The sequence below is a fragment of the Lynx rufus genome, unplaced genomic scaffold, assembly GCF_022079265.1.
Source record: "Lynx rufus isolate CCGP_SWC_20201006 ecotype Redwood Valley unplaced genomic scaffold, mLynRuf1.p SCAF_15, whole genome shotgun sequence".
Lineage (NCBI taxonomy): Eukaryota > Metazoa > Chordata > Mammalia > Carnivora > Felidae > Lynx > Lynx rufus.
In genome coordinates, this window is record NW_025814829.1 from 62,657,975 (window position 1) to 62,786,532 (window position 128,558).

A 128,558-nucleotide genomic window follows, 5' to 3' on the forward strand; every position below is an offset into this window, starting at 1 on the left:
AAAAACTTCTAAAATTAGAGTGAGGCAATCATCTCAAAGGAGGGAAAATTTTATAAGTTAAAAGAATTACTAGCCTTTATCAGATAAAAGAAATCAAGGTTTTTTTCCTTTCGTTTTTATTTTTTTAAGTCTATTTATTTTGAGAAACAAAGCACACGAGCAGGAGAGAACAGAGGGAGAGGGAGAGACTGAGAATCCCAAGCAGGCTCCGTGCTGTCAGCTCAGAGCCTGATGCAGGGCTCCAACTCATGAACCATGAGATCATGACCTGAGCTGAAGATGCGACGCTCAGCAGACTGAGCCCCCCAGGGACCCCCAAAGTTTTTTCCTTAACCTGAGAAAGCAAGGATACAGACTCAGTCTCTAGCTTCCAGCAAGCAGGCAACATCCCTTGGGAACCTGGGTGAGGCTCCAATGCCGTGCGTACTCTCGCCTTTTCTCCTTGTTCCTATCATACAAGGGGTGACCACGTAATGTACTGTACAAGCTGGAACTTTCTGAAATATCAGGTGAGAAACCCAATATACAAATGAACAATAGCCAGGCTACATATAAAAGCAAAACTCTGGGGGCGCTTGGGTGGCTCAGTCAGTTAAGCATCCACCTCTTGGTCATGATCTCACGGTTTGTGAGTTTGAGCCCCACATCAAGCTCTGTGCTGACAGCGTGGAGCCTTCTTGGGACTTTCTTTCTTCTTCTCTGTCTGCCCTTCTCTCACTTGCACTCTCTAAATAAATATAAATCAATCAATCAATGAATCAATCAAACAGAACTCTGCCTTACAACCTGCAGCATCCAACCCAGGAAGCCAGTAGTCTAGCTGATAGAACGCCAGACCATTAATCTAACAAATAATCCGGGAGGCCAAACAATAAATCCTATTAACAACTGGCCCCACATGGCCAGGACTCCATTAATAACTGACAGTTTCCCTGGTTTTCGTCCCCACTCCCAACTTTAGGACCAACCAGAAAAAGCCGAGTCCACGCCCCTAATCACATAGGATGCCCCGCTTCTATACACCCTCCTACAGCTGCCCCAGGCCAACAGCCTCCAACCAGGGCACCCCGGACGCCGTCCCTGTTTCAGCCACAAAGCTCCCCCACCCCTCCGCGTCCCTTTGAGTCTCTGCCAGAATGCAAGTGATGGTGGTGGCCTCCCCTGCTATTGCCGAGTTCTGAATAATCTGCCTGTTCTCATGTGGGAGATTTTCATGTATTTCCACCAATTGCTACACTATTAATAACCATTCTGGATCAAGAGGTAAAAATCGGGACTATCCTAAGTCAGGATATAGATCACCCAAATTATAAAGCACAATTAGGCTGCCAGTGAGATACAAAGTTTGGGAGGGCCAAGGCGTGAAGCACAGGTGAAATGTGCCAGTACCACTAGGTGGGGTTGGAGGACATTCCAATTACTGCAGGAAGTTCTTGAGATCGTATGCACTCAGGTTACTAGTCAGTCATCTTTTTGGTTTAGATGTATGATACTATTTAATCTGAACACCAGAATTGATGGAAGTTGTCTTCAGAGAAATAATTACTAGCAGGAAATCCACTGGAAAATGTTCAAGCGTACCATTATCAATACCTAGTATTAACTTATTTTCAATGACTGCCTGCTGCGCCTGATGTAGTAAAATGGTGAAAAACATAATGCTTGCCCTTAAGAAGTAGGCATTGTGGAAAAGTACTTCAGGTCTGTAGGGGTCACATAATTTGCAAATTTTCACAGTGCAATATATTTTTTTTTAATTTTTTAAATGTTTATTTGTATTTGAGAGAGACAGAGCATGAGTGGGGGAAGGGCACAGAGAAAGGGAGACACAGAATCCGAAGCAGGCCCCAGGCACTGAGCTGTCAGCACAGAGCCCGATGCGGGGCTCAAACTCACAGACTGTTAGATCATGACCTGAGCCGTCGGATTCTTAGCCGACTGAGCCACCCAGGTGCCCCTTTCCCAGTGCAATATTAAAATAACGGGCTACTTGTTCAAAAAGTTTTAAGAATTCCAAGGTGGAAACACTGTGTGTCAATTGTATTTCCAAGAAAAGAAGAAAGAAATCCTTTGATTAGGAACAATGAGAAATACTATATTGCTTAAAAGTAATACCTTCCTTTGACAGCCATACAAAAATTTTTAAAAAGCCTAAAATTCTAGTGTTTAGGGTATTAAATTTCTTAATTAAATTAGGGTTGACAAAAAGATGGTCAAAAAAATAATTATCAAAGATGGTGCATTTCATATCATATATTTTAAATGTTTAATGCTTTTAATGATGAAATACTGTGAATACTATTACATTAAGCAAAATACATTTTTTAAGTTTATTTATTTTTATTTTTTTTAACATGAACTTTATTGGCAAATTGGTTTCCACACAGTTTATTTTGAGAGAGAGAGAGAGAGAGAGAGAGAGAGCGCGAGCGGGGAAGGGGCAGAGAGAGGGGGAGAGAGAGAATCCCAAGCAGGCTCCACACTGTGAGCGTGCAGCCCAATACAGGGCTTGACCCACGAACCATGAGATCATGACATGAGCCAAAATGAAGAGTCAGACGCTTAACCGACAGAGCCACCCAGGTGCCCCAGCAAAATATTTAAGTTTATGTATTTGAGAGAGAGTGTGTGAGCACGAGAGAGTGAGGGAGGGCAGGGAGGGAAAGAGAATTCTAAGCAGGCTCCACACTGTCAACGCAGAGCCTAAACCGTGAGATCATGACCTAAACTGAAATCAAGAGTAGACACTTAACCAACAGAGCCACCCAGGCACCCCTAAGCAAAATATTTTTTTTTAATGTTTATTTATTTTTGAGAGAGAGAGAGAGAGCACGAGCAGGGAAGGGGCGGAGACAGAAGGAGACACAGACCCCGAAGCAGGCTCCAGGCTCTGACTTATCAGCACAGAGCCGGATGCAGGGCTCGAACCCATGAGCTGTGAGATCATAACCTGAGCCGAAGTCGGACACTTAACCGACTGGGCCACCCAGGCACCCCTAAGCAAAACATTTAAAAAAAAAAACCACACACACATATAGGGGCACCTGTGCATGCACAGGTCACGCACCCATGAAGCCAGCCCTAAACGTAGAATAGTATTCTATGACAAATTACAGACTACAAACCATGCTGCTTTGTATGCACTGTGATGCTGCTGGCCCCTTTAGCCTGCTTTTTTCTGTGTGATACATTTCACATGCACAGAATTAAATTACGTTTAAAAAGTTACTGGGCGTTGACTGTATTTGTGTTATTTACTGTATGAAATCTTCCCTAAAGCTTAATATAATCAAGTACATAAGTAACCTAATCATAAAAAAAGATACTGTAAAAAGGTATAATCGTAATTCTTTTGCTTTTCCCCACAAGACTCAAGGGCAGGGCAGGGACCGGAACTGGGAGGCACTCTAAATTTTTGTTCAGTGAGAGGAGGGTTCCCTGGGTGGAGATTGTAACGAAGGGAAGTATCTGGAAAGGCTGAAAGGGAGATGGTTAGTTAGGAATCTACAAGTCATAGACTGGCCAGGAAGGGCATGACAGACCAGCGGAGATGTCGGTGAGAGCAAAGAGCTGCGTGTGATCAACATGTCTATTAGCGTTACCTTCCAGGACAACCGGAAGCCTCGGAGCAGCAGGAATCCCTTCCTTCTTCATAGCTGAACCCAGTGCCTGGGACACAGCAGGTGCTCAGTACTGACGCGTAAACGTAGGCAATGCTGCTTAGCTGCAAGCAGGGTGCACACACAGTGAAGAAGTGAGGAATGAAGGCGGAGCCAAGTCAACCAAAGTTTTGAATACCAGCGTGAGCATCTATATGGATAAGGACCACTGAAAAGGGCAGCCACGTGATCTGCACTTCCGAGGGAAAAATTACCCCGCGGTACCTTGAGTAAGAAGAGTCATGTGTTCACGTCTCACAGCCTTCTGATTCCATCTCCACCCCCCCCCCGCCCCCAGCCTCAACACGCGATTAACCAAGCGAGCAAACGGAAACGAAAGCCGATAACTGCGAGCGCGTGTGTGTGAACGCTGTCCGTTTGTGTCTCTTTAACTGCATAAAACTTTACGGGCAAATACGGACGTTTACCAAAATTCTGGGCAGCTTCTAGGTCAAGCTGTAGTCCTGCACTGGACGTGCTGGACAAACCGGAAGCTTGACAGCCAGGTTTCCGAAGGCGGCGGCCGCCGCCGCGCACACCCGCCGGGCCAGCAGAGGGCCTCCCTGAGGGTTCATCCCGCCTTCACCGTCCCAGGCGCCCCAGGTTCGGGGTTTGCTAAGGTTGCAGCCAGGACCAAGGCGGCCTCGCGCAAGCTGCGGTCCGACCCCGACGCGCGAGCGGGAAGACGCAAGACGCTCGCCGGAAGCCCCAGCAGCCGCCACGCGTCCGTGTCCGCGCAGAGGGAACAATAAAGTTGAGCGTGTTCAAAAGGGGTCCTTGGCATCCAGGGCCCGCCGGACAAGCCTGCAGGATAGGCCGCCCGGAAAGTCCCGGGTGTGGGCAGGTCTCCTCGTCCTCGGTGGCGTTCTCCTCACTCGCGGTGGGACAGCGAAGGTACAGCGCCGGGGGCACGGCCCGGGCGGCGGGCGGGCGGGAGAAGACGGAGCGGCCTGCCCGGCGATCGCCGAGGGCAGCCCGGTGAGGATCCCGGTGCCCGTGGAGCCCAGCGTCCTGGCTGCGGCCTCCCGGACGCGCGATGAAGCCCCGGCCCGCGAGGTTCGTGGACAACAGGCTGAAGCAGCGAGTCGTGCAGGTGGGTATCGTGCGCGGCCCCTTCTCGGCGGTTCCCGGGCCAGCCTGGGCCAGCCGTCCGCCGCGGCCCGGGTTCTGGACGGGGTGCGGGCAGCCCTCCCTCCGCGGCGGGGCTGCCGGGGAACGGGGACGGGGCGGACCCTGAGGAGCCGGGGACCGGGCGGGTGTAGACCCCGAGGAGCCGGGGATCGGGCGGGTGTAGACCCTGAGGAGCCGGGGACCAGGCGGGTGCGGACCCTGAGGAGCCAGGACAGGGGCGGGTGTTTGGAGTGGGTTTGACGTTGTAATAGGTCCTTTGCATCTGGTTTTCTTGTTTTAAGTTTGAATTCACCTATTTTGAGAGAGAGGGAGAGAGAATCCCACCAGGCTCTGCACTGTCAGCGTAGAGCCTAATGCGAGGCTGGATCCCACGAACTGTGAGATCGTGACCCCAGCCAAAGTTAGTCGCTTAGCGGCCTGAGCCCCCCAGGTGCCCTGCCTAGGATTTGTCACTTTTGTAGCCCTGGGTAGACAGTCTGTGTGCTGAATGCCTTGCAGACGCACAGTCTGCAGACACTCGTAGGAGGAGAGGACCCGTTCCTTCACTTTGCACTTGGGGGCGGGGGGGATGTATACTTTGTTTTTCTTTAATTTGCCAGCGCTACCTCCTCCTTTGCGGATAAGTTTCTTCCACCAAATTCTAAATGTTGGAAGTGGCTTGAGTCCCTGTGCTGTGTTTCTGTCCTCTTACTTACTTCCTGGGGGATTTCATCCAATCTAAAACCCAAAAACACTACCTATTCACTAAAAATACTATAAACACGAAGTCCAATACAAACACAGTTATAAATTAAATGAAGACATATTCACTTTATTATTTTATTTATTATTGAGAGACAGAGAGCACGAGCATGGGAGGGGCAGAGAGGGAGACACAGAATCCGAAGCAGCTCCAGGTTCTGAGCTGTGAGCACAGAGCCCCACGCAGGGCTCGAACTCATGAACTGTGAGATCATGACCTGAGCTGAAGTCAAGGCTCAACCGACTGAGCCCCCCCAGGTGCCCCAAGACATTCACCTTGAATACTACCTATAGAGGTGCCTGGGGGGCTAAGTCGGTTGAGCCTCGACTTCAGCTCAGGTCATGATCTCACAGTTCCTAAGTTCGAGCCCTTCGTGGGGCTCTGTGCTGACAGCTCAGCTTGGGATCTGTGTCTCCCTCTCTTGCTCCCCTCCCGCGCATGTGCACTCTCTCGCTCTCTGTCAAAGATAAACATTAATTTTTTTTTTTTTTAGAAAATACTATCTATATATTCCTAGAGTTATGTCTCCAGTGTGGATTTTATCTTGAACACCCAGCTGCCCACTAAACATTTCCTCCTGAGTGTCTGACCAGTGCCTCCACCAACATATCCACACTGAATTTTTTTGTGTTCTCTCCAAACCTGTCCTTTCTTAATGTTCTCTGTATCAGTAAATGACACATTGTCAGGGCCAAAAATCTTAACAACCATTTTTACTCCTTTGTTTCACGTTCTTTTTTTTTTTTTTTTTTTTTTTAAATTTTAGAAGGAGAGAAAAGAGTGCGTGAGCAGGGGGCAGGATGCAAAGAAGGAGAGAGAGAGAATATTAAGCAGGCTCTGTGCTCAGCCCCAGCCTGACCTGGGACTCCATCCCATGACCCTGGGATCATGACCTGAGCCGAAATCAAGAGTTGGACAGTCAGCAGACTGAGCCACTCAGGTGTCCCTGTTGAGCTTCTATAACCAATTAATTAGCAATTTATTTGTATACTCCAAACCCAGCCACTCCTTTCCATCTCCACCTCTAACCATCTGTGCCCAAACCACCATCTCTCTTTCTGTCTCTCTTCTTTTTTTAGCGTTTATTTTATTTAGTCTGAGAGGGAGAGAGCAGAAGAGGGGCAGAGAGAGGGAGAGAGACAGAATCCCGTGCAGGTTCCACCCTCCACACAGAGCCTGACGTGGGGCTCGAGCTCACAGTTCCGTGAGATCACGACCTGAGCCGAGATCAGGAGTCAGAGGCTTGGCCAACTGAGCCACCCAGGTGCCCCAAAACTGCCATCTCTTCATTAGACTATGACAGTAGCCCCCTAGGTGAGCTCTGTGATTCTGGTTTTATATAAGGTCTGTCCTTCGTTAGGGCCGCCAGGGAGGTCCCTTTAAAGAGAGCTTGCAGGGCCGCACTCACAGAGCTCCGGTGGACTCCCAGCGTGGCTGAAGAAAACCCCTCCTACAGAGCCTGCCACGTTCTGGCCCCCGTCTCCTCCTTGCCCTTGTGTCCCTTGCTGTCCTGCCTGCTTCCACTGTCCTGACCACACTGACCTTCGCTCTGGGAGCTCTCAGCTGGCTTTGGATGTTCCACCACCTGCTGCATCACTTTATTCAGGAGGTGTCTCAGCAGTGACTCCTGATGGCTGGATGCAGTGGCCCTTCTCAGTCTTCACCACTTCACATTCTCAGTTTTCGCCTATTGTTATTACTTGGGTTCATTATAAAAACACTAGGTTCTTGCCGTTTAAAATAGAAGGGACAGAGGGTGTAAAAGAAAATGACTTGCTTTCATCTTCATGTCTGTAGAGGTCAGCATGGAGAGTTTATACATATGCCTAGATTTTATTCACACGGACGGGCTCATCCGCGTTGGTCCTGCTTGCTCTGTTCACTTAGCGGTAGACTGTAGTCCTCTCCCCACACGTAGTGCGTTTGTCTCCTATTAACAAGGGTGTTAGTTACATGTTGCTGCATAACCACCCCCAAATTTAGCTGTTATTTCTGTTGCCGTCAAGGAACTGTTTGCTTGTGGAGATGAGACGTACACAAATATGTGTAATCCAACATTAATTGTAGCAAGTGACTACACGCGATAGGAGTCCAGAGAAGGGGAAGGTTCGCGGGAACGGTCCTGCTTTGTGTGTCTAGCCTCTTGTCACTGGAGGCATTTGTGCCAAGACCATTAGGGGTTCTTGGGAAGAAGCTGCGGTATGAAGGCAGGCATCCCTTGACGGGATAACCAGCAAGCCTGGGCACGTGGAAGCTGACAGACATTCTGGTTTGAAATCTGGCCCTGTAATTTACGCGCTCCCAAGTAATTAGCCTTTTATTTTATTTATTTTTTTTTCAACGTTTTATTTATTTTTGGGACAGAGAGAGACAGAGCATGAACAGGGGAGGGGCAGAGAGAGGGGGAGACACAGAATCGGAAACAGGCTCCAGGCTCCGAGCCATCAGCCCAGAGCCCGACGCGGGGCTCGAACTCCCGGACCGCGAGATCGTGACCTGGCTGAAGTCGGACGCTTAACCGACTGCGCCACCCAGGCGCCCCAGTAATTAGCCTTTTAAAGGCTCTTAAACTTTCCCATCTATAAATTGGGAAGACTAACATCCACCTCATAGGATTGTGAGTGCTGCTGAAAGACTATGTGATGCAGCAGGTGCACGGCGCACCAAGTTTCTTGGGAGTTTTTCGTGGTGCCTCCAGGCCAAAAGTAATACCTGCTAGGTCTGTTTATTAGGTAGTTACATTCAAGCCACTTAGTGACTATATAGTCCAAATAACTTAGTAGCTTTTTGAAAAAATAACATGTAAAAATGGAAGGAAAATTAACATAGTTGTATTTCATTCTTAACTGATCACACGAATGGGATTTGTATGCCTATTGGATCAGATTGACCCTGCCGTTCTCATTTCCTGTTCCACATTCATTTTTGCATGGGATTTACTTACAGCAACGGCTAAAAACCCAGTTTTGTAAAAATATGACACCATCAAAAGGTGATTTAATATTGAAACCATGAATTTTCTCAGGCTGGAAGTCCCTGCAGTGTTGGACGGGTGGCAAATGTTATATGTTCCCTTAAATTCAAAATAGCCTTTGATGCCCTTGTGAGTTTGGTGCTTTGTTCTGGGGTATTTGGGAATTTAGGATACAGTAGGCACTCACTACCTTACAGCTATTCTGATTGTTGCTATTGTGTCATCATAGCGATTAATAATGTTAATTAAATTCTCTGGTTCCAGACTTGACAATTATTTAGTAACTTTTATTTATGTTTTTGATACGCTTAATAATGAATTTACATTATAGCATAACATGTTTGAGTAGCTCAATCTCTGATTAAAATCTGAGTTTGAAAGATTGAGTGTTGAATATTTGTTGTATTTTCTGTTTCAGTACCTCACCAGTAACAGATGTGGCAAATATGTGGACACTGGAGTTTTAGCATCTGATTTACAAAGAATGTACAGGTAAAGAGATGTAGTCTCCAGATTCTTGCCTTCCTTTCCTACCATTTTGAGTTTCCATCTCGCCCAAATTTTCAGTTGATATTATCGCTGCTGGCATTAGTTCACCAGTCCATAGGTTCAGAATTCAGTTATACAAAGATTTATCAGGTACCTGTTATGTGCAACGTGCTGTCCTTGTTACTAAGGGCAATGGCTGCTGCTTCTCTTTCAGTACCTTCCAGACTGGTCAGCAGTGTGGCCTCTTCTCGTATCTCATTAAAGGATTAAAACCAGTAGGCATGGTCTGCCTGAGCTTCCTGGCTACTTTGAAACATCTCTAGGCTTCCTACTAAAGATTCCGTTTTTCTCTTGTGTCTCTAATCCCACCCCTCCTGATAGGTCACTCTGTTAATTATTACCACTTTGTATATTTCAAAGTCTCCTGTTTTTTCTTCTCAGTATATTAGTTTGCTAGGATTGCCATAAAAAAGTATCAGAGTCTGGGGAGCTTAAACAACAGAAGTTTAAGTCCTCACAGTTGTGAATGCTAGAAGTTAATGGTCACTGTCTCTCCTTGCATTGCAGATGGCTATCTTCTCCCTGTGTCCTAACATGGTCTTTCCTTTGTGTGTCTGTCTGTATTCTAATCTCTTCTTGTGTTATTATTTTTTTAAGATTTTATTTTTAGGGGCGCCTGGGTGGCTCAGTCAGTTAAACGTCCGACTTCGGCCCAGGTCATGATCTCACACTTTGTGAGTTCGAGCCCCGCGTCGGGCTCTGCACTGCCAGCCGGAAGCCTGGAGCCTGCTTTGGATTCTGTGTCTCCCTCTCTCTCTGTCCCTCCCCAGCTCATGCTCACAGTTTGTCTCTGTCAAAAATAAATAAACTTAAAAAAATAAAAATTAAAAAAAAAAAAAAAGGAAAAAAAATATTTTATTTTTAAGTAATCTCCATACCCAAAGTGGGGCTCAGACTCACAACGCTGAGATCCAGAGTCAGGCGCCCCTCTTATTCTGGGGTGCCTGGGTGGCTCAGTCAGTTAAGTGTCCAACTCTTGATTTTGGCTCAGATCATGATCTCATGGTTCATGGGATTGAGCCCCGTGTCAGTCTCTGTGCTGGTACTTTGGGGCCTGCTCGGGATTCTTTCTCCTCTTCTCTCTCTTCCCCTCTCCAGCTTGCACTTACTCTCTCAAAATAGAACAGAATAGGATAGAATAAGATAAAAGTCATGTAACCCCTCTTATCCTGATTACAATACCAGTCGTATTGGATTAATTTGCTTCAGTGCTCTGTCCTGTGGGCCCACTAGGATGGCTGCCCTGCCCTGCCCTTTGGAACCGAGGAGACCGTGCCATTCCCCGGGCCCATGCCGCTCCCCGGGCCCGTGCCCCCTGGGCCGATGGTGGTGGTGGAAACCCTGCCAACCTCTGAGCTTCCTTCTGAGGCGTTCATCCCTTTTCTTGAAGGATAACACGTGTCTACAGCTGGATGGCCCCTCTCCTGTAGAATCCCAGAAGTCCAGCCACCTTCCTTCATTTCATCCTCCCTGTCTCCTCCAGTACAAGCTCCCGGGGTTTCTGATGCTGTAACCCCGTCTCTAACCAAAAAAAATTACAGTAGTGAAAATGTAAACTCAGAAGTTACTCAAAAATAAGCTTATGGTCGGTGTGAATTCAGCAACAGTTATATATTCATGCAAATTAATGGGATCAATTTAGATTGGTTTTAACGGGAAAATGTTGGCGGAGACCATTGTACTAAGCTTCTTGTTCTGTTTTTCAGTATAGACTATGGTCGAAGAAAAAGAAATGCTTTTAGGATTCAGGTAGAAAAAGGTGAGTCTTTTAGTGTTAGAGCTGAATTATTAATGAAGTTAAAGAATTGTTTTAGCTCACGACTATTTCTTTTTGTTTCAGTATTTAGCGTAATTACCAGTGAGAAAGAGCCTAAGGATCTAACAGAATTAGAAGATGAGCATCTGGCCAAAAGAGCAAGACAAGGTGAAGAGGAAAACGAGTAAGGATTACAGAAAAGGGGGTGACTTGAAAACCATGAACCTGATCACATACATTGCCAGTTGTGAAATTTTCCGTGGCTTTTCCTTGCCAGCGAGGCTGTGCAGAATACCTAACCTCTCCAGACCTTTGCTTTGGGCACACTGAATGCTCACTATTGCCCAGAGAGGTTGGATTCTTTCTTTGTGCCTTTGTATGAGTGGTTTTCTGTAGCTGGAGGGTTCATTCCCATTAGGAACTCCCACTCAGCTTTCAAGAGGCCACATTAGTGCCTTTGTGGGGCCTTGGCTTCCTGAGTATTTCCTTAGCTCCTGGTTACAGATGTTTGTTATGATGCTTATCATACGGCTTGAGGTTGTTTGTATTGAGAGTTTTTATCATGAATCGATTTTACATTTGTTAAATACTTTTTTTTTTATTTTTTTTTACATTTTATTTATTTTTGAGAGAGACAGAGCACAAGTCGGGGAGGGGCCGAGAGACAGGGAGATACAGAATCTGAAGCAGGCTCCAGGCTCTGAGCTGTCAGCACAGAGCCCGATGTGGGGCTCGAACCCACGAACTGTGAGATCATGACCTGAGCCGAAGTCAGTTGCTTAACTGACTGAGCCACCCAGGCGTCCTGTTAAATACGTTTTATGCACTTAATGAAAGATTCTGTTATGGTTGTCTCCCTTTGTTCTGTTGGTGAATTACATTAATTTTTGAGTGCTAAGCCAGTCTTGTATCCTGGGATACACCCAACTTGGTCCAGATATATTATCCTTTTTTGTATATTATTAAATCATTTTGCTAATCATTTTTGGAGATGGTTATGTTTGTATTCATAATGGTCTGAATTATTTTCTTTTTTGCAGTGTCTTTGTCAGGTTTTGGTGTTAGGGTTATGCTGGCTTCATATTGTTTGGAAAATGTTTTTTGTCTCTATTTGACAAAAAAATTAGTATAATGTTACTGTTACTGCTTTCTTAAATAGTTTGTTAGAATTCATCTCAGCCTGGAGGCTTCTTTTTGGAAAGGATTTAGATAACAGTTTGTTAGACAAAGAACTCTTCCTATTTTTCTGCTTCTATCAGCTTTGGTAAGTTGTACTTTTAAAGAAAGTTGCCCATTTCATCTGAAGTGTGGAATTTGTTGGCTTAAAGTTTTCAAGATATCCTCTCGTTTTTCCTTTTTTTTTTTTAAATTTTTTTTTCAATGTTTATTTATTTTTGAGAGACAGAGCGTGAGTATGGAAGGGACAGAGAGAGGGAGACACAGAATCTGAAGCAGACTCCAGGCTCTGAGCCGTCAGCACAGAGCCCGACGCAGGGCTCAAACCCACGAACCATGAGATCATGACCTGAGCCGAAGTCGGACTCTTAACCGACTGAGCCACCCAGGCACCCCTCGTTTTTCTTTTAATGTTTATAGGATCTGTGGTGATAGCTCCTTTTCACCTTATAGCCGCATTGCTGCCTTTTCGTTTGGATTTACCATTATTTTCTTAACTAGTTCCACACTCGTGGACAGTTGGTTGTTTCCAGTATTGCACTATCGTACACACAGTAAATAATCCTGCAGCACATATATCTTTGTATATATATATTTTTTTTAATGTTAAATTCTTGAAGTGGTATTGCTGGGGTCAAAGATGTCTTTTTCAGAATCCTGTTACATTTGGAGTTCTTTTCCCAAAAAAGTTGCCTCAGTTTATATTCCCAGCAACTTTGTATAAAGACTTCAGGGTGCCTGGGTGACTCTGTTGGTTGAGCGTCTGACTCTTGATTTAGGCTCAGGTCACGGTCTCACGGTTTGTGCGTTCAAGTCCTGCTGACAGTGTGGAGCCTGCTTGGGATTTTCTCTTCCTCCCTGTCTGCACCTCCCTTTGCTGTCTTTCTCTCTAAATAAATAAGTAAATAAACTTAAAAAAAAAAATGGAGTGCGTTTCTCTGTACCTTTGCAATCCTAGTTACACTGTTATGTAATCTTTGCCAGCTTCCTAGGCAAAAATTGATGTTTTTATTTGTAGTTTTTTGATAACTAGTGAGATTAAAACTATTTGTTTCATGTTTTCTTTGTTAGTTGCTTGCTTATGGGTTTTGTCTGTCATATGAGAGCCGACTCTTGGTTTGGGCTCAGGTCATGATCTTGCGGTTCTGTGAGTTCGAGTCCCACTTTGGGCTCTGCTCTGACACTTGGGATTCTGTGTGTGTGTGTGTGTGTGTGTGTGTGTGTATGTCTCAAAAATAGATAAACAAACTAAAAAATAAAAAAGTGTCTTTTGATTAGAGAAGTTCTGCATCTTTACCTAGTCAGATATGTCAGTCTTTTCCTGTATGGTTTGTGCTGAAATACTCAGAAAGACGTCTCACAACAATATGTGGAATCCTTGTTTCTTTATAGCATTCCATTTAACTCTTTAATCCACTTTGTAGGGTATAAATTGTAAGGCAAAATTATTTCTTTTCCAAATAGTTGAATAATCCACCTTCTTTACATTGATTAGAAACGCCGAGAAGTATATTAATAGAATTTAATGAATAGCAAAAGAATTCATGTCTTAATTATAAAGATGGGTCATGTCATGCATGTAAACCTTTTTACTTAGGAAGAGTCCTTTTTTTATTAATTATTTTCTAAAGAGACACCATTGAACAGTAGCAGGGTCCATCACCTCTGGGTTATAATGAGCTGAGCCTGCACTACAGTTTGTAGTTAATAGGATTTATCCCTGTTTCTCATGCATCATATGAAAATCTCTCCTACCTCCATTTCTCATGGGCAGACTTGGGAAAGCTACCCTGGTCACACAGATGGGTCATGTTGAATTTGTGAATTTGTTACTCAGTTACTTACTGATGGCTTGCTGGAATATTTCCTTTTGTTGGCATCTGATGTTCCTAATGAGACCTTTGGGTCTGATAGGACTCTGCACTTCACTTTTATTTATTGCGTGCATTAAAATAACCACAGTTTTTAAGCATTTACGTGTATTCTAAGGACTTTGTCAGCTTGTTTAATCCTCTAATAACTCAGAGACGTGAACGTTACATGTTATCTTCTCTTTATAGATAAGGAAGCTGATGCTCAGAGAGGTTAAGTAGAAGCTAGTAACCAGTAACCAGAATTCTCAGATTGCAAAGCCTGGGCTCTTAAGCACCATAATACTTTGCCTTAGTAAATTTTTTGTTTGGGGTAGTAATTTTTTTTAGGATGTGGGAGCAAAGCCTTTAAGATGTTTCTTTTCCTCTTCTTACTGAGGTATACTGAAAGCTCTTCAGATCATGATTCAAATATGGAAGATTACCCAGATCCACAGGTAAGCCAAACATTTAAAGGACCCACTTTTATTTTTTTTTAGTCATTATGAACCCTCCTTAAAAAAAAAAGTGTGGAATAGAATAAGAGATTTAAACATCATCATCAAGGGGCGCCTGGGTGATCAGTCAGTTAAGCGTCCCGAATTCGGCTCAGGTCATGATCTCGCGGTTTGTGAGTTTGAGCCCCGCATTGGGCTCTGTGCTGACAGCTCGGAGCCTGGAGCCCGCTTCGGATTCTGTGTCTCCCTCTCTCTCTGCCCCTCCCCTGCTCACCCTCTGTCTCTCTCTGTCTCAAAAGTAAATAAAACATTTAAAAAAAATTTTTAAACATCTTCATCAATACTTCTGTGGACAGTGTTGAGGAATCCTTGGGAAGGCCATCCTTTCAGTATTTGTGTTTATGGCCTGTTTTATAGGAAGAAGAAGGGAAGAGAATGGCCTGAAATAAGGGTACACAGGAATAGAAAGGGGAATTAATAGTAAAAATTGAGAAAAGGATACATTTTCTGCTAAAGGGCTGCAGTTGCCAATAAGTAAGGTTGCATTTAAGAGACACATTTAAGTGATTCCAGATGATTTATAACTTACTCTCTTTTGTTCCCATTGGTAATTCCATTTTTTTGATTTATTGACAAAATCAGGATGATAATGACATGTGATCTGGTTTTGAGTTGATGAGATAATAGTGGCTCTTCTTGGCCAGCTCATTGTCAAGCCCAGTTCTGTTGTATATTTTAATAGTTCATTATTTATTTTGAGAGAGAGAGAGAGTGAGCAGGGCAGGGGTGGAGAGAGAGAATCCCAAGCAGGTTCCACGCTCAGCGAGGAGCCGGATGCAGGGCACAAGCTCACAACCGCGAGATCATGACTTCAGCCAATACCATGTGTCAGAGGCTGAATCGACTGAACCGCCCAGGGGCCCCCAATTCTGTTACATTTTTAATTTTTTTTTTTAACGTTTATTTATTTTTGAGACAGAGAGAGACAGAGCATGAGCAGGGGAGGGGCAGAGAGAGAGGGAGACACAGAATCTGAAACAGGCTCCAGGCTCCGAGCTGTCAGCCCAGAGCCCGATGCGGGGCCTGAACTCACGGACCGTGAGATCATGACCTGAGCCGAAGTCGGACGCTCAACCGACCAAGCCACCCAGGCGCCCCCTATGTTATATTTTTAAAAAGCGAGCACGCTTCCTCGGTTTTCTTTAACTTTCATTTATTAAGTGGTGGTGAAGCAGGGGCACGTCTGTTTGAACAGGAAATGTTGGTGAAGCATCTGTCAGCACCCGTGTTTTCTGACTGGAAGTGCTGTGAGGGAAGCTGCTGGTGGCTGCTCGTGCGGGTAGCCCGTGTCCGTGAGCGCCAGCGCGGTGACGTAGGCGATGTCGTGTTTCTGCCAGGCGGCAAATCACATGAACAGCTCCCTGCTCTCCTTATATCGGAAAGGACATCCCGACTCTGCTTCCCGGACTCCCGAGATGGATCACAGAGAAGCCACCGTCTCGGCCCCACGGACACCTTCCGGAACAGACTCCGTTCCTTCGAAGACCCCTGCCAGGGGTTCAGAGGGAGGGTGGTTTATTGATAGAACTCCCGGTGGAAAGATGGACCTGGCAGGCGAGAAGGGCAAGCACAAGAAGCCAGGATCGGAGAGAGAGGTACTTTTGCAGTGATGTGTTCAGGCCCCGTTACCGCCACCGCTCTTTCCAAGTGCAGGCCTTCTGACGGGGATGACCTTCCTCCAGATTAGTCTCCACACGCAGATGTCTTTTTACGAGTTAAGTCGGGTGGTTCTTTCGCGTATTAAGAATGACTGCATTCAGTCTAGAATCAGAGTCCTCACAAGTAATGGCCGGGAAAGCCCTGTGTGCGTGGCTGTCCTGCTGGCACTTCCGTCATCTGCTGCCCGCCTCCCCGCTTCGCCTCAGCCACCGTGGCCTGGCGCTGTTTCCAGAGCACCCACTCACTCTCACCTGGGGCGTTTGCACTCATGCTTCTGTCTGAAACTCCCCCAGATTCCTGTGACTCACACCATCTTGTTTCCCTGTAATCTTCGCAGAGTCACATACTGACGTGTCAAATAGCACGTCGTGGGATGCTCTTTCCTGCCTCCTCTCCTTTTGGTCAAGCCCTTGTGACCACTTAGAACTTACTGTAGAATTGTTTAGTTGGGTTTCTTCCTTGTCTTCTGTCTTCGGCTTCGGAGATCAGGACCTTTGTTTTGCTTCATAGTGTCTCCCTGGCTAAAATGCACCCAGCACGTCGTTGTCAGGCACTTGGTCGAATTCGTGCCTGATGAACTTTCCGAGGTGCATTTACCAGCGGAGTTAAAGAATAGGTACCTCGTGTGCGTGTTATGTTTGGAAGGCTGGTTGTTGTCAGAGGAAGGGAAGTCAGCTCGTGAAACAGCTGTGTGGTTCGTGTTGAGCCTCAGGTAATGCCTTCAGGGAGCCCGTACAAACGGGCACACCGTGAAAATGTACTGAATAAGGGACACCCTTTTTTTTTAACCTTTGTAAGTTGCAGTATACTGTACATAAAAGTGAAGCTGGATGAATTATCACAAAGTGAACACACTGGGCACCATCCTTAACTGATTTTTTTTTTTTTTTTTTTTTTGAGAGAGAGAGCGAGAGAGGCACGCGAACGAGTGCAAGAGGGGCAGAGAGAGACAGAGAGACAGAATCCCACGCAGGTTTCCATTGTCAGCACGGAGCCCAACGTGGGGCTCCCATCTCACCAACTGTGAGATCATGTCCTGAACCAAGATCAGGGGTGGGACATTTAACCCACTGAGCCATCCAGGTGCCCCCTTAACTGATTCTAATGCCTGGCATTAGATCCCCTAGGAGATCCCCTAGGAGAGGGGATTTACAGTGATCTGTCCCACGGTAGGCCCTGAGTATGCCCCTGGGGCTCACTGTCCAGTGTGGTAAGTGCTAGCCACCCGTGGCTCTTGAGCACTTGAAATGTGGCTAGTGCAAATGAGGAACTGAATTGTTCATTTAAATTTGTAAAATAATACTTCAGTTATTAGAAAACTTCTAATATGGGGCGCCTAGGTGGCTCAGTCAGTTAAGCGTCCGACTTCAGCTCAGGTCATGATCTCACAGTTCGTGAGTTCGAGCCCCACATCGGGCTCTGTGCTGACAGCTCGGAGCCTGGAGCCTGCTTCGGATTCTTGTCTCCCTGTCTCTCTCTGCCCCTCCCCCCCTCATGCTCTATCTCTGTCTCTCACAGGTAAATAAACATTTTTAAAAAATTAAAAAACAAAAAAACTTCTAAGTATGTTTGGAACAACTTGGGCATGTGGATGTACTCTTTCAGCTGTAAGTTTTATGAAGTCTAAATGCAAATTAAATATTTCCCACTGGGGCGCCTGGGTGGCGCAGTCGGTTAAGCGTCTGACTTCAGCCAGGTCACGATCTCGCGGTCCGGGAGTTCGAGCCCCGCGTCGGGCTCTGGGCTGATGGCTCAGAGCCTGGAGCCTGTTTCCGGTTCTGTGTCTCCCTCTCTCTCTGCCCCTCCCCCGTTCATGCTCTGTCTCTCTCTGTCCCAAAAATAAATAAACGTTGAAAAAAAAAAATTAAAATAAAAAATAAATAAATAAATAAATAAATATTTCCCACTAAAATTTAGTGTACGAGTTGAGATGTGCTATTAGCATAAAATACATGTTAGACTTTGGAGACTTACTATAAAAGATAATGTAAGACCTCTCAATTTTTTATACTGACTGTATGTTGAAACGATAATATTTTGAGTATATTTTGTTAAGTAAGGTACTAAATTTCACTTGTTGATTTCCCCCTTTTTTAAATGTGGCTACTAGAACATATTTAAAATTTTGTATGTGACATTGTGTTTCTCTTGGACAACACCACTGTAAGTGGTTTTCGAGAACCACTTACTTGATGTGGCAAAACCGTTCACCTTTTGAATTTTCACTAGACCTTTTTCAAACCTCTTTGTGTTAATCACATTTCTAGAGGACATTATTGCAAGGTGAAGGGAATAGCTTGAGTCTTAAGTTGAATTATACTTTTTTATGGCTTTCAAAGCAGCTCCGTAGTCATATTTAATTTAGCGGTTCATCAGGCATCACATGAAGACCAACTGGTGAAAAGCTCAGTGAGAAATCAAAGGTGAACATGAGCATCTCACCTCCCGTGAAAGAAACAAGGAGAGTTGCTCAAACACAGGGCAGATTATGGCAAGCTATAATACAGTTGCAGATTCAGCGTTCTGGGAATATGGGCATGAGATTAACTCTAGCGAGAAGAATCGTGTGTCAGGGCATAAACTGATCTTTACAGCTGTGGAAAAGAAGGATGCTCTCCAGCAGCTACCATCCTGGAGCAGAGAGGTTGGGAATAGCCAAGGTAGGTGCAAGTGCCAGGGCAGAAATGGGGTATTTTAGGGCCACCTGGGTGGCTCAGTCGGTTAAGCATCCAACCGTTGATTTCAGCTCACATCATGATCTCTCTGTTCATGAGTTCGAGCCCTGCGTCAAGCTCTGTGCTGACATCGTGGAGCCTGCTTGGGATTCTCTGTCTCCCTTTCCCTCTGCCCCTCCCTTACTTATACACACATTCTCTCTCTCTCTCTCAAAATAAGTAAGAATACACTTAAAAGAAATGGGGTATTTTAAATAATGACCATCTTTTTGTTTTTGTTTAAAAAAAAAAAAAACCCAGGCGTCCCTGGTTTTTGTTTTTTATTTACTTACGTAATTTCTCCACCCAAACTCGTGACCCCTAGATCAAGCGTTGAATGTTCTTCCGAATGAGCCAGCCAGGTGCGCCTAAATAACAGTCCTCTTTAAGAAAACATTGCCATTGTAATTTCAAGCATGGCATATTTAAATTTGTTTTCTTTCCAGGATTCCAAAGACGCTTCTCTGCTGGAGAGTAATGAAAAAGGGAAAGGCAGGCTGAAGCGCAAGGGAAACAAAAGGAAGAAAGACCTTCAGGAAGTAGACGGAGAAATACAAGCTGTCCTGCAGAGGAAAGGTGAGCCACGGGTCTGGGGGGCTGAGCATGCTGTGAAAGAGGCTTCGCTAGTCCCAGCTGTCGTTCTGGGGGTCCTGCTGTGTGCGGTTCATGAGAAAACACTGCAGTGTCTCATGGTCTCAGTTTATTTAAACATTGTTAAATGCAGCTCTGAGTTACTACTGAATCACTAATCTTTTCGTCTCCTCGTTTGATTGCCAGCTAAAGCCAAGGGGCTGGAATTACAGATCTCCAAGGTGAAATTTGAAGATGTTGGAGGCAGCGATACGACATTAAAAGTTAGTTCACATTCAGAATTTTACTCAGATGGTATATTGCCAATCAGTTATTCACGGGAAGCAGCCTGGAAGTGGGGGGGGTGGTGAAACTTGGCCTGTACCCCGAAGGGTGCTGAGGGATAAAAGAAACAGTACCTTCCGCTTTTCCACCACTAATTATGGTATACGTAAGGTTCGTGCTTTGTAAGTAATACTGTTGTACGCAAAAAATTCTAAGAATACTGTGCAGAATTATATGCCAACAAACTGGGCAGTCTGGAAGAAATGGAGATTCCTAGAAACTCAAGCGCATACCCAAACTGCAAGTAACCCTGTTAGTTACTGTCCAGTGTCTACTCTGCCAGTTACCGTGGCGGTTACTTTCCATCATCAGTGCCAGGTAGCTGTTACCACAGCTGAGGACTCGGAGGCTTAGGCAGGTTCCTGTGGAGTCCCGCCGTAGGCCCCAGAGCCGGGGCTCAAGCTCATGAGTCTGCTACTTTGCAGAACAGGTTTCCTTCCACTTGGATTCCTTCTCTCTCGGGCCGTGAAAGACCTCTTTCCTGTTTGTTCCCCGCTAGGAAGTCTGCAAGATGCTCATCCACATGCGTCACCCGGAGGTGTACCGCCACCTGGGCGCCACCCCGCCGCGTGGGGTTCTCCTTCACGGGCCGCCGGGCTGCGGGAAGACCTTGCTCGCGCACGCCATTGCAGGGGTGAGCTTTGCTGACACGCCTTTGCTTCTGTTGCTTTTGTTCTGTTTGCCTTTATTTTCCTCTTTGGTCAACTTGAACCGGACTTGACGTATTCCCAGGGGGACTGATCCTCTCTTCATTTTTCACCTCTTTCATGCAGCTCTTTGTGAGATGCTATTTTTTTAATGCATCCGATTATTTATGTGGCAAAGGTTGGGTGGGAAGCAAACTAATATGGTTGTAAATACCCTTTTTTTAACACACAGTGTATATTTTAGTTCCCTTTTTCCCTTTAAGCCAGTGATCCTCAAAAGCAGTAAATAAGGAAACCAAGGACTATATTGGTTTTCACAGCTAAATATACTGAAAATCTCCAGAGTCACGTTCTTATAATTTTTAGTGTTAAAATAACATTTCTGAAATGGTAATAATACTTAGTTGGCAAAATGAAGTTAGCAATCTTATTTTCATCCCATGAGTTGTTTTTGGAAACTGTTGGGTGGTAAATGCAAAATGTCCCAGTGACTTCAGTTTGAAGAATAGCGTGTCATAATAGCTACTAATAGGTTAGGATCTGCGGGATCAGCGCTCTTACGGGACAACAGGTTTGCCTCACTTGTTCCTCTGTTGAACAGAGTGTCCTGTGACAGGTGCATGCCAGACGCTGGAAAACAGCGATAAGTACACAAAACCCAGGTTTACGTTCAAGGAGCTTTTCAGTCTAATAGGAGAGGCCGACATTAAGCAGCTATCATACAAGTAAACGCTGTGCACGGTCACAGCGGAAATGAGTGGGAGACAGGAAGTGTGGGATGCTAGCTGGTCCCAGGTTGCCCGTGGTTGAGGAAGTGATTTTCAGAATAGCCTGAGGATGAGCAGGGCTCAGGCAGGCTTGTTGCCCTCCGTGCTGGTGGGGCCACAGTGGCTGCTCCTCCTTTATGACAGGAACCTGTCCTCTGCCGACTAACTGGCTCCTCCACTGGATGCAGGGGTGAGAAATGCCCGTAGCGTGAGCAGGAAGGACTGTCACAACCCCTGCCCTTTCCTATTAAATTGTTCTGGCTCGGGGTGTCTGGGTGACTCGGTCAGTTGAGCGTCCAACTTCAGCTCAGGTCGTGCATCGGGCTCTGTGCTGACAGCTCAGAGCCCGGAGCCTGCTTCGGATTCTGTGTGTCCTTCTCTCTCTGCACCTCCCCTGCTCACACTCTGTCTCTCTCTCAAAAATAGATAAACATTAAAAAAAAGTGTTTTTAGGAAAAAAAATTGTTCTGGCTCAGCTATAAGTCGGGGGTAAACATGTCTCTGCAGATTCAAGACCCTGTATTCAGAAGACGTAACAACAATTTCATGGTGACTCCTATGAAGTAAAAACAGGTGGAAGTATGTAGTCACTGTGTTTAAATTAAACTGTAGATTTTTAAATAATGGTTTTCATCGGACCAACACAAAAGATGAAATTCCTCAGAAAAGAGGTCATTTTAAAAATTAAATTTTGAGGGGCGCCTGGGTAGGGCTCCGTCAGTTGAGCATCTGACTTCAGCTCAGGTCATGATCTCACAGTTCGAGTTCGAACCCCGCGTCGGGCTCTGTGCTGATGGTGCAGAGACTGTTTGGGATTCTGTCTCTTTCTCCTTTTCTCTCTCCACCCCCTCCCCCATGCTCTTTCTCTCTCTCTCAAAAATAAATAAACTTTAAAAAAAAATTCACTTTTGAGAGAGGGACTGAATAAGGAAAAGGGAGGGGGAAGATAAATTTTCAAAATGTGGTCATTCTTTCCTGTGTTTGTCCCCAGGAACTGGACCTCCCAATTCTGAAAGTAGCTGCCACGGAGATTGTATCCGGAGTGTCTGGGGAGTCTGAGCAGAAGCTGAGAGAATTGTTTGAGCAGGCAGTGGTGAGTCAGCTAGTGACCCACGTCGGGCTGTCTGCTCGTGCGGCGTTACGGCGGAGAGCCTGTCCATCCAGGGCCAGTGTCTGTTAGCCTGGTCGCCTGCCATCCTCTTGTAAACTTGGTGATTTGTTATCCGTGATGACTAAATATTTAAAGTAGATCCGCTGATACAGACTGTTGGATAACATCGTCTGTTCAGTCTGAAATCAAGTGCAACTGTAACTGGTGAGAAGTTCTGGGCTGTCACACCCAGTGGGTGTTTGCTGAAAATAGATACCCTGGGGCACCTGGGTGGCTCACTAGGTTAAGCTTCAGTCGGTTAAGCTTCTGACTTCGGCTCAGGTCATGATCTCCCAGTTCATGGGTTCCAGCCCTACGTCAGGATCTCTGCTATCAGCTCAGAGCCTGCTTGGATCCTCTGCCCCTCCCCCACTAGCGTGTGTGCATGCGATCTCTCTCTCTCTCTCAAAAAAAAATATTTTTTAAAAATTTCTTTTATGTTATTTACTTTTGAGAGAAACAGAGAATGTGAGCGGAGAATGGGCAGAGAGAGATAGAAAGAGAATCCCAAGCAGGCTCTGCACTGTCAGCACAGAACCTGATGTGGGGCTCAGACTCATGAATCTTGAGTTCAAGACCTGAGCTGAAATCCAGAGTCAGACACTTAACCAACTGAGCCACCCAGACACCCCACAAAAATAAACAAACATTAAAAAAAAAAAGAAAATACATTATCCTTGTGAGATTTTCTGTCACTTTCACTTTGCACAAATTAAGTTACCAAACAACTTGTAAGTAGTATGAAAATTTTTAACATTTAGGATTATCACATTCTAAAAACAACCATAGAAATGCCAGGATAAACTCTTCTCCTTTTGTCTAATTGAACTTGTACAAAGAAAATCTTGTTAACCAGAGAAATTACGAGACTGGATTTTATCCTGATTGTAATTTATTTCTGAATTACTATTGGATTCACTATTTAATTACTATTAAATTACCGTTAATTACTATTAAATTACTATTTAATTCACTATTAAAATGTGGGTGTTTAGGAACATCTGGGGAAGACATTTACATCCTATTAGAACTTTATCCTGAGGATACGTGATAGTTACAGGCCTGTGCTTGCCAGTCGGAGTCATGGTCTCCAGTCCCCGTGCCTCCATGCACTGACCGCGTGGTCGTGGACAGAAGAGGTTTTTAACCACTGCAACCCTTAGTTTCCTTGCCGGGAAGCTGGGTTAATAACATTACTCAAGGGGTGCCTGGCTGGCACAGTCAGCTAAGCGTCCAACTCTTGATTTTGGCTCAGGTCATGAAGTCATAGGCTCATGGTCTTGGGACCGAGCTCCTCCTCGGGCTCTGCAGTGACTCCTTGAGGTTCTGTCTCTCTTAGCCCCTCGCCTGCTGGCACTTGCACTCCTCTCTCTTTCTCAAAATAGATACGCTTTAAAGAAAATAATAATGCTCAAATCTCATGGCAGTTTGGGGCGTATTAAACGGGAGGATCCTTACAAACCCTCAGTGGCCTGCCCAGCTCATGGCAGATGCCCTGTAGATGCTGTGACACTGTGCACACTTGAGAGTCACTAGTTGTCACTGTAGTTAAAACTAAGAAAAAGTGAAAAGATCAACTTTATGTCATTATCTGCACCCAGAATATGTAAGGGTTGTTGAACGTGGCCAGTATAGAAGCTGGTAAGAAATTAGAAGAGAACTTGTATTTTAGCAATAATTGAGAAAATATTTTTTTCTTTCTAAGTTTTTATTTAAATTCCAGTTTATGATGGCCTTTTGTGGTATTTTTATTTCCAGTCAAATGCACCCTGTGTCCTCTTTATTGATGAAATTGATGCCATTACCCCCAAAAGAGATGTTGCTTCAAAAGATATGGAACGAAGGATTGTGGCCCAGCTCCTAACCTGCATGGACGGTCAGTTTAAAAAATTACGTTCAGGGGCGCCTGGGTGGCGCAGTCGGTTAAGCGTCCGACTTCAGCCAGGTCACGATCTCGCGGTCCGTGAGTTCGAGCCCCGCGTCAGGCTCTGGGCTGATGGCTCGGAGCCTGGAGCCTGTTTCCGATTCTATGTCTCCCTCTCTCTCTGCCCCTCCCCCATTCATGCTCTGTCTCTCTCTGTCCCAAAAATAAATAAACGTTGAAAAAAAAAATTTAAAAAAAAAAAAAAAAATTACGTTCATTTTAAGATGATAAATTGTGTTTCTTTTACCAGTGTAAGTAACATGTGAGGACATGAGCCATTCAGGTAGAGTAAAGCTGAGAGTAAAAAATCCTTTTCATAAAGAATTAGATCATTAATTTTTTGGAGTGCATCTGACGGTTATTTTAATGCATTTATACACAGAAATATACTGACATTGTTTTGCTTCTTACAATGCTGAGATCGCGCCATACACCTTGTTATATATAACCTGTCGTTTGCATCTTTTTTGTCTGTTTGTTTATTTTGAGAGAGAGAGAGAGCATGCAGGCGCATGAGTGGGGGAGGGGCAGACAGAGAGGGGGGAGAGAGAGAGAGAATCCCCAGCAGGTTCACGAGCCGTGAGATCATGACCTGAGCTGAAATCAAGAGTTGGACACTAGACCGACTGAGCCCCCCAGGCGCCCCTGGTTGTTTGTATGCTAACGGTACATGTGGGAAATGTTGCTGTTTCAATGCCTTTGTGTTTGCTGCTTGACTGCTGCGGGGTTCTCTTTAGGACAGAGTTCTCCTGCTGCTTGCCCTCTTGGCTGCGGGCGTTAAAACCCACGTGCCTCAGCAGTGGGATCAGCTTTGCTCCCATCCCGGGCCCATCCCATCGCGCGCAGAGCGTCATCACGTGAACGCGCGTGTGCAGCTCATGATGCTGCCTGAAGTATTAGGTGCCACCTCCCTTCCTGTACTTTCTTTTGCTTGTGCAGTGACCTCAGAGCATGAAGCTCTTCCTTGAGCTTTTATGCGGTTTTCATCAAGTATGTAAGAGCCTTCCTGTGTCACTGAAACCTCCCACCTTGTGTCTCTCTTCTCACCCTGAGGTTTACCAAAGGCATAGTCGCTGCCAAGTAAACACGTTTGTATTCTGTTCCACCCTGCACCTCACCCATAACTCCACGTCCGCCTCTGCCATCGCACTGAGGCGCATCGTGGAATGATCGTGGGGCATCCCAGCGCTGACCTCTCCAAACCTTTGTTCTTTAGTTTCCTCGTCTACAGACCTACCTCTTGCAGGTGTGGTGGGGCCTGGCCAAGGGCCACTGTGCCCTGGTGCCTGGCAGGCAGTGAGTGCCAGGTCAGCTCCGTAGTTCTCAACAGTGTTCGATGTGGCCAACCCCCTCGTCCTGGTCGTCATTGGCACAGGTGGCTGGAGCATGACCGTTGTCTTTCTGGCGGCCCCCTGGCTCTCCGGCCCATCCTCACCAGTCCCCTTCCATGCCTGCCTGCTTCCCCCCATCCTCTATACAGAGGTGCTCTGTAAGGTTTCCCACTCGGTCTTCTCCTTGCCTTCTGCCCATCTCCCAACCGGCTCCTGTGCAACTCTTCATGAGACGCAAATTTCATCTGTAACCTCGATATCTAAGAAGCCTCCAACACCTGTTCCCGGCTGCCTGCGAGATCCGTCACAGTTTGTGTGTCCCAGGCCGGACCCTCTCCCCCCCCATCACCCCTCTGCCTTTCCCTCCCATTTCTGCGCTCAGCCAGCAGTACCCCCTCCCTCCTTATCGTCCACAGGTGGCCCTCGTGTCTCTCCCTTCTCCGTGCCCTCCACTGTGTCTGCAGCTGCCCTGGAATTGGGTGTTTCCTGTTTCTTCCCCACCTTCTCTCCTCTCGCCTGATGGCTGTGATCAGACCGCAATAAGCTCTTCCCTGTATTCCTCTTTACTCTGTTCAAATTACCATCAGAATTGTCTTCCTGAGACACAAACCTTATCAGAAAAACCCTTTCCTGGCTTCCTGTTGGCTAAGGGATATTCTACAAGTTTCTCGTGTCTTGGATGTCAGAGTACTTACTTAGCGTCTTACTCCCTTGTTACCCATGAGGAGTGTGACCTCAGACTCCCCGCCGGCCCACCTGGGTCCAGTTGAAGGCAGTAATCCGAAGGAAGGGTACACGTGGGGCCGCGTGGTCCGTCATTCCTAGAACTGTCTAGATTGGGCCAGAGCAGCGCAGACGGTAGCACGCCCCGTCTCCCCGCCACACATCTGCTGTGAGACCGCCACTCCTCATTCCTGCCAGACTCGGCTGCTGGGCTGCTCCCACACGTGTTCGTGCCTCCGTGCTGTCGCTCACACCGTGTCGTCACGTGGATTTCGTCAACGCGTGTCCGCTTATTAGCGTCCTTCCTCATCCTTCAAGGCTTTCCCCAAACATTACCTCCTCTCTGAATCTCCCTCGGTCCTCCATCAGAATCCGTGCTCTCTTCCGTCGGATTCCTGTGTTGCTTTGTTTATACCTGTTACTGTGTCACGGAATTTGTCCCGTGGCTTTCTCCGTAGGTTGTGAACTTCTTGAGGACAAAGTGTCTGTTTTCTTTACAGCTTTCGCATATTAGACAATTAGTAAATGATAGCTTTATGTCCATACTGCTGGCAAAATGTGAACTACTCTCTGGCCACTTAAACCACTTCTGTGAACGTGATCGTCCTCCGTCCCTGGGGCCTTATCCACCATTCATCCTGTGTCTGCTTCTTACTAGATCTGAATACCATGGCTGCCACCGCTCAGGTCCTAGTCATTGGAGCCACTAACCGCCCGGACTCATTAGACCCTGCTTTGAGACGTGCAGGAAGGTTCGACCGAGAAATATGCCTGGGTATCCCAGATGAAGCATCCAGGGAAAGGTACACTCTTCGTATGTCACAGGTCATCTGAACTGAATGTTTTGAAAACAAGAGGTGACAAAAACCACGTAGCCTTTTTTTTTCTCTTTGTTCTTGTCCCAGTAACCTTGACCTGGACAGGAAAAGGCCCTCTTTAAATTAGTACTTAAGAAACTAACGTGCTCGTCACTAACAGGGCCATTGTTTCAGGCTGTTTTCCCAGTAGTGATGGTGGATGTATGTGTGTATACCCCTTGGTCTGGTCCTACTGACGGTGGCTGGTGTCATGGAATCTGCAGATCAACGTAGGGACAGTGTGGGCAGCTGGGGAACAGAGCGTGCTCACTGGCCCACTTGTCAGTTGTATTGACCACTAACCTGCCTAAGACCACAGGTTTCCTGACAAGGCAGCTGGAGAGTTGCAAGTGAAAGCTGTCTGTATTTTGCAGGACCAGCCTTTCCTAGTAATGGGGGTTGAACGTCCGGAGAGCAAAGAAATCGCTGCCAGTGTCTCAATAAGCAAGGAGGGTGTGGGAGGCACCGTTGAGGCAGCGCATAGAGGTCTGATAAAGGGTTTTTCTGTAACGCCGTGTCTGTCGTGGCTTTGGGCTTAAGTTTGTGACACTAAAATTGGTGTATGTGGTTCGAGGAGTGGGTGGCATGTAGTGAGAAGAAACAAGGTACACACAGGACGGTGACGGAGGGAAGGGGTGACAGGCAGGAGGCTTCGCGGAAGTAAACGTGGTTGTAAGGCATGTGGTGGGAGAGAAGGTTAGAGAGTGAGACAGGACCGCATCGACCTTCCTTCTTCCCCGTATGTGATGTGCTTCAGCTTCTGATTGTTTGCAGTTCCTTCCTCGGTTACCGTATTCGGTCCAGCTCATGTGCTCCTCGTACTGCCACACGTATGAGGTTTAAACAGTCACACCAGCCACTCAGGCTTGTTTAGTGTGTTTAACCTGCCGCAACATGTTAGTTAATGTCTGAGTTGTTCCTGTTTACGCCACAAACATGTATTGAGTGTATGGCGTGTGCTGGTACGTTCTGGAAGGCGTTGTGAGGAATATGAAGAGTGACGAGTCCTTGCTTTCCAGAGGCCTGTGTCCTTTATGGAGCCTTTTTCCTCCTGTGCCCACCTTCCGTAGAGAGAGGGACACGTGGGGCCCGTCTTCGCTGCTAGACAGGACCCTTCGTTCATCCACCCAGCATTCCCTCATCGACAGAATCCTTAAAGGGCTTCTGCTGAGGGCCACGGTTTGAAAAATATAAGCCTATAGAAAAGTTAAAAGAATAGTACGATGAGTATGTGCACACCCTTCAGCTGGGGGCACCACTCACTCGCACATCCACACCCCCTTCCAGTCTCTGCAGAAAACCTACGTATATTTGTGTGCATGTGTGTGTGTACCTTTTTTTTTTCCAAGCCATTTGAAGACGGAGGACAACAGGATGACACTTCAGCCATAAGTGCTTCCCGGGGTGACTGTCACTCCATTTCACACCATTTCAGGAAATTTAACACTGACGCGATAATACTAACATACGGTCTGTTCTCATTTTCCCAGTTGCCCCTAAAATGTCCATTTTAATTGCTTTCTTCTTGATTTTGTGTAGTTTTGTGTTTCATGTGTCATCCATTCTGGGATCAAACCTGCTGTTTAGTCAATGTGACCCTTTAACCTTAACCTGCCTCTTCAGGGAGGAAGTGCTTTCATGACATTGACATTTCCCAGGTGCCTCATAGTTTAAACTTGCCTGACCGTCTCTTCCTGATGGGACTCAGCGTGGGCATTTTGGGCAAAATACTGCCTGGGTGGTGAGGTGTCCTCAGCGTCCTCTCAGGAGGCTCCGAGTGTTCCTTTGTGTCATTATTGGTCCTGTTAAGTCCGTTCACTCGGCTGAGAAGTTTGTCAAGAGTTTTCTCCTCTAAAGGTACCTTTTTCCTTTATTCTTAACGTAATCCAGATATTTCTGGCACCAAAGGGTGTTTATGGCTGCCTGTTGTCAGTTTGTCCAAATTCCATGCGAGACTCTGCGTGAGGTCTGTTGGCGTTCACATCGGTGTTTCACGTAGGCTGGGTGGCCTGGCTCAGTCACCGCGGCCAGCGCAGGGATTGTGTCTCAGAACGAAGGGGATGTTAGGTGTTTGCTGTGTTTAAGGCCAGGTGGGTAGAGTGGGGTCAAAGCCTGAAAGATGATAGCTCTTGAATATAATCATGAGTGAGAATTTTTTAAGTGAGTATATTTTTAAAAAAATTTTATTCTGGTAAAAATAAACACATAAAATTTACCGTGCTAACCGTTTTTAACAGTATGGTTTAGGAATATTAATTTTTATTTACTTTGGAACAAATTTCTAGTACTTGTTCATTTTGCAATTTAATCCTGCAAAATTAACATTTGGCACAGCGGTTGGCATTTCAGTCACTTCTGAGTGACCAGAAGAACGCTGAGTACAAAAAGAAACGGGGTCTTAGGGAGGATATATCAGGCAAAGCAGACCTGGTCTGGGGGTTTCTTAAAGGATTCTCTGAGGAAGCTGAGACTTTAAGATAATAGCAATTAACTGATAACGTGACGCTGAGAGTGTCCCTGGTAGGAGTAGCATGTGCAGAGAGGCCCTGAGGTGACTGAGCTCAGTGAGTCCAGGAAGCTAGAAGAAGAACACTATGGCTGTAGAAGAGATAAAGCGTGGAAGGGCTGGCAGGGGATGCAGAGGGCGGTTCCCATACAGTTGGTGAGGATTTTGGACCTCTTTGCGAGTGGTGGGAAGGAATTAAAGCAACTGATGTAAGCAAGACAGTGATGGAAACAGACTTTTTATTTGGAAAGAGATCATTGTAGCTGCAGCATGAAGAATGAAGGGAAAAAGAGCAAGAATAGGTTCTGGTGAACCCGCGACGGGGCTGTTATGATGTCTGGACGAGATGGTGATGGGCTTAAGGAGATGGGCAATAGGTGGAGATAAGCGGAGCGGTGCCTGGTGGGAGCACACAGGTAGAGCACATCTGGAGTGATCGGTCGTTTAGCCAGTAGACCCAGTGGGTTGCATTTCTTGGCAGAAGGTACATGTGGAAGGTGGGAGCTGTGATTGAGCAGGAAGGAATAGTCCCATTTCTATCTGTTTTTGTTTTTTGAGAGAGAGAGGGTGCAGATGAGTGAGGGGCCAGGAGAGAGGGAATCTCACAAGGGGCGGAGAGAGAGAAGCAGGGCTCACCCAGGGCAGGGCCTGTGCTCACGAACCGTGAGATCATGACCTGAGCCGAAGTCCAAAGCTTAACCGACTGAGCCACCTGGGCGCCCCTCAGGTTTCTGATTTGAGCCTCTGCGCTGCTGGTTTTCTCTGAGGGGACCTGGGAGGGACGGAGGAAGTAGCAGTGGGTGCCCCACGTCCCTCTGCCTTTTCCCAGATTCCTAACTCATCCTAGCTTTTGTTTGGTTGCCTGTAACAAAGTAATAATAGTAACGTGCCTTGTTTTGTCTTTACGATGGGAACAGTACCCCCGCTTTAAAAGGCTTCTCGTAAGGATTGCATCAATACACCCAGCACAGCTTCTGACTCGTAGAAATGTTAAGGTTGCTCTTGGTGTTTTCCTGGACTTTGAAAGTATCTTGTTACGGAACGTTCCAGCGTACACAAAAGCAGTCTGATACAATTCTTCTAGTTTCTGTTACTGCAGAACAAGCCACTGCAAAATTTAGTGGCTTTCAGCAACAGTCATTTTATCGTCTCTCACAAGCCCTGTGGGTAGAGAATTTAGAAAGGCCTCAGCTGGTCGGTTCTGTGCCCGGCCCGGCTCCCGTGTGGTTGTAGAGGTGGCAGCTGGAGCTTGGAGCAGCCAGGCTGTGCACGTCTGCACACCTGCCCGTCTCACCTGGCTCGGCTGCGTCTCCGCGTGCCTGTCCCCCTCCTCCCCTCTCCGTGTGGCTCCCTTCACGGGACAGTTTGGGCTTCTCAGAGCTGGGCGGTCTCATAGCGTCTGTCCCGCTGCTCTGTGCTGTTGACCAGCCGCTGAGGTCAGCCCAGACTCCAGAAGAGGCGAGCCGAGAACGTACAGACATGCCTTTCAAACCCTCACGATGGTGAAGCCATCTTATGACCCAGCCACAAACAGTCCTCACCGTTTCAGTCCTGTTCTGTCTGTCCCCAATGCTTTTTCCTGGAGTGTCTAAAGCAAAATTTGGGCACCATATCGTTTCCACAATAATACTTCAGAATCTAACGGGTGAAGACTTTTTGTTTAACTTATGTGCTCACTAATAATTCTTTGATACGTCCGATGTCCGAACCACATCCATAGGTTTGCGGTATAAAACCATACGGATTTTCAGTATAACCACATGTAACGTTTTCCTGTCTCATCTGCACGGGGATTGTTCGCTGCCAAGTCACATGTTAGGATCACAGATCCTTTCTTTACCTTTGTAACTTTTCTGGAATCCACGATTGCCACGTTTTTGTCATTTACTGACCTTCTTGCAACTTTTTTCACATTCTGTGTTTCCTCCAAGTGCCTGTGCGCGGGTGTGGGTCTGTCCCTTACCTTATGTGACGGTGAGAGGCAGTAGGAAATAGTGGATGTGAAGTCGGAACAGCAGTGTCTGGTGTGAATTCTGTTGTCTCCTGTTGCTGCTGTCCTCACATGGGAGTCCTCGTCTGAGGTTCTGTTCTAACAGCACGGCTGATAGGACATCTGCAATGTAAGCTGTTTTGTTGAAGCTTGGCCCCCCTGTAAAGCAGATGACCAGCTAACTTTTTACTTAGAAACCTCCAAGGGTCAATTTCTGAAGATGCGTTTTGTTGAGTCGATTCAGATCTTTCAGGAGAAGGTGTTGAGACCGTACCATGGGCTGTGGGTCTAGCTGCCAGTCTTCCAACACAGGCAGGTCGGAAGGATGCTGAGGAACTGTACACCCTGTTTTCCTGGTGGAGCGCGTGCCCAGATCTTCCCTCTCCTGCTGGCAGGCGGCGTGGGGAGGATGTGGCATCTTGGCACGTCTCATGCACGACTCCCAGCACTTGGGTTTTGGGCTCTGCTGTGGCCCCAGTTTCCATGGTCCAGCACTTTGAGGCCTCCCGTTCCTGGTCTTTGGAGTTCGCCAGACAGATACACTTCCTTCTCGTTAGCGCATCTCTCTGAAAAAGGTTGATTCTGGCTTTGTGTCCTCTCCTGGACATTTACCATTCTCTACTTCCGTTCTTGATAAACGTGGTTGGAGAGTACAGGCAGTCAGATATCTCTTGGCCTGTGCTGGTATGGATAAATGATTGACTAAACAGGTGAGAAGAGGCAAGTCTCTGGTGCAGAAGAATTCCAAATAATGTGTGTGGACGCACCGCCCTGAAGGAGGTGGACTCCCACTGCTTACCCCTAAAATGTGAGCTGGGCACGTTGACTTATTTGCAGAGTGCGGTACGGAAAAGGGCGAAGGATTACAACCCCACGGTGGAAACCCTTCCAGACACGGCGTAAGGCCTGGTGGTCAGCGTTCGCATCCCGGTGGTGAGGGGCCGACAGTGTGTACCCTTGATGGGACCAGTGGGGACAGTGCTTCACCTCTGTCGTCTTCTTCCCCCAAATACATTGACTTAGTCTAATCACCATAAAAATATCAGACTAGTCCCCCATTGAGGGGTAATCTACAAAGTTCTGGGTCACTAATTCTCAAAACTGTCCTAATAGGAGAGGGGTATTGTGGTACATAGAACTCCCTGTACTGTCTTTGCAATAATTCTGTAAATCTAAAACTTCCAAAATAAAAGGTGTATTTTTTAAAGAATTTGTTAAAACTCATCCTATTTATAGCCAAATACAGCATTAATCTGGATCATTTATTCTGGGAACCCTTAACAGAATCTTTCTAAGGATTTAGCGACCTTAGAGCATCAGCTAGAGCTGACACAGAGCCCCGTGTTGAGAGGCCTTCCTCTTCTTTGCTAGGAAGACGTGTAAACCTCAGAACCCCCCAAACACCTGTTCTTTCAGTATCCGAGCAGCATAAGTACTTCTCCCTGTGTAATTTTTTTTTTAACATTTATTTATTTTTGAGACAGAGACAGAGCATGAGCAGGGGAGGGGCAGAGAGAGAGGGAGACACATCCGAAGCAGGCTCCAGGCTCTGAGCTGTCAGCACAGAGCCCGACGTGGGACTCAAACCCACAGACCATGAGATCATAACCTGAGCGGAAGTCGGACGCTCAACCGACCGAGCCACCCAGGCGCCCCTACCTCTCTGTATAGAGCAGCACTCAAGCCTGTAGCCTAAGCCCAGTGCTGACAGCTGGTTAAAGTCCTTGTAAGAATACAGGCGGATCATGGGGCGCCTGGGTGGCTCAGTCGGTAAGCGTCTGACTTCAGCTCAGGTCATGATCTCGCGGTTTGTGGGTTCGAGCTCCACATTGGGCTCTGTGCTGACAGTTCAGAGCCTGGAGCCTGCTTCAGATTGTCTCCCTGTCTCTCTGCTCCTCCCCCACTCACGCTCTGTCTCTCTCTCAAAAATAAACATTGAAAAAAATTAAAAAAATAAATAAAGGCAGATCCTTGTATTGCAAGTTCCCTGCAGTTCCCTCCCAGAACGGGGGCAGGGGTGGGGGTGTCCAGGCAGCCTCCTAGTTACGTTCACTGTGGAGTTTGTGCCTCTTGGTGTTTTTTTTTTCCGGCAGAGGAAATGTTGCTGAAACATCTACCATCTTGAAACTGGAGTTCTCTTACTGGTTATTTTCTCCTCCTCTGGAGTTCCCAGAGTACGATGAATGGAAGTGTCCACACTTTTTCAGAAATACAAGTTGTAACTGGGAAACGGGTGACACTTACTTTGTGTGAGCTATTTTTCATAACTTTGGAAGTTGCTTAGTATCCTTGTACAATGCAGTGAATAAGGTCTGAGTCTTCAGGAAATGGTTCTGTCATTGTGGGTTGCTGGTATGTAAAGTACCTGAGTAATTTTTCATTGGTCGGTAATGTTCACCTGCTTTCCTCCGGTTCACTGACATGATCTCAGATGACTTTTCTGTAACTCACTGTCCATTGGTTTGACACTTGAAAATACTCCTCTCTGCTACAAATTTGAAAATTGCAAAATTATTTCCTTGTCTGAGTTAATTTGGAATATCACAGTGTGTGAGTAGTAATAATAATGAACACTTGGGCCCTCGCCGTAGGTCGGCCACTGTTCTGAAGGCCGTGTGTGTGTGTGTGTGTGTGTGTGTGTGTGTGTGTGTTCACCCTGCGCGGAGCGCTCCTATAGCTCGCACGTGAGGAAACTGAGGCACGCAAGGACAGTCACTGTGTGGTAGAGCTGGCTTCAGAGCCTCTGCCCTAACCATTGTTCCCACTTTCACACTTTCTTCACTGGGTCTTACACAGATTGTTAAGGGACTCCTTCATAATAATGACCTGGAGGCCCACAGGTCACTGGCCCGTGCCACGTTGTGGTTCAGGCGAGTGGACTTCTGCATACGCACGATCCCGTGAAGTTGGAGAAGTAACCGTCCTAATATAACATTGGATGCAAGGGGTGTATCACTACAGCTTTTTGTGATGGATGGAATTCATGGTTTACTCGGAGTCTGGTGGCTTTTATTTCTGGAAGGTGTCCATTTCATCTTTTCTAAAAGCAGAATTGACCTCAGATGTGTTCGGTGACTTGTTTTTTCTGGTGGGTAAGGAGGCTGAAGTTCTTCCCTGTCTTTCCTACAGAATACTTCGAACTTTGTGCAGAAAACTAAGACTTCCGGAAGCTTTTCATTTCCACCACTTGGCACACCTCACTCCAGGCTTTGTTGGCGCTGACCTGATGGCGCTCTGCCGAGAGGCAGCCATGTGTGCGGTCACTAGGGTCCTGATGAAGCTGCCCGAGCCGCGGGCCGACCCTGAGATGGAAGCTTTGCTCTCCAGAGGAGGCCGGGGAGACGGGATCGGAACGAAGCCCGCTTCCGAAGCACAGGAGCTTTCCCCGCAGGTGCCGAACCTGTCCTTCGTGTCGGCCGCCCAGCAAGCGTCGGTATGGTTGAGGTTTATGATTTATGTTTTATTGGCATTTTATCCACAGACTAATTATCAGTCACACCCAGAATGTCTGTAGCTTCAAAAGTACAAATTGTTTTACTTTTTTAGCTGATCCGGAATAAATTCCTTTTACAGTATTGATTATGATGCTCTGGACCAGGGGTTGGCAGGCTGTGGCCTCCCTGCCGCCTGCCTATCTTGTAAACTGAAGTCATAGCCGCACTCCTGTATTTACATGTGGCCTCCCTGCCACCACACTTCATAGCGGTGCCCCCACAGGGGTCCCTGGTGTGAGACTGTGCGGCCCACAGGCCTGCGGTGCACACCCTCCAGACCTGGCCAGAGAGAGCTGGTCGGCTGCTGTAGGAGCGCCGGGCACTCGGTTGTATTTCCTGGTCACCTTCTGGTCAGGTACGCCAGGACGATCCTCTGGCGCCCTGTGTCCGTGAGCCGGCGCCGCGCGGCTCTGGAGGACAGTACGTGCGTGAGGGGGACTCGTGTGTCCAAGGTCAATGCTGCAGCTGTGAGCTCTAGGAGTTCATACTTTGTGCGCGGGCTTCATACGGCCCTGTCATCGAAGGAACGAAGCGTAAGCGACCATGGCCTGCCCGGGCCCCACAGCTGCTTCCCAGAGCAGGTCCCGGTCCATGGTTGTCAGATGTCTTTTTCCTCCTCACTCACTTGGAGCCACAGTCCATCTGTTAAAAAGAATAGTAAGCCATATTCCTGATACGAGACACACAGAAGTTAGGACTTGACAGACTGACTCCGGGTTACTTTCCTCCCACCTTTATAGTCTCCTCAGAACAAGGAGTCTGTTTGCCTCCGAAGCTCAAGGCTCCACGTAGTGCCCTTCGAGGAACCTTGTTTTGAATTCTGCCACCAGAGTAACTTTGTTTGAATTTCATCAAGATTCAGCTGCTTCGTGGTTATTTGTAAATGAAAACTGGAAGAAATCGTTGCAGAAATGACTGTTACCAGCTGCCCGTGTTTGCCACAGCTGGCCCTTGTTAGCACACGGACGTCCTTGTCCTGTATTTGGTTCTAGTCCATGGACCTTTCCTCGGCCAAATCTTCATCTACACAGAGTAAAAGAAATGGCTTCTGTCAGTGGAGAAAACTGTGAAAATCCACAGTAGTTCATTATAGCTTAAGGAAATATTGCAGTAATAATTTTTAAAAGCACAAAAATAAGTCTTCCAACAAATATGCAGTTTTTCACTTTTCCCTTCGATCGCTCCCTTTAAGGATGAATTGCAAAGGCTGCTGGTGTTGCTGCGAAACCAGGACCCCCTCTCAGAGGAGCGGCTGCAAGGGCTGCGCATTGAACTGAATGACTTCATTGTTGCTCTGTCCTCCGTCCAGCCCTCGGCCAAAAGGGAGGGCTTTGTCACTGTTCCCAATGTGACTTGGGCAGACATCGGTGCCCTGGAAGATGTCAGAGAGGAGCTCACCATGGCCATCCTGGTAGGTGTGTCCGCCGTGGAACGGCGCTGGCCCGTGTAACAGGTGCAGGTGGGCTGGACTGTACGTTTTTCTCTCACGTGTTCTGCTGTACTATCGTTCAACCTCCAGCAACCTGTTTTGTTCTTTCGAAGTCTGTTTTAGGCTCATTCTGTGGTTGTGCTTGAATTCTGTGGCAGTGAATTAAAAAAAAAAGTTGGGTTTCAACCAAGAGCCGACCATTTGAGAAATATTCTCTCAACTCGCTCCCACTCCTGTGGGTCAGAGAAGTTTCATAAAAGTCTGGATTGATTTTCGTTCACTCTTACTTTTCCACTTTACTGATCTTTAATGAGGAATGATCTATGTAGAGGTGTGTAGCTGCTGGGAGAGGAGCAGGTGCAGGGGCTGGGTGTGCCTGGCTCCTGACCACGGACCGCACGGCCTCTCCTCCATCTCTAGGACACCTTCTGAAAGCTTTGTAGCCTGGAAGTTTGGGTAGTTTTTTTAAAAAACCTTGATTTTAAGATGCTGAAGGTATTGTGTCTTTATGTTTGAAGTGCTTTCAGAACTTACGTTTAGGTGTGATTTCCTCATGAGCAGGGACTTGATTTATCACCACGTACCCCGTGCTTGGCGCGGAGGTAAGCGCCCTGCCAGCACTGTTCTTACCGCTGGACCCCATGGTCACGGTGGCAGCTTGCATCTGGAGAGAACGTGGACGCGCAGTGTGAATGGACATTCGTAATGGATCAACTTTGGCGTTGTTTTTTACAGGCACCGGTACGTAACCCCGATCAGTTCAGAGCCCTCGGATTGGTGACCCCAGCTGGAGTCCTCCTGGCGGGCCCGCCCGGCTGCGGGAAAACGCTGCTGGCCAAGGTGCGCTGAGTGCAGCTGCGGGTTTTCTCCCCTGCTGTCTCGTTGGGTCCTGGGAATTTAGCCTACATGTTAGAGTGGGCTAGTTTTACATAATTTCTCTCACAAGGTCATTTTAGTGAGACTGACAGTTTTCAGGAATGTGTCCCGCTTTTATTTTAATTACAGAAGGTACATCATTGGACATTAGTGAAATAAAAAAATTTTTTAATTTTTATTTAATGTTTATTTATGAGAGAGAGAGAGAGAGTGCAAACAGGGGAGGGGCAGAGAGGGAGGGAGACACAGAATCCCAAGCAGGATCCAGGCTCTGAGCTGTCAGCACACAGCCTGATGCGGGGCTCGAATTTGTGAACTGCAGGATCATGACCTGAGCCGAAGTCAGACACTTAACCGACTGAACCACCCAGACGCCCCCACGAAAGAAAAAGTTTTTTACATGAGCCATGGCTCCATCAGTTTTAATATAGCAAGTATCGTATTCCCTGTAACTGTGGCTTTTTAATGAGTACCGTCGCATAGTTGTAGTACCTGACCTTGTTTCCTGCTTTGCTGTAGTTATTTATAACCTAAGTGTTTTCTTCACTGTTCCCTACAATTGTTATTTTAAAAAAATGTTTTTTTGGGTCATCTGGGTGGCTCAGTTGGTTGAGTGTCTGACTCTTGGGTTTAGCTCAGGTCATGATCTCACAGCTTTGTGAGATCGAGCCCCACATCAGGCTCTGCACTGTCCATGCAGAGCCTGCTTGGGATTCTGTCTCTCCCTGTCTCTGCTTCTCCCCTTCCTGGGTTGTCTCTCAAAATACATAAACTTTAAAAGAAAGAAAGTGAAAGCCAACAAGTATAGTCTTTAAAGCCCACTGGTAATTTTTAAAATGCCACTTAAGGGGCGCCTGGGTGGCGCAGTCGGTTGAGCGTCCGACTTCAGCCAGGTCACGATCTCGTGGTCCGTGAGTTCGAGCCCCGCGTCAGGCTCTGGGCTGATGGCTCAGAGCCTGGAGGCTGTTTCCGATTCTGTGTCTCCCTCTCTCTCTGCCCCTTCCCCGTTCATGCTCTGTCTCTCTCTGTCCCAAAAATAAATGTTGAAAAAAAAAAATTTAAAAAAAAAAAATAAAATGCCACTTAAGAAGCGTAAGAAACCATTTTTGCCTCCCAGACCATCAAAGGTTAAAAGCAATGTTAATGGCTGTCACTCCTTCAGTGTGTGCAAGATAGACACTCAGGCGACAGGGTAGAATCCGCGCAGACGGTCTAGGAGGCACTTTGGTAAGGAAGCAGATGTGATCTGGTAATGGGTCATTTTGATCAAGTGGAACAGGTTGAAAGCTTTAAAAACATTCCTTTTATTGAAAAATTACTTAGAAGTGCGTTCTAATAAAATGACTGGTCGAGGTACAAAAATTTAAGTACAGGACTATTCAATGTAGTGTTGTTTCAGTGGGGGTCATTTCTGTAAAGTATAGAATACCTTTACGATAGAATTCTACACAGACATTGAAAATACAGACGTGTGCATATATTGGTATGGGAAGATGTTTAATATTGCTGTGTGAGAAAAGCACTTTTAAAAAGCTTGTATTTGTCATAATTCATGTAAAAGTTATGGTACACGTTATCTTGACATCCGCGTCACAGAAGAACATCGAGAAGGGCTGACAACAAAATGAAGCGGTGGCTCGTAGTAGGTGGAGGAGAGAGGATTGTAAATTATGTGTCTCCCTTTTGCTTCAACAGTTTTCTAAAAGTTTGTTTTGAGAGAGAGCGTGAATGGGGGAGGGGCAGAAAGAGAAGGGGAGAGAGAGAATCCCAAGCAGGCTCCACGCCACCAATGCTGAGCCCGTCATGGGGCTCGATCCCACGAATTGTGAGATCACGACCTGAGCCGAAATCAAGAGTCAGCGCTCAACCGACTGAGCCCGCCAGGCGCCCCGTGTTAGCTGTCGTTTTCAATGTCTGTATGATGTCCCACCTATAACTTACTTAGCCTTTGTCAACTTTTTAAATTATTTGAATTACTCTTAAATTAGGAAATTAAAAGTAAGGACTTTTTAGGAAGTACTACAACAGCCAAATAATTTGTGAGTGCTCCATAAATAATCAGATACCCACAGTGCCATTTGCTCACGTGTGTATTCATGTGCACGTGTGTAATACATACATGAAGTTTTCCTAACTTATTTGTACTGATATTACTGAGTTTCCTTGCTTAACACTTCCAGTACCCTTGCGAGGCATTGCTGTGAGGGGGGTGGGAACACCGGCAGAGGTAGTTCTCTGTTTTCTTGACAGCAGTTTGGGAAGAATGTAGCCCGAAAGAAGGTCCTGCACGTGAACATGTCAGTTCACTAGGTGGACGCAGTCCCCTGGCCCGGGTGCCTTGTATCGTTTGTTTTTTAATGAGTTACATTTGCCTTTGAGTAGCCCTGCTCCTGGCAGAAAGGAGACGGGTTATTTGAAATCCATGGATATTGTTAGATCCCAGAACAGATTATCCTCCTGTCCCTGCTCACTGTCAGCAATTTGGCACCTGTCTGTGCAGTCAGCTGTCTGGCACCTTGCTCGTCCGGAGCAGGGAGTCTTATCCGGGACTCCACCGGTGGGCCTCAAGCCCACTGGATGCGGGCAGTGTTTTTTCCAGGGAGAGGGCTCACCACTTTCTTCAGATGCTCCAAGAGGTTCATGCCCGGAAGAATAGAATAGTAGAAATAGTAGAAAATGCCCTCGAATGGCAGAAGCGAGATGTGACCTTGGGAAAGTTGTGGATCCGCGTGCTGGACAGAACCTGGTTAGAAGATGAGGGTTTGGGCTGGTCTTCCTGCTTTGGTTCACTCACCATCGCAGTGAGTTTCCTATGCGCGAGGACATAGGACGTCCGTGAGCAGCAGAAGGTGCAGGTATGTGATTCCCGGAGCCAGCACGCTGTGGGTTGGTGACTAATAAACGTCATCTGTCACCTGGGACGCTGGCGCGGACGCAGGCAGCTGCTGACGCCGCAGGTGAGGCTCATGGTGACGTCCGGGAAGAAAACGTACGGTAGGGTCACCGTGTCCCACGTAGGAGACGGGGAAGATCTCCGGCAATTTCAGGAAATGCCGGCGGTCACGGTGGGTTAAATCTCACTCACGTGACACGTGGAAGCCTGGAAGCTGATGCGGAGGAGTCAGACTTGAGTCGATGTGCCCTGACTGTCCGTCACGCGGGTGTCGGGTGGCCAGAGGAGGAAGCTGCGCGGTGCGGGCAGCCCACGTGCGTCCCTCTGCCAGCGGTGGCCGCGGTGCTTGGCGCCAGCCGCGTAGCGGCCTTGACCGCCTGTTTGGCCCTGAGGCGGGGAGGGACCCCGAGAAAGCCAGTGGGTGGACCGAGGGGAACTGTCGTGTCCCAGACCACAGGCTGGTGAGCTGTGGTGAATATTTCAAGTTGTACTCAGGGATGAAGGCGAGTCCTAGGGAGACGATGTGACTGGCGTTCTTACGAGGGGACTCTGGTGAGTGGTAGAGGAGAGCGAGAGTGGAAGGGGACCGGTGAGGGTCGTCTCGTCCAGTCTCGGTTTGGTCTCTTTGCACATCCAGGTGGTCTGCGTGAGGGGTGGGTGGCGGAGGAGCAGAAAGCGTGGGACGCGGACATTTTGGCCTCAGGCTGACGGGACTTGGAGGCGGATTGGATGATGTGACAGGGGTCAAGGGGGCCACCAGGGTCTGGGGCTAAAAGCTGTCGGAGTTGGGGACGTGGGGTGTGGAGGGAGCTGGGACAGATCCAGGCGTCCTGCTTTGGAAGTGACGGATTTGAGACATCAGGTCCCGAAGGAGATGCCGAGCTTCCTGTCGGGTGTGGCTCCGGAGCTCCGAGGCCAGGCTCCGGGGAGAGAAGGGACTCTGTTCCCTGATCCTTGGTGACTTATTCACATTTCTTCTCGGCACTCAGGTGACCTCTCTCGGGTTCTTTGACACGTACGACCGTGTTGGCTTTGAGCCGTGCAGTTTATCGTTACTAAAAGCAATCTGTAAGCGCTGAGCCGTGGCCAAGACTAATACTGAGGTTTTTGAATTTTGGTTTATGAGTGAACGATTGCTTTCATTGGGCAAGGCACGCTTTGCTGCACAGACTGGGATTTCACTGGAACTGCAAGCCGGGCTACAGACGTGTGTGTGTAAGCGTGTTTGTGTGAGCAACACCTTCACACAGATGGTCCACATCACCCTGTCTGGTTTCTCGTCTGAGTGATTCTTAGAAAGTTGTAGATGTTTCTTTGATTTTTCTTTTAACCCATTTCTCCTTTTCCTTTTCATCTCCTTCCTCTGATGAGAGACACAGTATAAACTGCAAAAAGTCCTGTGTTGTCACAAATTACTGTTTACTGTAAATTTTTCTGATTTGTATCTTGGTTTTTTTCTCACTAGGCGGTTGCAAATGAGTCCGGACTGAACTTTATATCTGTCAAGGGCCCCGAATTGCTAAATATGGTAAGTTGTGGCGTTAGCCTTGGTCGTAGATGAGAAGTAACGGCTGCTCCAGTTACGAGCAGAGCGTCCCTGCGTCCTGGAAACACGGGACGTTTTGGTGAAGTCTCCAGCGCAGGAGTGAAGACATTGCTTTGCTCTGTTGTACGAAGTGTGTTAAGTGCTCTCTTAACTAAGTCTCTTCAGCTCTGAGCCTCCATTTTCCCTCCTGCAAAATGGAAATAATCAAAAAGTTGACATTTTAGGGGCTCCTGGATGGCTCATTCAGTCAAGCATCTGACTTCGGCTCAGGTTATGATCTCACGGTTTGTGGGTTTGAGCCCTCGCGAGTCCGGCTCTGTGCTGACAGTGTGGAGCCTGCTTCTCTCTCTGCCCTGCCTGCCCGCCCCCCAACCCCCCAAATAAACTTTTTTTAAAAGTGGACATTTTATTTTACTTTTAAAAATTTTTTAAAGATCATTTATTTATTTTGAGAGAGAGCACAGGGAGGGGCAGAGAGAGAATCCTGACAGGGTTCCCACTATCACAGTGTGGGCCTTGAACTCATGAACCACAAGATCATGACCTGAGCCAAAATCGAGTCAGTTGATTAACTGACTCAGCCACCCAGGTGACATTTGAAAGTGTGTACTCTGAAAAATAAAATAAATAAATAAATAAAGCGTATACTCTGTGCCGTGTATTCGTCAAGCACTCTACATATACAGCCGACCCTTGAACAACGCGGGCTTGAGCTGCGCAGGCCCACCTATGTACGGAGACTTCTCAATAAGTACAGTCCTGTAAGTGTATTTTTCTTATGATTTTCCTACTGATGTTTTCTTCTCTTTAGCTGACCTGATGGTAAGAATTCACAGTTTGATACATAGAACACACAGCCGACAAAAGTCAGTTGACTTCATGTCGTAAGGCTTCCCAAGGTCAACAGCAGGCTATCACAAGTTGAGTTTTAGGGGAGTAAAAAGTTACACGTAGATCTTCAACAGCAGGGTGGGTGGTCAGCCCCCAACCCCTGCCTTGTTCACGGTGACAGTCCTGTGAGATGCGGGTTATTGTTTCCTCTGATTCCTGATTTGCTAACGAGGAAACTCAAGTCTGGAGGTGTCACACACCTTGGCCAAAGTCCAGTGGCCCTGGGGGAGGAGAGCTGAGGTTTGAGCCTGGGCTACGTGACTCCCAGCGTGCTTGCCTCATCCTGATTATCCAGTAGCTCACACGACTTGTCTCAAAGAGTAAGAGTACTCTGGAGGGAGATGCTACAATACTATACAGTAACTCCTCTCTGCGTTCAGTTTATATGATATCTCAGATTTTAGAGATTTTGAATATTGTATTATCCCTTCGTCCTTATGAGAAGTAAAAACACCATTCCGTTCTGTAATGCATTCAGACAAATAAGTAAAAGTAGTATCGTTTGGGGGCTCCTGGCTGATTCAGTCAGTAGAAAATGTGACTCATCTCAAGGTTGTGAGTTCGAGCCCCACATTGAGTGCGGAAGATACTTAAAAAAAAAAAAAGTATCGTTTGTTTCAAAAGTCTTTTTAAATGTATCCCCCTTACCAGTTTGTATATGTTCCTATTGTATGTGTTACTTTCCTCCTAAAATAAGGATTTGTATTTAGGCATTTCCTGCGGGCTTTCTACCTACGTCTTTACTTTCCTTGTGCTTCTTTTGCCTTCCTGGCAGAGGAGGTGTTAGAAAGGAACCTTGAAGGGAGAGGACTGTTGCGGGTGGAAGCCGGGAAGGAGAGTTCTGGCTGACAGTGAGGGGCTCTCATCCCCAGTCAGAGCTGGCTGTCGTCTCCGGAATACCAGAGCCGACAGAGGCTGTAAGCAAGGGCACAACCTTGCTTCACATTCTGAGGATCTGTTCCAGGCACGTGAGAAATTAGGAAGAGTAACGTATCTGTCACCCAGCGAAGCCCCTGCAGATCTTCCCTAACCACGTCCCCTGTTCTCTCTCCCACAGAATTTACCGTAATCCTGAATTTGGTCTTTGTTCTGTGTACTTTCTGCTTTTACTACATACGTATATTTATCCCTGAACGACATGTAGTATTACTGTCCGTGTTTCAAAAATGTTTAATGAGGCAGTTGGAAATTTGAACACTCACTGGATACTCGATGTTAAGACAGTAATTTTTAAGGGACCGGTGAAGCAGGTGACAGGGACGGGAGCACGCTTACCCGGAGGAGCACAGACTAACTTGTGGAAGTATGTGGTCACAAGACCTCAAGCAGTCTGGACACCAGCAGGGTGTCTGAGAACCGACTCAGTTCAGCTCAGTTCTGATGCTACCAGGACACGACATCCGATTCCACAGGCTGAGGACTCGGTCCTACAGGAGTGTCCCCAACCCCCCATGGCAGACACCAGTCACAGGCCCCAGGCTGTCACCTGTGCTTCTGACACACCGACTACAGATTAGAGGCTCCAACCAACTCCTCCTCAGTTTTGATTAATTTGCCAGAGCCGCTGGCAGAACTCCCAGAAACACTTGTGTTTACCAGGTTGTTGAAGGACACGATAAAGAAGAAGAATCAAGAGCAAAATGAAGAGGTACATAGGGCACAGTCCCAACCTGGGGTCTCATGGGCCTTGGGGCCTGGCTCCATGGTTCCCCAGGTCTGGAAGGACCAAAAACTGCCCTTGAGTTTCTGTGGAGCCATGATTGGCTGAGTCATTGACCTTTATTCAGTCTCCAGCCCCCTCCCCTGCCTGGAGGTGTGTGTGTGGAGGGGGGGTACACTGAAAGTTCCACCCAGTAACCATGGGGTTGGCCCTCCTGGCAGCCAGCCCCGCCCTCTAGTGGAGTCCATATTAACAAGACCTCCACTCGCTTTTGTGGCTCTGACAGTTTTCAGAAACTTTTGGGGAAAACCAGATATGTCTGAGAAGTACATTTAGTCGTCTGAGTGATTAAATGTATATTTCTTGTAAATCATTAGATCGCAGTGATACTTATCTCTGTTGATGTGTTTACCTCTAGTTCATCAGTTTTCCGTGTGGCATTCCGCTGAATGAACAGAACCACACTTCTAAAAAAATCAGTTTCTTTCTTTCTTGATGTTCAGATCGAACATTGCATACATACATCCTTACTTTCATCAGTGAGCTATTTCCCCCGAGGGTATGTTCTCCGAAGGAGAATTGCTGTATCTTCACTCCTGAAAGAGAAAGTTTTGCCAGCTTTTTCCCAAGACGGTTGTTGCTGTTACGCCTCCACCAGCGGTGAGTGGGGGTTCCCGCCGTCCCACATCCGCACCATTCCTGCCAATCCGAGGACTGAGCCTTGTTCTCATTGTGTTCTGACTTGTTTCCTAGGGAAAGGTGGGGAGGAGGTCTGTGGCAGAGTCTGGAATGACTGGGAGAGATGAGGTGATCTGATGAGGAAGATAAACTTCTTGGGATTAGATGACGAGTTTGCTGTAGGGCGATTCAGAATCAAGGAGTCCAGAGACTTCCAGCAGACACAGGGATGTGAGCCCGGAGTTCAGGAGATTCGGGGTGGCACTGGAAACCCTGGGGACAAACAGTGGGGCCCCTGACCCCAGTAAAACACTGCTGGGGATGGGGAAGGAGGAGACTGGTCTTGTAAGGGTGGAGGACCCCCAAGACTTTCTGAGCCTGAACATCCAGGAGGCTGTTTCTTCAACCTTGTCAGTAACCACAGCGTACGAGAAACCGAAAGTAGGGCTTTGGGTTTGGCAATTAGAAGGTCATTGGTGACTTCAGGGAGGGTGTTTTCAATAAGGGTGTTTGCAAAAGCCAGGTTATCACAGTTGAAAACTGAAAGGCAAATAAGAAGTTAGAAATGATAGCTATAGGATCCTTATTTGAAATATTTCATAAAGGCCAAGATAGTGGGATTTTCTTCTGTTTGCTTATTTTTAATCACTGTCACCTTTGTTAAGATTGATTTTTAATCTGTCCTTTTGAAATTGTAGGTTTATCTTCCCCTAAATTAAGTTTCCCTTTGGCCATTTGGTTTGCTCTAGCCACAGTGCATTTGCCAGCTGTGTTGATCGTTTCCGTCGACCCCTGTCTGATACTTGACCTCTCCCAGCTCACTGTTACTTTTTCTTTTAAAATATCTACTATTTTGGTCCAGCATTTCAAATATAATTTTTGCTGACTTGGATTCTTTAGGAAATTGAGCCAGTCTACTGTATTTATATACCACACAAGATGTTATGATCAAGGCCACGACTTCTGCTTCCCAAGGACTATCTAGACCAGCCGGGAGTCTCAGTAGCAGGAGACTCTGTGAGGGCAGAGTGGGGAGAGCAATAGGAAGAAAGTCGGGGACCTTCTGGAATACCAGGAGAAGTGGAGGCAGGTTGGAAGACAGATCAAGTAAGGGAAGCACCTTGAGCAAAAGTACCAAGAAAAGACAGGACAGATGAGAAGACAGAAAACCCTCCCGTCACTGTCGTCCATGGCGTGTGCTTTCTGCCTGCGTTACTTATCACAGCCATGTGGTCACCAGAGCGGAACAAACACCGGCGGTGGGGTCGGCACTGGAAACAGTTTGCAGACTCTGTCCTATTTAGCAGTTTTATTAGGAGAAAAACATGCTTGGTTCACTAGTTTGAGATTTTATGAGAACAGTCTCTTAGGCCTCATGAACAGTGAGACCATATTCTTACATGTAGCTCTCTGCATTAACTTGTCCTAATGTTATAGGACGTTATGAATTACTGTGTTTCTTGACTGATCTTACTGTTTTATGTTTTGACTTAGATTTTACGGTATGGTATGTCCAGTGAAACCTGTTGAAGGCCTCACTGGCTCCCTTCGCCTTCTCTGATGCCAAGTGACAAAGTAGATCTTTCATTAGCAGCTTGACCCACATGGAAATGATGGTTGAGCAGGAAATGGCAGTAAAGTAGTGTTGGATTAATGAAAATTACTGCTGGGTGTTTTATATGCATACAGCGTAGGAGATCGGTTCTTTTTTTTTTGTAATGTTTATTGATTTATTTTGAAAGAGAGAGAGCAAGCAGGGGAGGGGAAGAGAGAGAGAGAGAGAGAGAGAGAGAGAGAGAGAGAGAGAGAGAGACCCAAGCAGACTCCGTGCTGTCAGCACAGAGCCTGACGTGGATCTCGATCTCACAGACCTTGAGATCATGACCTGAGCCAAGATCAACAGTTGGTCACTCAAACCTCCTGAGCCACCCAGGTGCCCCTCAGATTAGTTCCAAAATCACAGTGTAGAATTATGGGATTGTGTCTGACCTAGAGAAGACCTTACATTTACTTTGTCTTTGTTTTAGAAACGAGGTAATCTATAGGCTTCAATAATAGCTGATTGTATTAAGTTGAACCATATACACTTGGCTGTTTCTGCATCAAAAATGGTTATATATCAGCAGTTCCATGCGGATCAGCCTAGTACTTTGTGGACTCTGATATTTAAATGTCTTTTAAAACTAGTTTTACTGTAATTTGGCCCAAAGCCCCAAAGTTGAACAGTCTCTGCATTTTATTTCTGTGTGTGTTCAGTACGTTGGTGAGAGTGAGCGTGCAGTACGACAGGTGTTCCAGCGAGCCAAGAACTCCGCGCCCTGTGTCATATTCTTCGACGAAGTGGACGCCCTGTGCCCTCGAAGGTCAGACCGAGAGGTAGGCGTATGCACCGTAAGCCTTTTGTAAGTTCTTATGAAGTCATTTCCTGAGAACACTGAGGCTCTTTAAGTGAAAAAACCTGGTAATTTGGAGTGAGGGCCTAGGCGTAACAGTTGTGTTGTTATCAGCCCTCGTATCCGTTTGTCTGTGTCATTTTGGTGGCAGACTTGTGACTCACAGGGGTGAGCAGCTGGGGGTTGCAGTGATGGTGGCTGTGAATAGCCCGCCTCGTAATCTTGATCCTCATCAGGTGAATGGGCTCTTGAGGCCCAAGAAAATGTGCCTCGCGGTTCCACGCACCCAGAATGGGGTCAGGCGGTGCGCTTTCTGATGCTGTACCGTTCGTGCCTGGGGAGGACGGGAAACGGGCCCGCACTGCATTCCGCCTGCACGAGTCTGCAGCGTCGCTGGTCACGGGAATGTCAGCACAGCCAGGGCCTGGAGGCAGTCGTTATCAGAAGGACCTTGTCCCAGGGTCCACTGGTATAAAGAGCACGTGGCCTTCTGGAAACCAGTATGAAGACTGTCTAGTGGGTACATTTGTGACACGATGACTAAGGAAGTGATTATGTTTCTCTTGTGATTCATCTTCGGATAGTTATCTTGTGTGTGCCCTTAGGCTGTAAAACATTTATTAAATTCATTTCACTTAGAATCTCCAGAAACATTCCAAAGTCTCAAGAACAAAACTTGACTAATGTGAGTGTGATTCATGTCGCAGTGATTCTGTTTCCTCATCCGGTAGTCATCAGTAGCATCCCAGAAAATCCTTCCGGTCTTATCTCTGGGGGTGAGGTCAGTGGCCACGCAGAGGTCCTTCCCAGGTCACCCCGCCGGCTGGCAGATCCTGGAATCTGGTGGGGGATCCAGAGCAAAGCGCTGCCCTTTCTGTCTGGCTGGTCAAGGCATGTTGTGCTCTGGACTTGACTCCTATTTATCTCCTTGTCTTTGGTTCTGAATAAACCCTTCATTTGTCAACAGCCCCTATGTTGGTTTGCAGCCGCCTGTTAACAGCTGGTGATTTTGACTTTGGAGAGGTGCAGTGAGTGGGTTGCGGCTGGTTGGCCATTGCCACAGAGAGGTCTGTGGCCACACGAACCGTGCTCTGACGTCTGGGTTCTCGCTCGTTCTTGGATGTTTACTAACACGTGTTTCCATTTTCCAGTACCTGTGTTCTTCTCTTTGGACGTTTTCACCCGAAGGGGATTCTGAAGGAGAGAAATAGGGAGAAAAATGGGAATACATATTTCTTTTTTTAGCGCGTGAGTTATGCATGGACACACGCTTGTGACAGAACTCAAATTAAGTTCTACACATGTTAGTAGATCAAGAGTCCTTCTTCCTATTTCCTTCTATTACTCTCCTTGGAGGTTATCGCTCAGTTTTGTATGTAGCATTTGTTATTCTACAACTTTCTCTATAAACTTAAAAACGTGTATGGTCATGCATGTGGTCATGCATCTTGATGATTTTCCCATGTGCTTAATGACTTAATTTTTAAACGATTGCATAAATATTCTACAGCCTGGAAACAGAAGGATTTCTTTAATAATTTTCTGTTTTAGACATTCACATTGTTTCTAATTGTTTTTCTTACAAACAGAACTGCAATAACACTCTAATCACATGCTTTTGTGCACATGTATGTGGACCTATACATACTGTGTTTTGGAGCTGACATTAAATCATCCTTCACAAAAAAATACCGGATACGTATGCCTGCCGACAGTATTGTCAGCAATGGCTAATACCCATCTTTTAATCTTTTGTCAGTTTTATTGTCAAACGTGACACTAAATCTTAGTATTCACGTCCCTGATTATCAGTGAGGTTGATTGTCTTCAGTGAATTTGTATTTCATCTTCTAGAAATTGCCTGATCAGATACTTTGATCCTTTTGCTATTAAAACTTCTTTTTTATTTATAGGAGCTTTTACGTGTGCTAGAAATTAATCCATTGTCTGATTGTGTGTGTTGGCACGTTTTTCCCAGTCTTCTCACTTACCTTTAATTTTTTTTATTACGTACAATGTTATAATTTTGTTATAGTAAAACCTGCCTTTCACAGTCCTGTGCTGATTCTGAGGATTTTGTCTGGTTTAGGTAGGACCGTGTTTGGTTGGTGTCTGGGGCTACTTTACTGTTCTGAGTCAGGATTGTCACTATGTGCATCTCCTGACATATTAGCTTTGTGTCCTCAAGGAGTGGTGACATGCACCGTTTCTTTTCTGGAGAAATTGTTACCACCTCTGTGCTGAAGAAACGCAGTAATCCCACCGCCCCCCCGCCACACACACACAGCACTACTTTTCTCATTTCTTCCATTGGGCATTTAAAACCTTTCTGTGTCAGAGTGAGTCCCCCTGTGTCCACCACCGCCCTGGACCTTTCCCTTGGGTATTGCTGTAGATCTGCTTGTGTGCCTCTGGGAAGAAGCCTCGTGTCCCAGTCCAAAGATCTGGAACATCTCACATCCCAGGGGCTCTCGTGAGGCTGAGTCTACATTTGCCCAGTAGGAAATCTGTTGCGACTCTGGATGTAGAGTTCTCTCTTGTCCAGCAAGAGACTGGGACACAGGATTGAAAATGCGAGAGAGGCTAATGTCCTGGAGGAGACGAGAGCCCCGAGTAAGGGTCCTGGCTCCGTTTTTGTTTGGATCAGAAGGCTTACAAGCGTGATGGACTGGACGTGCACAAAGAGACAGTGGAGTCTTGAACATTAACTCATGGGCGTGGGGGAAAGGGGGTTTTGGAGAGGTGCTGTGTTAGGGTTTGTGTCAATACAAAACAAAATCCTGGCTGTGTGGAAGGTTGTTTACAGCAGACAGGAGGCCCCACCTCTGTTTACCTAAACTGGCCTAGGGGGCTGAAAGGAGAAAGAGGAGCATGCTACCTCAGGGTCAGCAAGGCACCTTTGTTTTGCTAATTAGCTCCGCTCTGGGCAACTTGACCTTGCTGTGGTCTTAAGTCCTGTTTACCTGTTTTGGTCCTTCCTTCCTGTGAAAGCAGCTTTCTGCTATTGTACTAAGTTGGGGGGCATTTCTGCCCTGAATGCCTCATCTTGTTTACTTCATCTTGGATGTTTTCATCTTGAGATTTCCTATTCCTATACCTTTGTCCTATACTGGGGGCCTTTGCCCTGTTTACCTAATCTCGTTTACCCAAACTTGGGTGTGTTCACCCTGTGACTTTCTAATTCTTTATGCCTTATTAACCCATGGTGCAAGCTCGGGGAATTCCTAAACTTATTCCCCACAGCCATTAGATCTTTTCTTTTCTTTTCTTTTTTTAAGTTTATTTATGTTGAGAGAGAATGCATGTGTGCTCGAGGAGGGGGGTGGAGAGGGAGAGAGAGAGAATCCCAAGCAACCTCCACGCTCTCAGCGCAGAGCCCAACGTAGGGCTCCATGACTTGAGCCGAAACCAACAGACGCTCAACTGACTGAGCCCCCCAGGTGCCCCGTAGCCATCGGATCTTTGAATAACTTGGAGGCACGAGATTTAGATCAGCCAGGCCTGCCCTTGTCTGGCTGTGAGGCCTGGACACGTGGCCTCTCCGAGCCTCAGCTTCCTCGTGGAACAGTGGATGACACGATTCCGGGGACTTCCTGCCCCTGCGTTGCACAGTGCCGGGATGTAGCGACCACTCAGAAAATAATCGCCGTTACCTCTGGACGGAGGCTTTCTTGAAGTTAGCTAGCACGTTACTTTGTATGGAAAAGAATGACGAGGCGGTTTTCTTTTTATTGGAAACTGATGGAGGTGTGTTCATTCCCTTTCAGACGGGGGCGAGCGTGCGCGTGGTGAACCAGCTGCTCACCGAGATGGACGGGCTGGAAGCGCGGCAGCAGGTTTTTATCATGGCGGCCACCAACCGGCCAGGTAGGGGGTGCTCCCCATGACTGTCAGCGCTCCACGACACCGGGATTTACATTCATGCCGCTAGAGGAGGGTTAAGTTTAGGAAATCCCTTGTTGGCTCGTAAGTTGAAATAAAACCTCAGGAAGCTTTTATGCGAGTGATAGTAAAAAAGGCTTTTATTGCTTAGATTTGGGGGATTTTTCTGTGTTGGTCCTCGGAAGGTTGTCTCGTTGGCAGAAAACCCAGTGTCCGCTTTTGACCACACAGATGTTATCAGAATTGGTGTCCTGCGGTTTCTCCCGAGCTTATAGGAAACAAGGACCAGGCTCTTCACCGCATGTGAAGGTTGAAGATAGAGTCACAAGGTTTTATACCGGGACCACGTCACCATCCCTGCAGTAACTGTTACTTAAAGTTGTTACGAGCTTCAGCGGAGCCGAGGGGCTTAGAAAAGGCTCATAACGTCAGCACCCGGCTCTTACTGAGGGTCCCAGAGTCTCTTCCTGTGCTAACTACTCTGTCGTCCTCATGAGCCGCTGTGTCGTAGCCACCCCGCGTGGACACTGGTGTTAACTGTCTGCCACCGTCAAGCTCACAGAATTTGTCTTTCGGGTCTTGTAAGTTACTTTGAAAGGTAAAACCTCCGTGAAATACACACGATTTCATTTTTAAATGGAAAACGGAAATATATGAGGGTTTGTACTTTGACGGCAGTAAAGTACCGTCTCTGGAATCCGGCGGACCTGGGTTTGAGTCCTGGCTACAACTCTTGTTCTCTTACCGGTTCTGTTTCCACCCCCACCCGTGTGACACCGGCCGAGCACCTGTGTCACCCGTGTGACACTGATCACACGGGGCTGGTGTCAGAGCCTGCGAGGCTGCCACCAGGACCCTCGCGCTGCTGACCGGCCAGCTACAGGTGAACCCTCGGGTTCAGTAATTCGCCACAACAGTTAAAGGAATGCAGGAAAGCACCGTACAGTTGACCCTTAAACAACACAGGTTTGAATTACGTGGGTCCACTTACACGCGGCTTTTTCTCGTGAACACGGTGCAGTCCTATAAACGTATTTTCCTTACGGCCCCCGTAATGTTTTTGTTCTCTGCTGTACTTTATGGTAAGAATACAGCATATAACACAGAGAACGTGCATAACGTGCGTTAATTTTTATGTTACCGGTAAGGCTTCCAGTCAACAGTAGCCACTAGTAGTGTTTTGGGGAATCAGAAGTTACACAAGACTTTTGAGTGCGTGGGGCTGGGGAAAGGGGGCAGTCGGTGCCCCTAACGCCCACGCTGTTCAAGGCTCACTGTACTTGAGTTGCTGTTTGTTGTAAAGGATGCACACAAGGCCAGGTGTGGGGGGCAGTGCAGACGTTGGGGGCCCTCTCCCCTTGGAGCCAGGGCACACGCCAGCCTGGGAGACCGGTGTGCTCGTCAGCAGGACGCTCCCAAGGTCCGCCGCCCAGAGCTTCCCTTGGGGTTTTATGCCTTAGTCACTGTTGGTCGATGGCCGCGCGATTGAACCCGTCTCCCAGAGATGTGGCTCCCACTTCTATCCTCTAACCACGGGCTTGGTCTTTCTGACAACTGGCCCATCCTGAAGTTACTATCTTGGGCCGACCTTGAGTTGGTCATTAGCGTAGCAAAGACTCCCATCCCTGGGGAACGGCAAGGCTATTTGAAGCTTTCTGACAGGAACCGGGGACAAAGAGCAGAAGGCTTCTTGGTTACACCACCTCCGCTCTGGGCACACGTTACTTCCAGGATAATGACGCCAGTTGGCAGGATGGTCATCAAGGGCAGTGTGTCTCCCACGGCGTGTGGCAAGGAGCTGTTCAGTAACTACTGCCTCTGCCAAGAGCACGTTTGGTGACAGCCAGGGCGGCGGTCCCGAGGTCCTACACTCACAGCTGTCCCCGGGGGAGTCTGGAAAACCTCACAGATCTCTGTGCAGAATCACACCCTGCATTTTCTGGTAGACGCAGAGTTTTTCTGAGAGATTTCAAGAAGACACCGTAGTCTGCGATAAGCCATCCTGTCTTCACCTGGCACTCGCCGTTTTCGTGTTTGGTGATCGTAAACACATATCTTTAGCTTAGTCTCTGTGGACTAGAACGTAACAGGTCCCCCTGTGTCCCTGGGTTTTACGTGAATCCTCGCCTCAAACAGTGCAGGTGCGTGTCCTTTCCCGGTCTCTGTTCACCTCTGAATTCTCTGAATTCTCCACAGCTCTCCGGATTCTTAGCTGCGAAAGCCTGGGCTGAGTACAGTAGCCTGTGCTGACTTTAGCCATGGTGAGGGAGACAGGAACACGGTGGGCACCTGTGTCTTGTCCCTTCCGGTGTCCCTGAACCTGTTTCCTCCTCCCCCGTCCCCTTATCCGCAGAAGAGATCCCGCTGCCTTGCTGCCTACAGAAATCCGAGAGCGGCCCTGTGGGTCACCCGTGTCACCCGTGGGCGTGCCTGTGGCGGTTCTCTTCCCTAGTGCGCTGTCCTGCAACATTCTGTTTGTTTGTGACTTGTTTTCTCCCCGCTTCCAGAAATCTCTTCCCACCTGATGGCTTTGGCCACATGACAAACTACCACCATACTCAGTGGCTTCAAATCACCATTTTTGCTCTGACCCACAATTTTGTGGGTCGGGGACTCCGGAAGGGCTTGTCCAGAGGTTCCTCTCCGATCCCAGTGCCATCAGCTGGAGTGGCAGGGCCAGAGGACCATCTCCGCGGTGACGCTCCGGCATCTCTGTCCCCTCCTCACGGAGCGTCCCCTCTCCAGGCCTCTGCTGGTGGCGTGGGCTCCCGCTGGCAGGATCCCGCATCCTCGTTCTCACGTGACCGCAGGGTTCCAGGAGACGAGGGTGGAGGCTGCCATTCCTGCTAGAGGCAGCGCCCGGGGGACAGCAGTGGGGAGGCTGAGGTTCCGGGGCAGGGACGCAGGGCGTGAACACCTGTGGTCGCTCTGACTCTTGGCACACAGGTTTCTTTCCTGACGCGCTCTGTGATCGCACAAGGTGTAGCTCCACCTTTCCGTTTGGTGTTGAAGACCCACCAGGTCAGCGTAAGGCTCTTTAATTTCTCAGCACAGCTTCTCTTCTGCTCATCAAATATTTATGGAGTTTTTACCGTGTGCCTGGTCCTCCTTGGCTTTGGGAATTCAAAGGCTAAGAGTTTGGAAAAATGCTTTGTGTGTACTGTGATTTGGGGCTGGGGAACTTGGGTACATAAGAGACAGACTGGCTAAGAGGGTAGAGAATGACTTGGCGGGGGCGGGGGGGGGTTGCGGGCTGACTTAGGGTTGATGGTCCAGGAAGGCTGTTGCAGAGGTGCCATGTGAGCACATGTACCCAGGGCGTAAGGGGCGAGAGCACCTGGCTGGTGGGGCCCAGACACACCAGCTGCTGCCGCTGGCAACGCACAAAATCGAAGGCAGAGGAAGGAGTCCTGCTGACAGAGGAAAGGAATGTATTTCCGCGAGGCCAACACCAGGGATGAGGAGGGAGCACGGGGCAGGCCGACACCCCCAAGCCGCCCGCCCGGGTAGGATGTGTGTGACGTTCCTCAGGCCCTCCTGGCTGCCCAAGGACTGGGGACAGGATAGAAGACACACGGTTGACTGATAGAGTCTCCATCAGTTTATAAATATCTCGGTAATATTACAAGGAAAAGGCAATTTTATCAATAGCCTAATCTCCAGGAACTCCCTACTGTCTTAGTGATAATACTCTGCTGGAGGGAAAAACAATCTTAGCTTGACAAGAGCTAGGTCTCCAGTATCCTTGAGTCTTCCTTAGCATACGGAAGTCCTACTGGAAACTTCCCCTGGGCTGCCCCCAACTCCACAGTATAGAAGCTGTCACCTGCACTACCCCAGTGCAGCTCTTCCTCCCCATGGGTCCTGTCCCCATGCTTTACTAAAATCACCCTTTTGGTACCAAAGACGTCTTCAAGAATTCTTACTTGGCCATCAGCTCGGAACCCCCACCACCACTCCAAAACCCCATCAGGGAGATGGGAGGCTAGCGTCCCAAAAGACTGTCTCCAAAGTGCTGAACAAAGGTCCAGGTTCAGAAAGGAAAGTGTGGGACACAGTTGGTGGGCACTGAAAGGTTGGTCATCGTCTTGGGGTCAGTCGTGGGTGGGGTCTTGCTGGTGCAGGACAGTCCCTGTTGCTTCAAGGGGTAGTTTCGGTTCCCTCTGGGGATGCTTTGCCTGCTGGGTGTTTCCCTGAATTCAGAAATTTGGAAACAAGAACTTACTCAGAAAGTACAGACTGAGGGGCGTCTGGGTGGCTCAGTCAGTTGAGGGTCCGACTCTTGATTTTGGCTCGGGTCATGATCCTGGAGTCATGGGATCGAGGAGCCCGCTTGGGATTCTCTCTCTCTTTGCCCCTCCTCTGCTTACGTGCACGTGCTTTTCCCCTCTCTCTCTCTCTCTCTGTGTCTCTCCCCCTCTCTCCCTCCCTCCCTCTCTCTCTCTCTCTCTCTCTCTCTCTGCCTTCGTGTGGGTCACTTGAACATTTCTTAGAATTCCATTTTGATTTACCTGTTATTTTTTTTTTTTAATTTTTTTTTCAACGTTTATTTATTTTTGGGACAGAGAGAGACAGAGCATGAACGGGGGAGGGGCAGAGAGAGAGGGAGACACAGAATCGGAAACAGGCTCCAGGCTCTGAGCCATCAGCCCAGAGCCTGACGCGGGGCTCGAACTCACGGACCGCGAGATCGTGACCTGGCTGAAGTCGGACGCCCAACCGACTGCGCCACCCAGGCGCCCCCCTGTTATTTTTGAGTGTATCTCTTTGTAGAGTGGTTTTTGTGGATGAGGCGGTTGTAGAACTGCATACACGTAGCTTCTCACTGTTTACTGATGTCAGCATTTCTTTTGCCAGTTCCAGCAAGGAGTACATGCACTGCCTGCCTTGGAGTTCCTGCACCAGCCCCATTCGGGACTGTCCTCCGTGTCCCTTCTCCACTGTCTCAGAACCTCCTCAGACAGCGTTCTTATTTTTGCCTCAGCTGTGGAATGAAATTTTTTTGAAGTTTATTTATTTATTTATTTTGAGAGAGACAGAGACAGTGTGAGTGGGGGGAGGGGCAGAGAGAGAGCGGGAGAGAGAGAATCCCAAGCAGGCTCCGAGCTGTTAATGCAGAGCCCGATGTAGGGCTGGAGTTGATGACCCGTGAGGTCGTGACCTGAGCCGAAACCAAAGTCAGACGCCTAACTGACTGAGCCCCCCAGGCGCCCCCTGTCAAATAAAATTTTAAAACTTAGGTGGAAAAGGAGGCTTTGTTGTATTTCCAAATTTTTGCTCTTCCCATCGATTTTTCTTTTCTGATGTTCTTAATTTTTTTCTGACATTCCTTTTTGTTTCAGAAACTCCCTTTAGTTGTTCTTTTAGGTGTGTTTAGCTTGTGGCGAATTTTCTTGGTTTTCATTTATCCAAGAATGCCTTGATTTCCGGTTCTTTCTTTCTTGAAGCCTATATGGAGTTCTGGGTTGACAGAACTCTTTTCTTTCAATACCTGTAAATTGGGCCACTTCATGCCAGCCCTCGTGGTTTCTCCCTCCCTTCCTTCCTTCCTTCCTTCCTTCCTTCCTTCCTTCCTTCCTTCTCTCTTTCTCTCTTTCTTTCTTATTTTTTTTTTAATGTTTATTTTTGAGAGAGAGTGGGAGATACAGAATCCAAAGCAGGCTCCAGGCTCCGAGCTGTCAGCACAGAGCCCGACGCAGGGCTCAAACTGACAAACCGTGAGATCAAGACTTAATCCAAAGTCAGACGCTTAACTGATTGAGCCACCCAGGCACCCCCAGCCCTCATGGTTTCTGGACACAAACCTGCTTTCGTGTGAATGTCATAACAGTACAGGTAGGGCGTCACTTCCCTCTGCTTGGAAGACTTTTTTTCTCTTTTTTTAAGGTTATTCATTTAGAGAGGGAAAGCATGAGCGGGCAAGGGGCGGAGAGAATCCCAAGCAGGCTTCATGCTGTCAGCACAGAACCTGAAGAGGGGCTCGATCACACAGATGGTGAGATCATGACCTGAGCCGAAATGAAGAGTTGGATGGTTAAGCCAGCTGAGCCCCCCAGACGCCCCTCTCCTATTTTCCATTTCTGTCATCACTTTTTCCCCTAACTTGTGAGGTGCCGCTTTCTACAAAACAAGGGAAGGAATTGTTCTGTCCCCGTCCCCCCCCACCTCGCTGCTCTCAAGACCTGTGATGTCCCTTGTGTGATGTGTGGCACACCAGAGTCCACCCCCTGCCCCGGAAATAATCCGCTTCCCTGTGCTCAGCCCCAGGAGACGAAGGTCCCTGGACAAAGTCCACTAAGACCACCGACGCCCTGGTTGTCATCTCCTGCGCACATGCGCACGTTCCTCCTTCTGGTACCGGCTCCTGTAAAGGACGTTCTCAGAGAGGAACTGTCTGTTCCCGCTGAATCCTCTGTGCCGCTGGTTAAAAACACTCCTGCAGGGGCGCCTGGGTGGCGCAGTCGGTTAAGCGTCCGACTTCAGCCAGGTCACGATCTTGCGGTCCGTGAGTTCGAGCCCCGCGTCAGGCTCTGGGCTGATGGCTCAGAGCCTGGAGCCTGTTTCCGATTCTGTGTCTCCCCCTCTCTCTGCCCCTCCCCCGTTCATGCTCTGTCTCTGTCTGTCCCAAAAATAAATAAACGTTAAAAAAAAAAAATTTTAAAAACACTCCTGCAGACAGGTATACCCAGATAGCCACACCAACCGGGTAGGGTCTCTACTGCTCAGCGGGGGTCTGTTTCCTACAGTAGCAACACGGGATCCAGAAGGAGTTTCTGCTCTCTGTGCAGCTCTGTTGAAAAATTAAATCTGTAGGGGCGCCTGGGTGGCGCAGTCGGTTAAACGTCCGACTTCAGCCAGGTCACGATCTTGCGGTCCGTGAGTTCGAGCCCCGCGTCAGGCTCTGGGCTGATGGCTCAGAGCCTGGAGCCTGTTTCCGATTCTGTGTCTCCCCCTCTCTCTGCCCCTCCCCCGTTCATGCTCTGTCTCTCTCTGTCCCAAAAATAAATAAGCGTTGAAAAAAAAATTAAAAAAGAAAAATTAAATCTGTAAATTATGACACACAGAAGTGTAAACTTCTGGGCAAGGATTAGGTCTGCGGTTTTATGTTTGAGAGAAAGTTCCTAGTTCAGAGTCTCTATCCATTGTAATAAGCCCTTAGTAGTTTTTTGTCAGGCGACTCGATGGGTGGCAACAAAGAAGAGATTTATTCCATTACACACAGTAAGATATTCAGCCACTTAAAGTTCCAAGTAAAACCTTCCCTCTTGTGTCCAGTCTGAATGGCCCTGGATCGTTGTTAAATTCTCCTTGAGTTGGTGCCGTGTTCCGACCTGTGTATCTCGCCCTTTGGCACAATGCTTCCCTTGTGAAAGTAACCTAGGCCCTGGCATCATTTCTGCTGATTCTCAGGAACCGTAAATAATAAAACTCAGTATTTGTTTCGTGAATTGTAAGAAGAGACCTACTCCTGTTCCGTGAAGGTCGTCTGATCTTGCGGTAATTTTCATAGACATAGTATTGATGGTCTTGTTCGTCCAGTTTCTAAGTCTCTAAGAAAATGGCTTTATTGAGATCTATAATATGCCATAAATTTTACCCATTTTAAGTACACGACTCAGTGGTTTTGAGGACGTTAACAGACTTGGGCAGCCACCCCAACAGCCTGATTTGAGAACATTTCTGTCACCCTCAAGAGGATCTGTGCGTGTTAGCTGCCCCTCCCCATCCGTCCCCACCTGCAGCACTGTCTCCCTAGGCCTCCGCTTCTGCGTGTAAGTGGAGTCACACATGTGGGCTGCGGGGTGTGCCCTCTCCCGCTCGACGTCCTGTGTTCAAGGCGCATCTGTGTGGCGGTGTCAGTACTCCGTTCCTCGTACTGCCGGATGACGTTCTGTCGTGTGGACGTACAGCGTTTCACCCGTTCTCCAGCTGATGGACATCTGGGTCGGGTCCACTTTAGGGCTGTTGTGAAGCTCCGCATACAAGGTTTCGTGTGGCCGTATATCATAATTTCTCAGGAGGTAGATACCTAGGAGTGGGGTCTGTGGGCCACGTGGTGACTCTGTGTTTAACACTTCAGGAAGCAGCCAGACTTTTCCAGAGAGGCCCAGCGTTTTCTGTTCCTGCCGATAATTGTAACAAAGCCGCGTGTGGGAGTTCGGATTTCTCCACACCCTCAACACTTGTTACAACCTTTCTAGTTGATTACAGCCATTCCAGTGGGTGTGAGGTAGTATCTTACTGTAGTGTCTTCTTTCGAGAAATACCTGTTTGAATCCTTCACCCATTTTTTTTAGTTGGGTCATGCCTTGTCATTGAGCAGTAAGAATGATTAATTCTAGGGGCGCCAGGGTGGCTCAGTCGGTTAAGGGGCCGACTCCGGCTCAGGTCATGGTCTCACGGTTTGTGAGTTCCAGCCCCGAGTTGGGCCCTGTGCTGACAGCTCAGAGCCTGGAGCCTGTTTCGGATTCTGTGTGTGTGTGTCTCTCTCTCTCTGCCCCTTCCCCACTCGTGCTCGGTCTCTCTCTCCCTCAACAATAAACAAATATTAAAAAAAATTTCTTTTTAAAGAATGACTAATTCCAGATACAAATCCACAGCCAGGTGTATGATTTGCATGTCTTTTCTCCCAGCCTATGACTGTCTTTTCACTTTCTCGCTGGTGTAATTTGAAGAACAAAAGTTTTAAATTTTGGTAAAGTCCAATTGATAGGTTTTTAATCACATGCAATTTGTGTCCCGTCTCAAAAACTCACTGCCTGATTCAGGGTCACAAAGATTAACTCCCGTGTGTGGTGACGGTTTTACGCTTCCAGCGCTCACACTTCGATCTTAGGTTCATGTTGAGTTAATGTTTGTGTGCTCTGAGGAAGGGGCCCCGATTCACCCTTTCGCACGTGGACGTCCGCTTGCCTCGGCACCATTTGTGGCACCCTCTCCCCGTTGAATTGTTGGGGCACCTCTCGAAAATCGGGGGTCCGTTTGCAGCAAGGTGGAGTTTTTCCTGAAGTTGGAAGTCACTGCCTTTAGCTCTTAAACGTCAGCCTTTTTTGGTACTCGGTGGGAGAGCAGTGCTTCCTCACCAGCGGATGGAAGGGAGGGCTCTTCACGCATCCTCCTTGTTTGCGAGTGAGCAGATTTTGTCTTTACAGCGGTGGGACTTGGGCTGACTTCTTCACTGCGGATGTGAGAATTATCTGGACTCCGAAGACTCCATCTGTGCCACATCGAGGTGGGGAGCCACGTAGCAAGCTGTAGCAGTACTCCCAGGGCGAGAAGTTAGTGTTCTCAGCAGCTGATGGCTGGGGTGTGGAAGTGTCATCAGTTGACAGGACCTGTTAATGGATTGGCCGTGGACGTGAGTGAGTGGAGCCCGGCCACGCCTCCAGGTCTCGGCCGGTAAGACTGGAAGGATGAGCTGGCCTCAACCAAGGCAGGAGAGAGCATGGTTGCCCCGTTCGGGGAGGACATGGGAGAAGATCGGGGCGTGTGTGAAGTGTGTCACGTCCAAGATGGCTCTCTGTCACAGGGAGGCGCCGGTGTGCGCCTGCTTCTCACTTTCTACAACGCCCATTCCTTGCGCTCTTTCCCTTTAGAGGACGATAGGAGTCCTTTTCCCTTTATCGTCCTCTAAAGTGTAAGAAGCTGATTGGTACCTACGAGCTCGAGACACACAGCACTGGATTTTCTTTGAGAGATGGTGTAATGCATCGAATTTTGGAAAAGTTTTTGATAGAGCGGTAGTTTGCCATCCCATAGTAAGATCTGTATAAAGCGCTTGGTGGGGGTCCCGGCTGGCTCAGTCTGAGGGCCTGCGACTCGATCTCGAGGTCATGAGTTCAAGCCCCATATTGGGTATAGAGATTACTTCAAAAATAATAAAATCTTTAAAAAAAAAAATAAATAAAGTGCTCAGGGTGCTTTTTACTCGAAATGAAATAAGTAATTCCTTAAAATAAACTAATAAATAAGTTTGTAATAAACTAAATATGGTGCTTGTCAGAGATATTAAATGATTATAAAATTCCTAAATTAAGTGCCTTCTAATTATGATTGGGATTGTTTACATCAGGCTTCATTTTTGAGCATGCAGCTCTGACTTTTAATATGTACTTGTATATTCAAGTTAAAAGATGTTTCCACCATTTGGTATTGGCATAGACACAGACTTACAGATCACTGAAACATGATAGGACCTACCTATAAAATACCTATAAAAATATTCCCCCACGTATCTGGATGATTAGTTTTTGGGGGGTTGTTGTTGTTGTTGCTTTTCCTGCTGCAAAAAGCTTTCCTGTTTCCATTTGGTCCATGGCGTGGGAGCAGGCTCCAGGGTGTTGCAAAGCTGCCCGGGGGCCACAGAGAGAGGCTCGGGCACCAGCCCTGGCATCCGGGGGCTGCCGGAGGGGCCCCTCACGGGCTGCTGGGCTCCAGAGACCCCGAGTCATGCTGGGGGTGAGCCTTTCCAAGAGATGCCGGCCTCGCCCAGCCTGGGGAGGGGGGCAGCCGGCCTGCGGAGGTGAGTCAGGGGGTCGCCCATCTTCCTGATGAGTTTCACCTCCGTCTAGGAAGTGCTTCTCCTGGAAGTCACGGCGCTGGGGGTCTGCGCAGGCCAGACCCAGGGCGTGTAGATCCAAACGGGCCTGGTCCAGACCAGGGCGGCTTCCATGGCATCCAGGCTTTCACCCCCTCATCCTGGCACCTCTTCTGCACGTCTCGGAAGAGGGCGCGGCTGCTGTGCTGGTTTTGCACCTTCAAGAGACGCTCAGCACCCTCCCGCTTCTCCTTAGCCAACTCGTGGGAGAAGCGGTCCACACCCTCCAGAGCCACATCCTCCCGGTGGAAATAGGAGCCCAGAGAGAGGGAGGGGTAGGCGGCCCGCGGGTGCGCGTGGACCAGGACGTTGACGGCGTCCTCCACCTCGGTGGGATAATTCTGACGAACCTGGGAGCTCATGGTTGGTCGGTGACCAGGAGCTGAGTTCAGAATAGGGTGTTGTCCGGTCCCGGAGGCAGAGGGTCTGGATAATTGGGTTTTTATAGAACACGAAGGCCATCCAGTAGAGAAAGAATAGCATTTTAAACAAATAGTGCTGGGACAGTGAGATACGTGGGAAAAATAACCTTTAACCTGTTAGAAGCCACATGAAAAATCAACCCAAAATGAATCAAAGACCAATGAAAAGTCACATCTGTAAAACTCCTGGAAGGAGGCAGAGGAGAAGTGTTTTCTACCTTGGACTAAGCAAACATCTTTTAGGTATGACATCAGAAGCACAATGTTTTAGAGCAAAAGGATAAATTGAACTGCTCTTCACAAGGACAAGCCGCGCAGACGTGGAGACAACATTTACAGAATGTGTCTCTGATGAAGGATCTATATCTGCAGCACGCGATGGATTCCCAAAACTTAGCAAAAGAAAAACATGAAAAATTGGCTAAGGACTGCACAGACGTTCACCGCAGTAGGGATCCCGGCGGCAGATAAATATGGGAATGTGCTCGGCATCTGGTCGTCAGGGAGATGCAGGTGAAGGCCGCCGTGAGAGACTGCTACAAACCCTACATTAACCAGGGCACCGGGGCGGGGGGTGGGGGGGTGCTCGGTGTGTTGAGCATCTGACTCTTCCTTGTGGCTCAAGTCATGATCTCACGGTCATGGGACTGAGCCCCACATCGGGCTCTGTGCTGGGCAGGAGCCTGCTTGGGAATATCTTCCTCTGTCCCTGCCCCACTCGTGCTCGCTCTCTGAAATAAAAAAAAGAACTAAAATTAGAAAGATTGTACAAGCAATTGTAGGGGACGTAACATGGCACAGCTAGTTTGGAAAACGCTCTGTCGGATTCTTTAAGACCAGCACATCCTACAGTGTGATGTTGCCACACACGGAGGGACTCACCAGAGAGAACGAGAAACTCACGCAAACACACGTCCACGTGTGCTTCTGGTGGGCCAGAACTGGAAACCACATGTTCATCAACAGAAGAATGAATACTTCTTCCTGTCCTGAAATCGAGGCGTATCCATACAGTGGAATACTGCCCGGCAATACAGACAGGAAAGATACTGACACACGCAGGAACTTAGGTGAACGTGGATAATTGTGTTGAGTAGAAGAAAGCAGAGCACATAGAACGTGCTTGCACTTTCATGGGGTCAGGGAAGAGCAGGAGAGAAAGGTCACAGGGGGGTCCTCTGTAAGTTTTTAAACTGCAAAGGTCTTCTGACACCTGAATGTGTGGGGCCCTTTGCCCTGTAGAGTAAGATGGCACCCAGGCGCGTGGGGCAGCGCTCCATCACGATGCCGCGAGTGTTGTGCAGTAATCTTTCTTTCCCCATTTCCAAGTAGTTTATCCTCGCATCTTGAAAGTCCAGTAGCTTGTTGAACGTTGAAAAATCACTGAATTAAGTATTTAGCTTCCCCAAGGTAACTGAAGAACAAAACTAAACAAAATCAGAATTTCAGCTGTAAAGAACTCTGCTTCTTTATGGAAGAATAAATTAATGGTTAAGTCTCAATACGTGCATTAGAAAACACAAGTCCCATCATTTCTAGGTGTGTCTGTACACAAACAAAGGTCTTCTTATTGTGAGCTTTGGGAAGCTTCTCTGGAATGATTGAGGGACCATTAGAAGCGATTAGGCTTAAGAAATGGGCTCTTTGTTCCTGATGAACTTCAGTGTCAGGCAGTTTGGGACTTGGTCTTTGCTACTGGTACCAAGAATATGGTGGGCACAAAGGAGGGTGGAACTTTCTTCTGGGGGACTCAGGGAAGGCTTCCTGGAGGAGACCTTGTTTGAAATTTCCAGTAGTGTAAATGAGGAAGAAAGCATTTCAGAGGAAGGAACCACTGAGAGCAAAGAGGAGGAGGCTTGAGGCTTCAGGTTGTTTCAGGAACGGCAAGAGGTCTGGTCAGTGGGGTGTGGGAGTCAAGGAGAATATGACAGAGGGCACCAGAAAGGGCGCGGTCAGGTCTTGAGGGCCTGCCTGCTGTGGTGACAGATGTGGGCTAGTTCTGCAGGCACCACACAGGGTCCCAGAGTGGCGAAGTGGACACACGGGACCAGTGAGGAGCCCCCCTCAGCCCCGACTGAGGGCAGGGTCAGGAGAAGGCGCCCATTCAGAGGGGAGAGAGAGGCCTGGAGCCAAGCGGGTTTGGCCAGGAAGGTGGGTGGGCTTTTCTTAAGGGTATACTTTGATGTGCAGGAGTTTTTAATAAGTCTAGTTTATCAGTTTTTTCTTTTCAAAAAAAGTGCTCTTCCCACCTCTCCCGTTAATTGTATCATTTAAAAAGATTCTGTTTTATGAAGTCTTGACTCTCCGTTCTTCTCCAGATATCATTGACCCTGCAATCCTGCGCCCAGGACGCCTGGACAAAACACTTTTTGTGGGTTTGCCGCCCCCAGCGGATCGCCTGGCCATCCTGAAAACCATCACCCAAGTGAGTACAGGAAATGGTGTATTTGGGGTGTGTTTGTCTCATTGCAGATGCAGACTAGCATCTGTTGCTTTCAATATTTGCTCGGCTGTGTCTCCCAAAGACAGATTTTGATCATTGAAGAGACTGTGCATTCTTTGTTATTTGCTTAAAATGACAGGGATATTTGTTAAGTTTTGAGTTAAATGCTCAACTGATATAACTGAGATTTTACTCTGATCATATTGTTTTGTTCTTTTATTTTTTTAATTTTTTTATATAAAATTGTTTTTAATGTTTTTTTTTTAATTTTTTTTAATGTTTATTCTTGAGAGAGAGACAGAGACAGAGTGTGAGTGGGGGAGCGTCAGAGAGAGAGGGAGACACAGAAGCCGAAGCAGGCTCCAGGCTCAGAGCTGTCAGCATAGAGCCCGACCCGGGGCTCCAACTCACAAACTGTGAGATCATGACCTGAGCTGAAGTCAGATGCTTAACCGACTGAGCCACCCAGGCGCCCCCCCCTTTTTTTTTGGTGTTTTGTTCTTTTAGATCTTTGATTGTTACTTTACGGAAATTGTCTTTAGAGGGATTTGAAATGGAATAGAAACTTTTGGACAATAAATACAAGCCCATTATACATATCCAGAGAAAAACTGAGTTTTGAAACCACAGTGTTGAGTCTGTCCTCCATGCTGATGTGTACCATCTTTTTTGTCTTCTTTTTTTTTTTTTAACGTTTTTATTTATTTTTGAGAGAGAGAGAGAGAGAGAGAGAGTGTGAGCGGGGGAGGGGCAAAGGGAGAGGGAGACACAGAATCTGAGCTGTCAGCACAGAGCCTGACTCAAGGCTCAAACTCACAAACCATGAGATCATGACATGAGCCGAATTTGGACGCTTAACTGACTGAGCCACCCAGGAGTCCCTCTTTTCTTCTTTTTAAGTAAACTCTACATCTACAGTTAAGCGTCCGACATCGGCTCAGGTCATGATCTCTCAGTTCATGAGTTCGAGCCCCACATGTGCTGGGGCTCAGAGCCTGGACCCTGCTTCCAATTCTTTGTCTTCCTCTCTCTCTGCCCCTCCCCACTCACGCGCTCTCTCTCTCTCTCTCTCTCTCTCAAAAATAAACATTAAAAAAATGTTTTTTAATAGTTTATTCATTCTGCTATGTTCCTTGAGTTCTTTCTTTGATTAAGAATGCCTGCTGGTTGTTGGAGCACCTGGGTGGCTCAGTCGGTTAAGTGGCCGACTTCGGCTCAGGTCATGATCTCATGGTTCACGAGTTCAAGCCCTACATCGGGCTCTGTGCTGACAGCTCCGAGCCTGGAGCCTGCTTCGGATTCTGTGTCTCCCTCTATCTCTGCCTCTTCCCTGGTCACACTCTGTGTCTCTCTCTCAAAAATAAATAGACATTAAAAAAGTTTTTTTAAGTCTTTCAAAGAATGTCTGCTGGTTGTTACTATACTTATGACATAGTAGCCGGAATTGAGTTTTTCTTGGTCACACAGTCTTTCTTCCTGGTCTTTGTAAAAATTACAAAACTATTTTTTTACTTTTATTTATATACGTATATATTTTTTATGTAATCTCCATGCCCAACGTGGGACTCAAATTAATGACCCAAGATTGAGAGTCACATGCTCCACCGACTGGACCAGTGGGGCGCCCGTGTTATTTATTTACTTTTAATGGAGTTATAGTTGACACGCAATATTATTTTAGTTTCAGCTGTGTAGCATAGTGATTTGACATTTTAAATGTTTATTTATTTTGAGAGAGAGAGAAAAACGTGTGAGCAGGGGAGGGGCACAGAGGAGGGAGAGAATCCCAAGCAGGCTCTGCACCGTCAGCACAGAGCCTGATGCAGGGGTCGAACCCACGAATGCTGAGATGATGACCTGAGCAGAAGTCCAGAGTCGGACGCTCGACCGACTGAGCCACCAGGCGCGTCTGTTTCTGCAAAACGCCTTTGGGACGTTGAATCTGTAAAGATGTCTGAGGCCGCTGCGCGCTTTCTCTTCCCCCTGGGGGATGATGTGCTTTTTCTGCCTGGTCTGCATTTGGGAAGCTGAGTAAGGGCGGCGGGTGCCTCGCTGCCGCTGGTGGCCTGCTGGCCGCGGGCTCACGTTCTGGGTGTGGGGTGCCGAAGCTGCTGCAGGCAAGGGGCTGTGTGTCGGACGTCTGGATACCTCTGATTCCTGCGCTGGGCTTTCTCCTCTCAGGCGCCCGATTTCTGCTCTGTCTCCCTTATCGTTGGTCCCGTGCTTTGGCTTCTGCCTTTTTCTCCGTGTTCACTGTGCCGGGTGAACACTGGCAGCACTAGGAACACTGCGCCCATGCTCCCTAACTGTCTCCATCGTCCCTTCTCCCGTCCCTTCTCCCTGCCGTGCTTCCCTCCCTCTCTCTGCCCGCCACCCCCAGCCTTGCTGCCTCCTTGTCCCAGTGGGGAGGCCCGCTCCCGCCTCCGTCCCTTCCCGCTCTGCCAGGAGCCAGGTGCTGCTGCTGCCTTGCGGTCGTGTCCTTGATGCCTGGCGTGGGAGAGGGAGCCGAGCTGGCACAGGTTCACCCTCACGAGGACGCCTGAGTGGGCTCCGTCCTGGAGGACGCCCCGTGTGGTGACCTGGACCTGCCCTGTCCACCCAGAGCGTGGCCCGTCCCCACGCCCGTGCCCCCGGTGCCGCAGGGCTGCCTGGGGGAAGGACGCCCCCCTTCTGTACTGGCAGAGGGAGACTCTGGGCCGTTGCTTCCAACTGCAGAGAGCAGCGTGTGCGGCCGCCTCCCGACAGAGGAGCGAGGGCCGGCTTTGTGGGCCGAGGCCCCCACTGACAGCAGTCTGGAAGACCGCTCGGAGGAAGGGGAGGCAGAGGTTGTGCGGTGAGGCTCACCGGAACCCAGGCCGTGTCGGGCGCGGCAAAGAGGACGTGGGTGTGAGCACCGTGTCCAGTTTTCGTAGGATGCTGGACTGACCGTAGAGCCGAGGGGCAGACACCGAGAGGGTGAACTCTCTGCTCAGACCGCTGAATAGATGAGGGTCCGGGGACGAGGAGGCGATGCTGCTGGAGGTTCTGGTTCCCTGGGGGGTTTTCCAGGCTGGAGTCGGCTCGGAGCTTGCGAGTTCTCGAGAGCCCTCTGGCTGCCACCAGCACGTGGCTGCAGGTCAGAGACATGAAGACATGCCGCTTCGTTCCGGGGGCTCTCGATCTACCTGGCCACCCCTGGGCAGCGTCTGGGGACATTTATGTAGGGCGGAGGCCAGGGGTGATGGTGCTGCCGGACCACCTACGGGGCACAACACGAGTTATCCGACCCAAAGCGTCAGTGACACCAGGGGACCCTGCTGCGGTTGTGTGTCCAGTGAGTATGGTGACGAGCGTGTGGCCTTTCTCCCCCTCCCCCGGCTCTGTCTGTCTGACGGTTGTTTCAGGTGTGTTTCGTCCTCTGCGTGGCGCTTGGCACCGGGGGACAACTGGACGCTTCTTCATCTAGAATTTTCAGTGCTGTTTGCCAAAATAATTAGGCCTCAGACTGAGGAGCGCATGCTCAAAGGCCCCCACGTAAAGGTGAAATTACCAAGAAAATAAGACGGTAGAGGATGAGCCTGCGTTATTGTAAACTACCTATATTCCCGATGGCGTGTGAACTCTGAGGACCCTAAAACCTAAGACGTAGGCCTTACCGCTGAGGGGCTTGTCTTCCAGACCAAAGGCTAATATGTTTATAAAACAACAAGCACATTCATTCGTTCCCGAGGAGGGAGGAAAACGAAGGGAAGATAGCCCGGCCGTGTCCGCTGTATGAATGCAGAGTGCGCACCCCCAGGGGGCTTTGTCGGCGTCTCCCAGTGTGACCTCTGGCCGCACGCACACTGCCCGCCATCTGCACACCGTGACCGCCAGCCGCCCGCTGTCGCTGGACCAGCCACGTACTTTGACCGCCAGCCGCGCACCGTCGCTGGACCAGCCGCCGGGAGGGCTGTGAGCGGCTCACCTCAGTGAAGTCAGCACTCCGCCTCGGCGGTAGGTTTGCGGAGATGGGAAGGGGCTTTGCCCCGAGTCACCTTGAAAAGGCGGACATGACGCTGTGAGGGGTTGTCTTCAGATGTCCCTGCAAGGGAGGATAGACCGCGGGGACACTGAGGTCGGTAACAGAGCCACCGTCACGTGTTAGCCAGGACGGGGGAGTCTGACCATTTTGTGGCTTGGACCTTGTGTGCACATGTCTGCGTTCAGACACGGTGATGTCAGGGCTTGTTTGTGTCATTTTTGTCTTGGTCCGTCCTGGTCATGGGGCGGCCTTGTGTGATGTCCGCGTTCTGTGACGTTCTGTCCAGCAGGAGAACAGCACCGGCTGGCCGTGAGTGTGGACATTGCCGGGCAGCAGTGAGGCCCGCCTGACGGTGTTGGGAGCCGCCCGGCGTCCAGGACTGCTTCTCTCCTCCGCCTTGTGTTTCCACACATTCTGTCGTGAGCGTGTAGAATATTTGTGTGTGTGTGTGGCGGGGGGGGGGGGGGTCTTTTTTTAAAGAATGGTTTTCTGGCATAAATGTAGAGGTTTAGGAGGAAGAGCGGAGAATCAGACAGACGTCCTTTGGGCAACTTTCATGCACAAAGTTGTGAATGTGGAAAGGAAAAAAAACAAAAAGACATTCAGATAGAAAAATCAGTTTGACTTTAAAAAGCAGCGTTTTGTAGCATTGTGGTTTGAACTGTTACGTGCTCGGTCCTCAGCCTGTGTCAGCGGTGCAGGCGGAGGAGGCGTTCGTTCGGTGACTTCCTCTCTGACCTCAGTGGGTAGTTCCGCTCGAGTTAAGGGGGTGCTCTGCTCTCCCTCGGGAGCCTGGGCGCCCACCCTGCAGAGAGGTGCCCACACTGCAGTGTGTTCCACCCCTCCTGTCCCCCTCCGCCTTCCCCTCCCCTCCCCTCCTCTCCCCTCCCCTCCTGTTCCCACCCTCTCCTTCCCTCCTGGCCCCTTCCTCCCTTCCTGCTCCCCTCCCCCTCCTCCTCTCCTGCCCCTCCTCCCCCCTCCCTTCCCCTCCTCCCCTTCCCCTTCTCCCTCTTCTCCCCTTTCCCCTCCCTACTCTCCCTTCTCCCCCCCTCCCCCCTCCTCATCTCCCTCCTGGAATGTTCTTGTTCATAAAGAGCCAGAGTGGGCAGAGGGATAGGACTCAGGCCTCTGATTTCAGGGGAGGGTCCACAGTCGGACACCCTGGCTGCACACACTGTATAAATCAGTCCCACCTGAGAAAAAGTGGCATTTTCTTTTTTTTTTTTTAATTTTTTTTTCAACGTTTTTATTTATTTTTGGGACAGAGAGAGACAGAGCATGAACGGGGGAGGGGCAGAGAGAGAGGGAGACACAGAATCGGAAACAGGCTCCAGGCTCTGAGCCATCAGCCCAGAGCCCGACGCGGGGCTCGAACTCCCGGACCGCGAGATCGTGACCTGGCTGAAGTCGGACGCTTAACCGACTGCGCCACCCAGCCGCCCCAAAAGTGGCATTTTCAATGTTTACCCTTCCGGTTTCAAGGTTTGCTGGCATCTTACTTGAATCCCCCAGATTGTTATATATGCTGTTTCTTCTTATTAATGCATGAAATAGTATGGAGAGATTACAATAAAATTCTTTCATCTTGGTCCTAAAAGTCTGAAAAGATCTGTAGGTCAGAGCAACTTCTCCGTATCTTTTAGAGTCTTTTAGAGTTTTCTCTTTAAGAGAAAAATTAGTGATGACAGACTACTTTTTTTTGGTGTTTCTGGTAATGATGTGGTAACAAGAGGCTTATCAGTAAAAACCCCCTTGGGCAAGGGGGATTTCTTCTTTTAACTTCCATTTCTTCCTTAAATAAACATCATTAGAACTTGCCCTATATCAAAAAGCCAGAATGATCATTTGGTAACTGCCAAGGGCTTTGAGATAATAGTCTTTTCTTATATAATGCTTTTTAAAAAATGTTTATTTTGAGAGAGAGAGTTAGAGAGTGGGCAGGGGAGGGGCAGAGAGAGAAGGGGAGAGAATACCAAGCAGGCTCCACACTGTCAGCCTAGAGCCCAACGTAGGGCTCAGACTCACCAACCATGAGATCATGACCTGAGCCGAAATCAAGAGGCCCTGCTTAACCGACTGAGCCACCTAGGCACCCCAGTTAATGTGTGGTTTTTAAAGTTACAATAAAAATCCCACTAAAAGACCCCAAATTCCCCATTCATTTTTTAAATTGTGTCCCATGAGACTAAAATATATATTAATATCTCACCTGGAAATGTTATCTGTCCAGTTTTCATGAGCCAAGAATATCAGATATAACAACAGGTAATATTTTTGAAGGTCATAACTGTGCATGTATGGATATGCTTAATCCTTCCAACTGCTTTTTGAACTGTTTGAAATGAGATATTTAAATATTCAACTATCGTTTCCATTTTAGTGATGAGCAAACCGTAGCTCACAAAAGTGGGGTATAGACATGTATATTTCTGTATGTATATGTTTAGAGACTGGCAAGAAATTGTAAATTAATGGTGCTAAGATTATGTTAATTTTCTTTATTTTTTTCAATCAACTATATAAATAGATGTCATTCTGATTCCAGACGCTGTTATATGACAAAGAATAGATTGCTCTGACTAAAGATAGATTTAGTTATTGAAATAAAAGTCATAGTACATCATGAGATATTTTTGAACCTGAGCTTTCCATACACGTAGTATTTAATCAGAATTCTAGGAAAAGTAGTGTAAATGGGTCATAACTTCCTTTTTTTTCTCTACTGTTCCAATTTTAGTATATGTGCTGCCGAAAGGAGCACATAACTTCCTTTCTCTTAATCGTGGTAATATGTTTAACTTAAATTTGTCATTTTAACCGTTATTTTTTCATTTTTATTAGTTTCGGGTGTACAATACAGTGATCTAACGCCTCATACAACATGCTCGTCACAAGTGCGCCCCTTAATCCCCATCCCCGCCCCCCACCTCCCCTCTGGTGATCAGCTGTATGTTGTCTAGAGTTAAGAGTCTGTTTCTTGGTTTCTCTCTTCCTCTTTGTTCATTAGTTTTCTCAAGTTGCACATAGGAGTGAAATCATGTGATATTTGTCTTTCTCTGACTTCACTTAGCATAATACTCTCCAGTTCCATCCACGATGTTGCAAATGCAAGATTTCATTCTGTTTTATGGCTAAGTACTACTCCATTATGTATATATACCACATCTTCTTTATCCATTCATCAGTCGGTGGACACTTAGGTTCTTTCCATCGACTATCGCCGATAGTGCTGCTATAAACATTGGGGTGCGTGTGCCCCTTTGGATTAGTGTTTTTGTATTCTTTGGGTAAATACCTAGTAGTGCAATTGCTGGGTCGTAGGGTAAGTTCTATTTTTAACTTTTTGAGGAACCGCCACCCTGTTTTCCAGAGTGGCCTCACCAGTTTGCATTCCCATCAGCAGTGCGAGAAGGTCCCCTTTCTCCGCGTCCTTGCCAACATCTGTTGTTTCTTGTCTTTTTGATTTGAGCCATTCCGACAGGTGTGAGGTGATACCTCACTGTGGTTTTGATTTGTATTTCCCTGATATTTGGTGATGTTGAGCATCTTTTCATGTGTCTATTAGCCTTTTGTTTGTCTTCCTCAATAATGTCTATTCAGGTTCTCTGTCCATTTGGGGGCTGATGTTGAGTTGTGTAAAGTTCTTTATGGATTTTGGATACTAACCCTTTATTGGATATGTCGTCTGTGAATGTCTTCTCCTGTTCCATAGGCTCCCTTTTAGTTTTGCTGATTATTTCCTTCACTGTGCAGAAGATTTTTATTTTGATGTAGTCCAAACAGTTTAATTTCACTTTGGTTTTCCCTTGCCCGAGGGGACCTATCTGGAAAAATGTTTCTATGGCCAAGGTCAGGGAAAATCACTGCCTACATTTTAACCATTGTTAAATGTACCATTCTTTGGCATTGGTACATTGACGTTGTCAGACCACAGACTTGAATTGAGTAATTTAAAGATCAAATTGGCTTTATTCAACAGTTCATGAATGTGGAACATTTCATTTCGTCCAGCAGGTAGAAGGAACTCCGAAGAGCTGTAGAAAAAGAAAGGCTTTTAAAGGCAGAAAGGAGGTGGGACAAGGAAGTGTATTAGCAAGAAGTGTGTCGTTTCAGACCAGGACACCTTCCTGAGGGGTCAGAAGGGCCTTTTGTGGGGATTGTCTCACTAGTGCTGACCACTCTCCCTGGTGTCAGGAGGTCCCCTGGCTGGTGGGAACTGGGGGTTCCAAGCCGACGCTGACGGTCCCCTCCCCGTGTCAGATGGTCCCCTCCCCATGCCAGGAGGTCCCCTGGCTGGTGGGGACTGGGGGTTCCAAGCTGACGCTGACGGTCCCCTCCCCATGTCAGGTGGTCCCCTCCCCGTGCCAGGTGGTCCCCTGGATGGTGGGGACCGAGGGTTCCAAGCCGATGGCTGACGGTGCCCTCCCGTGTCAGATGGTCCCCTCCCCGTGCCAGGAGGTCCCCTCCCCGTATCAGGAGGTCCCCTGGCTGGTGAGGACCGGGGGTTCCAAGCCGACGCTGAAGGTCCCCTCCCTGTGCCAGGTGGTCCCCTCCCCGTGTCAGGTGGTCCCCTCCCCGTGTCAGGTGGTCCCCTCCCCGTGTCAGGAGGTCCCCTGGCTGGTGGGGACCGAGGGTTCCAAGCCGACGCTGACGGTGCCCTCCTCGTGTCAGATGGTCCCCTCCCCATGTCAGGAGGTCCCCTCCCCGTGTCAGGAGGTCCCCTGGCTGGTGGGGACCGGGGGTTCAAAGCCGACGCTGACGGTCCCCTCCCCAGGTCAGGTGGTCCCCTCCCCGTGCCAGGTGGTCCCCTCCCCATGTCAGGAGGTCCCCTCCCCGTGTCAGGAGGTCCCCTGGCTGGTGGGGACCGAGGGTTCCAAGCCGACGGCTGACGGTCCCCTCCCCGTGTCAGATGGTCCCCTGGCTGGTGGGGACCGGGGGTTCCAAGCCGACGCTGACGGTGTCCTCCCCGTGTCAGATGGTCCCCTCCCCGTGCCAGGAGGTCCCCTCCCCGTGTCAGGAGGTCCCCTGGCTGGTGGGGACCGGGGGTTCCAAGCCGACAGCTGACAGTCCCCTCCCCATGTCAGATGGTCCCCTGGCTGGTGGGGATGGGGGGTTCCAAGCCGATGGCTGACGGTGCCCTCCCCGTGTCAGATGGTCCCCTCCCCATGTCAGGAGGTCCCCTCCCCGTGTCAGGTGGTCCCCTCCCCGTGCCAGGTGGTCCCCTCCCCGTGCCAGGAGGTCCCCCGGCTGGTGGGGATGGGGGTCCCAGGCCGACGGGCTGAAGGTCACCTTTTGGGAGAGGCCGAGACCGCAGCTGGGTTGGGTGTTTCGTCTTGGTTTGCCGACTGGGACCCGGCCCGAGTGAGTCCGTTTGGGGCCTTGTCTCCTTCCGAGCAACCGCCCCCTCTTCTGACCCGCCCCTCGGCCTGCCTCAGGACGCCAGAAATGTGAGGCCTGGGCGCCACTCCCCGCTTGCGCTCTGCAGGCCCGGCAGCGTGTGGCGTGTGCTGACGCCCCGCGGTCGCGACTTGAGGCCCACGCCTTTTAAGTGGCTCCTCGTCTCCGCTCCTCTCCTGGCGTTCCAGTGGCGGGGGGCCGATCCGCCCGGTGGTCGGCGCTGCGAACAGGCCTCCGCAGCTTCTGAGAGAGTCCAGCCGGCCGGCGACACCGCGGTGGTCCCGCTCAGGGTGGCCCCGGCGTCTGGAGTGCGCTTCAGAGCCACGGCCCCCGAGACCCGAACCAACCGCAGTCGAGCCGGAGACAGACCGTGTTGAGGGAGTGACCTTTCTACGGGAAGTGGCTCGTTCGGTGATCTCAGGAGGCCGAGTTTCAGCTTCGGCAGAAACGTTAATACTGGGGTGGTGGCCGCAGCACGGACGCCCCCCTGTGCGACCAAGATACGATCAAGGCCTGTCCTGCCATCGGAAACAACTTGGGCCGAGGATTTTCATTAGATGACTCTGCTTTAGTGGCAGATTTTCAAGAGTTAAGGAGAGGTTCCTCATCTTAGCCTCATTTACATTTATTCCTAGCCAAATTCACGGAAGCTGGGACCTGCCAGAAGGAGCTAATTTTGAATCACGAGAGCCTTCTGGTACAGCCAGGGAGTCCAGCAAAGTTTAAGGGTCTGAGGACCACGCGGATGGTTTTATTCTGGTTACCTGTGCCTTGTGTCTTCTTTGTATAGAGCCTGGACGCAGGGCTCCCTGGGTTTGGGTTTGTTAGAGACAGGGAAATGGACCGTAGGTGCAGAGAGACGGGTGATGGAGAGGGGCTGAGTTTGTTCGAGAGAAGCCGAGGCAGGAGGCTCGTGGCAAGTACAGCGGTCATGTGGAGGTGGGATTACCCCCTTGGTCTTGGCCTGGGCGATACGGATGATGACGTTGTCTTTTCAGGCCGATGCCAGGGAGAGGGGTTTGTGTTTAGTGACCGTGTGGAGGCCTCGTCTGGCGTGCTGGGAGGAAGCAGGCCACCTCGATGGTGATCGCTTCTCCCCCCAGCTCGGGTCCCGCTGGCGCAGGCGGAACCTCTTGTGCCGTGTGACGTGTACCCAGAGGTGAAGCCCAAAGTTTGCTGCCCCTCTGGGCAGCGAGGACCACCTGGCATGGCCCCTTCAGAGATCCTCATTCACGAAGGGGGCCGAGGAAGTGGAATGTTATTTTGGAGAGTTGTAGCCAGGTGTTTGAGGAAACTGGAATTCAGGACCGGTCTCGTGACAGGTGGGTAACAAAGCCTCAGAGGCACCTGACAGGATTAGAAGGGAGGATGACGGAGGTGCGGAGAAGTTTGTCTCCACAGTTACCTTCATTTTTCGGATGTTAGGGGATCAGGTAGGGAGATAGTACATGTTTCATCTTTGTTTCCGAAGGTGTCCTTTACCTGACTGTTGTAGGTCACGTCTGGTTCCTCAAATCTGGAAAAATAAAACGTAAAGAACCCGTGCCTCAAGCAAGAGTGGTAAAATCTGTAACCTCAGTTCATTCAGTCCCACGTGAGTAATTCTTGTTCTGTTCAAATCAGGTTTTGCCATGAGCTCTGGAAATTCTTACCCAGTTCGTTTTTATGATCTTGAAGTCACCAGAAACCTGTGTTTGCCAGGGCGTTGCTGTGAACCTCCTTGATGACCCACTTTGGCAGGAACATTATTGCAAAAGCATCTGAGTAAAACAGTAACTCTCTATAAATGACAAACACCTTCAAACAGGGCCCATTGTTAAAGATCTGATTAGAGTTCATTGTGACAGAGTTGATGGGAGATTTGATTGGTTCTGTGACGCAGCATTTTTAAATGAAAACTGGTTTTATGATGATAACGTTATTCCAGGACGTCTCAGACTCTCTCTGCAATAGTTCTGTAACTGCACAAATACCACCCTGGTTGTACTTCTTACTTGACATGTTGGTTTTACACATCAAGTGAGCCTTGTTTCAACATCTCCCTCTAGAAGGAGAGAAAAAAATCTTTTGAGATGTTTTAGGGGCCCTCTGGTCAATTTCAAGATTAATTCTAAGATAAAAAAACAAAACAAAACATTTAGGATTTGAAATTGGGAAGTAATCCAAGGAAACTTGTCCTTGCTACAGATGAAATCAAGTTCAGATTCAGTTGTGCATAAGCACACTTGGTATTAAAGCTTTTTTTTTTTTTTTAACCCTTAAAATTCAATCTTACTTTGACCGTGCATAAAATTATTTCTCAACTTTTAAAAACCTTAATTTATAATGAAAATTAAGAAGTGAACAATCGTGAACTGTCCCTTCACTAGCCCTCTGTGCCTTTGCAAATTTATAAATACTTCTTTTTTTTAATTTTTTTTTTTTTTATGCCCAGCATGGAGCCCAGCGTAGGGCTTGAACTCACAATCGTGAGATCATGACCTGAGCTGAGACCAAGAGTCAGATGCTTCCCCGACTAAGCCACCAGGCGCTCCTGTAAATACTTATAATTGCTAGAACTGTATGCTTTCCTCACAGTAAATGCTTTGGCAACACAAAACATGTTTCCTCCCAGACCCAAGAATCTCATGTTCCTCTGCAAAGCCAAATGTAGATGAACCTGGTTTTAGTAGTGTTTGGGTATTTCATTTGGGGATGACCTAGATATGCAGTGAATTTCATTTAACTCATCATTTAGCAAACTTTAGCTTTAAGGTTTTGAGTAACCAAAAGATTTTAGAAACTATTTGCTGAAAATTCCACCTAGAAATTGTTCCCATTTACATCTGTGTAAATCATTGTTCTTAACAGTTATGTTTAGATTACTTTTTTTTTTTTTTTTTTTTTGGAAGAGAGAGAACGAGCAGGGGAGGGGCAGAGTGAGAGAGAGAATCCCAAGCAGGCTCTGCAGTGTCAGCCCAGAACCCCACTCAAGTCTTGAACTCACAAACCATGAGATGATGGCCTGAAATCGAATCAGGCACTCAGTGAACTGAGCCACCCCAGTGCCTCTGGATTACTTATGAAAACTTCGTTGACCTGGGACACATAGTTAGTTTTCTGACCAGCCGGTTTTGTAACTGGTAACAGGAATGTATCTGATTAGCAAACCAGGTAGAATAACAGTTGCCTTATATTCAATGTTAGTTCAAAGACATGTCTATTCTGATTACACCAACAAACCGAAAGTAGCTTTTAGTCACCAAAGATTATCCTAGATCATGTGAACTTGGGGGAAAGAAAGCTCCAAATACCTGGGTTGGGTTTTGTATTTTTAAGAGTCTTAGGAATCCTTCCACAAAGCCTATGGAAGGCTTTTCTTTCCGTCTGGGTACATAGTTTAGGGGACAAGGCCGGGAAAAAGTTCCTAAGCAGGCTCTGAATATCAGCTTCTACTTTAGCCAAGTACTAAAAAAGTCTTTTTAAATATGCTGTCTGTTTTAGCTGGGACAAACAGCAAATGTTTCTGGCAATATCGAACCAGTCCTTGGACTTAAAGAGTCGTCACCAAATAGGGTGCAGAAAAATTTTTCTCTTTCTTTTTCTGCTGGATACACAGAGGTCTGGGAGGGCTGATTCGGGGGGAGCACGTTCACCCTCGGGCGGCTCTTGTTTGTTTCCAGGATCCCACGTGTAGTTTCCACGCAGGTGTGAGGACAGGGAGAGGCCCTGCACCTGCCAGACTTTGACAAGGTTTCCCACTAAGTATCATCTCCGTTTGCCCCGGCTGTTCTGGGGGTGAGGCCGTGCCAGCCAGCGGGTCCCCCACAGCCTCAACCAGCTCGGGGATGGCCCGCGGGGCCCTCCTTACTGGGGAGATGGGGTGTCTGTGCTGGAGCTACTTAGGCCGATTTTGTTCACTCTTGTTCCAGAGTTCGTCCTTCAAAATTGGATCCGTGGCCTGTCATCCTGTTTCCTGCCTCCTATCAACCCATTAATCTTTGGAGTGAACGCAAGTGTAGAAACCTTCAAGGATCCTCCTTGGGTTTAGGAAATTATCTAGCTGGGACCTTGAATTTGGCAGTTGGCCAAGGATTGAAAGCTGCCCCAAGAGTATTGCCGTGGCCGTGGCTGTGGCCTTGGGTAGTCTTATTTGGAAAGGCACCTATTTGATAGTCTCCTCAGAGTGAAAGGGGTTGAGGCTGAGGAGAACTAGAAGGAGGTGGGGAGCCAGTGATGTCTCACAGCCTCTCGTCTCTCATTTCGCTTTAGCATTTGCCATAGATCTTTCGTTGTAGCAATTTTGGAGTTTTGGAGCATTTTGGAGGCGTCTTCATGCCAATTTAGATAAGTATCCCATTCTCTTTGGTTTCGGAACGCTTTTTTTTTATTATTATTTTTTTAACGTTTATTTATTTTTGAGAGAGAGAAACACAGAGTGTGAACAGGGGAGGGGCAGAGAGAGAGGGAGACACAGAATCGGAAGCGGGCTCCAGGCTCTGAGCTGTCGGCACAGAGCCCGACGCGGGGCTCGAACCCACAGACCGTGAGATCATGACCTGAGCCGAAGCCGGACGCTTAACCGACTGAGCCACCCAGGCGCCCCTGGAACCCTTGTTTTTAAGTGTATTTTTAAAATGATCTATCAGGGACGGGGCACCTGGGTGGCTCACTCGGTTAAGTGGCCGACTTCGGCTCACGTCACGATCTCACGGTTCCTGAATTCCAGCCCCGAGTCAGGCTCTGTGCTGACAGCTCGGTGCCTGGAACCTGCTTCCGATTCTGTCTCTCCCTCTCTCTCTGCCCCTCCCCTGTTCACACTCTGTTTCTCTTTCTTTCTCAAAAATAAGTAAATAAAAAAAATTTTTTAGATGATCTATCAGGGGCGCTTGGCTGGCTCAGTCAGTGGAGCAGGCAACTCTTGATCTTGAGGTCATGAGTTCAAGCCCCACATTGGGCATAGAGCCTACCTTAAAAAAAGAGTAATCGTATCTACTTGTAACACTCCTCATGGTGGCCGCTGTAATTTCCCAAAGGGCTGGCAGCAGTTGGTAGGATCCAAGCTGCAAGTGAAGTTGAACCCACATTTCTGTCCGGCCGTAGTTTCGAGCCTCCAACCTGACAATTCCAGACTCGGTTCTCAGGACATAAAAAGGCCTAGTAAGATTTTGCCATTTTTGCAGATACGTGCAGCTTCTGGGACTGTAGTTTCTAGACGTAAACTAAAAGCAAGTGTTCTGGATGGAGGTGGCCTACACCTGAGAGTCGGACGCTTAACCGACTGAGCCACCCAGGCGCCCCATCTCCAGTTTCTTCCATCGGCGTTTTACAGTTTGCAGAGTACTCGTCTCTCATCTCTTCGGTGAGGTTTATTCCTAGGTATTCTATTGTTTTTGGTGCAATTATAAATGGTGGTGTTTTCCTAATTTCTGTTTCTGCTACCTCATTATTGGTGTATAGAAATGCAACAGATTTCCGTACATTAATTTTGTATCCTATGACTTTACTGAATCCAGGTATCAGTTTTAGCAATGCTTTGGTGGAGTCTTTCAGATTTTCTATAGAGTATAGTGTGGTCTACAAATAGTGAAAGTTTGATTTCTTCCTTGCTGATTTGGAGGCCTTTGATTTGTTTCTTGTCTGATTCTGAAGCTGAGACTTCCAGTACTCTGGTAAATAACAGTGGTGAGAGTGGACACCCCTTGTCTTGTTCCTGACCGTAAGGGGAAAAAAGTCTGTCAGTTTTTCCCCATCGAGGATGATGTTGGCTGTGAGTGTTTTATATACAGCATTTATGATATTGAGGTATGTTCCCTCTCCCTAGTTGTTGAGGGTTCTTACCGTGAACGGGTGTTGTGCTTCGTCAAATGCTTTTTCGGTATCTATTGAAAGGATCATATGGTTTTATCCTTTTTATCCATTGCTGATGTAATGTATCATATTGATCTACAAAACCTTTTTAAAGTTTGTGTGTTTATTTTGAGAGAGAGAGAGAGAGAGAGAGAGCAGGGGAGGGGAAGAGAGAGGGGGAGACACAGAATCCCAAGCAGGCTCTGCACTATCAGCACAGAGCCTGTCACGGGGCTCAGACTCAGGAACCACGAGATCATGACCGGAAGCGAAATCGAGAGTCGGATGCTTCACCCACTGAGCCACCCAGGCACCCCGGTTTGCGAGTATTTTATTGAGAATTTTTGCGTCTGTATTCATCAGGATATTGGCCTGTAGTTCTCTTTTGTGGTGTCTTTATCTGGCTTTGGTATCAGGATAATGCTGGCCTCATAGAATGAATTTGGAAGTTTTCCATCCTTTTCCGTTTTTTAGAATACGTAGATACTAGTTTTTTTATTACCAAAATAACAAAGATTTAGGAACTTCCAAAGCTTCATTCAGCTGCAGACTTGACCTGCAGAACTCAGATTTCTTAATTCCTGATCCAAAGTTATTTCTTCTTTTTAGACCTTTTTAATGAAGTACAATACACATACAGAAAAGTGGACGTATCGTTACATACCCACTGTAAGAGTCTTTGTAAACAAAACCTCCAGATCAAGAACGAGAACATTTAGGGACACCTGGCCGGTTCAGTCAGAGGAACATGTGGCACTTGATCTCAAGGTTGTGGGTTCACCTCCCACGGGTGTAGGGACTACTTAAAAGTGAAGTCTTGGGGCACCTGGGTGGCTCCATCTGTTCATAATCTGACTTGATTTTAGCTCCGGTCATGGTCTCAAGGTTCACGTGATCGATTGCCACATTGGGCTCTGTGCTGACAGTGCAGAGCCTACTTGGGATTCTCTCTCCCCCTCTCTCTCTCTGCTCCTCCCCTGCTTGTGCGCTTTCTCTCCCTCCCCCTGCCTCTCAAAATAAATAAACATTAAAAAAAATTTTTTTTAGAAAAAAATAATCTTATTTTCGGAGGTATAAGCAAGACATTACCCAGGTCAAGTTAGTCTTGCAAATTAACATTTGTATGATAAGACTGGTTTTGTCTGCTCAGAGAATTTTTTAAAAATTAAATACAATCTTTTTCAAAAAGTACATGAACGTTAGCAATTACATCCATAGAGTGGTGTTGCCGGGGCCGGAGAGGGGGTACGGGAGGGTCAGTGGTTAGTGCGTCCGAAGTTTCATTTGGGGACGATGAAGACAGCTGTAGACTTGGATGGCTGCACAGTACCACAGACGTACTCCCTACACTAAAAATGGTTAAAATGATCAATTTTGTTAAGTACATTTTACCACAGTAAGAGAAGAGGTGACCACCAGAGCCACAGAAGCTGTGCTCCCCCTGCTGCCACCACCTGTGCCCACGGTTAACCGACTAAATGGAAAACCTGTGCAATAGAAGAGATCATGCCGTCTGGCCGTCTAGTTTACACACAACTGGAGGGAAAACAGAAAAAAGCACCAAGATTGTTTGCCTGAGGTCCCCTGGAGTTTATTCCCCGTGAGGACTTCCCGGATCAGAGTGCATCGAGCGGGAAACACAACTGTTTCTTGAACCTATGTTAGATGAGCATCTGTGTTTTATCAAACAATAGCTCGCAGTTGTATAGTTTGTGAAATCCTTACGCAGGCCGAGCTGGGAAGAAGTGATAAGACACCGGACGTCTGCGTGCAGAGCCCGGCCGTCTGGCGGCAACCTCTGCTCTGGGCGCCTGCCGCGTTGATACCTAACACTCACCTTGAGGCTGAGTGGCGTGTTTACTCACTTATTTCCTGTGTGTTCTAACATAGCGTTTGCTACAACGGAAAGACCGCCTGCAGTGTATGTAAGTTGTGAGTCAGGATAGTAAAGCAGATACCTACCCTCTGACCAGGTCATACATCTTAACTCACTAGAGACTGTTTTGTTTGCCTCTGCGGTTTCAGTCACTGAAATGTCACCAAATCCGCAGTGTGCGCACGCAGGGTGCCGTGCTCTGACGCTCGTCCCCTCCGGCTTCCCTCGGTGTGTGAGCCGGAGGGGCCTTGGCACCAAAGTCTAGATCGAGGTTCAGATGAGGCCTCCGAAAGCACACGCGGAGCCCAAAGGGCTGTGTCGTCGTCCCTGGTCAAGCTCTGCGCCGCTCCGCCTTCCCGGCCGGTCCCGCATCACAGCGGAGCACTGCCCAAGTGTCCGCCACGCGTAAGCTGCCAAGGGGAGGTGTTCCTCCCCTCTGGACAGCTTCGGGGGGCGGGTTTTGTTCCCGCTGTGGCTGCACGCTTTCTTTGGACGTCACAGGCATCGGTCGTTTGCTTTCGCTTCGTCAGTGTTGGCATCTGCTTCGTAACCTGCTTCTCGAAACTGAAATTTTTAAAATTCTTCCCAAACTGGTCAGTGATACTCATTTAGTCCAGCGGCCGTGACTATTTACTAAGAGCCTAGAATGTGGAAAGGTACTGCTCTTGAAAGCCTCACTGGAAGCGGTGTTTTCTCTCTTAGAACGGCACCAAACCCCCACTGGCCGCAGATGTCAGTTTGGAAGCCCTTGCTGGGGACCTTCGCTGTGACTGCTATTCGTGAGTACCCGGGTCTCGGGCCCGTTATGTCTCCCAGGCTCCGTTTCCTCAGGGGCGAAATGAGGCAGAGTGGTCTTGCGGGGAGCACTGAGTCAGGGGTGAAACCCCTCTGTCGGCCTCTTCCTTCTTAGTGAAGGGACCACCCATTTTGAGGCCCCGAGGAACCCCGAGGTGCAGGGGTTGTCCGGACGACAGGACGTGATCAGAGCACTGTGGTGACAGCGTGTGAACGCCCCTCCCACCCTGTAAGGAAAGTGTCTCCACCTCACCCCAGCCCTCTTGGGAAGTTACTGTTAACGGGGCAAAGGCTTAAGTGAGTAGTTTACAGCTTCAAGCACTAAAATCTGAAAAGATGTTCCGTTCACAACAAAGGCCGTGTCACAGCAGATCTAAGCCCGGGCCACATCCTTGGGTTACACAGCGTAGGGTGTGCATTATAAAGGGGCAGGGTTAACGTTGAACGGTGTGTGCTTAGGGTTTATGCTCCTGTAATCACTTTGAGAGACCGATAATTCTAGGCTTCAGCTACTCATTTGTGATAAAGACACCTCCACACCTGTGTAAGGGGTTTCAGTGTTAAGGAGAGCAGTGAACACCCAAGCGTGTGTGTAATTATTAAATAGCATTGTAAACCAGCACCTAACCACAGAAACATTAGATTCACTTCACAATGTAAGCTCTGTGGGCATTTAAATTTTATATATTATCGGGGTTATCAACTTCAGACGTTAAATAGGTTTAATGGCTAGAAATGAGGTATTTCCCCCAGATTCAAACTCTTTCCCGAAGGGCTGCAGGAGTACTGTTTAAGATGTAATGTGGTGAAGCACCAGTCAGCACCAGCGTTTTCTGCTGAACTCAGGAACCATGTTGACACAGCATATTATTTATTGCCCAGAGTAATTATGTGAAGGCTTGCTGGTTTTCCTGTTTTAGCTCATTTATGATAGGTCCACTCAGCTCAGGCTTGAATCAAGGGTATTAAAGACTTTCTAGCCTTTGTGTTCCCTGTTTTGAACTAGGTGCCATAAATGACTTCTTATCTGAGCTTACTCGAGATGTCAGGTAGCGAGCGTGTGGGCGGTCAGCTTGTCGGCAGCCTAGGCCTTGTGAATGAAGATTTTACGACAAATGTGTCAGTTTCTTTCTCTTGACTCGGCGATTCACTTTTTGCATTAACAGTATCTATTGCTATTAGCATTGGAGTAGTTACGATTCATTGCTTTATTTGCATCGTAATTACCCTTCTTCTAAAAGTTAGAAATATTTTAAGTAAAAGTGAGAAGCTCTTTCCTACTGACCGTCATCTGTTTACCCCACCTTTATCGGTTGGTTTCTTTCCTAATTGTGTAATATGTGACTGAAAATTGCTGTCAGACTTCTTTCTGTCCTTTGCAGTGTCTAAGAATAAATCAGTGAGGATGGTTATGTTTTTGCAGGGGTGCGGACCTCTCTGCTTTGGTACGAGAAGCTTCTATCTGTGCTCTGAGACAGGAAATGGCAGAACCAAAGAGTGGGAGCAAGAAAGGTACCGTTCATTCCAGAATTTCTCGATTCCACTTACTTAGCACTCCATATCACTTAAAGCCACTACTGACCCGGAAAGTGACCCTGTCATAGCAGCTCTTACCTGTGATGTTAGCACTGATGTTCTGCTGGGGCCTGTCCAGGAGCCCACACCTCGCCTGGTTTCTGCCACATTGGCCTGGTCGCCTGCAATTCGTGGCCGCGCTCTCCCGAGTCCCACGGACCCTCACACGCACCTCCCTGTCCTCTCAGCCTGCACTTCATCTGCAGGTCAAGTCCATATTGATCTTTTGTTCCGTGCATTTCCAAAACTTGTCTTTTTTTATTCCTACTGATGTTCTCTTTCTTCTCCTCCCTTCTTTCCTCTGGCTACCGAGAGTCTCCGAACTAACTTTTGTTCCTCGTCACCCAGCATCTGTGTGGGTCACGTGACGTTCATCAGCACCCACCACCCACGCCATAATTTTTGTTGTTTAATTGTCGGATTCAGGCACCTGAACTTCTTTTATCATAAGCTGTTTCAAATTCCTCTCGGAAGTAGGTGATGTAACTTGCAAAATTAGGGTATCTTGAGAGGACCGACACGTGAGCGTGCTGCCTGAGAGCCGAGTCTGACAGCGTTTAAGGATTTCTCGCTGGAAATTTACAGGCCTGTCTCCACATATTGGCCGCTACTACTAATAATGCTGTTTGGACGTGACTTGGTGATTGTTCAGCACATTCTGATGCCCCTGCCCTGCTGCACTTAGCATTTCTAGTTCCCTGTCCTCCAGGGACTCTGAACGGGTCTCTTGCTGACTGATGCCTTCGACTGCACATTTTGTTTTCGGCTCAGGTCACAATCTCGTGGTCGTGGGATTGAGCCCTGCATTGGGCTCTGCACTGGACATGGAACCTGCTTGGGATTTCCTGTCTGCCTCTGCCCCTCTCCCTCGCTTACTCATCTCTCTCTAAAATAAAATTTTTTTAATTATTTTTTTTAAGTTTATTTATTTTGAGAGAGAGAGAGAGAGACGGTGTGAGCAGGGGAGAGGCAGAAGGGGAGAGAGAAAGAATCCCAAGCAGACTCCACATTGCCAGCACAGAACCAAACATGGGGTTCAAACTCATGAAACCATGAGATCATGACGTGAGCCAAAACCAAGAGTTGGACATTCAGTTGCCTGAGCCACCCAGGCACCCCCTAAAATAAAATTGTAAAAAAATTTTTAAAAGAATCGGAGCTCCTTGTAATCCATTGTTGTGTTATTATCTTTGTACATTATATATATATATTATAATTCCATAACATCTAATTACATGTATGGGCTCTTTTTGTTTGTTTTGAGATAGAGAGCTGGAGTTGGGGACAGGGGGAGAGAGAGAGAATCCCAAACAGACTCTGCACTGTGAGTGCAGAGCCCAGTGCCGGGCTTGAATTCACGAACTATGAGATCATGACCTAAGCCAGAGTCAGATGCTTAACTGACTGAGACGCCCAGGTGCTCCATTGACTCGTAACCACCATGGAATAATACTGTCTGTTCCTAGTTAAATTATTGGAATTTATCTTTAAAAAGAACAGTTCCGGGGGTGCCTGGGTGGCTCAGTCGGTTGAGCATCTGACTTCGGCTCAGGTCATGATCTCACGGTTCATGAGTTCAAGCCCCACATCAGGTTCTGTGCTGACAGCTCAGAGCCTGGAGCCTGTTTCAGATTTCGTGTCTTCCTCACTCTCTGCCCCTCCCCCACTGGCACGCTGTCTCTCTCAAAAAATGAATAAACACCAAGAAAAAAAATTTTTTTAAAGAACAGTTCTAGTTATTCTTCATTAAGTATCACCATTAAGGGGTAAACAGTGTTAAAGGAGGGCCCCCCACATGGTATGTGATGTCTCTTCGGGGTATCCTGCAGTAAAATCTGATGAGCACAAGGTAGGAGAAATGGCGAGACGTTGGTCAAAGGGTACAGACTTCCTGCTGGAAGATGAGCGGGTTCTGGGGAGCAGATGTATTGTGTGATGACTACAATTAGCAGTATGGATTATGTATTTGAAAGATGTTAAGACAGTAAATCTTCGAAGTTATTACCACACATACACAAAGTGATTGTGTGAGGGGAGGGAGGTGTTAACTAACCTTGTGGTGGTGGGCACTTTCCCAAATGCATGCGTGTATCGGACCATCACACGGCACACCTTAAACTTGCGTGTGTTAGATGTTAATAATAGCTCGGTAAACAGTGGGGGGCGGGTAATGAAAACACGGACTTGTTTTGTTTTTTTCAAAGTGTAAGAATCTCTGATTAAAGGTGAACAAAGAATTTTTTTATATAATTTGTCCCAAAATAAACTGTTTTGATTGCCTCAATAGACACCGATATAAAACTTAAGCACTTGTGTGTAAGATTAAATATGGTCAGGTGTGTGTAAATTAAATGAAAATGAGAAAATGTCCAGAAAATGTGATAAGCAGACTGTTTCAGGCTTGAATCATTCTGAAAAAAAGCAGAAGCAATGTGATCGCTCATTTCCCCACATTCCCTTGACCGATGGGAAGTGAGCACACTGTACCCACCCGTGTGTCTGTGCGTCTGCCCCACAGGTGAGCTCAAGGTCAGTCAGAAGCACTTTGAAGAAGCTTTCAAGAAAGTAAAATCATCTATATCAAAAAAGGTAAGAAATGCTCTCAAAATGTGCACAGAAAAGAGACTGGGATCAAGACCGGTAGCTCATGACAAGGAGAATAATTGCCTTCGTGAGAACATTCTTGAGAGATTGTAGTTTTTTGTATTTCTTGGAAGACTGAAGCCAGAAGGGAATGGCCCCTCGTGTCTGTCTCCACCCTCTTGGGATTTCTAATCAGTCTGGTTCACCAGTCATCTGAGCTTCTCCACCCTTGCAGGCAGCCTTTTATCTGCCTGGAGCCTGGTGTCCAGGCCGGTGCAAATGTCCTTGCGGAAGGCTGGCAAAGGGCTAAAGGAAATGGCTGACATTTCTTTACGTAAAACACCAGATTCTGTGTGTTTGCCTCTTACTGTGCCAAGGTGACCCGTCTGTAGTAACCCGGGTGGCTGCGGTGACACAGGGCCACTGGGGGACGTGTCCAACCCTAGGAAGCCTCTATCTCGGGTTCCGTCATCATTGGTCTGATTCACTTTCGTGCCTTTTATGTCCTAGGAGTGTTGTACGCCTTAGCCATGAGACCTGCTTATTGCTGGACTCAAACTTCCTTTAAATCATTAGCCATTTATTACCCTAGGCCTGGTGTTTCCCACTGTAACTACTGATCGAAAACGGGGAGTCAAAGTCCTAGCGGTTACAGGTGATGGGCTGCCCTGTCCCAGAGCCTCCGGGCTTGTTCTGAACATTCTCGGTGAGGTGGCCACCTTCCCACGTGTAGTTATTCTGTAAAGATTTCATTGTCAACTGATGGCTACACCCATCGTGGAGCTCAAACTCACAACCCCGAGACCAAGAGTCGCACGTCCTAGCGACTGAGCCCGCCAGGAGCCCCCAGCCTTACCACTGTTAACTACAACACCCGGTTCATTGGTGTGGGCCGGTGGGATCTTTTAGGCATGTGACCGACTGCTTTTCCGGCTGCAGTCGAGCGAGAGTCCGCTGCACCGGGACTGAGTCCTCCCCGTCTGTGGAGAAACAACCGTCTGCCTTCCCCTCCCAGGCATTTTGTCGACCACAGGGATGTGTGCTCGTTCCCCTGAGCATCTTCTTGTAAAACACTGTCTTCTCGGGGGCGCCTGGGTGGCTCAGTCAGTTAAGCGTCCGACTTTCAGCTCAGGTCACGATCTCGTGGTCCGTGAGTTCGAGCCCCGCGTCAGGCTCTGGGCTGATGGCTCGGAGCCTGGAGCCTGCTTCCGATTCTGTGTCTCCCTCTCTCTGCCCCTCCCCCGTTCATGCTCTGTCTCTCTCTCTCTCTCTGTCTCAAAAATAAATAAACGTTAAAAAAAAAAAAATTAAAAAAAAAAAAACCTCTGTCTTCTCGATTAAAACTGGGGACAGTTTGACAGTTCATAGTCCCGGGGCTCTTCCTGCTAATCAACAAGAGACTAGTGATGTAAGCCCCCGAAGATTTCGTCAGCAAAAGATCGTTTCGGCTGAAATTATTCCTCACCTGCGGCGGGAGTCTGGGGCCTTTCCAGCAATTAGATGTGGACGTGGCCCCACATTTGCCGTTCCTTCTAGCCTCCCTGTTTTCAGTTGAGATGTAGTTGACGCACAGTGGAGCAGAGCACAGTCCTGCCACATGCGACAGCTGTGGCCAGCGCCAGGACCCTCCGTTCCCGCAGGAGGTCCTGGGGCGTCCGTGGAGGCCGGTGTTCCGGGCGACCCCAGGCCTGACCCGTCTTCCCGCTCTGACTTCTTCCGTCTGAGGACTTGGCACACGTGGAGCTGTGTGGCGCACTCGGCGCGTCCGGCTTCTTTGCTCAGCGTGATGTCTCTGAGGTGCACGGTGTTGTGCGTTTGGAGTTTGGTCCTTCCTCCTGCAGAGCGGTTTCCCAGGGTAAGAATGTACCACAGCGTCTCGTCCTTTCTCCTGCTGGGGGACGCTCGGCCATTTCCGGGGTCTGGCTTTTATGAATAAAGGTCCCTTGAACGTGTGTGAGATAGAGCAAGGGAGAGAGGGGGGACGTGTCTTCACTTCTCGTGGTAAGCACCCAGACGGGCCTGGCTGGGTCTCACACGCGGGCTGCTCCGCCCGCGCTTGGTGAGGGCTTCTGCTTCTCCACGGGCTCACGAACACCAGAGTGTCACTGTCCTTTAATGTCAGCCGTCCGAGGGACGTGAACCAGTGTCCCATGTAGTTTAAGGGGGCATTTCCCGAACAACCGGGAAGGTGAGCATATTTTCACATGCTTGCCGGTCAGTTGGATTTCTTGTTTCCTGTCCTTGTGCTTTGCCCCTAAAAACTTGAGTTGTTTCTCTCCTTATTATAAATGTTTGTACAAATTCTTAGCTTAGTCTGGATTGAAGGCTTTTATCAGATGTGCACACAGAGGATAACTTTCTAAAGAGCAGGAGCTTTTATTATTTTTTTATATAAAATTTTGTTTAACATTTATTTATTTTTGGAAGACAGAGCAGGAGCAGGGAAGGGGCAGAGAGAAGGAGACACAGAATCCGAAGCAGGCTCCGGGCTCTGAGCTGTCAGCACAGATCCCGACACGGGGCTTGAACCACGGAATGAGAGATCGTGACCTGAGCCGAAATCGTGCAGGAGCTTTTAATTTAGATGAAGGCTGACGTATTACGTGTTCTGTCATAAGAAGTCTGGGCTATTTCAAGTTTGCAAAGATTCTCTCCTTTGTTTTTTTCTAGACGCGTAATAGTTTTAGCCTTTACGTTTAGGCCTGTGATCCATTTCAAATTACTGTTTTAGTTTGATGCGACTTAGGGGTCATGGTTATGTTTTTCCATGCAGCTGCCTACTGACTCTGACCCGACTGTGGGAAAAACTTTCCTACTGAATTACCGCACCATCTGTTTGAAAACCCATTGACTGTAAATGCAAGAATCTCTTTCTGTGCTGTTCCATTGGTCTTTACATCTGACCTTATGCTGCTATATCTTTCTTACCACAGTCTTGACTATTATAGATATATAAGTCTCAAAATCGGGTAGTATAAATTCTCCAAATCTGTCCCTTTTCACCCCCAAAATTGTTTTGTTTATTTTAGGCCCTTTGCGTTTCCATATAAAGTTTATAATCAGCTAATCGCTTCCTGAAAAAGAAGCTTGTTGGGATTTTGAATGAGACTGAATCTGTATATCAGCTGTGAGAGCAGAAGTTAAAAATTCATAAACTTAGTACATCTGTCCATTTATTTAGATTCATTTAATTTCTCAGAGTTTATTCATTTTTTAATTCATTTCACTTATTAGATCCACCTGATTTATTCAGTAATGTTGTGAGTTTTGGTGGAAATATCTTACACATCTTTCATCAACTGCATTCCCAAATAATGTATACTTTTTTATGTTGTTTGTCAATGTTTTTCATTTTGTTTTCTAATCGTTTTTATATATTGACCTTGGCTGGTTCATTTGTCATTCTCTTACTTGTTTTGCCTCCAAAAAGATCAATTTTCTAGATTAAATTTCTGCTGTAATTTTGAAGTTTCCATGTTTGTTGCTCAAGTGGTTTTATTACTAATAGCCACAAATGTGTGATCCAAAGCTCGATAATTGCTTGACCTGATTCCTAAATTTGCCCGTGTTTTTTATGATAATTAAGGATTAAGTCTGCTTTACCACCTTTGTATAATACTTTTGCTGGTGAATTTGAAACCAGTGTATATTATGTTTATTGGAGGGGTCTCCGTTCCTTCTTTTTTCTTGGTCTTCTCAGTTCTGGGTGGTGGCGAAGAACGTCTTCCTTCTGGTTAAGGACGGTTCCATTGAAATTCGAGGCACAGGCAGAGTCACACAATCCATTTCAGAAGCCAAACCGAAAGGAAGTAAAATCAAACCAAAAGAAAGGTTTGGCATTTGTGGTGATGCTTTTCTGGATGTGAAACTGAGTGGCCCATTTATAAGCCACCTCTTTCTGCTTTTAATATCAGGGCTCTTTTGGTTGTAAATGATGGAAACCCAATCCAGCTAAGATAAGTGGGGGAAACAGAACTCGTCCACATAGCAAGGGTCGTGAGAGCACAGTTGGCATTGGGCACGCTGGCTGTGGAACCTCGTTACGGGTTTCCTGGGGGAAGCTGGTTGCCTGCAACCCCAGACACCCCCCAGCAAGAGAATTCCCTGCCGGCTCTGGTGGGAGAGTGTCAGGGGAGTCTGCGGTCGGCCCAGCCCAGTTTAGGACCCCACGCCAGAACCAACCAGTGTGGCCAGTTAGGAAATTCGATACTCTGGCCAGGCTGGGTTGTGAGGGCCACAGAGTTTTTATAAAGGTCATGACCTCAAGACCTAGAATGAAAATCTGTAAATAGGATTCTGGTACTCAAGTTAATTGACTTGTTAGTGGCCGGGTTGGGATTTTGAGTCATCTTTTCACGCTGAAAAAGAATTGCTAGATTTTGTTAAATGCAAAAGGAACACATCACGTTTTAGCCTGAAGACGTACTTACAGAAGTGGCAATTGCTTCGAGACGCGTTAACACTGAATACATGGTCAGGAGACATCCAAGAAGAAAGGTGTGCCCGTACCGTCCCCAAATCTGCAGGGCCGGTCATTCTAGTCCTGAAATATCCAGCACGTTCTTAAGCCAGGTGCACCTGCCTGCCAGCTGGCGCCGTTTCTTACCTTAGAGCGCTTCCCTCCCTGGCACCACATGATTCTTCATTTGGAGTTGGGCAGTGACAGCACGTCAGGTGGACTCCGTGTCCGCACTTAATTGGCGCACGTAGTTCAGAGGCCAAACGTAGCAGTGTGTCACCCGACCCAGGAAGCCCTCGGTAACTGGTTGAGGGTGGGTGGTGACGGCAGTGAGCAGACCTTCCTTTTCCCCATCCCTGCTTGTCCTCGCTCCCTCCTCCAAAGATCCCTGCCCGGGCTACCAGGTAGGTCCTGTTTGGTGCTGAGAGGACCTAATGGGTCGTCACCCTATTAGGACAGACACCCGACAAGTAAGACGGCCGTCCGCCAGCCGCGTCTCAGAATTCAGAGCCCTGTGTCTAGGCTGTGTCGCTCCATGGGCCAGCACAGCATAACCACTGTGCAGGTTTCACTGCTCACCAGAGACCTGAGACCCAGTCAGCCATTGGTAAATGTTGAGGCCTTGAGGTTATTTCCCCAGATATTTGTTACCTCGGATGACAGTCTTTTCACTCTGCTCACTCTGGCACTGTTCCACCATCAGGAAGGAAACCTCATCAAACACGGTCTGATTTGTTTTCTTTCCTCTATGGAAGCCACACCACGAAACTGCTCATTAGCTCATCGAAGTCGTGGCCGTGGCTCTTTGATTCTCTTCTTCCCACTCAGGAGTACACGGGTCACTCGTTTCCCTGATTATTTCTACCCCACTGACACTTGAGAGAAAAACGTTTCAAGTCAGAGTCCCTTCTCCCCTAGCTGTGTTTTAACAGCTTGCCTGAGATCCAGATTTCAACCCTGATCGCGAAGCTCTGCACGCGCGCAGGCCCTGTGCTGGGCTCGCAGATGCAGAAGTTGCAGAAGACGGGGCCCCTGTGCACAGGACACGGACTAACCCGGCCCCTTAGTTCCATCCACGTCGCAGGTGCTTCGCGTGCAGCCTTTGCTTAAAGGGTCTCGGCCGCGTGACAAAGGCAGTGTGACCGATTTTATTAAAAACAGTCATGAACCTATCATTCCAGACCTTGTAGAATTTTTTTATTCTCTCAGGAACATCCGTGGGAGGCTACACGTATGGGCTGGTGAGACTCTGTACTGTTTTATTGTTTAATGTTTGTGGTGATCATAAGTTTTTAAACTTTAAATATTTGATTTCTGGAAAACTTGGTGAATAAGAAGCTACAGCTTCTCTTTTGGAGGTAGGCATAGTATGAATTTTGAATAAATACTAAATAAAGCAGATGACCAAACTGATTTTTAATTTGTTTGATCTTTTAAAAAGGAGGCATAACATCAGGGTGAAGGCAGCCCCCTCCTTGTTTGGCAGATTAACTGGCCCTCATGAGACAGTTACTTAGGAGACGGGTGACAGCTGCTGGTAGGGAGAGAGTGGAGGGGGTGGCGGAGGGGGACAGGGGTGTAAAAGTTCACCTTTTCTCCTCTTTGAACTTTGAACCTTGAGAATGCAGCACCTATTCAAAAGAATTCAAAATTGACAAAATAGTAATTTAAAAGTTCTGGAAGACCAAAATAATAATAGTTACCTCTGGAAATGAGAATTTTTTTTTTTTTTGCTGATCTATATTTTCTAATATTTCTCCAATAAATCATGTTTTAGAATTTTAAAAAGTTATTTTACTGCAGAAAAAGGAATTGTTTTAACCTGGTTATAAACAAAGCATGCTTAAAATGTCTTTACTGTTTATGATTTAGCAGTGATATTGGTATACAAGGACCCTTTCTTTATCCTATTTCAAAGTTAATTGGGCATTTCACTAATACTCTATGTTTACCTTTGAAACCGTTTGAGAGGCACTTGGAAAAATGAGTGAAGTAAGTGCATAGACTTTTTTTTTCAAATCCGTGTCTCAAACCGGGGTAAACATTGAGTACAGTCCAGGAAATGGGTTTCCTTCTTGAGTGGAAAATCCGCCCTGCCCTCTGTTTCAGGGATCTGAGTCGTTGCCTAGAGAGAACATCCGTTCTGCCTTTATCTGACTCAGGGCTGTCCTCAGAAAAAGATACTGGTTGTAAACTCACTCGTAAAAGGTCAGAAACCTCATACGTGCTGAAGAGCCTGCCGTGCATGGCTGCCTCTGTGAGCGTAGCTGCATTTCTGTGCACCTCTCAGCAGCCCTGTCCTCGTGCCTGCCGGAAGCCGGGACGTCCGTGTCCCTTTGGCAGAGGTTCCCCGAGGAGGCCGGCAGACACGTCAGTGCTGAGGCCGTTTGTTACTGTTGAAACCATTTCAGTGGCCCTACTCTTTGGTCTTTGTTTTCATTTTTGCTCGTTTTGTTTTGGGGACCAAACCAGAACGATTCAAAGAGCATGTGGAGAACCAAGCAAACTGGAACAGTTGGGGAAACTGCAGAACGGACAAGCTGGGGGCGGGGCCTAAAAAACACAAGCCTCAGTGATTAGAACATTGTGATAATGGCACAGGAACTGATCGTAGTATACAGTACATAATAGTGTCCCCCACACCAGTGATGGAAACACGGTGATCGATGTCGGGGCAGCTGGGAAGCCGTCTCCAGAAGTTCAAGTCGGACTCGCATGTCACACTGCAGGTGGGGGACGGGGGCGGGGGGCGGCGGGAGAGTTTAAAAGTAAAATCTGAAACCGTCAAAGTAGGAGGAGACCAGAGATTTGTCTGGAAGTTCAAGCGGGGCGTGCCTTGTTTCCTCTCAGCGCGAAACCCGGCAACACAAATGAAAGACTCAGAATCTGACACGAGGATAAAAATTTCTGCGCTAAGAAACTCGTCAAAAGACAAATGACCAAATAAGGAAAATATTTGCAGTTAATGTCACCAAGGGTGAATCAGAACGACCAGAAATTGATGAGGAAAAGACCGACACAGAAAATGTCGGAAAAGAGGCGCTAGGTGAAGAACAGGGACAGACCCTTCCCGGAAAAGCCAACGGGCTCGTTAGACGGAAAACTCCTCACCTTGCTGATAATGGAAGAAAAGCAACTAAGATACTAGTCTTTGCCTGGCAGCAGGCAAAGGTCTCCGAACCTGATGATGCCTGTTGGCCGGGATACGAGGGGATGGGGGGCCCAGCCCTTTCCCGGGACTGAACCGGATTCCCGCTGCGGCTGGCCCGGCGGCTCTGGGAACTTCCCCTGGAAGCACCCACGACAGCGGAGCGGACTCGACGGTGGCTCCGCTGTGAGGCTCTGACGGATCAACTCGGAAGAGAGGAGCGTCTTCTCAACGTGCCGTCGGGAAGCAGGGGTCCTGTGTGCTCTGCCGCCGCTTCAGTCAAACACGAGGGAAACGCAGCGGCGTCAGTGCTCGTGTCACAGAGGGAAGACCTGACAGCGTCGACGGGAGGGGCTTCGTTCACTCTGCGACTGCGTCGGGTCCTCGAACCTCGCGAGCACCTCGCGCATCCGAAAGAAGAACGACATTGGATTTTAAAAACGGGCGTTCGAGGGCTCAAAACACGAGCACGCCCTGCCTCGGCCTAAACAAGCAGCGGTCGAGCCGCTGCCCCAGACCTTAGATGCGTGTGTGGCCCCGGCGAGACCCCACGGGGCATCCCCCTGAAGGCAGCCCCCCCCCCCACCCTGCTGGAGCTGCCCCGGCACTGCAGGTGCTTCTGTCCCCTGCCCGTCCACGCTCAGAACACTTTAGAACCCGGCTTTCTTTGCTGCGTGGATAGAGCCGTAAGCAGCTCGTCACCCGACTTTCACGGCGAACCTCTGTCCCCGTGGGGGGGGGGCACGTGGGGCGGGCCGCGCACCGAGCAGGCGGCTCCTTCCTCGGCCCGGAGACTGGGCGTCCTCACACGGCGTCCCCGCACCTGTCTGGTCTTCGCCCCTCTTCTTGCAGCGACACCGGTCGTGCTGGCTTAGAGCCCGTCCCGGGGGCTTCGATTGAACGGAATCGCCTCCCTAAAGATCTTTCCTCCAGTCACGGTCACGTGAGGCCCTGGGGGGCTGGGATATCCGCATACGCGTTTCGGGGGCACGGCTCGGCCCACCTCGCACTCACCAGCTCTGTGTCTTGTCCCCTGTTCTCAGGACCAGGTGATGTACGAAGCCCTGCAGCGGTCCCTCAGCCGGTGACCCCCCTTCCGACCTGACGCGGATGGCGGCCCGTTCCGAGCTGAGGACGCTTCCCATCCACCAGCCGCGCGTGGGAACACCCTCCCCTCTCTTTAAGTAAAACACGTTTAACTGTTGAAATAAAATCACTGATAACTTTTTTTAAATAAAACGTTTGTTTTGAACCGTTCTCAACTGTGCTGCGGAGAAGTTGCAATCACAGCAAAAAGAGCTTTTCTCCCCTGAGCCGTCTGGTCTGAGGTACGTTGCCAACCTGAGGCCGCGTGACCCCCAGATACTTTGTTTCCTGCCGCCAGGACACCCCCACAACCGAGAAAGCAGCCGTGGGACCCGCTGTCCCGTGGCCTCAGGCCCCTTCCAGATCTCCAGCTGCCCCAGCTGTGCCCTCCTGTGGAAGGTGCTGGAAACCAGGTCAGTGTCTCCTCCCTCATCAGACTCAGCTGTGTCCCCGTGGCGTCCAGATTGTCCTCCTTCCACAGCCCCTCTGAGGCTTCCACAGGTCACTGCTCCGTCCTGAAAGCCCCACTCTGTGCTGTGTTTCTGCTACACCTCGTTTACCGCGCTCCCCACGGTGGGGTCCGCGGCTGTAGCCCCTCCCAGAGTCTCTCCTTCATGCTCCAGAAATGTTTATGCTACTTTTAAGAATGGACTTGATGAAGTGGAGGAAATACGAATAGAGGAAAGCACACCAGGCAGATAAAACACCGTCCTTTTTCTTGAGGAGCCCGCAGAAGCACGGCGACCTCTGACATGACCCCTCCCACAGTTGCCGCAGGTGCTGTTGCGTGGGGCAGGGCGCTGGGAGGACAGCGCTCTGGGACCCTAGGGGACGGGACACCGGGGCAGTGGAACGGCATCATGTGCTAGAGGTGGCGAAGGATGAAGGGCGGTTATTAGAGGCCGGAAGGTTTGGGGCCCTAAATCTGAGTAGTAGGTTCGACTGTTTTTGCAGCCAAATAGAAGGAGAAAGCCAGCTGGCAAATCATGAGAAAAGGCTAAGGTTTTCGTGGCACTTGAGCATTAGGTCTGAGCACCCTTCCTTTCAGTAGTTGAGCTGGGCCTGAGCGTGAGCGACCGGACAGGCGGCGTGTCCTTGAGCCTCACCGACAGCTGGGCCTGGGTGGACGGCAGGCGCTTACTAGGCGGGAGACCAACCCTCTAGGGTCACAGTGCGTGTCGCCAGTGCTTCTCCGGAAGGAAGGAAAGGTGCCACCACGTAAGCACGATGTGCAGGCTGCACACGGTCATGAGTTCTTGGTCCCCAGCTCACGCCGGGGGGCAGATGCCGCCCCCATTTCATCAGACAGAAGTGAGGTGCAGAGCCGGTTCACGAATATGGCTCTAGTTAAACCTGCCCAGCTTTTAGTCCACTTGTGAGAAAGACCCGGTCCTGTGTTCAGAAACACCTGGAATTCTGTCCTGTCCATATGTGGAAACGCTCCGTGGTCTCCCTGAACACTTGGTGCTGATGACCTCAACTCCTCGCCCAGGCTGGTGTGTGTGGCACAAACAGCGATGGCCCCCCACGATCTGTTCACCCTTCTTCCTCTGGTGACAGGGTGTGCTTCGAACAGTGACCTGACCTGACCCGGCCTGGCCTGCGTGGCCTGTCCCACCCAGGGCAGCCTGCGTGGAAGCCTTGGGTCTGAGGCCGTAAGCAGAGCCTCTGGGATCGTCCCCAAAGACCACAACTGGTGTTGGAAAACGAAAATTCTGTGTGGCTTTTTAACGCCACCCTTGCCCTTCGCGGGGCTGTGCTCGGTGATCACAGACCCCTTCCACCAGGTACCTGGTGACACTCTGGGAGGCAGCGGGGCCACAAGGGGTAAGAAGCCAAGGTCTCTGGGCACCTGTGAGCGGTTTTCTCAGACTCAGATGAACTGGACCTTTGTCTGGCTTAAGCCATTTATATTTTGGCCTCCGTTAGCGCAGCCAGACTAATAATGGCCTAGTTAACACAGTGTTCAGACCAGGAAAGAGGCAGTTGTGAACCAGCGCGAGCAGAGCTCTGACGCGGTAAGAGGAGGGCTGGGGCCGGGCAGCCGGGCCACACCGGGGCCAGGGAAGTTCTGAGAAAGTGAGGTCTCAGCCGAGCCCTGGAGGCCAGGATGGAAATGGCGGAAGGGAAGGAGCAACTTGAACTGAGAACAGACCTGGGGCCGGTGTCCCTGGGGAGCAGGTGGGCGTTCCCTTTCGTTGGCAGGTTATCGCCGCAACCGCGCGAAGTCGTGTCCGCAGGAGGATCTTATTTCCAAAAGCTCAGAGTAACCTAATTACCCGATTAGTTACCTAATCACCCTGTGCGTTTTTGACACACGCGTCCGCGTGGCAGGCGTCTCGCCGTCCAGGCTCTGCTGCCTGAACTCGGGGACTGAACACATTTGGACACAGTGGCCGAGATCCTCACTCGGAAACTGTCCTGTTCGTGTTCCAAAGCTGAGAAGCCACGGATCCAGCCTAAGTTGGCGCCCTCCTCACTCAGACGCTGCCCGTGGTCCCATTGCTCTAGATGTGTAAGAACCGTGCCAATCGCTAGGGTCAACATTTGCCTTTTCTCTTCAACTTGCTTGCATAAAAGGTCAAACACAAACATGCAGCTAAACATTCAAGCCTTGCAGTCGTCTGACGCCCACCCCGGCTCGGCCGCTGAGCTCCCTGCCCGTCTGGTCTCCTCACCCAGCCAGGGCCTGGTGCCGGGGTGAGTCCAGTGAAAGTGAATTCTCCGGTCTTACGAGGCCATCGCGAGGAGACTGCTGCCTGGCACGTGGCCCTTCCACGTGCGGACTTGACGTGGATTCATCGGGTCATAGAAATCTGACTTCGTCGTACGGAAACCGAGGCCGGGACACGTGAAGAGCCTGTAACCCGGCAACTCACTCCTGCACGTCTACCCGGCGGGAACGTGTGCACGCGTTCACCAAACAGCGGCAGAGTCCATCCCAGACCAGAACCAGGGACAGCCCCGACATCTGTCAGCAGTGGAGCGGCCGCTCGAGGTGTCCCAGTCACTGGGATGCGACCCTGCAACCCCACAGGCGATGCTCTCGGATCCCAGACCTCGCGCATCCTGCTCGGGAACGTATCAAGTTCAAATAGGCCACGGCCACGGATGCCATTAGCCGTCGGGCTGATGGTTACTCCTGGGCTGGTGGTGCCTGGAAGGGGTCTGGACCCAGTGCCCAGCACACGGGCGCATGGTCTCTGTGGCAAGTCCTCACTCCCTGTGCTGGGCTCTTTCCTGTGTCTTCACCTCAGTCAAAGAATGTAAACTAACTTCCCAATTTTCCCTATAATTCACAATCCTTTATCTGATGTGATTTACAGTAAGCATTTTGAGGGCACCTGGGTGGCTCAGTCGGTTGAGCGTCCGACTTCGGCTCAAGTCGTGATCTCACTGTTTGTGAGTTCGAGCCCCACATCGGGCTCTGTGCTGACAGCTCGGAGCCTGGAGCCTGCTTCGGATTCTGTGTCTCCTCCTCTCTCTGCCCCTCCCCCCACTCATGCTCTGTCTCTCAAAATAAAGACATTTAAAAATGTTTTTCTTAATTAAAACTTTCAATAGTAGAAAACTGAAGATTAAGAACAGAGCATCAGTACCGAAAGTGGGGGTTACTTAGCCGCGAACAGCCACATGGGCCCAAGGCTGAGTTGACCTTCCTTTCCTCCGTTTTCCCTGAGACCCCTGGTGCTTTGCGCACTCTGTCCCCCCATCCCATGGCTGGTGAGAAACTGAGGGAAAGAGGGAGGGAGCGTTATTTCAGTTGGCCTGACGCCGGTGCTGTTCTTTGCTCCCAGGAGCAGAGGGTGAGCCGTTGAGGGCGGGTGGACAGAAGTTGCCTCCTGGACCGTTTCCCCTCTTGGGTGTTGATACGACTGTGCAGCCGAGTGAGCCTTGCCCCGGGGCAGGAGGGAGGCTTGTCAGGTTGGGGCTCTCAGCCACGGAGGCCAGTAGTGCACGTTCTGTCACGGCCCAGAATATTCCGTCTCCGAAGACCACAGCAAGACAGAGGAACTCGAACGTGGGTCGGTCCCTCTGTCCCAGCAGCACCTGCTCTGCGCCTGCCGCCCTGCTCTCCCGCGCTCCGAGTCTTGAAGGCGGCTTCCGGTCTCCGAGTGGCAGTGAGGCCCTGCTTCCGTAGGAGCGTTTCTGAGAGTTCCCCAGACGCGGCCCTGGCAGTGGTGCCTTGTCCCGTTCCAGCCTCGCACACTGTCACACAGGGTCGCCCTTCCAGATCTCTAATTCTTCCCGTTGACACAGAGCAGGGCCAGCACCTGGGTCCCCTCAGCCCCAGCCGCCAGATCAGTGCGTGACCCGGGTCCTCCGTGAGGAAGAGGGAAAAACGTAAAAACCCGGTGCCTGCGAAGCCCATGTGGTAGGAAGGAAGCCGAGCAGGGACTGGCGACCCCATGTGTGCCTCGATGGACCCCGGCGCCGACCTGTCCCCCGCGCCCCCTCATTACCATCCTAAAACCCATGCCCAGGGCGGAGGTTTAACGTGTCAGCAGACTCACAGCCCAAGAAGAAGCAGGACCTTTAAAGTCCCATCTCTACGTGCTTACCTGTCCCTGCCTTCCCTCTTGACCCTCCCTGACCTCTCCTCGGGGACATGCTGACCTGTCCCTGCCTTTCCCCCCCCCAACCCCCCCCTGACTTCTCGGGGCCCCAGTAAATCCCTGCCTGGAACAGCCATCAGCCTCTCGTCACTTCTGCACTGTTGGGTCACAGTGTCACTTCTCAGGTTAACACAGGGACCTTTGTGATACACCAGCTTTGGCCCCTGTCCCGCCCCCTCCCCTGACCACGTTTGTTGTCACTCCAGTGAGGCGCATTGTTCTTTCACATGGAACCACTGCTGGGATGTCCCTGCTCCCTGGAACAGCCCCCCCCCCCCCCCGGGCCGAAAGTGCCTCTTCCCGAGCAGCCCCGCCCAATCCCTCCCTCTGGGTTCTGCACAAACTGCTTTGTGCCCACCTGGACCGTGGCGCCCACACCAGATCAGCTCTAAGCGCCGGATGTGAGTTCTCGTGTTAATTCAACACACGCTTCGTGAGCCCTGCCTCACGTCTGCTGGCTTTCGGGTGCCTCCTTGATTCTTAGCTCACGAAGAACTTCGATGCTGAAGTAACGAGCAGACCTTTCAACCCTTGCTTCCAGCTTAGATTTGCTTATTAAACATGGACTCACTTGCTTCCACTATCATCTTACGCTCTGCAGGGCACAGGTTTGGAGTATCTGTGCTTTAACACAAAACGTCACGGCTTTGCCATTCTGCCCGGTGGCCTGGGTTGGGCATGCAGAGGAAGGTGAACTATAGACATTATCTTACTAAAACATCAAAACTGAGGAATAGAGTATCTTCCTTTTATATTTGAGAAAACTGAGGCCCAGAGAGGTTAAGCAACTTGCCCTTGGTCACACAGCTAACAAGTGACATCTGGGGATTCGAACCAAGACTGGCTTAAGTCTAAAGCCTCTGTCCTCCTACATCCTACTGGCTGCTTTGTTAGGAAGTGGAATTCTGTGTCGTGTCTCCTGGGTCTGTAAGAGGTTCTGCCTCCATTAACTAGTATGACTCGAAACAACGATAATCTTTTTCAAATAATGGATAACGTTTCTTCGAATTCAAGCAACTAGCATCAGAAGCCTCTAGGCGCGAGCCACTTGTGAACTCTCCAGTTGTGAAAACCAACCGCCTGTTGAAATGACTGTCGGGTTGCAGGTCAAGGTCTATGGAGCAAGATGTAGCCACAGAGGTAAAAACAAATGCGTGATTTAACGATTTCCTATGGAAACTTTTGAATACATATGGAAGAACAGTACTTGGTTAAACCATAAGCAGCGGCTGTTTTGCAGCTCAAACACAGCAATGTACCGTCACCTGGTCCAAACACAGCAATGTCACCTGGTCCAGACAGGGTGACTCCCCACACGCCCCCACCCGGCTTCTCCGCCGATGAGCTCGTCGCCGGTCTCATTCCCTCTGTCCGTCCCTCAAGACTGCCCGCCATGGATTACTGGGAAATGAACCTGAGACGATGTATCATTTAATCCATATGTATTTCAGTTCAGTGATTTTTTAAATGGATACCGTGGGGGCGAAGAAATAGCTACCCTGTTGTCCAGCCTCACGAGTCAAAGATTTAAGGAAATGGGTGAATGTTTAACCCCCGGGACAGTCAGGAATGTGTCCACCTATCCTCCGCAGAAGCAGAAGTGGTTTCTAGATTCCGGAGAACAGTGGACGTGTCTTCTGGGGCTGCCCACCGAGGGGCTGAGCTCACGCGGCACACTGCCGTTTGCACCATTTGGATTTCGTTTGGGAAAATACTATCTGCGGTTGGCTTTCAGAACTTCTGGGTTGTGAGTCGCCTGTCGGTGTGTCCCCTCCGTGATACGTGTTGCCTCGGGGTCCCCGGGTGGGGCGTGGGGGGCCCCGCTCACTCGGTCTCCCCCGGGGAGGACCCGTAAAACCCCACCTTGCAGTTAAAGGTGGGGAACCCAGGAACGAACTGCCCAAAAACACCGTCAGTGGGGCCCAGGGGTGGGGCCCAGGTGCTTGTCCTACGACCACAAACGCTCGCCAGCCTTGAGATGGGGAGATGATGGCTTGGACTGATCTGAGACCACCTTCCCACCCACCACCCCTGCAGCACATGGGCAGGGGCAGAGCAGACCGCGGGCGGGGCCCCTCCTCCTGGGCAGAGCCGGCTGGCCTATCCTCTGATAATGGGAACAAAGGCAGAAGGAAATGGCAGAAAAAATTAAGTTTCCTTATGACCTGCAGCCCATGGAGGGACACCTGAAGCTGGCAGGGGAAATGTTTCTCCAGGAACTCTCTACCTTAACGCCTTAACGTCTTAACGTTAATGCTTTGTTAGAGAAAAACAACCTTAGCTTGACAATAGCCAGGCCTCCAGGATCCTGGGAGTTTCACATATGAAAGTCCTTTTGGAAACTTCTGTCCTTACCTCCCCAACTCTATAACCAGTCACTCCCCACGACCCCAGGGCGGCCCTTTCTACCCCCGGATCCTGTCCCCGTCCTTTAATGAAACCACCTTTTTGCACGGAAGACCTCTCAAGAATTCTTTCTTGGCTGCCGGGTCTGAACCCCAACCCTTCAGACCTCACGTGCTCCATGGAGGGTGCCCGGCGCCCAGGCCTCGCGTCCAGGCTCCGGGCAGTAAGAGTGGCGACACCGGCATGGGACGCACCCCCATCTGAGCCTGCACGGAGGGCCCGGGGTTTCCATTCACCGCTTCCTGACGGGTTCCCACCGGCGGGCCAGGTCTCACGGAAGTTCTTCCGGGCTGGGACTTGCCCCTCCTAAGTCTTCTGCGACCCCATCGACCCCGATGGCTCTGATAGTTTCTCCTGAGCCCAGTGGCAAGCCCTCTTCCGGGACCCCCCCCCCCAACCTCCAGGGAGGCGAGGTGGGTCCCGGGAAGCAGGGGGTGTCTTGTCTACTTCCGCCCCTTCCACCCTTCAGGGGGGTGTCCGGATGCGCCCCACCAGAATGAGGAGGAACCCCAGGAACAGAAGACGGGGGACAGAGGGAGGAGGCCGGGGGCCCTCGGGGAGGCCGCCTGCCCAGCCTGCAGCCGCTCACAACACGGACCCGCCACGGGGCGAAACCACGGCGCGAACGCCCGCCTCCCACGGTCTTTTGAACATGAAGACTGCCTGGCCCCCTTCCCTCAGCACGTGTTCTTCTGTCCCTTCCCCGGAGAGCTGGTCACCTCGCTTCCCGAGCACCCGAGTGCGCGGATTCCGCCGTCTGGCAGCCAGCGAGTCTGGAGGCAGGAGGCCCAGAGCGGCGCACTCCCTCCGAGCTTCTGATCGGGTTCCCGCCGGACAGGGGGCACCTCGTTCACACCGCGCCTGGCACCTGCCTCGGTGTCCCCAGGGAGCCCCAGGGAGGCCGAGGGGGATCCAGAGCAGAACCTTCCAGTTACAAGGAAGTAAGTCACGGGGATGTGACGCGCGACATGGGGAATGCCGTCGGTACTCCTGTCACGGCATCGTGTGATGGCAGAGGGTGACCACACTGTTGTGCGCCTGAAATATGGACAGAACATCGCACGCCGATTATGCTTTAACGAAAAAATGTTTTCTCGTTAAAAAAAAAAAATTTGTGGCAGTAATTTGAAGAAATTCCATGAACGAATAGATGAGAAACGTTTTGCAGCAATTTAGAAGGTAGTGTGTTCACAGTGCTTTTGATCTCCGCTTCCTCGAAAAGCTCAAGAACACTTTTTCGTGGAGAACTTCACAAAAAGAGAAGAAATACAAGGAAGGGATTGGCACAAAAGGCACGTAATGGTCTCTGGGGGGACGGGGTGGGGTGGGGCGGGCGCCCAGGGTCCTCTGTGGCGCGCGTGTCCTGCTTCGTTCCTGTTGACCCACATTATTGAAGTACAACTGTGTACAAAACACCGTGCCCACTGAATACGGCTGGAGGAGACTGGAGATAAGCGGCCACCTGTGAAGTCGTTATGACATTCCGTGGCATAAACCTGTCACCTCCTCCCACCCTCATTAATTTTCCTGCTCGTGATAAGAACATGTGACCTTAGATCTACCCGCTTTCTGAGTTTGTAGGCAGACGGCACGGCGTTGGTAAGCACGGCTCGGGGCACGACACACACACGGTTCATCTCCTGCGACACGCTTTATGCCCTTGGCTGGTGACCCCATCCTTGCTCTGTTGTGACCCTTCAAGTGCTAGGTGGACATTTTACGCTCCTTCCTGTATCTGTGGCATCTTTCACAAAGGAAGCATTTTTAGAGTCGGGGCTGCTTTCGGGAAACACGGCACGACTGAGAGTCGCTGAGGGAGACTCGATCTCAGGCTCAAGGTCACAGAGACAGTTACACGGGCCGGGAACCCTCAGCCTCCCTCCAGCCCTGACTCACCACACAGATGTGCCCGCCTCCGGGGCTGCGGGTGGCCTGCCTGTTCGCGGGGTGAAGCCCGTAGGAGCACCTTCCGACCCAGCAGACTGGTGTCTCGGCACCTGCTCCTGCCCTTGCCCTCCCCGGGCGCCAGGCCCGGCAGGTGTTTGCTGAGGTGAAAGGGCGCCTCTGCTTGAGAGTCTGCGGGGTGGCCCGGGCCGGGGGCAGGCGGGCTGAGCAGTGAGGGGGGATTGGGGACAAACGCAGGGTCGCAAAGCTCAAAGAAGGAGCCTGGGAGACGCTCAGGTCGCCAACCGCGAAGGACCCCCGTTTCTGTCCACTCGGGCCCGTGGTACGTGCCGGCAAGTAACGCCAACCAAGGTCATCAGGGAAGCGCGTCCTGAAGCCTGGTGGGCACGGCCGTCCGGCGTCCACCGGGGCCTGGGACTGGAGACCCAAGGGCAGACAAAGATCTCGTGAATTGGTTCAACAAAAAATGGTCCCTGGCCGCTCCGCTCTGAGCACACCCAGAGTCCCCGTGGGGCTCTCCTGGGGGTGGGGGTCTGGTCAGTGAGCCGGACACACGGATGCTCACGTGCACACGGGGCACACGGGGCCCAGGGGGCTCAGGGGGCCGAGCGTGCCGTTGTGCGCGGACGCGTCGGGGACAGCAGACAGGCGGCCGGCAAGGCCCGCGGGGCTCCCCTGCGTGGGATCGTGGCGTGGGCCCTGTGGGCCCCTCGCGGCCGCAGCCTTGCAGCCGGGCAGTCCTGTGTCCGTGCGTCTGTCCTGCCCCCTCCGCGAAGACGCTCCGGGGCAGTCCCGGCAACCCGCCGGGTCAGCAGGTGAGGAAGGTGACCCCCGACGGCGCGAGGAGCCGGCCACAGCCAGAGGAGCGGCCGGCCGGCCTCGCGGCTGCAAAGCCCTTTCTTTACAGACACAACGGACGGGCGGGGGCAGTTGGGACCCGTCCCAAGTTGCCGTCCCAAGGCAGAGCGGTGACTCATCCGGGGAGAGAGGACTCAAGTCCTGGAAGCCTGGCCTCAGGTCCACACGATGAGGGGGCGCCCGGCTCCGGGTCCGCTGACCAGCTCGTGATTCGCTCGCGATGCTGATGCTGACCTTCCTGCCGCTACAGGAATCCCTAGAAACTTACAGAAAGGTGGCCGAATCCCACTTCTCCGAGACCAGCACTGTTCACGTGTTTCAAACGTTATGCCTAAGTTTTCCTCCCGTCAGACGTGCCGGGTGGTTTTGTCCCTGATCAACACTTCCCGTCAAATAGGTCTCGCGTCCCTGACCGGTCACCTGCCTCTGTCCCTACGCTCCCTCCGGGACGCGGGGCCCTTGGGGGACAGATCCCACATCTCTGCGGGCCTCCCCACCATCGGGCCGTTTCCCTGACGCCCGCCTGGTGCTTCACAGGGCGCGCCGGGCCGGCGCCCGAGTCGCGCTTTCTTTTTCGTCTCCGTGTTTAATTCCCCTCCTCTGCCGTCAGTGAAAACACGCAGGACTTTCCCACACGCACTGTCCGCCCAGCTTAACAGAGGCACACGCACCAGACGACTGGACGGCAGAAACCGCTGGCCGCGGTGCCGACCACCCGAAAGCCCAAGGCCGAGATGCAGGCACGGTGGGCTTCACGTGGAGGCTGGAGGCGGCCACCACATCACATCTCCCTCCCTGCACCCAGGGCCCCTCGGAAGCCAGTTCGAGGGACGGGGGCAGAGGCCTGACCCGGCTGGTTTTTCGGCAGAAGGGTGGCGAGCGCCGCCGGGCTCCGTGGGGAGCGAGTGCCCCGGGCAGGGGAGGCGGCCCCCGCGGCCAAGCGATGGGCTGGTACCTGCAGGGAGCAGGGCCCTGAGCACGACGCTGTGCGCCTGGAGCAGATGAATCAGACCCGAGTTTCGTGGGACACGTGTGAGCACGTGCCAACACGGGGAGTTCGCTGCCCAGGGTGGCCATCACAAGGACACCGGCATGACCACGTGGGAAGTGATTGCATCCACCGTGGCCCCGTGTCTGATAAGGCCCCATTCTGAGGTCTGGGGGCTCGGCTTCAGCACGTCTTTCGGGGGAGACGGTTCAACGCACAGCACACGGCCAGGGTCCTCCTCCTGGGGCCTCGGACAAGGGCAGTGCCGCCAGTGGCTCCAAGGCTTACGCTTCGTTGGCACTGGCCCCGGGGACAGGACGGAGACCCGCGTGGTGGACGGACGTGGGTGTTCCATCTCGAGGGGACATCGCAGGTCTTCGGGGCCCCCCACCTCCCACCCACGTCGTGCAGAAGCCTTCCCGGTCTCTGTGCCTCTGGGCTTTGCCTGTCCCCTCCCCAGCAGACTAGCCGTGTCCCCAGGAGACACGGTCAACCAGAGCGACAGGCTTTGGCGGGTGCACACGCCCGGCTCCCTCACCCCTCTGTCGTCAGCGCACACCCAGGAGAAGACACGGGACCGATGCGGGGCTTCGGGAGCCGCTCCGAGGTCCCGACCCTGCAGCCCCCACCGGGACTGCCCAGGCACGTCCGCCCAGGCTCGCTCGAGGGCCACTTCCGTCCTGATCCCGCTCCCCGCGGTCACCTTCCAGACAAGCTGTTTGTACCCACACCGTGACCTCAGGTCGGCCCTAGGTGAAACCCCGGCAGCAGCTGGTGAGGAGGCGGCCGAGGCACGCCCTGCGGGCCGGGGAGGAAGGGTCCCGCAGAGACGCGGTTCCGGGCAGAGGCGGCCGGAGCCCCTGGAGCCGCTGGGTCCCGAGCGTGTGCGCGGCAGACCCCGCAGCCGGGGCCCCGCCAGCGAGTGGGGGAGCCGAGGCCGCGTCACATGACACAGGTCCCGCGGGCACACGCGTGTGCTCGCTCACGCGTACGTGAGTCCCGGGGGAGGCGGGAAGAAGGCGCGAGGCCCGCCCGCCCCTCCCGTTTCGCCGCCCGCCCCGCCCCACCGCACCCGCGCGTCCACATTCAGGCGCACGTTCACGGCGAGCTGACTTCTGAAAAGCCGACGTCACGCGGCCATTCCAGTCCCGGGACAAGAATCTATTCAAATCAGGCGGTTAGAAAAGCAGGTCATGTCGGTAACGCGGGACGTGCGGGTCCCCAGGCCCAGAGGCCCCGGTGGCAGGCAGACCTTCCGCGGGCCGGGGTTGTGTCCGTGGACCCCAGCCGGTCCGTGGTCCGTGGACCAGGGGCCGGCAGCTGCCTCGAGCCGAGCGGGGTGGGCGCGGCTGCCCCTACACAGGCCTCCCGCGCAGCGACTGCTGTGGGTGCCGGTGCGCGGTTAAGACTTGCGCTTCTTTTCAAACAGGAACGCCCGCGTCGCGATCACAGGCACGGAAGGCGGAGTGGTGGCCTCGGGGGCAGGAGGAGCGTCTGGGCAGTCGTTCCGTGGGTGTAGACGCGCCCGTTCCGTAGGGGGGGCCCGTTCCGGAGCTAGCCGTGCGGCAGACGGCTGGTGACCGGTTTCAACACCGCGGCGTTCCCAGGGGCAGGAGGAGCTAAGGCCAGGCGGTGACCGTGCCCTCAATACAGGGTCCCCCAGCGCGTCCCCCCCTCCCCCGCCCTGGGAGGTGGACGGAAGGACAGGGAAGCGGCACAGAGGCCTTTGCTGCGGTTTCTCTTCCCTGTTGTCTCCAGGGTGTCCAGAGGTGACGCGGTGTCCTCCAAGCGCCACGGAACAGCGGTGGCCCGGCCGGGCTCCCTTCCCAGGGCCCCGCTCACAGGCCGGGGCTGGGCCCTGGGCCCTGGAGCTGGGTCTGCAGCGGCCGCCCCCCCACTCCCGTCCTCCCAGGCAGGGGCGCTCAGTGCGTCCCGTGCCCACCTCCTTTCTTGCTGGCTAACTGGGCCCAGGTCCTGCCTGCTTTTCCAAGAACAGGGGCGAGGTGGTCTCTACAGAGCTGCGTCCTTTGCAAACCGTATGATTCTGAGCCAGCTCCTTTTTTTTTTTGAACTGTTTTTTGTTTTATTATTTTTTTAATGTTTATTTACTTTTGAGAGAGACAGAGTGCGAGCGGGGAGGGGCAGAGAGAGAGGGAGACAGAATCCGAAGCAGGTTCCGGGCTCCGTGCTGTCAGCACAGAGCCCGACGCGGGGCTCGAACTCACCGACCGTGAGATCATGACCTGAGCCGAAGTCGGACGCTTAACTGACTGAGCCGCGCAGGTGCCCCCTGAGCCAGCTCTTAAAAGCGTTCGGTTTGGGGCGCCTGGGTGGCTCGGGCAGCTGAGCATCCGACTTCGGCTCAGGGCACGATCTCGCGGTTCGTGGGTTCGAGCCCCGCGTCGGGCTCTGTGCTGACGGCTGGGAGCCCGGAGCCTGCTTCCGATTTTGTGTCTCCCTCTCTCTCTGCTCCTCCCCTGCTCACACACTCTCTCTCTCTCTCAAAAATAAACATTAAAAAAAAAAATGCTAGGTTAGATGTGCGCTCCGGGCCTCGGGAGCACTTGGAGGAGACAGCTTGAAGAGCAGCAGTCACGCCCGCCCGGCCACATGGCCAGGAGGTGGGGGAGGAGGGCCACATTCCTGGGAGTGACAGGCCTGATCCCGTCTTTGACACTTCAGTTGTCAGACTAATTAGGAAGTGGGCCCTGGATTCAAGAAAAATGTCGCAGACTCTGAATTTGTTTCCTTAGCTGCACAATGAGGATGATGGGACTGACGGCACACGGGCAGACCCCGCCCCCAAGAGCCCCCTCGGCACCGCGAGCCCCCCACCCCCCACCCCCGGGCAGGACTCTGCATATGCAGCTGTGTGCATCCGCCGGCTTACTCCTCCCCAGAAAATTCGTTTGCCCTCGTAACACGTAACTCTGCAAAGCGGCAGAGATGGTCCCGTGCAAACCTGTGCAGAGCTAGGGCAGCGTCCGAGCGGCCGGGTCCCCCGGGGCCTGGAGCCGTGCCAGGTGGCCCCTAGAGGTGCAGAGACGGCTGGTCCTTCTCCCTGGGAGGCGGGGAGATGTTGGGGCCCAGCCCTCAGCGCAGAACATCCCCCCAGTCAGACCCAGGGCCCCTCGCACGTGGCCCAGCACCCTCGGTCCACATGGGGAACTGAGAGAGGCGGGTGCTGGGAGGCAGGTGCTGAGAAGGATCTAGTTGAAGCTTGTCGTTCCGCGACTACTCGGAGAGCGGGCGGCCGGCCTGACTTTGTCTCTGTCCCGCTCCTTTAACCGAGTCGTCTGATTTGAAAGGAGATAACGTGGCTACATTCTCGTAGGGCGTCGTCACGCGTCTCTGGTCCGCGGAGAAAGGAGCCAACACCGGGATGGGTGGACCGCGTGGGGCCCGGGGCTCGGGAGCTGTTGGCCGGGCACCACCTCCGCTCCCGAGGGGCCACGGGAGTTTGGGTTCTGCTCGGGTCCGTCCTGGGGTCCGGGCCCCCGGTGGGTGGCGGGGGAAGCCCAGAGCGCGGCCTGGGGTCCGCGGGTCACATGTGCTCAAGGGGGAGAAAGAAACTGTCAAGAGTGTGTTGAGTCTGTCACTCCGTCTCGATTGTCGCTGAGCCCTCTCGCTTGTATTTGTTTTTGAGACGGTAGCCGGAGATGAAGAGTCGCTTTTACAAACTGGGGGGGGGGGGGGGCAGCGTGTGAACTGGAGTCTGCAAGTGGGGCGCAGCGGGGAGCCCCCTCGGCTGAGAAGCACCGGGCTCCTGACCGGGGAACCTGGCTGTGGGCGGCCCAGACACCGGGGGGGCCGCAAGGGGCACGGGGCCGGGGGCCCTCTTCCCGTCAGCGCTCTGACAGCCCCAGCCGGCGAGGGGACACGATGCGCCGGTCAAGACAACAGCCACCGCAGAGGAAGGCGGACGGTGGGTGTGTGCTTGGGGCTGGGACACCTCCGCTAAGTGGGAGGGAAACTCGAGGCCTAAACCACCACCCCCCACCCCGGGCTCCTGCCGGCCCTGTTCCGTTTTGACAAGTGGCTGTTCACTCAGGGTCGCTCCCGCCCCCCCCCCCCCGCCCCGACGGCCCGTCCAGCGGCCTTGGGGGTGTAGATTAGAGGCCGTCCTGGATCAGCAAACTGCTGGTCTACGAGGGTCCGGAGCCCCACGTGGAGGGCACTGCAATTCCTCCAGGCCTTTCCCACAAAGCCCCCATTCTCTTCTTTTCGCCGGGGCCACCGATAAAAGGACGTGGGCTGTGAACACGCTCTTTGTGTGTCTGTGCATCCTGCCTTTTGGGAGAAAATGCCAGGTGTGTGTCCCAGGCCAAGAAGGGGTGTGTCGCACCCCCACGCAGCCCCGTGACAGACGACACGTCTCGGACAGGGTCCCAACCCCTTGCTGAGCCACGCCCGCCTGAGCTGCCTTCCCAACCGCCCCGAGGCTTGCGTGTGTCGGTGTGGGGGAGAGCTTCCCTCCGCCGGGCCCTCCTGGGCCGTCGGCCACGGCGGGCCGGACCTGGCGACCACAAAGCCACGAAGCCGCCCTCTTCCCCCCTGCTCCTCATTCCGTGTTCTCAACCGCGTCGACGACTTTCCAGCCGAAGGGCACCGGCCCGAAGCAACCTGCACGGCCTGCCCTTCTCCCACCTGGGGCTGCCCGGGAGGTGGCACTCGCCTCCGCCCCGCGTGGCTCCCGCCCTGTGTCTCCTCCCCCGGCCTCCCCACCGGCTGCTGCCGCTCCAGGGTCTCGGGCTTCTGGGGTGGCGTTTCCGGGCCTGCCGGCCCATCCTTCTTCATTCCACATGACTAAGGCTCCTGGAAGACGCTCCGGCAAGACAAGAGAGAACACATTTCCTCATCCGACGCGCAGCCTCCCAGCCGGCAGGGCGAGTGCGACAGGCGCCCCGGCCGTGGCCCGGCCGCTCCGCACACACCCTCGGGCCAGTCTCTCGGGCCCCACGTTTCTTCCTGAGAAAGTGTGGGCTCCCTCCGTGCTAGCCCAGCACGAGGTACGCAGTGGCCTGCAGGCGGCTGTGTGCCCCCCCTCGGCTGTAGCCGCACGGGACCCCCCTGTTTTAGGGGGGACCTCTGCACGCGCAGTCCTCGCCCCAGAGCATCAGCTCTTTAATTTGGGACCGGGTTCTGGCCGCGTCCTCACTGCCTGACGCAGTGCCTGTAGACTGAATAAGGAAATGCATTTTTGCTCTGAGTTTACACGCTGATGTTCCAGAGTGGCATTTTAGGCCGGCCCTTTCCTCAGCTTCTGCTTAGGCGCTCGGTGCGTCGGGGTGAGGCCCTCGCCTCATCTGGCGCTCACCACGCCCGGCAGCCGTGTGCACGCCGCCCGCGTCTCCTCGGTCCCCTTCCTGTGCACGACGGGCACGTCACTTAGGGGAGAGCGATGCCGGCGTAAATACTGAACCTCTGTGGCAGGCTCGTCTGCAGAGGCGCCGGCCGGCATCCACATCGGGGGCCTCACGGGCAGCGGAGGGGCTGGGGAAGCTGCCCTGCCCTCCCCCCGGTGCCACCCCCCCCCAGTGCCACCCTCCCCCCAGGAGAAAGTGGACACAAGAGGAAGAATCTGAGAAGTCCGGCGGCAGCTTGGGCTTTGGGCTTTTTGACTAACCCCTGCTGCGACACGTTCGATAAAAAGCCAAACTCTAAAACGCCAGAGTTGGGATGGTTAAAAGTTTAAACCCCAGAGATACAGCCTGACCGCAGGCACGTAGGAAGTGCTCGCCCAGGCCCTGGAAGGAACTCGTTCTTGTGTGTTCCTGAGCCGGGCTCAGCAGATAAGCCGCCCCTGCCACTCGCCCAGGGCGGCCTCGGGCCAGTTTCAGCGCTGCCAAGCCGTCTCTGTGTGTGTCGCGGAAGGATGAACCCAAGGAGGCCGGATGCAGGCTCTGCGGGCGGTAGGGTCGCTGTCTTCGGAACCCCACACGCCCTCCACCTTTGGCTTTGTTCAAGGACCATCTCCGTAAGTTGCTCTCCATCTACTACGAGCCCACCTCAGAGCCAAGCGTGGACCCTGCTAGGTCTGGCAGATGACAGTAAAGATCTTTCCTGCCCCCCGGGAGCTACCGCCTCACGGGGACACAAACCACACATGTATAAGCAGAACGCGGGGCCGTGAATCATTCGGGGAGTCCAAGAGCGGCGCTGGACTGCTGGGGAGTGGGGACAGGCCGCAAGGGCTGGCGTGACTTCTGAGGTGAGCCAAGCGGACCGGAAGGGGAAAGGAAATGTGGGCAGAAGGGAGTTGTGCAAAGCCACGGGAGGATTTCACACGCCCCACCCTGGAGCTCCCCAGGCGCCAGGCCCGGCCCCCCGAGTCAGAGGCCTCTCTTGGGAAAAGTCACTGCTGGGGACAGAAAAGGGGCTGCTGGGTTAGGAGACCCACCACCCAGGTGAGGACAGGTGACGGGACCGCCAGCCACAGGCCTGGGGAAGGGTTAAGCGTGTGCACCAAGTATATTGAGGGTGACCAACTGGGCGTGTACTTGTGTAGTGACGGGGCTCGGAGAAGGCAGAGCCGCCTGACGGGGGGGGGCGGCGGATTCGGGGGCCATCAGCCTGCGTGGCTGCGTCCCGCAGGCAAGGACAGCAGGAGAGGACACAGCAGACTCAACGCATCGAGTCCGGGGCGTGCTGCACAGATGGTGTCGTCTGTCATCGCGTCAGTGCTCTGAACGCTGCTCACTGTTCACGCGATGGTTCTGTAAGCAGTAGTTCGGGGACCGGGGATTTTCCCAGGCGGGAGGGCCAGGAGGGGAAAGCAAAGTCCTGTGGGGGTGAGACGAGGTCTGTCAAGCAGGTTTGCTGGCCCTTCGGAGGCCAAGGCTTCTGTTTTCACCCTGAGCGGGGCGGTCATGACGTTAGAGGAATGTTGTCACATCTCACAGTACGGCTACCTGAGGGCTGTGTGGGAGACCTCCTTGACTTTTTGATCCCGCGTATTATCTTTAAATACTGTACCGCATTACACTAAATTCACCCACGTGACCGTCCGGGGACGCAGGGCTGCGAGCCTGACACCCGGGATGCCGGCTGCCGGAAGCCACTCCCTGCCACCAGATCGCAGCCCGCTTCCGCTGCAGTGAGATGACACGAAACCTCAGCTCAGCTGCTCCTAATTTGAGTCTGTGCGTCTGAAAAAGGAAGTGAAATGTTGGATGTGATTAAACGCGGCACCTTCTTTGGGAACAGGCTACGAGTTTCAGCAGTGTGATGTAAGTTCCGTGTACAATAGGAGAAATTAAAAATTCGGCTTACAGGGAAAGAGGTGTCCGGATCGTTCTTTTTGGAGGGCAGTGACATTCTGAAGTAGACTCACCCCAGTACCGTATTAGATGAGGACAGTCAAGTATGAAAATGTCACAAACGCTACCGTGATTAATAGCTCAGTTTATTAGCTGTTTTAATAAAGTACAACTTTATAGTGAAAATAACATACTAGAAAGAGCTTTTTTTAAAGCTTTTTTATGATATGCTTACAAAACCTCAGACACCAGGGAAAACTTCCCCCACAATGACGCAGCACACACGTCTCCTGTGAGCGCAGCTGAAGGCGGCCAGGCGGGCCGGCTGTTGACAGCCAGGTAAGCTCCTGGTGGCGCGGGGGTCACGTGCAGACACCGTAAGAGGGGCTTCTCAACATCGCGGTCCTGGATGAATAATGCAGAAACGCCACTTTTCAGCTGTGGTGAAGTTTCACAGAGGACCTTCCTTCGGCCGTAGTGACACTTACTCCAGTGCTGCCTTGCCTTTCTGGTGCCTCTTCATTCTCGAGTAGGGGCTCACTGTATCATCCATCACAAAGTCGTACAGGACTTTGACCCAGGAGGTGTAGTGAGGGAGGCTGTCATAGTACTCAGCCGCTATCTTCCTCACCTACGAGAGCAAACACACAGCAACGCGGGTAGTGAGCGCTGACCGAGTGCAATCGAACGGGACAGACGGATGCCCAACACAGACACGGAGAAACCACCAGACCTTCCGCCCTCCGGAAAGCCAACACTTCGGGAAAGGCAGCAGCTTCGGGAATTCTAACACAAGGCAGTTTGCATTTCAACACCAAAATACACTTGACCCTCGAGGATTATGGACTCTTTCCCATCACGCTCTGAACTGTGTATTTTCAATAGGTGAGCTGTGTATGTGAGTTACAGCTCAATAAAGTGTTCAAAAGAAACCTCGTCACGCACACCGGTTAACAACATGCTAGTTACATGCATTGTCACTACTTGGTAAATACCAGCTATTCGCGGAGGAAGCAGAATGCTCCCTGATACGCACTGGACAGGAAGGGCAGGAGACGGAAGGCGACCACAGCACTGAGGACGCGGACACGTGTAAGGAGCTAAGGACTAAGACCGCATGCACCGAGCGGGAACCAAGAGGACACTATAGAGCCCTGGGCCTTACGTCAAGTGAACCTGAACCGAGCCAAGTGTGCTGGGGGCTATTCAGGAAACTTGTGAGTTCAAGTACCGCTGACCCTCGAACAACACGGTGTGAACCGCGCAGGTCCACTTAACACACAGAGGTGTTTTCCAGATACACGGTGCAGTCCTGTAAATGTGTCTTCTCTTCCTTATGATTTTCTGAACATTTTCCTTTCTCCAGCTTACCTTACTGCAAGGACACAGTACGCAACACTGTAACATACAAAACATGTGTTGACAGACTGTTTACGACTGTTTACGTCATCCGTAAGGCTTCCGGTCAACAGGAGGGCTATTCACAGTTACATTTGGGAGGAGTCAAAAGTCACATGTGGATTTTCAGCCATGCGGGGAGTTGGCACCCCAACCCCGGTGTTGTTCAAGGATCAACTGTATGGTTAATGTTGAAAAAAATGACTTTGTCCAAAGGGCAACCACCTTTATAGCCTCTTTAAAAAGTAAGTAAAGGGGCGCCTGGGTGGCTCAGTCGGTTAAGCGTCCGACTTCGGCTCAGGTCATGATCTCACAGTTCCTGAGTTGGAGCCCCACCTCGGGCTCTGTGCTGACAGCTCAGAGCCTGGAGCCTGCTTCGGATTCTGTGTCTCCCTCTCTCTCTGTTTCACCACTGCTCACGCTCTCTTTCTCTCTCAAAAATAAATAAACATTAAAAAATTTTTTTAAAGTAAGTAAAAAGTCCACTTCCTCAGGGCAGAAGTGAACACAGGCCGCACGCTGTCTTCGGGCCTGTACTCGGCCAGAAAGACACAAAGGAGCTGTGCCAGTGTCACATTAAGATGCTTTCAAAGTTGTCTTCAGCTGTGTGGTTTCCATTTTATTTTGAAAAACGTGAAGCTTAGAGAAAAGTTGAGAGAAGAGTAAAACAGACACATGCCCTTTCCCCAGGCCCCCCAACGGAAACCGTGAGTCTCTCTCTCTGCACAGATTCACACCATGTAATTTGCTTTCTTTGCTGAGCCTTTTGAGAGTAAGTTGCAGACATTCTGTGACAACCTACCCTCACGTTCCACCTCAGTATTCCCCAAGAACAAAGACCTTCTCCCACAAAGCCATGATACCATGTTCACACTCAAGAAAGTGAGTATCCGCACGGTATTAGCTATTACACGGTATAGGTTGAAAGCCTCCCCACGGACCCAAAGTCCTCTCTCTGGATTTTTCCTTCCTCAAGCACAAATCCAGTCCACAATGATTTGTCCCCATTTAGTGTTCATGTGATGTGTGTCTGTCATCAGTCAGCATTTAAAAACCTACAGGGAAATCCAAGCGTGTTCCTTCATGTGCTCCACAAACAACACACGCAAGTCTGACGGGCAGGGAGACAGACAGTCCCTGCCCGCGGGACGTTTGCAGCTCTGGAATGGATCGTTCACAGACCGTGCAGGCCAATTCCATAGGACGTGTGTATTTCCCAACAAGCCTGCACATAAATCTTAGCTGAGCCCATCGATCTAACAGTGATAAAGCAACGTCAACTCCGGCTCCCTTTGCACAGGCACTGCTCGATCTCGGATATACTTTGCAAGCTGGCAGACCCTTAGCTCCTAACCCCCAAGGGCCACCCCCAGACTTAGGGATTCGGAGAGGAAACCCTGTAACACTGGGGGGGCGGACTCGGGATCTCTACTTCTTGTCTGCTTTGATGAGCAACTCAGGTGGACAAAATACATTAGATTCCTTTTAAAACGGGCAAGTTACGGGCACCTGGGTGGCTCAGTCAGTTAAGTGTCTGATTTCGCCTCAAGTCACAATCTCATCGTTTGAGTTCGAGCCCTGCGTTGGGCTCTGTGCCGACAGTTCGGAGCCTGGAGCCTGCTTGGGGTTCCGTGTCTCCCTCTCTCTCTGCCCCTCCCCTGCTCATTCTCTCTTTCTTATAAACATTAAAAAAAATAATAATAACAAAATAAAAAAATAAAATGGGCAAGTTACAACCGATTTTGGTCACATGACCATCAGAAATTAGAATGTTTCAAATCCTTTACTTACCAGTGGGAGGTTTTTCCCGGGAACGTTGGGGAAGTCATGGTGTTCATTGTGGTAACCCACGTTGAAGGTGAGTAGATTCAGAGGCCCGTAATACGAGTAAGTTTCATGTCCCTTTAAGAACATGTAATGTTCGGCTATAAAATGTCCAGAAATCGGATGCAAACCTAGACCGAGTAAGGATGCTGCCAACATGTAGACTAAAGATCTAATTCCGAAAACGCGGTAAACCATAATGTCGAAAGTGATCTGGATCACAGTGTTAACCACTTCCAGGTAAGAAATCGGTTTGGGGTTGATGAACAGAGGTCGAAAAGCGTAAAAGAGAGGCTGAAGGACAACCCACACGAACTTTCTGAAAGTGGTACAGAAAAACCAGCCCTCGAAATCGGTGGGAATGTCCACATCGATGCCATCGCCCCCAAGGTAGCGATGATGGTCCATGTGATACCTCTTAAAGGAAACGGAGTATGGCACACCAATGGGAAGATTAGCAAATATTCCGAACCAACGATTCCACAGAGCTCGGTTGTTGCCGAAGGCGCTGTTGTGGGAGACCTCATGGATAGCCAGGGTCATGGAATGGTTAATGCAGCTGCCGAAGGCGTACGCCCAGAACAGGACCCACTTCCAATCCAGGTCCTTCACCAAGTAAAACGCAACCAGCTGAGTGAGAACCATCAGCACTATGATCCAGATCAAGTTGGGATCGGGTTTCATCAAGGACTTTATCTCTGGATACTTTGCTGTGAAGAAAAAACAATCAATCAGGAACTGAGTAGAGTACATGATAGTTCTGTAATTCTAATTAAGCCCACGCCGTTAAATTAACCCATGAATTAATTTTTTTTCTCCAAATCATTAAACGCCCTCTATTAGAGGGAGGGGTATGTTCTCATAGTAAAGGTACTAAGTACCATGTTGCCACAAATTGAGAATTTATGCAGTAAAAATCAGCCTCAAAATCTAGAGTCTCCATGCTAACAGAAAGAAAGTCACACATGAGTAAAGATTTCATGGTATCCGATTCCCTTCTCACCCCTAGTAATTCTTTGTATATAAAATTTATAAGTTTTACAAAGTTGTGATCATAGTCTGAGAAATCTATCCTAGTGTCTGACAGAATGTATTATATACTTATGACAATACATGTATATACTTATATATCATGCATATGCAATCTATTTGCACATATAAATACTATATTACAGACAGTATGTGCTGAGATTTCATAATTTCCTTTACAGTGACTAAATCACTTCTGGTTGCCAGTTTTAACTTCTACCCACTTCCCTATTTGTAGACATTTAGATTTCTAATATTTTTGCCAGCGTAGGCTTCTTACAGTCATCAGGATAATACAGAAAGGATTCTGCTGATTTACAATGCCACTTTCCTAAGGGCTCATTTCTGTGTTACAACTGCTAATTTGTTGGGTTCTTATTCTCTCTGTTGAGCACATGCACAAACATCCAAGCAGGAGGAAAAAGGCCAATAGCAAAAACTCTGCATCTCAGCACGTGTCCCCGAAGGGCAAATGCTGACTCTTCTCTGGTCTCACGGCCTGCCTGTGGAGGGAAGCCCAGGCATGATGAACCTTTGGTTTTATGTGCTGCTGAGTAGGTTTGACCCAGGATGGCATAAGGACAAAGGACTTTTTACTTTTTTTTTTCTTAATATTTATTTTTGAGAGAGAGAGAGAGAGAGAGAGAGAAACGGAGCATGAGCGGGGGAGGCGCAAAGAGAGAGAGAGGGAGACACAGAACCCGAAGCAGGCTCCAGTCTCCGAGCTGTCAGCACAGAGCCCGACGTGGGGCTCGAACCCACGAACCATGAGATTGTGACCTGAGCCGAAGTCAGGACGCTTAACCGACAGAGCCCCCCCAGGTGCCCCAAAGGCCCTTTCTCTGGAGACGGGTCATTCAGAATATTTTTGAAAAGATACGGAAGAGAAAAGTGCAGCTTCACCCTCTTTTCCCTACATGTGACATGACGAACTCAACCAAAGCTTAAACTACAAGGCAGGAAGCAATTTCATCCAGTTTTATATATGAGACATGGGGGTGGCGCTAACCCCCGGTGAGTAACTCCCACTTCTCTCTCTCCACTCCCTCTAATCTTTGTTGATTTAGTTCATTTCATCAAATGTTAATCAGGTTGTAGGCAAGAGACCAAAAAAAGTAACCCTACAGGCCTAGACGTGAATTAGTTTAAAACCAATTTTCCTCATATGAATGAAAAGTTGTTCAGTCATTCGTTAAAATAGGAGCATTTGGGGAGCAATTTCCACCACAGGAGAACAACTGTTCAGTTAATTGGTGGATAAGCAGTAACTCACTGATACTAAAATATGTACTTCTGTTTAGACAGAGCTCCGGTATTTTCACCTTATATAAGGATTCAATGGACACATCTGCCACAGCATAGAAGGCGATACGCATTTTATAGGTATTCTAAAATCAGGAGGGGCATGTGGGGGGCTCAGTCATTTAGGCCTCTGACTCTTGATTTCAGCTCAGGTCATGATCTCCTGACAACACCCCACCCCACCCCACGTCCCCAGTCCCATGTCCCTGCTCTGCACTGACAGGGCAGAGCCTGCTTGGAATTCTCCCTCTCTTCCTGCCCCTCCCCTGCTCACGCTCTCTAAGCGAACATTTAAAATAAAAAATAAAATGATGAAACTCCTATGCATTGTTCTCTAGGACAAATCAAGTTGTCCCAAGTGATTCTGTACCAAATTCTTGAAAAGCTTATTTTAGTCTGTAAAGTCTGTGCCACGATGGTACCAATATGAGTAAACAGGGAAAGAGCTTTCTCAACAAATGGTGCTGATTATCCACACGCAAAAGGATGGAGTTGGACCCCTTCCTCACACCATACACAAAAATTACCTCAAAACAGATCACAGACCTCAATATAGGAAAACTATAAAAGTCTTACAAGGACACAGAAGGAAATCTTCATAACCTCAGATGGCTTAGATACTATAACCAAAAACATAAGCAACAAAAGTAAAAAACTGATAAACTGCACTAGCATCCAAAAACGTTGGTGTTGTAAATGATACCATCAAGAAAGCGAACCCACAGAATGGGAGGAAATGTTTGCAAATCACCTATCTCATAAGTGACTTGAACCTAGAATACAGGATGAACTCTTAAAGCTCTTACCATTCGTTACCCAATTTAAAATGGGCAGAGAGTCCGAACAGAGTTTTCCCCAAAGCAGATATACAAATGGCCAATAAGCACACAAAAGGTGCTCAACATTATTAGTCACTATGAAGCCAAAATGAGCTACCATTTCACACATGCTAGAAGGTCTGTGTCGAAAGTCAGGCAATGGCAAGGACGTGAAGAAACTGGAACCCACGCGCGTTGCTGGGGACCATGTCAAATAGTACAGCTGGTTTGGAAGGGTCTGGCCCTTCCCTCGAAATGCTACACACAGAGCTACCAATGACCCGGCAATTCCACTCCTGGCCAGCTACCCAAGAGGAATGAAAACACATCCATCTGACAACTTGCCTGTGAGTGTTCACCGCAGCATTATTCGTCGGTGTCAAAAGGTGAAAACAGCCCCACAGTCTACCAGCTGGCGAACGCACAAGTGAAATGTGGACCAGCCATCCGTACAATGGAGTACTACTTGGCCGCTAAAAGGAATAAAATGCTGACATGCTACAATATGAACGTCAGGCTAAGGGAAAGAGGCCAGCCACAAGAGACCAAGGACTGTATGAATTCGCTTTTAAGAAATGTCCAGAATAGGTACATCTGGAGAGACAGAAAGTAGATTAGGGGTTGCCCAGAGCCGAGGAGTGAGAGAGACTGATGAACACAGGCACTGCTTTTCTGCCCCCAAAACACAACACTTTCACACACATGTCTTGTCGTTTAAGTGTTACCTTTCCTGAGGTTATTTCCATCTCCGCTCCTGAAATGGGACATTGAGCAGTATTTGCACCTATGCTGAAGATTATATTTTCACGGAGACATTTATCACTGACATTTGTCACTCTCCAAGTGAAATGGTTCAGTGATGTTAAGTATGTGGGAAAAGGCTCATTGCCGAGATAAGCATCAATAAGCACCTTTCCACTTCCTTGATTTTCTGAATATTAAATAGATGGCTAACTTCCAGTATTGAGGCGTTGGGTTTTTACAAGGTGGATACCAGCTTATTCTTGTGTAGCACGTTGATAAGTCATAAGTAAAAAGTATCATTATGCTATCTCTTCGTCTAAGTGATTTGCATCATATTTGCTTTAATTAAAAATTAAAAATTTAATTAAAAATTAAAAAGCACACATCCAAGGGCACCCGGTGGCTCAGTCGGCTAAGCATCAGACTCTTGGTTTCCGCTCGGGTCATGATCTCGGTTCGTTAAGCTGGAGTCCCAAGTCCAGTCCCCAGTGGGGCTCTGCCTGGACAGCCTGGATCCTACTTGGGAGTCTCTCCTTCCCTCTCTGCCCCTCCCCCACTCGTGCTCGCTCTCTCTTTCATAGTAAATAAACTTAAAAAAAAAAAAAAAGAGGGCGCCTGGGTGGCGCAGTCGGTTAAGCGTCCGACTTCAGCCAGGTCACCATCTCGCGGTCCGTGAGTTCGAGCCCCGCGTCAGGCTCTGGGCTGATGGCTCAGAGCCTGGAGCCTGTTTCCCATTCTGTGTCTCCCTCTCTCTCTGCCCCTCCCCCGTTCATGCTCTGTCTCTCTCTGTCCCCAAAATAAATAAACGTTAAAAAAAAAATTTAAAAAAAAAAAAAAAAGAAAGAAAACATGCAACTGTATAGGTTCAAGCTACCACTTTACTGATTCGATTTTTTTTAAATGCATTTTAAGTGGACCTACTAACTCCTATGTGCAAACAAGCGTGAAACTTCTAACTTTAGACACCCCAGCAAAAAAAAAGCTTGCTCTCCCTTTTCACTGGGCAAATTGGTGCTGAGACAAAAAATAAAAACCAGTTAAGTACTACTCCTATTCCACTCAGCACCCATCAGTTTTCTGATTTTTTCCAAGAAGTTAAAAGCACCTGCCTTGGAGGCAACGTGACCGCGATCAGAACTCCCCCTGGAACGGCTCTCTCGCCCTTTACCTACTCCTCATCTTTAACATGGGGTAACAGCCACCTCGTTACTGCGAGGCCCTACCCCGGGGCACGTCTGTGGCCCACGCAGCACGCTGCCCGGGCCCAGCATCTGGGGCCTCCGGGGAGGGGGGGCCCTGCGGACCGCGAGAAGCCTCCATCCGCTGCGCGCGCCCTCCGCCCGCAGGGCCGAGCGGGGCCTAGCTCGCCGGCGGGGAAGGGCCCCGAGTCTGCGGCGGGGACCGGCCGGCGCTCCTCCGAGCGTCCGTCCTCCCCGCGCCCCCGCCCCGGACTACGCCCTGCTCCGCGCACGCCCGCGGCAGCGCCCCGGGGGCCGTGGGGGGAGGGTCTCCGAGCCGCCGAACCGCCCGCCGGGGCCGCTCCACGCCCGTGCCGCCACCGGGGCCGCAGCCGGGCCTCCCCGCGCCGACCGCCGGGACCCCTCCCTCCCAGTCCCCCGCCGCCGGGGCCGCTCCACATCGGAACCCCCTCCCCCGCAGGGACCCCTCCCTCCGGGCCCTTAACGGGCCACGGGCGCCGGCGAGCGCAGGCCGAGCTCAGAGCGCGCCCCGGCGGCGGGAGGCCGCGCGCACATAACGGGGCGCGGGCCGGGCCTCACCCAGGATCTCCTGGCGCCGGCTGGCGTGGGGCTGGTCAGTGTAGACCCACTCGAAATCCTCTCGCGCGACGCGGTTCCCCATGGCGGCGGCTGGCGGGCCCCGCTCCGGCTCTCGCTTCCGGCCCGGCTCCTGTGAGGCGGCTGCGGCGGCGGCTCCCGGCTCTTGTCAGCCGGCGGCGGGCGGAGCGGCCGAGACAGAGGCCGGGGCGGGGCCCCGCGGTCCTCCCTCTGGCCCCGCCCCGTCGGCCTCGCCCCGTCGGCCCCATTGGTCCCGCCCTTTGGGCTCCGCCCCCGACGGCCCCGCCTGCTCCATTGGCCCCGCCCCGCCGCCTCCCGGCTGCCTACGCGGAAGGCGGGCTCTCACGCCGCCCGGTGGCGCCACGGCGCGAGACCTCGGGTGAGCTGCGCCGCGCGGGCGCTCGGCGGCGCCTGTCGGCCCCTGCGGGAAGCTGGGCCCGCAGGAGAACGCGGGTGCGCGGCCGCTGGCGGCCGACCGAGACGAGAAGCCGCTGCCGGCAAGGAGAGGGAGGGGACGAGGACCTGCCTGCCCCCGCCGTCCAGCCTCGTCGGGGCCGGTCGCGGCCACGGCCTCTCCTGGGAGGGACGGCGGTCACACAGCCCCTTCCCACCTCTCCTGTCGAGAAGAAACTTGGGCTGAAACTACAGAAAGGAAGATGACGTTCAAAGAAAAGCACGATTTAACCCCGCGTCCCGTCTGTCAGAGGGGAGCTCAGAGCTGCGCGGCCTGCAGCCTCGGGCGAGGAGTGGGCGGGCTTGGGGTGAGGGTCCCCTCCCCGTGCCAGGTGGTCGCCTCCCCGTGTCAGGAGGTCCCCTGGCTGGTGGGGACCGGGGGTTCCAAGCCGACGCTGACGGTCCCCTCCCCATGTCAGATGGTCCCCTGGCTGGTGGGGACCGGGGGTTCAAAGCCGACGCTGACGGTCCCCTCCCCAGGTCAGGTGGTCCCCTCCCCGTGCCAGGTGGTCCCCTCCCCGTGTCAGGAGGTCCCCTGGCTGGTGGGGACCGGGGGTTCCAAGCCGACAGCTGACAGTCCCCTCCCCATGTCAGATGGTCCCCTGGCTGGTGGGGACCGGGGGTTCCAAGCCGATGGCTGACGGTGCCCTCCCCATGTCAGATGGTCCCCTGGCTGGTGGGGATGGGGGGTTCCAAGCCGACAGCTGACAGTCCCCTCCCCATGTCAGATGGTCCCCTGGCTGGTGGGGACAAGGGGTTCCAAGCCGACATCTGACGGTGCCCTCCCCGTGTCAGATGGTCCCCTCCCTGTGCCAGGAGGTCCCCTCCCCGTGTCAGGAGGTCCCCTGGCTGGTGGGGACAGGGGGTTCCAAGCCGACAGCTGACAGTCCCCTCCCCATGTCAGATGGTCCCCTGGCTGGTGGGGATAGGGGGTTCCAAGCCGATGGCTGACGGTGCCCTCCCCATGTCAGATGGTCCCCTGGCTGGTGGGGATGGGGGGTTCCAAACCGACAGCTGACAGTCCCCTCCCCATGTCAGATGGTCCCCTGGCTGGTGGGGACCGGGGGTTCCAAGCCGATGGCTGACGGTGCCCTCCCCATGTCAGATGGTCCCCTGGCTGGTGGGGACCGGGGGTTCCAAGCCGACAGCTGACAGTCCCCTCCCCATGTCAGATGGTCCCCTGGCTGGTGGGGATAGGGGGTTCCAAGCCGATGGCTGACGGTGCCCTCCCGTGTCAGATGGTCCCCTCCCCGTGCCAGGAGGTCCCCTCCGCGTGTCAGGAGGTCCCCTGGCTGGTGGGGATGGGGGGTTCCAAGCCGACGGCTGACGGTGCCCTCCCCGTGTCAGATGGTCCCCTCCCTGTGCCAGGAGGTCCCCTCCCCGTGTCAGGAGGTCCCCTGGCTGGTGGGGACCGGGGGTTCCAAGCCGACGCTGACGGTCCCCTCCCCGTGTCAGGAGGTCCCCTGGCTGGTGGGGACCGGGGGTTCCAAGCCGACGGCTGACGGTGCCCTCCCCATGTCAGATGGTCCCCTGGCTGGTGGGGATGGGGGGTTCCAAGCCGACAGCTGACAGTCCCCTCCCCATGTCAGATGGTCCCCTGGCTGGTGGGGATAGGGGGTTCCAAGCCGATGGCTGACGGTGCCCTCCCGTGTCAGATGGTCCCCTCCCCGTGCCAGGAGGTCCCCTCCGCGTGTCAGGAGGTCCCCTGGCTGGTGGGGATGGGGGGTTCCAAGCCGACGGCTGACGGTGCCCTCCCCGTGTCAGATGGTCCCCTCCCTGTGCCAGGAGGTCCCCTCCCCGTGTCAGGAGGTCCCCTGGCTGGTGGGGACCGGGGGTTCCAAGCCGACGGCTGACGGTGCCCTTCCCATGTCAGGAGGTCCCCTCCCCGTGTCAGGAGGTCCCCTGGCTGGTGGGGACCGGGGGTTCCAAGCCGACGCTGACGGTCCCCTCCCCGTGTCAGGAGGTCCCCTGGCTGGTGGGGACCGGGGGTTCCAAGCCGACGGCTGACGGTCCCCTTCCCATGTCAGGAGGTCCCCTCCCCGTGTCAGGAGGTCCCCTGGCTGGTGGGGACCGAGGGTTCCAAGCCGACGGCTGACGGTACCGTCCCCGTGTCAGGTGGTCCCCTCCCCGTGCCAGGAGGTCCCCCGGCTGGTGGGGATGGGGGTCCCAGGCCGACGGGCTGAAGGTCACCTTTTGGGAGAGGCCGAGACCGCAGCTGGGTTGGGTGTTTCGTCTTGGCTTGCCGACTGGGACCCGGCCCGAGTGAGTCCGTTTGGGGCCTTGTCTCCTTCCGAGCAACCGCCCCCTCTTCTGACCCGCCCCTCGGCCTGCCTCAGGACGCCAGAAATGTGAGGCCTGGGCGCCACTCCCCGCTTGCGCTCTGCAGGCCCGGCAGCGTGTGGCGTGTGCTGACGCCCCGCGGTCGCGACTTGAGGCCCACGCCTTTTTTTTTTTTTAATTTTTTTTTTTTTTTCAACGTTTATTTATTTTTGCGACAGAGAGAGACAGAGCATGAACGGGGGAGGGGCAGAGAGAGAGGGAGACACAGAATCGGAAACAGGCTCCAGGCTCTGAGCCATCAGCCCAGAGCCCGATGCGGGGCTCGAACCCACGGACCGCGAGATCGTGACCTGGCTGAAGTCGGACGCTTAACCGACTGCGCCACCCAGGCGCCCCTAGGCCCACGCCTTTTAAGTGGCTCCTCGTCTCCGCTCCTCTCCTGGCGTTCCAGTGGCGGGGGGCCGATCCGCCCGGTGGTCGGCGCTGCGAACAGGCCTCCGCAGCTTCTGAGAGAGTCCAGCCGGCCGGCGACACCGCGGTGGTCCCGCTCAGGGTGGCCCCGGCGTCTGGAGTGCGCTTCAGAGCCACGGCCCCCGAGACCCGAACCAACCGCAGTCGAGCCGGAGACAGACCGTGTTGAGGGAGTGACCTTTCTACGGGAAGTGGCTCGTTCGGTGATCTCAGGAGGCCGAGTTTCAGCTTCGGCAGAAACGTTAATACTGGGGTGGTGGCCGCAGCACGGACGCCCCCTTGTGCGACCAAGATACGATCAAGGCCTGTCCTGCCATCGGAAACAACTCTGTCCTTGCAGAGATGCCTGCCACTGGTAAGATCTGGTTTAGATAATCATGAGAACGTGGGGGTGCGAATGTGCTGTGACTTGCGTAGGTGTTTGTGTCTAACTGGGCGAGTGCAGTTATCATTGGAGAAAGGTAAAAGCAAGGCGCTGGGTGCTGTGGCCATGAAGATCAGACTCTACGAGTGAGTTCTAAGAGGGAGGGGGGATGCCTTGGAAATAGAAGAGAAATTGGTCACGGGGAGGACCACCCATCTCTAGCATCGTGGACAGACTGGAGTTTTTGAATGCAAAGCCAGCAGTCTGAACGGTCGCCCCACTGAGCAGTGGCCTGGGAGACACAGACGTAGGTGTTACCTCTCCCGGCCATGCCAGAATAGAGGACAAGAGAGACGAGAGAGGGTTTTATGTTTAAGTATGACGTCTTGAACTGGCATCTGGGGAAGAAGCAGTCTCCATCGATGACGTCAGCGGCTTCCCTTCCTTGCCGGTTTGTTTCAGAGGTCTCCAGTGTCTGCACAGGACCAGATGGCAGGTGGAGCCTTCTTTTGCGGTGGGATGTGTACCCAAGGTTCAGGTCCCTGCAGTGTGGCTGAGGACCGGTTTAGTCCCTTACGAGGAGGTTCAAGCGCAGTCTTTGTCCCTAGTGATCGCAAATCAGAAGGGCGGGAGAGAATTGGAAACATTAATTCGGATAGTCACAGCCAGATATTTGAGCTGGAAACATTCAGGAACCGGTCCAGTTTACGGGCACATAACACATCCTCTACGACAGCAAGACTAGAATCTAATGTCTACACAGGTGCAAACATAGTTTTCCTGTCTAGAATCACCCCTGCTTTTTTTTTTCCTACCAAGATAACCACAGTAAACAAATGTTTTTTTTTTTTTTAATGAAATTTGGTCTGATTATCTATGTAGTGCAGCAAGAATAGCAATTGACCATATAAACTCTTTTATTTATTCTCCTTCAGCTAAGGCAGCAGAAGAGATGGTTTATCATACGTGTGTTACGTTCAGCCACAAATGAAAACAGAATTAGTGCTTTAAGTCACAGGCCCAGGGAGTCTCTCAAAGGTGGTGGTTGCGATCAGATGATGATGGATGTTCTAGATCCATTGAGTCAAGCTCTGGAAAGTAGGCTTGCAGTCCAACCACTGGTAGCGGTGTCTCTGGCCTCTGGCTTTCCTCCTTTCCGGATGCACACACACTACTGGTCTACGTGGACCTCTGCCTCATCTTTCTTCTCTTACGCTTCAGCCTGGGCATTTGCCTCTTCCTCCACTTAGCCTTCATGGCGCAGAGTTTTCCAAGAAGATGGCGCTAAGGCTGAGCCATATAAACTCTGTTTAAGGCTTGAACTTCTCATAAGGGATCTCAGACTGAACTTTTAAAAGCCTCTGAGGGGGCGCCTGTGGGGCTCAGTCGGTTAAGCGTCCGACTTCGGCTCGGGTCACGATCTCACGGTCCGTGGGTTCGAGCCCCGCGTCGGGCTCTGTGCTGACAGCTCAGAGCCTGGAGCCTGTTTCAGATTCTGTATCTCCTTCTCTCTGTGACCCTCCCCCGTTCATGCTCTGTCTCTCTCTGTCTCAAAAATAAATAAACGTTAAAAAAATTTTTTTTAATAAAATCATAAAACTAAACTGGGTACAAATTTCCAGAAGAGAAAAACTAGATTCAAGCAGAACAAGAACTAATTATATTGGACTGAATAAACTCATGGAGATAATTGTAATTTTTCTGTGACTTTTTGTTTTAAACACTGCTGCTTCCTTAATGTTTTGTTTTTCTAGACTAAGGGAAATGTATTCTCTTAAACTATTTGTGAATTAACAGCAATTTGGTAAAGTATACCTTTGTAAATAAAGATGAAATATTTACCTTTTCTCCATACCTGATGCCTCCAGAATTCAGAAACCCTTGAGTATTCATTTCATATGCCATATAGTTCATTATTTGCATAAGCTCAGTAAGAATCTGTTCTCTTCGTAACAGGAAACAACTGGAAACACTGGCTATTTACCAAGGGTTTGACTGGAATGTCATATTTGAGCGAGAGGTGCATAAACTCAGATATGACCACACAGCTTTCAGGAACTGCTTGGATAAGTCGGTCTGGAGCCTTGTTCATAGGGTTCTTGGCAGCCTTACCAGGTAAGTTAGGAATGTCACTTCCTGGTAGAACCAGGAACCTCGGCATTTTGGGGGGGGGGGTGGTCTCAAGAAGACAGGAATTCACCCAAACTGTAAGTATTGCAGGTAACATGTGATGAAAATCCTCGGCTTGGCTTCCTGGCCTCAGAGGCTTTTTTTTTTTTTTTTTTAATGTTTTATTTATTTTTGAGACAGAGACACAGCATGAGCAGGGGAGGGGCAGAGAGAGAAGAAGACACAGAATTCGAAGCAGCTCCAGGCTCTGAGCTGTCAGCACAGAGTCCGATGCGGGGCTCGAACCCACGGACCGTGAGATCGTGACCTGAGCCAAAGTCGGACGCTTAACTGAAAGAGCCACGCAGGCGCCCCAGTTTTATGATTTTAAAGTTATCAGAAACTTGTACTTTTCAGAGTCCTTTCCATGAATCTCTTTGAAGAT

General features: G+C 50.4%; 2 protein-coding genes and 1 long non-coding RNA gene across 10 annotated transcripts; 2 read left to right on the plus strand and 1 right to left on the minus strand.

Moving 5' to 3' along the window:
* Positions 1 to 4,300: 4,300 nt before the first annotated feature.
* NVL (nuclear VCP like) lies at positions 4,301 to 95,646 on the plus strand. Of its 7 annotated transcripts, XR_006961672.1 has the most exons (24): positions 4,301 to 4,752; positions 8,925 to 8,998; positions 10,762 to 10,814; positions 10,896 to 10,995; positions 14,238 to 14,295; positions 15,693 to 15,950; positions 19,175 to 19,304; positions 19,506 to 19,582; positions 20,143 to 20,277; positions 22,049 to 22,150; positions 23,966 to 24,083; positions 26,844 to 26,988; positions 34,668 to 34,971; positions 36,225 to 36,443; positions 37,197 to 37,301; positions 41,696 to 41,758; positions 47,262 to 47,381; positions 51,166 to 51,265; positions 64,618 to 64,724; positions 82,550 to 82,626; positions 84,066 to 84,154; positions 86,736 to 86,806; positions 93,732 to 95,350; positions 95,451 to 95,509. XR_006961672.1 is itself a non-coding variant. In XM_047077171.1 (23 exons), the coding sequence occupies exons 1-23, from the start codon at positions 4,696 to 4,698 to the stop codon at positions 93,837 to 93,839; spliced, it is 2,670 nt and encodes an 889-aa protein (XP_046933127.1). In that variant the 5' UTR covers positions 4,301 to 4,695; the 3' UTR covers positions 93,840 to 95,646. The 7 variants fall into 7 exon arrangements, 6 of the variants coding, with proteins under 6 accessions (XP_046933127.1, XP_046933128.1, XP_046933130.1 ...); XM_047077171.1 differs by having other exon boundaries at positions 93,732 to 95,646; XM_047077172.1 differs by lacking the exon at positions 95,451 to 95,509 and having other exon boundaries at positions 93,369 to 93,822.
* Positions 95,647 to 111,549: 15,903 nt separating this feature from the next.
* LOC124510318 (uncharacterized) lies at positions 111,550 to 113,545 on the plus strand. Its single transcript, XR_006961673.1, has 2 exons — positions 111,550 to 112,984; positions 113,285 to 113,545. It is a non-coding gene; the product is annotated as an uncharacterized LOC124510318 (long non-coding RNA).
* Positions 113,546 to 113,650: 105 nt separating this feature from the next.
* Positions 113,651 to 122,600, minus strand: DEGS1 (delta 4-desaturase, sphingolipid 1). 2 transcript variants are annotated; one of them, XM_047077177.1, is made up of 4 exons: positions 122,419 to 122,600; positions 116,715 to 117,457; positions 114,014 to 114,156; positions 113,651 to 113,930 (listed from the first exon to the last, which is right to left on the minus strand). In XM_047077177.1, the coding sequence occupies exons 1-4, from the start codon at positions 122,498 to 122,500 to the stop codon at positions 113,888 to 113,890; spliced, it is 1,011 nt and encodes a 336-aa protein (XP_046933133.1). In that variant the 5' UTR covers positions 122,501 to 122,600; the 3' UTR covers positions 113,651 to 113,887. The 2 variants fall into 2 exon arrangements, with proteins under 2 accessions (XP_046933133.1, XP_046933134.1); XM_047077178.1 differs by adding an exon at positions 120,242 to 120,369 and having other exon boundaries at positions 113,651 to 114,156; positions 122,419 to 122,436.
* Positions 122,601 to 128,558: the final 5,958 nt, after the last annotated feature.

What these genes read in the sequence shown, in the direction of transcription:
- NVL (XM_047077171.1), top strand. Translation starts at nt 4,696, where the DNA reads ATGAAGCCCCGGCCCGCGAGGTTCGTGGACAACAGGCTGAAGCAGCGA. An exon ending in TCGCGCACGCCATTGCAGGG is followed by an intron (nt 20,278 to 22,048) that starts GTGAGCTTTGCT and finishes GTTTGTCCCCAG; the next exon opens with GAACTGGACCTCCCAATTCT. An exon ending in GGCGGCCACCAACCGGCCAG is followed by an intron (nt 51,266 to 64,617) that starts GTAGGGGGTGCT and finishes GTTCTTCTCCAG; the next exon opens with ATATCATTGACCCTGCAATC.
- DEGS1 (XM_047077177.1), bottom strand. Translation starts at nt 122,500, where the DNA reads ATGGGGAACCGCGTCGCGCGAGAGGATTTCGAGTGGGTCTACACTGAC. An exon ending in CCGGCGCCAGGAGATCCTGG is followed by an intron (nt 117,458 to 122,418) that starts GTGAGGCCCGGC and finishes TTTTCTTCACAG; the next exon opens with CAAAGTATCCAGAGATAAAG. An exon ending in CCGGGAAAAACCTCCCACTG is followed by an intron (nt 114,157 to 116,714) that starts GTAAGTAAAGGA and finishes TTGCTCTCGTAG; the next exon opens with GTGAGGAAGATAGCGGCTGA.